Source organism: Pempheris klunzingeri, chromosome 5, assembly GCF_042242105.1.
Source record: "Pempheris klunzingeri isolate RE-2024b chromosome 5, fPemKlu1.hap1, whole genome shotgun sequence".
NCBI classification, from domain to species: Eukaryota; Metazoa; Chordata; class Actinopteri; order Acropomatiformes; family Pempheridae; genus Pempheris; species Pempheris klunzingeri.
Window position 1 is genome coordinate 22,047,971 of NC_092016.1, and position 144,179 is coordinate 22,192,149.

At 42.3% G+C, this 144,179-nt stretch overlaps 5 protein-coding genes across 5 annotated transcripts in view; 3 read left to right on the forward strand and 2 right to left on the reverse strand.

Annotated features, from left to right (window-relative positions):
* Positions 1 to 1,160: 1,160 nt before the first annotated feature.
* On the reverse strand, positions 1,161 to 3,019 carry exosc6 (exosome component 6). The gene is made up of 2 exons (XM_070831089.1): positions 2,687 to 3,019; positions 1,161 to 2,302 (listed from the first exon to the last, which is right to left on the reverse strand). The coding sequence occupies exons 1-2, from the start codon at positions 2,962 to 2,964 to the stop codon at positions 1,756 to 1,758; spliced, it is 825 nt and encodes a 274-aa protein (XP_070687190.1). The 5' UTR covers positions 2,965 to 3,019; the 3' UTR covers positions 1,161 to 1,755.
* A 554-nt stretch (positions 3,020 to 3,573) lies between these two features.
* Positions 3,574 to 19,794, forward strand: aars1 (alanyl-tRNA synthetase 1). The gene is made up of 20 exons (XM_070830606.1): positions 3,574 to 3,645; positions 6,133 to 6,288; positions 6,399 to 6,587; positions 7,538 to 7,683; positions 8,338 to 8,529; positions 9,088 to 9,232; positions 10,276 to 10,421; positions 10,710 to 10,818; positions 11,098 to 11,248; positions 11,904 to 12,028; positions 13,199 to 13,343; positions 13,434 to 13,612; positions 14,521 to 14,634; positions 14,810 to 15,016; positions 15,429 to 15,613; positions 16,832 to 16,940; positions 17,523 to 17,636; positions 17,727 to 17,933; positions 18,316 to 18,429; positions 18,523 to 19,794. Exons 2-20 carry the CDS (start codon positions 6,145 to 6,147, stop codon positions 18,700 to 18,702), a joined length of 2,901 nt encoding a protein of 966 aa, XP_070686707.1. The 5' UTR covers positions 3,574 to 3,645; positions 6,133 to 6,144; the 3' UTR covers positions 18,703 to 19,794.
* A 7,459-nt stretch (positions 19,795 to 27,253) lies between these two features.
* On the reverse strand, positions 27,254 to 57,061 carry st3gal2 (ST3 beta-galactoside alpha-2,3-sialyltransferase 2). Its single transcript, XM_070830573.1, has 8 exons — positions 57,050 to 57,061; positions 39,417 to 40,088; positions 32,246 to 32,305; positions 31,718 to 31,851; positions 29,209 to 29,388; positions 28,714 to 28,759; positions 27,774 to 27,893; positions 27,254 to 27,627 (listed from the first exon to the last, which is right to left on the reverse strand). Exons 1-8 carry the CDS (start codon positions 57,059 to 57,061, stop codon positions 27,454 to 27,456), a joined length of 1,398 nt encoding a protein of 465 aa, XP_070686674.1. The 3' UTR covers positions 27,254 to 27,453.
* An 18,240-nt stretch (positions 57,062 to 75,301) lies between these two features.
* Positions 75,302 to 102,095, forward strand: sf3b3 (splicing factor 3b, subunit 3). Its single transcript, XM_070830635.1, has 27 exons — positions 75,302 to 75,400; positions 76,094 to 76,234; positions 76,772 to 76,927; positions 77,256 to 77,426; positions 78,657 to 78,829; positions 79,103 to 79,244; positions 79,693 to 79,805; positions 80,167 to 80,304; positions 80,415 to 80,518; positions 80,751 to 80,916; positions 81,032 to 81,127; positions 82,159 to 82,231; positions 83,686 to 83,837; positions 84,003 to 84,158; positions 84,671 to 84,826; positions 85,581 to 85,724; positions 86,165 to 86,287; positions 86,507 to 86,661; positions 87,083 to 87,257; positions 87,611 to 87,816; positions 90,524 to 90,680; positions 93,294 to 93,419; positions 95,655 to 95,867; positions 96,110 to 96,208; positions 100,037 to 100,180; positions 100,421 to 100,525; positions 100,664 to 102,095. Exons 2-27 carry the CDS (start codon positions 76,165 to 76,167, stop codon positions 100,802 to 100,804), a joined length of 3,654 nt encoding a protein of 1,217 aa, XP_070686736.1. The 5' UTR covers positions 75,302 to 75,400; positions 76,094 to 76,164; the 3' UTR covers positions 100,805 to 102,095.
* A 34,185-nt stretch (positions 102,096 to 136,280) lies between these two features.
* The window catches only part of il34 (interleukin 34), a 25,575-nt gene continuing 17,676 nt past the window's right edge, over positions 136,281 to 144,179 (forward strand). The window contains exon 1 of the mRNA XM_070831014.1: positions 136,281 to 136,585. Coding sequence (XP_070687115.1) covers positions 136,540 to 136,585 — 46 coding nt within the window. The 5' untranslated portion in view covers positions 136,281 to 136,539. The remainder of the gene's footprint in view (positions 136,586 to 144,179) is intronic.

Here is a 144,179-nt window from a genome sequence, read left to right on the forward strand (position 1 = left end):
TATTACAGGAACATGTTTAATGAACTGAATGTACTTTCTATTTCATTTTTTTTTTGTATTGGCTTTTATTTAATTTTCATCCCTTGTTTTTATTTTCTATAAATATTTGATTAAACATATTTTTGTTGTTCTTATCAGCTCTCCTGTGTTGTGTTTTGTACTTTTTAGTGCCTGACTCAACATGTGCGTGCTCTAACCTTTCCAAACAGCGCTTGCAAAATTTTTCTGTATACACTGCGCACCCCAAAACACGTCGGCGCCCCCTTCTGGCAAGGACAAGAATGACAAGACGGGGCCCAAACAGCACTGGTAATGTAACTGTACTCTAATTCTAATTGTTAAGCCTTCCTACTTACTTTTCTTTGAAACTTGATGGGCCCCTTGAGTATTTGATCAAATTGATTAGAAAGACAAACATAAAGGAGATTTGATCTCAACAGATGTTTAAAGCACTGCCTGTTCTGAAAACAATCAATGCTGTTCACTCACATATTACACCTTACAATGTGATGCTGCTGAATGACAGGGGACGACCTTCTAAAATTAAGCCGATTGATTGTGGTGTGGTTATTGTAGGGGGTGTAATGCTACATCACTAGAGCTCATGTCAGCTCCCAGTCACTGCTGCCAGTGTGTAGTCCTTTTGGGTGTGTCCTAGCTTAGTTGTATATTGGCAGGCACCTGTATCGTCTGTGAATGTGATAAATTTGAAGGATCAGCCAAACAACCGACTGCTCTGCACTGGGATCAAAACCTGGAACGTCCTCCATCATGTCAGAGGGAAACGGAGGCTGATGTTGCTGATGTGCAACATCTGAACCAGAGTGTAATCACACAAAGGCATTTCTGGGCCTGCTAAAACTGATGCTACAACCACATTGGGATGGGAGAATCACTCCCAGTGACACTCTGCAACATTCATTACTGACAGACACACGTAGCATCAACGGCTAGTCCAAATCCAGGAGATTGAGAGAAAGTGAATCCCTATGACAATTCACGGACATCCCCTCCCACAACTCCTCATCATGATGTGTCCTTCTGCTCCTCATCTTTACGGGCAGCTTGGGTCACTGGATGGCACCTGTTCTCCTTGTGTCTGCTTAGGTTTAGATGTATTACAAATCCACTGGACTCATTTAGATAATGCACACGTTTCTTTTAGTTTTGATGCAATTCGATATTTTCTCCTGTGTCCTGCTTTTAATACACACTGAGTCGTGATTAAAACTAATTAAATCAACTGCTGAGTTTTATAAATACATGTTGAATACACTGGTTCATGAGAAGCTGAGGGGTACAGAAGTTAGAGTACAAAAGCCAAGTGAACTTGAATCAGGTGTGTTAGATCAGGGAAACATCTCAGACAAGCAGGACAGAGGCCCCCTTAGGACCCGTGTTGGGAAACATAGGAAGAGACATAGAAACTGACTCAAGGCTAAACCACAAGTGCAATTTAAACAGCAGTTTCAAAACACAGTAAGTGGCATCATGATGATACAACCACTAACTATCCCAGAAGAGAAAAGTCATGAATTTAAGTTCTTGCCTGTGTTTATCTTTTCAGTTGGGAAAATTTAAAGCTTCAAGTGTATTGTTAAATTATTTAATAGGTAAATACAGTTAAATCTTGTTAATTTTCATTTAAAGAGCATTATGGCTGACACTGAAAAAACTATGTATGTTATGAAGTCAAAGCAAGTATTGGAACTGTAAAGTAGAAAAACTGAAGTGAGCAGTTGGTGTTTGAGTCTCTCAGCTCTCCGACGGCGGGGGAGCAGCCCTGCGCACAGCCTTGGTCAGAGCTTGTTGGATGACCGGGTACAGTTTATAGCATCCCTCAATGCAGGTCCGAACCCCTGCTGTCAGAGTCTCTTCGGCCATTTCTCCGTCTGACTGCAGCCCAGAGATCTGGTTCAGGCTGGGGAGGAACGCAACAGTCAGACCGCCCTGGTTCTCGCTGCTGGCTGAGCTGCAGCTGTTTTCCTCGTTGTAAGAAGGGTCGACCACATAAGAGGCGCCATCCTGGTGGATGGAGCAGCCAAGCACAAGATCATACATTTCGATCCCTGCATCCGCGAGCGCGAGAGAAGCGCACGTGATGGCATGGGCCAGGAAAGAGCCGCTGTTCTCAAGAACCATCACGTTGACTTCAATCTGAGAGCGGGGATACTTGTGGAGGCACACGGCTGGCTGCAGACTCTCTTGCAGCATCAGGGAGAAGTCCTTATCCTGGCTCCCCTGAATCCAGGAGCCCCTCTCCGGACAGGAGAATGGAGCGAAACGCATGTCAGTAGTCAACCTGGATGGACGGAGAGGAGAGGCAGTTTTTACAAACTTAGATAACAGGTTACAGTAAAGATGTCACTGAATATAAACACTTCATTGATAGGTGACTCTGTTGATGTTTCGGTCATTTCCAGCACTCCGTGACACTCCTCACAGTATATTCATGCTACAACTTGTCCTAATCTAATCACAGGGTTATTCCCCTTGGTGAATTTTACATACTCCCCACAGCTAAGCTGCCGTTTACAGCTCGTGGATTTAACTTCTCGTGTCAAAGAAGCAGAAGCTACAGAGTCTCGCTTTTACATACTTCTTACATTTGTGTGTTCGGCGTGCTGTAGCTCAATAAATAAACTGCTTAAATTAATACATAAACTGGAAAAACTACACTACATACCTTCCATATTTCATATCGGTCTCATCTTTCCGCTCTGTTTCTCTGGGCCCGTAAACGCAGCACATCAGCTTGGTGTTTCCAGCCTCGATGTACGCGGATCCTTTGGCCTGGCTCACCAGCCCGCACCGCACAAACACGGGCCGGACGTCCACCTGGTCCCGCTGCCGACCGTCCGCTCTGGGGCCGGAAGAGGGGGCAGCGGCCGCCGGTTTGCACACAAAAAGACTCGGGCTTTGGGACACTTCGGGGCCGCGCACACGCTTGGTGTCGGTCGGCATGGTGCAGGAAAATGGTACGAGCAGAGGAGCAGGAGCGGCGGCGTGTGAACTAGTCCACCATAGAAACTTGTCCCCCAGAAACACAGCAAGCAGAGGAATGGTTCCGCTGTTGCGTGGCGCTGAAGGAAGTTACATCAGCGACAGAAAATCTCACGTGTGCTGTTGCAATAATAATAATAATAATAATAATAACAACAACATGTCATGGCCATTACTGTGTCACAAAATATTATTACAGACCCAGTGGTGCATCTTTTGATGAGCCAGAACCTAAACACCCAAGAGTTAATAAATATAATAACTGTAAGATTATTATTGACGAAGCATTTTATTTTAGATTTTTTATTAACGAATAAAAATCTGAATCAAAAGCCCCTTTTCTTTATCAAAGATTGTACATGTATGTGCTGACCAGATGGATGTATTGACACCAGCTTCTTTTCCATTGCATCAGCCGACTCAGGGATGTTCATATACTGATGTGGCGGGCCCGGCTGTGATTGACAGTAGGCTTGTCCAATAGAAATTGAGATTGGCTGACGCACCGGCGCGGCTGGGCCAATGGGCGGCCGCCAGGGGCGTGTTCAGTGTCCCCGTGCTTTCTTTTTGGTCGAGCGGCGTGGGCATAAGCAGTGTGTCTGGGAGCAGTCACTGATTCATTCTGCGAGAATAGCGACTTCTGTGAGTACTATCTTTTGTTCAGGAGCTGTTGGGACAAAAATAAGTTAGCTTACCATTCAGTAAAGTAGGTTTTCTGTTGGAGCTGTGCGCTCAAAGCTCTCTCTCAGGCTGGACACACAGAGGTCTTGCTAACATTTAGCCTGCTAACGACAGCTTGTCAAGCTAGCCTGCCTGTGTCCAACACAGCAGTTTGCAATCAGCTGGCGAGCTAATGATGCAGCACGGTGGTTTTTAGGGTCAGTTTGAGAGGAAGGATGTTGTCTTACGTGACTGGCACTATTTTATGGGGCCGTTGTATGTACAGTGCACTTGTTCACAGCAGAGGCGGAAGGGTGGCATGGGACAGCTGATTTTTGTCTGCACGAGAAATGGAAATTAACCCTCTGAGACTTCATGCTAAGCCTGCGGATATAACTCCTGTTTAGTCAGTATTTATGGGCACAAATGGCCTCTCTAATGATAAACATCATCAAATCTTGGAGACAAAGCACCACTGAAAACTTGAGCCACCTGAGCTCATTGTCAGTGTGGTGATTACAAATAGGGACCAACACAAAATGTGTAGATCCTAATTTGCATCCTTAAAATGTTTGTTTGTTACTGGATCCTATTTTCTTAATGATCTGCCTCATAATATTAGTCTTTTTTTTTTTTACAACACAGTCAGTTCTTTGCAAAGGCGAAAATTTCCATCCCATCACCCCAACGTCTCTACTTTCTCTGGTTGCCAACGGGGTGATTTCGTAGTCAGGATGGGGACGGTGGCTGTTTACCGTCCGCTTGCTGGCCCCAGAGACCTGAAGGCACCAGCTGTGTGGTTTCCTTTGCCAGCTAGTTTACGAACGAGTCCACTGATGGGAATTCAACTGTGCTGCCTTTTAATTATAGGCAGCATTGATACTGTAGTTATAAAGCTTGGTTGTAAGTCCAACATATTTTGACTTGAACTCAAATCCTTGAAGGGTCTTTAAAGGCTTTAGTTGTGCATCATGCAATGACTTAAAAAGGTTTTTTCATTTCTCCATTGTTTACTTATATTACATTGGTTTTGATCTTTTCTGTCTATCTACTTTTTACAAATACTCAGCTGTCTCTATCTCAAACTTGATTAGAAATTATCTAGCACCAGAGTTCAATATAACTTGAATTGTCATCAAATGGGGTTTAAATAATCAACTTTACTTGTGCAGCCCAGTATCACAATGAGCTTTACAGGCCCACATTAGCAGCGTGTCTCTTGTCTGACAAAGTCTCTTGGTTGGATGTATTTTTAATTTAAAACCTAATGAGCAGAAAGAATCCACCAAAAGCCAAATCAACCATAACTTGAGCGATCCAGTGAAGATGCACTGCAGTAATATGACAATGCATGTCATAATGCATTCAGATCCAAAATGACATGATCAGTTGGATAGCAGGTGCCCCGCAGCATGTAAAGTCTTGGCTGCTTCTCAGGATTCCTGAGTTGCCGTTGGTTTATGAGAAGAGCCACAGGCCAATTTTTGTCGGAGGGAAGTGACAGAGTAGAATATCGCTGCTAAAATGGCTTTTTAAGACACACACCTTACAAACTGACTTGAAAGATGTCAAACATTCACTGTTTCCTGTTTGTTGCATGTCTCTGTGTTTGTAAATTGAATGTCTATGGGTTTTGGACTGTTGGTTGTATAAAACATTTGGAAGAGTCACATTGGCTTTTGAGAAAATGCAGCAGTTTTTTTTTACTATTTTGGAATTGACACATTTTATAGACTGAATGAGTAACCACAAAAATAATGGGCAGATTAAATGGTACGGGTAATTGTAATTGTTGCAGCTCTAAATATATTGTGACATAATAAATTGGTAACGCTTTACCTTACTCCCCCCCCCCCCCCATATTTAGCATCCTTAAAGAAGTATATTAACATCTAATCATTGGTTTGTAGTACACTAATGTAATTGTAGACGGATATAAATGTCCACAATGTTTGTCAACAATAACTCCTTCTGTGGGCTGGTGTATAATCTGACAATGAATAAAACATACCTGTAATAATCTCGCGTGCATACAACATTATTATTAAGTTCGGATAGCGAGAGTGCGTTGAAGCGAAGCAGAGCTGAGGGCTAACCTGCAACAAAGGTTAAGCTGGTCTAACTGGTTGTAACTGGTGTCCTTGTGCCTTATTGTTCCTTATTATACCCTATGGTGCCTTATGACCAAACAGATTTTACAGCAGTCTAAAAAGTGAAAAGTTAGCTGTTGCTAATATCATAGTGGAGGATTTGAACCACATGTGATCACAAGAACAGTAACAGCTGAGTCTTTAGCCTCTCTGGTCTGTGCTCTACAGACACCCCTTAACTCCCAAGTGTGCACCAACTCAGTCCAATCTGGACTTTAGAATCAGAAATCAAAAAATGGCTACCACCCTTAATTGCTGCTTATTGAAATGTGACTAATGCTTACAGCAAAAATGTTCTTCTGTGTATTTTTCTTCAGAGAGCTGGTTCAGAATGGACTCCTCCTTGAGTGCTGCTCAAATCCGCGAGAAGTTCATTGACTTCTTCCGCCGCTATGAGCACCAGTACGTCCACTCGTCAGCCACCATCCCACTGGACGACCCCACGCTGCTTTTCGCCAATGCCGGCATGAACCAGGTACACAATCGTGCATCTCTTTCCCAAACATCAGGCTGACTTTTTAATATGTAACTACTGGTTTACTCCGTTTTCACCGATTCTTTGCTATTTGCGCCCCTCCTTCTTAGTTCAAGCCCATCTTCCTCAACACCATTGATCCATCCCACCCTATGGCCAGGCTGCGTCGTGCCGCCAACACCCAAAAGTGTATCCGTGCAGGAGGCAAACACAACGACCTGGACGATGTGGGTAAAGATGTCTACCACCACACGTTCTTCGAGATGCTGGGCTCCTGGTCCTTTGGGGACTACTTTAAGGTATCATGCCGTTATCCTTTGTAGTTCTTTCACTTTCTTTGTCATCTTGCAATTGTAATCTGACTGGTACTGGATATTTGGAGCCGGCATGATTTCAGTGAAGGGGTAACGTGAACAATGATCTTTTATAGTGTAATTGAATTTTACTCTGTACATTACACAGTTCCATAAAAATTGTCAGCGCTCTCTGTTTCTAATAAATCACCTTAAATGTAGTTTGGTATTATTACTGCAGCTTCTTGTTACTTATTGGCCACCAGGTACGCTCATACAGATAAATCTACAATAAGCTAATATTGACCGATATATTAGCCTGGCAGAGTTATTGGTTTAGCTCTACAACATTATCTGCTACCCTTCATTTTGATGTGAAGATAAGTGGTAAGCTTTATACAGAATGGTACAGCTGATGCAGACAGCACGGCAATCTTGTATCCTTACTGTGGCTGAGTGTCTTTGTGAGTTAAAACCTGGTCTAATGTGTTTTAAAAAGATTTTGACTGATTTGATACATGATGTTACCTGTTTTAGGGAATTTTACAATTTAGAAATTAATTCAAGGGCCACAAATCCACTGAAAATTCTCCATTAAAACCAGCAGAAAAAGCCTAAAGATGTTTCCCTTAGATACTGTATATTTTGGGTCACGTCAAGGCCACACTTCCAAGGAAAGTTTTAAATCTGAAATGCATCGACATGCTGAACTAGTTGTGATGTTATAGCAGAGAATGTAAATTCAGGTGTCAGTCACACATTGAATTGAATTTAGAATCATAAACAGTAACAACTTCAAAATTACTTTTTTATAATCCACACTTTGGCCTGCATCTCTTAAACCCAGATGTGTGCTCTCCGTAGTACTCTGGAGTTACTTTGTCTCATGCTTCTCTCCTGTTGTCCTCTTTGTCTTGTCTCATTCTTCCCTTTGCTCGTCCTTCGTCTTCTTGCAGCAACTGGCTTGTAAGATGGCCTTGGAGCTGCTGACAAAGGAGTTTGGTATTTCCATAGACCGCTTGTATGTCACCTACTTCGGAGGTAACGCTGATGCAGGCCTGGAGCCCGACCTGGAGTGCAAGCAGATCTGGGTGGACCTGGGGTGAGCCTAAGAATGTGATGCATTGGTGAACACTTCAGACGAAGCGACTGTGAATTATTTTTGTATCTGCATTATCACCTTGGAGTTTCTGATACCTCAGCTACAAATAACTTACTAATAACTTTTTTTTAAATAGTTTCTTTGCATCAGTGTTGGGAAACAGCTACTGTCTATCTGTCTCCGTTTAAAAACTAATTGCATAATGTTTTGCGATCACTCCCTGGGGAACCTTATTGCCTTCAACAACAGCCTCTCATTTTGTGTCATCAGTGCGGTTATCTACCATTTCTTTATTTCCACTTTTTATGTTTTTCTGCGCTTTAAACTTTTTTCATCCTTTTCTCTCTATATTTTAAAACACTATTGTCTTAATCCTGATTCTGGTGGATTTCTGTGGAATGCTTCTTTCACAGTTTACCCCAGTTGACTTTGTGTTTGCTTGCATAAAAAAAAGAAAAAGCACAGGCTGGTACTGCTAAAGCATTTCCAACCAATGGGGTGAAAAGTTTACAAAATGTGCATGTGATTGCTTTGCTTTTTCTGACTTCAAATGCTTTCATTTCTTTCAGTTGCTTTTGTAAGGACGCAATGTATATAATATTAGCCTGAACCTGCCAGAGAGGGGAAATATAAATGAAAATGTGTTTTACTCAGGATGGAGGAGGCTCGCATCCTGCCCGGCAGCATGAAGGATAACTTCTGGGAGATGGGAGACACAGGCCCCTGTGGACCCTGCAGTGAGATCCACTACGACCGCATCGGAGGAAGAGACGCCTCTCAACTGGTGAATCAGGACGATCCCAACGTCCTGGAGATCTGGAACCTGGTGTTTATCCAGTTCAACAGGTAACGGAGACGCACACACACACACACACACACACAAAATGTGTCCTATCTTTGTGGATATACAAATACGTATCTTTCCCTGACCATCATCAAACTAATGCTTTGACTTTTTTTTTTTTTTTTGGGGTCAGTAACCGCAACATAGTTCAGAAAAAAGCAGAGTGAAATGTCTCCACAACACCCATCAGTAAGAGTAAAATATCTTAGAGGACGATGTATTTACCATTTCTGGTGTAAATTATCAGTTTATCTGTGACACCAACACAAACGTACCTAAGCATAAATGTAGCCATAACTTTATAATATGTTGGAATTTGAACAGACCTCATCATTATCTGCTTCATACAATGTGCAGGGCAGCTACTGAATGACACGGACACACCCTCTCTCCACACCTCGTAACTCGGGAAATGTCAGAAATGTTATCGGGATTAAAAGGAGAATAATTTCTTGGATCTGTAAAATGTTAATCTCCTTTTAACAAACTGAAAAGTAGAACTACTAAATAAGCCATTAATCGGTCTTTGTAACTATTGTTTTCCATAACACCCTGCTTAGAGAGTCAGAGACGGAGCTGAAGCCACTGCCTAAGAAGAGCATTGACACAGGGATGGGTCTGGAGCGCCTGGTGTCTGTCCTGCAGAACAAGATGTCCAACTATGACACAGACCTCTTCGTCCCGTACTTTGAAGCCATTCAGAAGGTACTGAAATGACTGAATGAAGTCTAAATGTGATTTAGGAATCTCACTTGTCAGCTAATTCAAACTGGTACACGTTTAATGCAGAATTTCACAGTCTAATGAGGCCACAAACCTCTGAGTAGATATGGTATATTTATATTTTCTATATTATAGATTTTGGCTGGGTTTTGTGTCTGCCATTAGACAGTTTACATGTTTTTAGCTGTTCTTATAATTCAGCATTCATGCATTCGGGGATTAAACTGAACACACATCCAAGCAATCCAGCAAGTCAGCTGCTGAACAGCATTTTAATCATGTGATGTTTTAATACTGTTTAAGGTACGAGTGCACTGCAGAGCACACCATAGCAGTATGCTTTTTCTTTTTCACAGAACAAATTTTCACTTTTCACTGTATGAAAAGCACAAGGGTAAATGATCAAATGAATGATGGCTGAATTCCATTTAGCTGCTATAGCTTCAGGGTGCTGGCATTGTGCATGCTGACCCACTGTCAAAGTATACAGGGACAAAGCCATAATTAATGTTAAACACTTACTATTAGTACTATTACTACTATTCCAGTCAAAGCCTATTGGTAAAAGCAATGTTCCTACTTTACTTCTATACTAACTATATTCAGATATTTGTTTAGGAGGAGAATAAATGCACAAATGTGATCAGAAATGTGTGAAGCTGATCCTTAGTGTATTTATTGTCATGTTATCCAATGAACTTCCAGCTACAGGCCAGTTATAAAGGCTCCACACAGAGCAGTAACAAACTAGCACCATGTGCTGTGATTGAGTGCATGTACACTAGTTGGCAAGCAATCAGAGATGTACAGTACATAATTAATGATAGGTAGGAGGACTGGTAATGGAGATGTGGTTCAAACATTCAATTTCTGCCACTTCTAGTGGAGTTATGACTGCACACGTGCCCTGAAATACTGGAAAAGAGTGGTGTCGGTGAAGGGCTGTGGATGCACATCAGCAAAGAGAGGCTGGGAACCACTGATGTAATACATGGTTAAAAAATGTATTTGTCCGTGCGTTTCAGGGTACAGGTGCTCGACATTACACCGGCAAAGTTGGTGCCGAGGACGCTGACGGTATTGACATGGCCTATCGTGTGCTGGCTGACCACGCCCGCACCATCACCATCGCCTTATCTGACGGCGGCCGGCCCGACAACACAGGAAGAGGGTGAGACATGTCGCATCACAACATTTCAGAGCAAAAAAAGCAGGGAATCACAAGGCGTGTTGTTTTACTTTACTGTTTTACTTGATTTTAATGCTTCATAAGCTATTTTGCTTGTCCTTGATTTATTTAGTGCTGAAACTACCAAAGAACAATTTTGGAAAAACAGTCCAACAGTTAGTACAACATGTTAATACTGCGAAATTACACAAGATTTCAGACCTTGTGACTTAAACTTTACAGTTCACTTAATATGTAATTTTAATGTTTTGTTGCTTCCACCATGTTTAGCTACGTGTTGAGGAGGATCCTGCGCCGCGCAGTCCGTTATTCCCACGAGAAGCTTGGAGCTCAGAGGGGCTTTTTTGCCTCTCTGGTGGACGTGGTGGTCGATTCCCTGGTGAGATTTTCTTTCCACACCCGCTTTGTTTTTATTCTAATGTATCTATGGTCTGTAAAACCAGTGTATTGTCTCAGGTGATCAAATTTAACACTAAAACAACATATAAAAAAGCACGGTGTGCTGGCTATACCGTAGTCTAGGAACAGGACAGTTTTTGTTGGCCTAGGCGTTCGCTCCATCTCAGTTTGAGTTTCTCTTTTATCCCTTCTCTTCTTCAATCTCATCCCCCTCTTGCCCCATCTTTGATTCTCATCCTCTTTCTTTTGCATTCTCCAGGGTGATGCATTCCCTGAGTTAAAGAAAGACCCAGAAATGGTTAAGGACATTGTTAATGAGGAGGAGGCGCAGTTCCTCAAAACCCTCAGCAGGGGACGCCGTATCCTCGATAGGAAGATCATGAGTCTGGGAGACAGCATGACCATCCCAGGTGAGAGAAACTTAACTTTCTGTGCTGATGAATGTGGTGGAAAGAGCTTTGGTTCCTTTTTAAGATCTCATTGTGCGTCAAAGGGTTTGAAACTGCTTCAGAAAAGTCTTTTGTAACACGGTATGGCTTGCCATTTTTGTCTCCTTCAGTCATCCTTTCTTTAATCATCTCTCTACCTTACATCTGTCCATACCACCCACTCCACTTTTTCCTCTGTCACTCCCTCCATTGCTCTTTTTTTTTTCTTTTAATCAGAATGTGTTTGACATTATGGATCTTCCTTCGTCCATCTGTCTGACCATCCTGCATGACGTCTCAGATCTTTGTTATTCAGCAGAGACAGATTGTTGTCTACCTTAGGATTTTAAATGTGCTTCTTCTTTCACTCAAAGGGTGACTGCTTCACTTGTCCACTCAGCCAAAAAGAGATGCTACTGCTGCGAATGCCAAAATACAAGTCTAACAGACGGTGTCCTTGCGTTTGCATTGTAGGAAATCCAGTAACGAAACAAACACGAGACTTTTCAGTTTTCTAACTTCTTGCTGACTGATTGAAATGATGACTGCCTCATTTACTTTGACATGCAGGCGATGTGTCTGTCCGAGGCAACAATACTCAAACAGCTTTTTATTCTCTCTCTGCCTGTGCGTCCAGGTGACACAGCATGGCTGCTGTACGACACGTACGGCTTCCCTCTGGATCTGACCTCCCTCATCGCAGAGGAGAAAGGGATGGTGGTGGACTTGGCAGCCTTTGAAGAGGAGAAGAAGGCAGCACAGGTGAGGAGACGGAGGGAGAGGTTGGTGAAAGTGAAGAGAACCTGATACTTAATGATTGTTTGAATTTGGCCTGGACTGTTCTGTGAGCGTAACTCTACTGAACAGTGTTTTGTATCCACTCCCTTGGGTTTTTTTTTTTTTTTGCCTTGTGTCAGCGTTCTGCAGTATTGCACTGTAAGTCAGAGTCAGGAGCCATGCACCTGCTGTTTAAATAACCCCTCATTTACTTCACAGCCCTGTGCTAATCTCTCGTTGTTTGATTTTGCAAAACGATTGATTTCTTTCCTGGTTTACTGCAGCCTCAGACTGCTGTCCAACACATCACAGTGATCTGATAACCGGATAAATTCTGACACTGCAGTTCTGCTCCCTGCCAGATGGGGCAGTTTGGCACACTATGCCTCTTTATATTTCCTCCCGAGTTTATGAGGTCCACCTGTGCAGTCTAAGGCAATCCAGCACAACAACCCTGCAGTAAATCCAAACTCAGTTTTTAGTATGAACATGAAAGGGAGACACTGTCAACACAAACTCAACATTATCAGCCTTGCAAAGAAGGGATGTGAAATGAACTGGCAGCTTCACAGTTCAAATATTCTCATAAGTTTCTTTACACAAATGAAGTTTCTGTTTCTGTGAAGTACACCCATTTTCATTAAAATGCATGTAGTGTGGTGTATTGTTCCCTCGTGAGCAGATTAATGGGGAAAACGCATTTTAAGGAAAATGGCAAGTTTAGATTTTTGTTGATTGGATACAGTCACGTTTTGACGTAGCCCTTATTTACCCAGTTTAAAATGTCGCCTTTATCAGTTACAAAATTCAATTGCAGATTAAGTAAACAAAACTATGTTGGCTCCGGTTATCAGTAATACTGTAGCTGTGCCACTTTTCATTTCATGTTTTGTAGCGATGCTATATAAGAGTCCACTGAACTGATCATGAGGTGATGTTGATTTCATTAATAAAAACTGACCAAATATGTTCATCAACAACCTTAAATTCCATGACTACGATGAGATGATGAGGATAAAAACAATGACTAAATCAACATACAGTGGTTTAAAAAAATCAAAGACAGACTTTGATTTATTATGAAAAAGAGGAGATAAAATTGAGTGAATTGAATTGTCCAGTTAAGAATTTGTGTTTATAACTGTGTGTGTGTAGATTAAGTCCCAGGGTAAGGGTGCAGGGGACGAAGACCACATCATGTTGGACATCTACGCCATCGAAGAGCTGAGAAACAAAAACACCCCCCCCACTGATGACTCTCCCAAATACAAATACACCTCGGACGAAAACGGCAAATACGGTTAGTGCTTTGGTTTCCATAAACCGACGTGGAAATCTGTCTGAATTCTGTATTTTCGTGCACCAACTCCCATCTTGTTCACGTGTCTAGAATTCCAGCAGACCTCCGCCACGGTACTGGCCCTGCGCCGTGACCGCGCCTTCTGCGATGAAGTGACCACGGGTCAGCAGTGCGGTGTGCTGCTGGACCAGACGTCCTTCTACGCCGAGCAGGGCGGACAGACATTTGACGAGGGTTACATGCTTCGAGAGGACGAAAGCACAGAGGATGTAAGTGCAACAAAAATGATGCACTAAGTGGATGCGTGTGCTCCTCAGAGGTTTGCAATGAGCTCCATTGATGCTGTTGGAATGTTTTGTAAAAACGAGATAAGATGAGATAAGATAATCCTTTATTGATCCACATGGGGGAAATTCAGGTGTTGCAACAGCCAAGGTACAAGTGCACAAAATTAAATACGCAATAGAAAAAGTATACACATTAAAAAAGTGACAGCAGGTTGAAGAATAGTGCAATGTGAAAAGCATGATGTAGTGCAGTATGACAATATGGAATGGGTATGATATGAGGTCTGTGTCATTACAAAGATCTCATCAGGAGTCCTCTTTAAAGTTGGTGTGTTTTTATTTCACAGCCATAGTGGTCACATTGCAGGTAAAGGAAAAGGTTTCTGCCAAAGCTTGTGTCTGATAGCTGGAGGAAATAATGCCTGCGGGCAAAAAGACCATCTTAGGTGACGGGCTGTCAAATGAAATTTGAGACTTTTGACAGGAGAACAGATAAAAGATAATAAATTGTTGTCATCTGTCTCACGAGTGAGAACCTGAAGGGCATGTGAATGTATTCATATCAGTTTGCAGAAGACCATCTGTCTAAAAAAAACCCATTCAAAAGTCAGAACTTTCTTTTATGTCTTTATCTAACATTTTTCTCATTTTTGCTGCTGATGTGAACACTTGCTAAAGGAATTTCTTCTGCCTTTGTCTTTTATGTTTTCCTCTGCATCTGACACCATTTCAAAAAATACATTTTTATTTATTTAATGTCAATGCTAGACCAAAATACCCACACAAGCCATCTGCCATCTTTTTGACTGGAAAAAGCCCGTTCAGTGTTTTCTGCGGGACAAAAACACGTCTAACCACGCTGTCTCTCCACTTTCCTCCTTTCTTTTCAGAGGATGGAGTTCACTGTGAAGAACACGCAGGTTAGAGGAGGTTATGTTCTCCATGTGGGGACAGTCTACGGCACGCTGAAGGTTGGAGACCACGTTACCTTACGTGTAGATGAGGTGAGAACATGTGCAGGACGTGAAAAGTACCACAGATACATTATATCCTTTATTGTCAGTGAAATGGCATGAAAACATGTTGAAAGACTGAGCTGTGTCTGATTTATCGTCTCTGGGCAAAGCTCTGATTCGTTCATCTGTCAAAAATCCGTTTGTGCTCTCTCTCTCTCTCCAGGCTCGTCGTAGGCCCATCATGAGCAACCACACCGCCACACACATCTTAAACTTCGCCCTGCGGGGCGTTTTGGGGGAGGCAGACCAGAGGGGCTCTCTGGTCGCTGCCGATCGCCTGCGCTTTGACTTCACTGCTAAAGGTGCCCTGAGCACGGGGGAGGTCCGGCGGACTGAGGAGATCGCGTGCGCCTTGATAAGAGATGCTAAGGTCAGTGGGGGGAATACACGTGCAGTAATCACACACCAGATAGTGGAGGTAGATTTTGACTGAAATGGCAAGAAAATGTAGCATCCACCAAGGTTCTGGATGAGAAAGTAAGGGGTTAATGTCTCCTGCTGATGAGATGATGGAGTTTCACATCACCACAACCAAGGTCATTGTTTATCGAAAAACGAATGAAATGACAGAAAATAGATGTGTGCTAAGAACGATAATTAACTGAAACTCTATTGTGTGTTTACCAAACAAAGTAAAATCCCAGAGGTTTTCATCTCTTTATTAAACGACGGAAAACTATAACCTCGGCCACAGCAAGTGACTTTTACCTGAGCCCTGTAATGATTAATAGTAAATATGAACTCCATCTGAACCGTCAGTTGACAGCGCTTTCTCTCCTCAGACTGTGTACGCCATGGACGCCTCTCTGGCAGAAGCTAAGGCCATTCAGGGTCTGCGTGCCGTGTTCGATGAGACGTACCCTGACCCTGTCCGAGTCGTGTCCATTGGTATCCCTGTTGAGGACCTGCTGAAGGACCCCAACAGTGCTGCTGGTTCTCTCACTTCCATTGAGTTCTGTGGCGGGACGTGAGTATGATGCTTTATTTAGTTTTACTTGTTACAAACCAACCCCATACACTGTCAGTTAGTTGGTACTGAAGAAAATATCATGAGGAGTTGGTTTGCATATTAACCTGTTTTAGAACAACGTCATCGCCACAGACATATGTTCATAAGCATGGCTACAACAAAGGGAACTAAAAACACACTGCTTCAGTCTTAGCAAACATTGTAACGCACAGGCGACCATATTTCAGAAAAGACCATGACTAAATATAAGGGCAGCATCTAAGACTGGGTCCTGGGTGTGACGTATAATTTCTGCTCTGACCTACAAAGCCTTGTTGGGCAATGTTACGGAAATTGGAAACAACTTTTGGTTAACTCTAGAAGGCGGCGTCACACTTACTGCCCTCTGTCACAGAGAGAGTCGACCATGCAGCTAAAACTAGAGAGCAACTAGGAAAAGCTCGCTGGTAGCAGCAGCAGCAGCAGCAGTAGCAGAACAAAACCTCACGGCAGGATGAGAAAATGTAAACTTGTGCTACATGAGCTCCTGCTTCGGTTTAACTGTGTTCACCGCGTGACGTGTTGTGAGTGTGCAACATAACTGACACGAACGTGGAAAACTGGAGTCGTCTGAATAAGCGCCTGTGTCTGCGTGGCGCCGCCAGTGGTGGCGTGTAAAGTGGAAAACATTAATTGGATTTGTGGCTCTTCTCGCTGAGACGGCCGTGTCTCCGCAGACGAGGCCTGCAACACTTTGCGCTCAATCCAGCGATTAGACTTGCTCCGCTGACTTTTCCAGTGTCTGCCCCCGGCTGTAAAATTCACCTGAACACCAGGGCGTCCCAGCTCTTACAAAGACTATAGCAGGACTTTTCATTCCATTTGATTTCTGTTGGAGTCAAAAGGATTTCCAAGCTGTATTGTATGTGGAAAGGTGTGGAAAACAGCTCTGCACGCGTTTCGAGTCGGCTCTGACTTGAGCACTGGAGGAGCTGTATACACAAAGCTTGTTTTTTAATTGCATGTCCCACCATCTCATGGCGCTTCAGGTTTTAGAATATTCCACTTTAGTAAACTGATGTCGTCTTTGATGTTGTTTTTAATCTGCAGCCACTTCAAAGAACCCCTTGTTCCTGCTGCTGCTGTTTTGTAATGTTTTCTCCACCCCCCCCTCAGCTGCCTCCTCAAGTTGTGTAACACTGTGGGTAATGTGCTGTTGGTTTCTGTTATCTGCAGCCATCTGCAGAACTCGGGTCACGCCGCGCCGTTTGTCATCGTCTCTGAGGAGGCCATCGCTAAGGGCATCCGCCGCATTGTTGCTGTGACAGGAACAGAGGCCCAGAAGGTCAGGACGGACACACACACACACACACACACACACTTGCTTTCAGCATTATGCTCATATTCCCTCATCCATCCACAGTTGCGTAGAAAAGAGTTTAGCCAGCACAGTAGACTAATTTATTATTCCTCCCCTCCTGTTATGTCTCAGTCTGAAATGAAACGATTGCTTATTGTGGCTCATTGAGGGTCAAATAGTCGATCATTCATTATCTTGGCATTTATGACAGAAAAAGCTAACCGATGAAATGAACGACAGGCTGAACGGCTGCGTGTCTCGTTTGGGTCCCTCACCTCGTCATGAAACTTTAATGAAGCTTATTTTTGACTTGTATTGAACTTGGAGTTAGAAAGAAGCTCTTTGCCTCCTCCCCACCACCCAGGCCCCGAGGACAAATTAATCTTACTATTTTTAGACAGCAATTGCTGTTTGATCCTCCTCTTTGTCTTCTTGCCTTCTCCTCTTCCTTCTCGCTTCCACCACTCTGCTTCTTTTGCTTTCTTCATCTCTCCCTGAACTTCCCACTCTTTGCCCTTGCCTCACCCCTGCCTCGCCGCTCATGCCTCCGTGTCTCACATTCTCCAGGCCCAGAGGAAAGCCGACTCCCTGCAACAGGCTCTGTCCGCACTGGGAGACAAGGTGAAGCAGCAGACGGCCCCGAACAAGGACATCCAGAAAGAGATCGCCGACATGACGGAGGTAAATGTCACTTTTGGGCTACAAAGGCTCCAGAACGTCCCAACAGATCCGACTGTGTGCCGGTCGTGAACCTGTCCGTCCTCTCCGCAGTTGATAGGCACAGCAGTGATCTCCCAGTGGAGGAAGGACGAGATGAGGGAAAGCCTAAAGGGCCTGAAGAAGACCATGGACGACCTGGACCGCTCCTACAAGGCTGACATCCAGAAGAGAGTCCTGGAGAAGACCAACGAGGTGATTGAAGGCAACCCCAACCAGCCGCTGCTCATCATGGAGATGGAGACCGGAGCCTCCGCCAAGGTGAGAATCTGCACCGGGCCTGTAACCACCTCTGAAATGAAATTCATTGAAAAATAGACTGAGACCATGTACCTGTATTCGTATTAGTTTTATCTGAATTGGAATAGACCTACATACACATAAGAGGAAATCCATAGTCCAAACCCCAAGAGTTCATCAGCATCCTGTACAAAAATAAATGAAAACTACAAACAGTATTAAAATTCACTTTATCTCTGCAGTATTGCACATTTTCTCAGGCAGCCTCATAGCTTATCTCATTGTGTTATTGCCATGGGACCAAATCAGCTCTGTGGCCCATTAATTCTGACCTTGAGACATCAATAGTGCTGATTAGGAGGCATTTTTTTTCTCCCCCCTCCTCTCCCTCCATCTCTCTCAGGCACTGAATGAGTCACTGAAGCTGCTGAAGACGCACTCTCCTCAGACCGCTGCCATGCTCTTCACTGTAGACCCCGAAGCCGGCAAGATCACCTGCCTCTGTCAAGTCCCACAGGTAAGGCGGCCCCCCCCCCCCCCGTTCGTCCACGTGCCACCGTGCGCTGAGAGCCCTCCAGATCTAACATTAACCGCTCCTCCTCCCCTCCAGGACGTGGCCAACCGCGGCCTGAAGGCCAGCGAGTGGGTTCAGGAGTTGTGCCCCCTGATGGACGGCAAAGGAGGCGGCAAGGACATGTCGGCACAGGCCACAGGCAGGAACACACAGTGCCTGCAGGAGGTGCTGCAGATGGCCAACAAGTTTGCACAGCTCAAACTGGGAGAGAACTGAGAGCAGAGAGGGGTCCGCGTGGGAGGGGGAGACGGGTTTGAAATCGCCAAACACCCCCGCTCTCTTCCCACCACTTCCTGCCCTCTTTTTGTTTGGGTGAGAAAAGATTAGAAAAGAAACAGAACTCCCCGGTTTCTCGCTCCCGCCATGTTGACAGATGACCACTGACACTCAGCCAGCACTAAATGAACCACTCGTACATTTATTGGGCCTATGAATGCTGACTCGCCCCAGTAACATTCACCTGGAAAGTGCTTGAACATATTTATGTATACTACGTAGGCAGATCCTGTCATGCAGTTAAGAGAAAGAGGACGGCAGAAGATGGAAAATTTTATTTTAGCGTGTCCACTTCATTATTGCACGCCTGTGTACAGAGGAAAAGAAAAGGGAAGTACTTCTGATTGATTTAGCCTCTTACAAGAACCGTACACTTCAGAGGAGGCAACAGAAACTCTGTTTTCCACCTCAGACGGTTTGGAGCATGAAGCCGGCTCTCAATAAACTTCCATCCTGCCTCAGTGTTTGTTTCATCTCACTGTAGCCCTGTTTATTTAATGCAACCCCTAAAGCACTTTGTCTTTGCGGCTTGTTCAGTGCTGCTCTTAACTTCAACAATTTAAACTTTTTGCTTCCTGCATCACTTAAGCTCAGCCTTGGAGAAGAGGAAGCGGAAATCCCAGCTCTTAACTAATTGAGGTGCAGCAGCACACACACACACACACACACACACACAATATGTCCTTTTTGTTGGCTGATCTGATCTCCGAGCAGTGGCTCCGTCCATCTGTGTGAGCGAAAGCCTGAGTTCTCTCCTGTTGATCCTGGACTTGAGTTGTACTCGCAGTAGCTGTATCATAGTGTCGCTTTTCAAATAACAAGCCATTATCAGACATGTAATAAATCTACAGGTTTCGGTTAGGAAATTGATAATTCATGAACTGTCTTATATGATCATGTCCAATAATTAATCTGTGTAACTTAATTTCGTTGACATTTAGTATTGACTGAATGTTGAAAATGTCTCTTATCATTGTAGCTGTTCCTTGTCAGAGAAATGTCACGCTGTGGGAATGTGGAATAAATATGACAGGTAAATGCCACGTGTCCGCCTCGTTCTTTTCACGGTGTCACATATTTGTGTTGGCGACTCATTTCAGTTTACTCAGAACTTCAAGTATTCGCTTCAGATGTGATGAATTACTCCACAAGGTCAGACTGAAACCATCAGATGTGGATCACTGAACAAAATGGATCAAGGAATGAATTCATTGGAGAGTTCTTTTATAAACACTGTTGGTTTAAAACAGGAATATCTCGTACCTTCTTCAGGCCTTATGTCGCCTCTACTTGAGCACCATCTTTATTCTTAACCTGCAATAATGTTTTTGGCCAGTTGAGGATGGCAGAAATTGGCTGTAAACACAACACTGACATATCGCCTATACAGATGATAGCTTTATAGCAAACTGTTTGTTTCCTAAATTAAGTCCAATATTCAGTCCTTTTTAACTCTTTAGTCTTCTGATTCTCTTGAGGAGAGCTTATTGCCCTGCAATGTTTACCAGAAGGTCTGTCAGCCGCTGAGAGTGAAGCCAAAATCCTGAGCAGAGAGCTCCTCTAAAGCTCGATAGCGCTGAGGGGACACAGCAAAGTCAGGTGCTGGTGCACCGCTGTGAGCAGCCTCAGACTCACATAAGCAGTCACGTGGTCTGTTATTCTAAACGATATTGAGAGAAGCTGCTTTAACTTTGGTCCGTTTGACTGCAAAATACAAAGTTAATGTTGTCATGGCAGAGCTAGTTTTAACTTCATGTAGTGTTGGGTAGTTTGTAACAATCCATAGTGTATGAATTGATCACGTTTTATTCATAAAATCTTACTCTGAAAAGTAACAAGTATCTAAACCTGAGAGATAAACGTGATGGAGTAAAAAATACAATATTTCTTTCTGAAATGCAGCAGTTTTATCATTTTTATATTCTATTGCTTTCTTCATGCACAGGTCAGTGTTTAGCTTTTTTTTTTTTAGACTAGTGGAAACAAAATGTTAAAAGGTGTTGATTTTACTACACTTTGTTGGTTTCTGTCAGATTTCTCCTGAATCTAAATCTTTGTTGGCCATTTTCTCAAAATTAGTTTTTATTTTTTTTTCTTGCCCCACCCTGGGCCATTAATCTCCACCTGCGGTAGCACTTCCATAAACCAAAGTTTGTTCATGCATCATTCACAGCTTGATTTATATCATTTATTTATTCCTAAAAATATGGTGAAAGTTGTGTCTTTATGGCTGTTTTCTATGTAAAAACCTTTTGTCTGTCGTGTGCCAACAAAATGAAACAAGAATTTTAAACTTGCTTTAAGTTTCACTGTGATACGTCTTAGTTAAAGAGTTTAACCCTCTTCATCTGTAGTGTCTGAATCAAAGCCAGAAGCTCACAAACACATCAGATGTTAACCTCATGAAGCTTTTATTTGTACAATAGCATAAGATACAAAGAGTCGGATCACATATCATACAGATGTTTCAATGTAGTAAATACACGTGCACCACCTCGTCAGAAAGGCAGTCCTACTGAAGAATGAGACGTTAAAGCCGGGACTAGATGATGACAGATCCAGACAGCAGGAAACCATCCGCATGGAAAGATTTCACCCGTCCGAACAGAGATGCTAACCCCCCTAAATCCCTGTACCACTCTTTTTCCTCCAGTATCTGTTTCATCTGAGCCACCTGTGCGTTTGCTGCTAATGACCGATGTATTCACTAAGCAGCCTTTAATCCTACTTGATACTTCATGCCTATTTGCAGAGTGCTGGCACAACAGCTGACAGAGGTATGAGTGTTAGCGTTACAATCCACAGAGACAGTCTGATGTGTGCGGGTCTGCAGCTCAGTGACTGCTGCTAAAGAGCTGTTTCTGTTCAGTGCAGACCAGTGAACTGATGAGAGGAAGAGCTGCCAGAGGCCGTCTTCGCCGCAGCCTCAAACACCACTGCAACACTTTTGATCAGGGGGTATTTGTTCCTTTAAGCTCTTTCTCTAACAGTCGGTGAAATCTGTCCCTGCAGCAGAAACCTGCTCTCCGTTCCCTCAGACCGACACCGAGCTGCAGCCACCTTGGCCATAGCAACTGGAATGAGGCAGGTTGAGGAGATGTGAGTGGTTTTATAAAGTATTTTTCAAGCCAGGAGAGCTCTGATTTCCTTTTCTCGGGCTGCTTAGATTGTTTTCCCCCTGCCACACAAGATTGATCCAATTTTCTGATTTCTTGTTTACCTCTAGCACGGTAATGGGGCTCTGTTTAATATTTTAGGGTAGGATAAAGCTTAAAGCAGCACAGCCAGGAAGAAAACACCAGTTTGCCCTTCGCATAGCAAGTATATAGTTTGACATTTTAGGCAAATTCACTAAATAATGAACAGCTTACATCTTTTTTTGTCCAACATCAACAATTTGTAGCCTGGAGTAGTTAACTTTGGACTGATTATAGCCGTATAATATATAATATATTTTCCTTTTAGTAAAGAAATTAAGCGTTTTCCAAAATGCCAAACTATTCCTTTAAAAAGCAGACACATAAGGGTGCTGCGCAGACATAAAACATCAGTGTCATTCTGTCTTTGCTGAGCAGGTGTGCTTGCAGACTCATTCTGTCTAGTTACCCCACAAAACATGAAGTTTAATGAGTTTAATGTGCCCCTCCCTCTATCCAGGAGAGGGGGAATTGTGTTAAACTCCAGTTGTTTGTGTCTGCAGCTTTGTGCAGTCATACGTGGCTCATTAACATGTTTTCAGGCTGTTAGTAATTGGGTGTTTGTGGCCTCGGCACATAATGTGTGAGACATAACGGTGTAAAAATAGTCCTGGATGTGAAAGGAACGTGGACGCTTTGTGGAGTCTGGCCTGGATATTTTTCAGGAATATGTTAAAAAGAAAGCAGCCCAGTGTACGTTGTGACAGAAACTCACCACGCGGGCCGGCTTTATTTCACTTGGTTCTGTCGCTGTTACCAGAGGATTGGACCACACATTCAGATTTCACCTGGAAAACACTCCCTGGACATCTGGCCGTCACATTCGAGGACCACCGTTTCCCAAAATTCCCTCAGCCCAGTAAAATGGCCAAACCTTTATGACTTGACTGATGCTCCGGGCACAGACACTGACCTGAAAACAGGTGCTTCTTCCAATTATTTTCAGAAAGAAAAAAAATAAGTCAGTGTATTGGGTCAGCGACAGGAGAAAAGACCTACTTTAGGTTATAAATGCAACAGGGAACACTCCCAGATCTGTGTCATGTACTCTAGGTGGAAATAGCACACAGCAGAGAGGGATCACCCTGCCTCCCCCTCTATCTGATCACAATGTTCTGGTCTGCCACTGCGGGAAATTGAAGTGGCTGATAACAGTTTCCATGCTGGAAAAGGGTCTCGTCTGTTTGGGGAGGGGGGGGGGGGGGGGGGGGGGGGGGGGCACAGTCGACTATTTCTCCCCACTGCAGGCTGCAAAAATGTGATAGGAATGTGTTATTCTGCAGCCAGAGAGCCCAGAGATGTTCAGATATGTCCAAAACAATTTACACATTCATTTTGAAGTTGGAGGGAGCATCTTGGGAAACAAACATCAATAACACAGGACCACCGTGGCTGACAACTCCAAGAAAACACTGAACGACGGGAGCAGCAGTACACCGATATGTCTAAACCTTTAGACTCTTTCTTATCCGGTGTTTGTTGTTCAGAACAGATACAGAGAGATAGGACAGGTTACTTGCATGTCTGTGGTCTGGAATCCAGCGGACGACCGTCTCTGTCTGCCATCTTTCCTGCCATCCTTGCTTCACTATATGTTATCTAGAAAAGCAGAAATGCCTCAAAAGTATACACTCTATGTTCAGAAAAGTAGCAAATGGCCTGATATGAATCACACCAGAGTTTACATCCTCTCCTTCAGCCCACAGCCATCTTTAGAAAACAATGTCAGTGTACAAAGCAGTAAGAAGTGAAGAGCGGGAGGCGTCTGTACCCCGAGCAGAAGGCAGAGTGTGTGTTTTCATGTGTGTGTGTGTGTGTCTGTGTGTGTGTGTGTGTGTGTAAAGCTCAGAAGGCACAGCTCTCAACCAGAAGATGTGTGCGACTAAAGAAAATGCAAAGGTAGCAGGTGTGTGTTGCCGATGGAGCAGCTGTAGGCGAGAGATGTCCAGCAGCGGGACAAGGCACGAAAGCATGAATGTGTCTCTGGGAGGAGGTGTGTGTGTGTGTGTGTGTGTGTGTGTGTGTGCGACAGAGAGAAAACACAAACAATACGTCCAGATTCACTGTTAAAATGAGCCCAGCTCAACACCAAAGCGTCCTCTAAAATGTTATGTGCAAAGTAGGATAAAAACATTGAAAGCAGAACAATGGTAAGACGAGACAGTCACATGTTACACAACAGCATCCAAAGATAATACAACGAACACACCAAGAGCACTGGTAACAGCATAGGAGGCACAGTTCCTCACATCGCCTGGTGGGGGCAGTATGACCCCCCCGACCCTCCTCACTATGTGTGTGTGCGTGTGTGTGTGTGTCAGCAATAGCGATGGTTTAACTAAATCTAAAAAATAAAACACTTGATCAGAATGAGCTGCGTACTGTCATGTGGTTAAATCCCTTAACTTTTAAGAACATTTCATGTGAAAGCACCATCTGCTGCAGGCACGCACAGCTCCTACACAGCTTCTCTTCACAGACTCCGCTAGCTTTCTTATCGCTTTATGGGAGCAAGTTAGGAGTCTATGAGTGACTAAAACAACACAGAAAATTATTGGTGTTCTGGTAAACTCTGTAACTAATGTGGTTTAGTTTTAGAGAAGCAATAAAGCCCCCCCCCAAAAAAACATCTTTTCTGATTTTGACTCTTTGACTTTGGGATCCTACATGAAAATGTAATTTTTTGACAAAGTTGCAACAGTTTGGGGGAATTTCTATCAAGATACTTATGTTTTTTCTTTGTTTTTGTGTGTGCTCTTCATGGTGGTCTGTAGTGGGTGTGGTTCAATTGGAAAACAGCGATGTTGCGTATTTGAATCAAAATCTGATAACATTTGGTGTGCTACCAGGACACTGTCAATCAACGTGTTGATGTGTTAAACTGTTTTTTTCTCCAAACTTAATGTGCCCTGTGGAGTTTCTGTGTACATTCACTTTTACTCCCCAAAATGCCTTGTGCGTTTTCCTTGAGCTCTAACAAATGTGTTGAATGCACATGAAACATTTACAAAGCAGATTTTTTTTTAGAAAATATGTTAAATCCTGCACTGTTTACATCTTTTCTTCTTCTCTGCCTTTGTTGGTGCATGACCGTGTTTCTTGGCACACTGCTGCCACCTTTAGATGTGAAACCAGTGTCTGGAAAGAGTGCTGCGTACATGTACATGTGAATGTGAATGTGAATGCTTGTGCACATGGATGAGAACAAACAAAACAGGGAGCCACACGTAAAAACATTAGTCCACAGTGCTACTACTGGTCAAAAACTCCACAGGGTACAGTTTGGAGTAAAGGGGCAGTAAAAATATGACTTAATCACACGTTAAACACAAGTTATTCAATCACCACTTGTGTAGGAATTGTGAGTGCTTCCACATCAGCTACCAGCTGCTTCTTAATAAACACATCTTTGGGTGGATTTAACGCCTGAGCTACAACCAAATACTTTTATTTTCCTTCCTCTCTGTGGCACACATCGATACAGTCTAGCAGCAACTCCATGACTGATATTTGTTTGGAGGCTATAAATGTTTAAATGGATATTATTTGATGATACCAAGTCATGATAAAAAACATTAATGTGCCACCTGGGTGAGGAAGAAAATCTAATGTGAGCCAGCAGGATAAATCCAGCCAGAGTGTAAAACTCAAAGCTAAACAGTACATCTAACTAATGAATGCAGCTGCAGTCTGCAGGGGGATATGCCATCATTGTGAAAATCAGAACAGGAAGTGCAGTTTATGTGGTACGGAAGTGAAGTCTAAGGCGTCTGGTGGCTCCACCCCCTCCAGACAAGTTTTAATTGGCTGAGCAGGGACTAGGGCTAGTGGTTAATGAAGCCAAGCTGCTGACAGCTTAAAGAAGTCCCAGATCCAGAGGGGTTTTCTTTCACCCCTTCATCTGGGGCGAAATGCCCCAGCCAGTCTCTAACTCTACTGGGATGCAGGAGTCAGGTTGGAGTTTTAACGTGTGTGAAAGGGAAAAGTCCAGTCCCAGTACAACTTGTGTAGAAGCGCGAGTGAGTTTTCTGCATATAAACAACAGTGAACTTTCCATCTTTAAAAACACTGGAGCAAATGATGCCTTTCTCATGCCGGCTTTGTCAGACTGGTTCTTCGTGCCCCGGCTCTCTGTTTCCAGTCATCCTCTCCCAAAATAGACCCTGACAGACCACATGGGGATTAAACTCCGGTCCAGAAACCAGCGTGCCTCCATCCAAACATGAAATCCCAGGAGATGGACTTTTGGCCTCATTAGAGTCTCATGCAGTCACACCAATGCTCCCCTAGAACACTCCCCGTGTTTGGATGTGAATACAGACTGTGGCAGGGCCTGCAGTCGCTGTCTCTGCAGAAGCTGAAGCTCATGCTAGTGCTGCAGGAAACTTTATGAGTCAGAAAGGCCAAAAGGCAAAAGTCTTGATCTTGTTTCTGTGAGTCCGCTGCAAGGTGTCGAGAACTTGCTGAGCCTGGTAAAGACCCGGGGGTTTAGAGGAGAGTCATACAATATAAACTCACAGCAATCACCTATCGTCTCATAGCCAACAGTTTTACAACCCATCACAGCCAGACAGGGTCCTTGTAACAGGGTCTTGTGAGGCAGAACTCATAAAAAGGAGTTATGACGGTGAGAAGTATAGGATTTGAGAGGAACAGTTCTTTCTCAAGGGAGTCATGGCCCACTGTTCTGGAAGAAATGGAAAATTAGTCCTCCAGTCTCAAAATGTTCAACAGCACAATGACTTCTGAGAGCTCAGCAGTCTGTGTCCGTGCTGTCAAGCTTGTCTGCGGGCCTACAGTACAGTGCAGCCCTACGTTTGTGCTGTACAGTCAGAAACCACATGGCTGTAGAACAGTAGTCTAGATGCTGCTGTTTCTGTGGCCTTTTCAGTATGTAGTTCACTGTATCCCCGTTAATGGATGAGGATCAGACACTCGTCCAGGGTGAACGTTTCCACTGGATTGAGTTCAGAAGTGGGACATCTGCCTGCGAGATCTTTCCCTCTCCGGCTCTCTGTGCTGCACACAGTCAAAGTCGGTATTTGCGGGGCCCAGACCTCACTCGTTTTTCACTCCTGAGTTGAAGCTGCCCCTCGGACAGAGATCTGTGGTCTTATCTTTCAGTCGCTACACTGGCTGACCTTGAAAAAGGCCGATTGCTTTATTGGTCGAATTTAAGGCTCAATTCCCACTCTTAGGTCAGTCCTGAGTGAGCAGAGCTACATTTGGATCTACGCGGTCCCTGTTCACGGTTCCCAAGAGTTTACACCAAGTTCCCCAATCAGAGCCTTGACTGCTGTGCAACCTCCAAAATACGCGTGAAAGTGCGTGGAACAACACTTTGTCTTGCCTTCTGTAAGCATTCGGTTTACTGGGAACCCAAACTGGAGCAGATAGGTGAAAGTGAGAATATCTAACACATTGTAAGCAGCTTAAATAGTGTCTGTTGGGAGTACTAGTGTTGGAGCATTAGGTACGCAGGGTGATTTGCTGGTTATTTCCCAGGGAAAACAGTGATTTTGCCAGCCTTGGCCAGCCGCTGGATGATCTGGGCTTCGTAGTCTGCGTCGTGGACGCCGGTCTTCCTGAACTCTCCGGAGTAGCGGTTCTGCTCCCAGTAGTGGTGCCAGTTTCCCCGGCTGTCTGCCCCGAACCCAAACACATTCACCTGCAGGAGAGTCAAAGAGCGAGTGTGAGATTATACACGTATGTATTTCTTCAGGATGGATATGATGAAGTGCAGTTTCAGCATGACGCAGGTAGTAACAGCATGCGGTTCTGTGAAAGCAGAGAGACAACGAGACGGAAAATGACCTCATCGCAGACGTGCAGGGCAAAGAACAGCACTAGCATGCCAGTGGAGGGGTAGCGCCCGTGGTGTCTGGTCCAACGGTCATGGATGTATTTAAAGAATGCCGGGTTGAAGATCTGGACCTGGGTGGTGGACAGAGACACACAGAAAGGAAAATATTGTAAGTTACTGTGTACCTGCTGGAAATCTAAACAGAGAATCAAGCCCAAAGTCCTACATGGAAAGTAGAAGGAGAAGATAGTGTATCTGTACAAAGGAAAGCATTTCACACGGTTGTTTTTCTGCATTGTGTCACATTCAGAAAGATCCACAAAATGCGGATTTGTTTCAGATCTAAAGCTTTCACTCAGTTGATTCATACAACAATACAGAAAAGTTAACCTCATGCATATCATAGCTGCTGCATATTCCAAAGGTCCAACTGAACAAGAAAAGATTTTGCCGAGTTAAATTTTAATACTCCCTGAGGTTGTGATTGCTGTGAAAGATTAAAAGCACTGTTAACCGAATGAATAGTAATTACAAATTTATCATCTACCTCCAGGTGATGCTCAGACCTAACAAACAGGGCTTTAGGCTGCTTAAAGCTCCCCGGTGGAGGAGTAAATCTTATAAATCTATATTTCTGGGCCAGATCCAGAGACACTGTAAAAACCGTGTCTCTGACCAGGCAAAGATATTCACAAAGTCTTCACGTGCCGGGGATTAGTTTGAGTTTATTTATTTTCACGGATTAAAGAGCGAGCAGAAGATTATTTAAAACAAAGGAAAGGTTTATAATCTAACTGTAATCCTTCATCAACAATGGGAAGGGGAGGATATAATTGCAGCAAAGCGGGGTCACTCTTTGTGTGTGCGTGTAGCTGCACATGTGCAAGTCTTGGAATATTACTGCGAGTGTGAGCAAACGGCCAAAAGTAACTGAGCGTTGGAAATACAAACCTTGTCCTTATCTACGCGGAGGAACTGCTTCACTGGAGCGTACGTACTGGGGTGGGGGGGAGAGGGGGAGAGAGAGAGCGAGGGGGAAAAATTGATTAAACACATTCAGTCAGCACTTTATGTGATTGCTGTAGCTATGAATTCTGGATGATCGACAGTTGACAGATCGTTGCGGCCCGGCTCTGGGTTCTCACAACTGTACTCTGTGTGTGTATGTGTGCATACTTGTGTGTGTGTGTGTGTGCATGTGTGTATGTGTGCGTATGAAATAAAGTGTATTTATGCCCCAAAACTATACTTAATATGTGTCTGTGTGCCTTAAAGTCAAATGATGGATGCCTGCGTTTAACCGTGCCTGCTCCGTGTCCACTATATGTCCAGAATTAATTATGTTTGTGTGCACTCATGCATGTGGTAATCCCTGCTTATCCATATCTGTGTGTGTGTGTTTCCCTGCTTATGCATATCTGTGTGAGTGTGTGTGTTTCTTCTTACAATCGAATCTGGCCTGTGGACAGAGCACTGGTGATCCACACAAGATCAAGCGTTTTGAAGGGGACCAGGACGAAGCTGACGTTTGCCGCCAGGTTCTTGGCGCTCTCCGGGTACATGAAGTGGTGAGTGGTGTGGCTGCCAGCGTCTTCTTCGTAGCCCACCGTGGGGGCCAGGTTTATCCTAGGAGCAAGAGAGGAACAGCATATCAAATGTACGTCTTCAGCTCAAACTTTGCTGGTTCTCAACGTTAGATGCCTCTGGGATCGTCTGTAAATAAACTGTAAATAGATGCCTAAAAAACTGTTTCGCAGGGATTTTAAAGCATTCGTTCCAGGAAATGAGAAGATCACTAGTTTCATTCATTGATTTTTCTGGCCACATGGAAGCAGCACAGCAAGCTGCAAACAAAAAACTGACTTGAATGTGTTGACAAATAGTGGCTTATGCACACATCCAGCATGCACAGACCAGCGTTAGCATTTATTTGGAGTCGTGGGCCACCGGACAAATGTAAGTTCAATAATCACCGTCCTTAAGCTCTGTTTCGGTCTCGTCCAGCTCCTCAGGGAAATATCTGGCTCTTTAGCTGCCTAATGCTCCACTACAGTTTGTTCAACACGAACCGTGTGTGTCTGCCGCTTGGTGCTGGACAGGTAGCATACTGTAGTGAGTAGCTGTCACTGAAATCAGCCTGCTGGAAACAGTACTCATGAGAGTGGTCAGAGAGAACCAAAACAGTAATGTTACGGGCCATAAATCCAAAATAATTAGTTGAAAGGTACTAGAATGATTCTCAAAGATTTTCCTATCTTTTATATCTCATATAAATAGTATTTCCAAAATGTACGTCCCCTAAAACCACAGATTGTACAAATTAAACAGATGAGATACACATTGCCAATTAGTTGTTCAAGTTGTTCAAGTTGTTTTCAGTGTACTGAACTGAATTATGGGATGATGGCAAATGTTATAGCACAATGTAACACTGATTCAATAATGTCAGTTACACAGTAACTAAAATTTGGTGGCGTTCGCCAGCATTAGCCACCATAAGCTACTGACCGTACCAGACTGAGTAAGACTGCAAAATGAATTCAACATTCAACAACATTTTAGTTACACAGTCTCTCTTTAAGTGAAGCTCCATGGTTAGTGAGAGGTATGATAACTGGCAGGAAAACATTACAGTAGTTTGTTGTGGCCGTGCATGATGGATCCTTACTTTCATGTGGTTCAGACCAACATCTCAACATGTCATTAAATAAAACCACATTTGTCAAAACAGGCATAGTTTGTCACACACACTATTGTGTAAATGTTCTGCTGCTGCTTCAAAGTTGTACGTTCTGACGCAGACGACATTTTTCGGAGTCGTTTGTTTGCTTGTGGTTCGTCTCAGTGTTTTAACAGCTCTCATGACAAGGACTTTCCAGCAGCACACAGTATTATATAATATGAATATTTTTGTCCAGTGTAAACTTCACTCAGACAGTGACTGAACATCTCAGCTCGATCTGCGTACTTCAGACTTTTGCTGCATCTACAGTAGATGTGACTCACTGTCTGGAGGAGTGAGCTGTTTATGTTAACACAAAGTTGCAACTGAAAAAAAACAAAAAAAAGGCCACTGAGTGCGCGCCTACCCATATGTCTGTGAACAAAACAGATGTTTGTTCAGATAGGAGGAGTGAAAATGGCAGATAGACAGGAGGTGGGTGGTGGTGGTGGCCAAAGTGAGCGGGCCTGTTGCGGGCCAAAAGTGATTTTAAAAACAAATGAAAATCAAACTGCGGCAGTGAGAAAGCACAACGGGAGATGGAAATGAGAGGCAGCCTACACAGGTCTACTGAGAGTGCAGCGCTAATGGATTCTAATGCCTTTAGCACACAGAAACACAAAATACTAGTCATTCCTGCTGAGGCTTTCATGCCACAAGCACGTGGCCACGGCACACACGCGCTGCAGGAAACAACATATAGCTGTGTGTTCATGCCAACTGACAACAATCAGGCTCTGTGATCCATCACTGCTGCACGAAAACAACCGGGGGAACAGATCGAGACAAAAGGATTTATGTTCCTCTGCATGGGTGTGTATGTGAGGGACGCAATCTATACATTTCAGCTTCTTAGGATATAAAGCTCTCTGTGGTGACCTCACATGAGTCAGGTGACCTCTCCGTCAACCAATAGGAGAGCTCAATAGAGGGCAGCATTAAAGTCTGAGATTAAATATAGAATTAGAAACACTCATCAGCTGTCTGCTTCTTTATAGTACTTCTGCTAGCAGACTGACAATCTTGCATGATGTAACTTTAATGACACGTACTATGCAGTGTGATGTTATAGTGCTCTCCTCGCATGAACTCTCTCTGCACGCCCTCTCTCCAGCTGTCTCCGTCCTCCTCTTCCTCCTCTCTGTTGTTTGGATCGCCATCTTGGCGTCTTATCTCAGAATCTTTTACTCGCTCTATCTATAACGCATCCCTGCATCCCCCCATCCTTCTCACCTCATGATGTAGTTGTGTCCATCAATGGTCGCCCCATATCCGGCCCCCCGGAGGTTTCCGGAGTTCCCCACCACGGCGCAGCGCAGGCAGCGCCCTGGATCCCACGAGCCGTACGGCGACCTTCCGGGAATCACCTGTGATAGACAGCCATGATCAAATCAAGCAAGAAATGAAATGGGACACTAGCGCTAGAACGGCAAATGACATGAAATGATATAACCTGCAGCTCAGATCTGATTGTAAAAATACATCCTGCTTTCAATACGGAAAAGAAAAACACACGAGCCCCTTCTGACCTCAGGGAGACAGACTGAGATATTTAAACATAAAGTGTTACTGAGAGTCAGAATGAAAAAAAAAAAGGATATAGAAGGAATGAGCTGGGTCCCACTGATAGGCCTAATATCTACAAAGACAATCTATCCCCCTCAGCCTTTGCTTGAGAAGTAAGTAATGTGAAGTAATGACTTGAATGGCTGATTTGAATGTACCACGGTAATGGAACGATGAATTAATAATATAAAATACCTGGAACAACCTCAGCAGCACCTGCTGGATGCTGTGGGGCTTAAACTGGGGCTGTAACATCTAGAGAGAAAAGAGAAAGTGTGGTTAGGATGTGCAGCTTCTCCTCTGCAGACAAACTGGATATGACAACAGACTTTATATTTAGTTACTTTCTGTGTGCCCACGTACGTGTGTATGCATGCACTTGCCAGCATTCATGTGCAAATAAGCAGGTGCCCCGTGTGTGTGTGTGTGTGTGTGTGTGTGTGTGTGTGTGTGTGTTTAGGTAACAGCCATGTGTCAGACTGACAGGATGCAGTCAGACTGGGCGAGCTGTGGTCAGAGGAGCAGAGGCATTTCTGTCCACATGTCAAAAACAAGCTGCATAAAAAAAATTATTTAAAAAAACAGAAGGCAGAGGAAGAAGAGATGGAAAAAGGCAAGAAGAGTGCAAACACCTTGTAAACCTTTCACTCCCACCAAATGTTGTGACTTTTTTCCAGACTATTTGTGTCTGAAAGAGTCTGTGTATTACTCCTAAACAGTTTCTTACAATGTTCGCCGCCAACAGCATCAAGATGCCCAAAGGACCTACAGTTCGACTCGGAGTGATAAACAAAAGTGACAGCAGAGATGATAACAAGCATCTCCTGTCTGGCTGAGCCAAAGACGACCAGAATAAATAGAGTGTGGATGAAAAAGTATGTGTTGCATGTAAAGAGGGAGGAAGCCGAAAGAAGGAGGGGAGTTTAACGAGCAGAAGATAAAAATTGAGAGAAAGATGAAGAGGGGAGGAAGGTGATCCTGTAGGTGGTTTTGATAACTATGTAAGTGAATGTCGAGACTTGATCTTAACATGGATTATATGAATGTGAAGCTTTTTGTTTTCTGTGTAAGAAAACATATTCAGGATTACCTTGAAAGTGACCTAAGTGCACTTTTGAGTTTTCTGTTTGAAAACATGAAATACCATGAATGTGCTTCAGCTTGAATAGAATCCATTAAAATGTTAATAGCTCAGCTAACCCAGGCCTAGCAAATAAAGAACACAATTCTGTCAGAGTGGTGTACAGCAATAATAAAGCCCAGTATGGAGCTGTAAGAGATTAAAACCTCTGTAAAGAGGTAAGACAAAATAATAAATTGACAAAAACGAATAAAAAAATGACAAAAATAAATGGTAAAACATAATCTTGATATTATCTTTATTTATAATATTACATTGTTTAGGGGAATTTTATTTAGGTTGCATTTTTTTTATCACACTGATGCAAGTTCAAGTGTTCCGATCAGGTTGGTTTTAATTAGTTATTTGATGCTATAAAAAAGTGCCAGTGGTTCACACCACCATTAAGGCTTATACGTGTGTTCGATTCCAGCCCGAGGCACTTTGCTGCATGTCATCCCCCTCTCTCTCACCCATTTCCGAAACCCTATACACTTTCTAATCAAGCCGACTGTGGCCAAAAAACCTTTAAAAAGAAAAAGTGCTGAACGTCATGACTGACCCCAAGTCTGACCCGTATTTAGATCAGCTGTGTGCATTTGAAGCACCCATTTTAACAGGGATGCCACCTGCACACAGCAAGTATTGTTTTGTTGTTTTTATTTATTTTTTGTGTGTTTGAGGTTTTGTATCATCTAAAATAACTATTATTATTATTGTGGCCTCCAATGAATATTGAACAGTTGCACAGAAATATAGTTCAGCTTGCAGATGTTCGCTCCAAACAAGCAACCATTTCTCTAGACAGTGATTTTCCTTTGTCCAACACTTCCCATCAGCCTCAGCTACACTGTGTTCAGAGCTGATTAATAAACGTAGGATGTGACGTAAGATGGTGAACACGGTGAACGGCGTACCTGCTTAACACCAGCATGTTAGCATAGTCACTGTGTGTATGTAGCGTTTAGCCCAAAGCTCCACTGTGTCAAAACACAGCCTCTCAGACTCTAGACTCTTTAAGGAGTTTTGTGTTCAACTTCTGAAATCCCCATTAGATAACTTGCTGAAAAGATTCTAAATACTAAAGGGAATTTGCACTAAAAAGACTTCATCAACTCGGATGGTTAAAGCTTCATATTAGCTTCAGAAATATATTATTGCACAGAACGAGGGCCGTGGATTCATTCCCTCGTCACTTACACTGGAAGTGCATTAGTGAGGGATCTTTTGATGGCCTGTGGGAACGTGGGGAGAGACTATGGTAAGCATACAATATCTCAGTATTTAAATTTAAAAAAAGATAAACTTGAAAAAATGGTGAAGCTATCCTTTAACACCAGTGCTTTGTAGGGCTGACACCGGTCACTTTAGATGGTCAGAGAGCTTGTGTTCTTTCAGGCATGAAATAATGTGAAGCCCTGTGTTCACAGTCAGGAGTAAAAACACGTTTTGGCTTTGTCTTTGAATTTAAATGTGAAGCAACGCTTTTTTTAAATGTTTTTTTCTTTTTGTAATCATGGTTTTGAACTGATTCATTGTGGGATATAAAGAGAAAAGATGACAGCACTTTACAAATAGAAGTCCGATTTGAAAAAACAAAAGTCTTGTTCCAATTTTAGCGTCTGCCAAACCACGCGGGCAAATGTGCATTCATGCGTGTAAAGAGAAAGTGAGCACCTGCACACACACACACACACACAAAAAAAAAATCCCCAAACACAAAAATGCGCACACACAAAAGTTCCATCAGGATACTGGCAGCTACTACATGGCTGTTCCTCTCCATAACCATCTTCTCCTTTCTGTCTTCCTCCCTCCCACACAGTAATCTTCATTTTCATACTCCTTTGTCACCACTTCCTTTTCACCCACCATTGGCCTTAATTCGCCTTTTTTCAACACAGATTTCATTTGCTTACAATTTCATTCACACATCCTCTCCAGCACTCTCCTTGCCCTCATGTCTAATTCCTTCTCTTTAATTTCCCTTGCTCCCTCTTTGTCTCTCCCCCTCCTCTTGTCTTTGTTCATCTCTTCGTCTCTCCGGGACGCCTGTGCACCACGCAGCTCATCAGTGCTGATCAGAGACCAGGGAATCTTTCTTTTCCTCTCTCTGACTTTGTTTCTCATGCCGTTACCTCTCTGCACTTCTCTCTTGTTCTCCTTCCCCCTCTGTTTTCCATCCTCGCTGATCCCCCCATCCTTTGCCGTCTCCTGTCTCTGACTACCTGCATGATGCCAGAGCCAGCTTGGCACGCTGCACCGCTGTTGTTCAGGGGCTGCTAATTTTTGGCAGATGTTTTTTTGGCAGCCACGCCAAATGCCGTCTTGCCTCCTCCCTCTCAGCTGTCCTCTGACTCCTAAAGTATAAGCTCCCTGGCACCTACTTTCAAGTAAATACAACTTCTTCACTTAAACTGATATCTTACATTGGCAGGACATCGCTGTTCCTAAGTTCAAACTTATAACACAAATGTTGAGTGAAGATTTACACGTCAGTAAATTAAAAAGCTTCTCTGCACGCAAACAGTTTTTTGTGTAGAGATTAGCTGTAGCTAAATATTTACAACCAGTAACTGCCAGGTGTGACTGCTGCTGTACAACAAAACTACTGTCTGCTCGCTAATATATGATCACGGTTCTCCATGTTTGGCCATTCAAACAAAACAGACACGTACCTCCACTTACAAAGGATTGTCTGCTAAGTGTATCTGGATCCCTAAAACACTTATTGTTTTATTACTTCCTGTTTACATATCTGCTTTTGCTTTAACTATTGCTTTATTGATTTAAGCATTTGTTTTCTGTTTCAGCTCTCAATATCGTACAAATTGCAAACATGCTAAATTATTCATTGAAAATCAACCCAGAGTGATTTTAGCGGGTGATTCAAAGTGACGGGGTAAGACGTCGGGTTCCTTAATCAACAAAGATTGATGGCTGAGTGTTTATGATGTTAAACGTGAAGATGTTTCGCCAAAATAAAGCACTGTTTAAGTCCTGAGCAACAAATCATTCTTTAAAATGTTCTTATTTTCACTTTGTTCCTGACTCTTTCATCTCCTGGAAGGCAGGAGTGCACAGCAACACATTGGGTTTGATTGAAGAGGATATACTCTAATCATGCATTTTCTTCCCTTCCTAGCATTTGCTGATTGGATTCAGGATTGAAAGCAATTCAAGTAATGCAAAGAAAAAAGAGAGACAAAGCAGAGAGGTTATTTCACCATTTTGTTTTGTTACATCGACTCTCCATATCACCACTTTAAACGAAATAATCTTCCTCAGACGATAGAAAAGCAAGTAACTGACTGAGTAGCACTTAGGTGGCTGCTTTTCACTGTGCATCAACAATGTCTGCTTACTAAAAGTCTTTAGCAGGAGGCTTCCAAACAGAGAGAGCTCCAACTTCCCTTCAAGTTTTCTTTATGTCCAATAAGCACATACAGCTCTGGCCAGAAACACATATAAAAGCCAGTTCATTATCCTTCCTGAGGTCTCCGACCATTCCTCTTTCTGTTCTCTTCTCATCTCCACCCAACCGCCCATTAACTTAACTTAAAACAGTTTTATTGATCCTTTGTAATGGATCTGCTGACTGCAACATCAAAGGACATAATATTCTGTAGATACTATAGATCTATCTATCCACTGTGAATTCTCATACTGTATGAAAGCAAATATAGGCCAGGTAGTAAAAAGACCTGTGGCGTCCAGCAACAGCTCACATTTAAGGATATTGTCTATTTCCACAGAACTAATTCATGTCATACTCACCACATAGCCTTGTTAATCCCATACTCCTGATCGATGCCAAGCTACTGTTGATGAAACTCAACACCTCCTGTTGGTTTTTTCATATTAAAAAGTCTACCTGTAAAAGGGAAGGCTAGGAAGTGGAACTCCCAACATGGAAATGGATATACTGACCCTGAAACAGGCATACTGACGCTATCAAGACATCATGGAGAAAGTTTTAAGTTTGCATTAACTAGAGAACAGAGAAATTAGAAATAAAAGCCTCCTTCTAATATAAGCCTATAGGCCAAATAAAAGCCTAGGGCCGGTTACACAAGCATCATTAGTTTTCCCCTTAAGTATGACTCTTAACGATTCATTTCTCCATTGCTGCACAGAATTCCATAAAATGTTTCGTTAGTTAAGGAAAACCTTGAGAGATTTTAAGGAAGCCTTAAGGAAAAAACTTAAGGATGTTTAGCGCAACCGATTTTTTTTTTCAACAAAACCTTAACTCGCACTTTAAAGAAGGTCTTAACTTGAGTGGTTTTGTGCAACCAGCCATGTGTTTTGTGTTAACATGCTAACATTTACCAGCGTGGACCTCTCTGCCTCAGGGGTCATTTTACGGTATGTTTATTACTTTGATAGTCGGCAGGTGCCATCATTTTAGGCTTGTTGGCCTAAATACAGGCCTTTCTAGATTACGTGATTGATGTTATTTCACAAATGTAGGTTTTTTCCAGCAATGTTATCCATTGGTCTAAGCAACTTTTCCAGGATATTCTAGCATTTTCCACCACAATATAACAATATAATATTAATCAAAGTTGTCTAAAGGGGGGAAAAAAAAAAACACTAACACCTCTAAAAACTTTGAAGTGACATAATCCTTTCATGGCCAGCATTTCTTTGGAAGATCAGAAAAGACGGTCTGAAATCCATTTGAGGTTTCGAGAGTTGTGTTGTATATTGGAAAGCAAGGCTACATGTAAGATCTAGACATCTCCATGCAACTGGACTGGATGTTATGCCCGACACAGACACGCCTTACAAAAAACATGAGGTCAAAAACAGAGCAACACTGCAGTGACTGCTGTGTTTATTCTGCTTATGGCCCTCTAGTTCATTTCATAGTTTTCTTCCACCTATTTTATATTCAGCCTTTCCTCCCTTCTCTTTTATCTGTCCTCCTTCCTCCCAATTTCTTTGGTTTATTTGCAAATCTGCTTGATCCTTCACTCCCCTCTTTTGTAATTTCACCACTCCCATTTTTCTAACATCCATCTTTGTTCTATATGTGATCTACCACATTCTTTCCCTGAATAAATCCCCCTCTGTCTGTCTTTCTTCTTCATTTATTTCTCCTTCCCTCTCTCTCTCCCAGTTCATCAACTCCCTGTTGCAGTGTGACCTAATGACTTGGCAGCTGTTGGCCTGTGTTTGCAGTTTTCTGCCATTTCAGAGCTGGACTGAGGCTACAGCTCTGAAATAGGACTCCCGACCAGCCACTGAAGGACACCATACGACACTGGAGATAACACGGCAAACACACACACACACACACGCACACACACGCACGCACACACATTTACACTTCAAGTAGACATACACAGACAAATGAGTACACAGCCACAGAAACGCACCGACAAAGCTACATCCACCCACACACAGCCACCCACCCCCACACACAGCCACCCACCCCCACACACACACACACACACACTGAGAAGATGTGTTAGTGCAAGAATTCTTTAATTAAGCGCTTCCCATCTCTCTCTCGGAGGACATATTAATTTCAGTTCCTCAGACATTACTCAGTAGTGGTTTGAGAAACGCCCAGTGGCCAACCATGTCATGTTGCACCATGACATACGACTGGCAGGGATACAGGGGGGCATGTTCTGCTTGCAAGAGGGGATTGGTTGGCTCAAGGACAAGGGAGGATGAGGAGATCGGCGATTATGATGTATTACTATGTTGATGTCCTAATAAACTTATATCTCCCATGTAACTGACTGACCCCCTCTGTGCCGTAGCCACACATGGAAAGTGTCTGATTTACAGAATACTAATACTATAGTGTACAATCAATGAAGGTAGGGGTATTAAATCAGCAAAACTGTCTGCAGGTTCACTATGTGTCATCTATGCCCTGTAAATATTCAGTCTGGGAGTTTTATTCCAAAAGGAAAATACAGATTAAGAAAACTAGATATAATGTGTTCATTATTGACCTTAAACAGGCTGTTTCAAGTCTTTATGTCAAGCTGAGCTGAGTGACTGCATATTTACTGTACAGACCCAGGAGTGTAAGCAAATAAGCATATTTTCAGAATTGTTGAATTATTCCTTCAGCTTCATATAAGGCAGCAAATTCAGCTGCTAATCAAGCTTAGTTATCACCCACAAAAACACATTTATACTTTGTGTGCCTGTCAGCACACTTAATGTACACTAATTGTGCCACAACTGTAGCATGTAAAATGAAGCGATATGGTTACTTACCACCCACCAGTAGTAGACATCAGACGGCAGCTGGATGTTGTCTCTGGTCCAAACAGGTGAGATATCCGGGTCGTAGCTCTCATCGAACCAATCGGAGACGCCGGGGTCTCCGACGCAGCGTGGGCAGGCACATGTCCTCTGCTGCTGGGTGTCAGGTGGAGAAAGCCTGTGTGCACCCACGTAGCTGGGCACTAGCTTCACCCGCCTCGACTCCTCCCACCCAGGTGGCTCCAGGTAGTTGAAGCCGACGCCCCCCCGGAGGGAGACGGAGAAGAAGAGCGAGGTGAGGAAGACGAGACCTAGCGAGCCGAGGAGAACCCAGACTCTGCGGGAACATCTCACCCTGCCTTTCTCAGCTCCACCACCTCCCCCCCCAGAACTACCTCCGCCTCCCGCCGCCCCGACCGCCCCTCCGCTCAGCCAGGGCCTGAGCTCGGAAAGTCTTGGAGCTCCCCTGGATGGACCTCCACCCCAGAACCCCCAGCCCCAGCGCCTGTCCCGCTGCAGGTTGGATGGCGGGATGCGGCCCCCCCATGGCCATGATCCCACCCCTAGGCCTGCCACTGTCCCCAGTCCACCACCACCTCTTCGTCCGCTGCTGCCCCCAGGCAACGACCACCAAGACCTGGTCAGCGTGGTTGGGACGACCCCCGACTCACACACTATATGAGACTAGGAAAAGCACACACACACCGATGGAAGACAATGTGTCACTGTCAATTTGCCTCACAGTCAAGCTGTGCGCTCAGCGGAGCTCCTACGCTTTCTCTCCCTCTCTCTTCACAGCTATGTACTCGTCTCACACACAGTCTCTCTCTCCCGCTCTCTCTCTCTCTCATGCAAACACACACACACACACACACACACACACACACACACTGGAGTCGCAGCTGAATTACACACAGCTGTAGCCTGACTGCTTCGGAAGTCCTTTGCTTTCAATGAGAGGTGATCTCTCCTCCAGCTTCAATCACAGTCTCTGCTTTTTCTCTCCTTTGTTCATTCCCTCCTTCTTTACATTCTAACTTTCCCCTCCAACTCTGTCTTTATGTCCACCTCTCTCTTTTCCCTTCCTCTTTTTTCAGATTAACTGCAGGGTCCATCTTCAGTGAAATCCAGTGCACGGAGTGGATGGATGCAGCAGGTCCTCCTCGCTCGCTCTGCCATCTGTGTGAATGTTGAGCTCGGCTCCAGCGCTCCGATTTCTCTCTTTTTCTGTCTCTCTCGTTGCACTGAAGCGACGTAGCCAAAGAAAGCTGGCAGACTAGTTGAGAGCAGCGGCGAGAGGGAGGAAGGAAGGGAGGAGGAGGAGAGGGAGGAGGAGCGGTAGCAGGGAGGAGGTCTGGCCTGAAGGGTGTTCCATCACGTCTCTAGCCATCCTAGACCAAAAAAAAAACCTATTCTTCCTCCCTTTTCTCCGTCTCTGCTTGGTCCTTTGTTATCTGCCGTCTTCTCAGTATTCTCTCTCCTGTTTTTTTTCCCGTTCTCTCAGGATTCATCTCGCCCACTCTCCATCCGTCTCAAGGTCTCTCCTTTCCTCTTTCACCCCTTTCAGTCTAATGTCTGCACTACTTGGCGAACAGCAGTTGTGTTGAGTTTAAAGCACTCATCTGTTGACGTCCCTCTCCTCACTTTTTCTCAGAGACCAAGTTTAAAAAGTTTGGATAAAAAGTTTCACTTTTTTGTGGTGAATGATGAAATCTTAATGAAATGCAAAAAAAAAAGTTCAACACGCTAGGAATGTAGCAGAAGCTTCATGATGCTGCTCCAATGAGAGAAGCTTTCGCATCACCTTCTAGTTGAGGGCCTCTGCCGAGTCTGACTGAAATAGTTTCCACAAGTCCGACAACTAATCAAGACTTCCGCTGGTCCACTCTGCGGCCAAAGAGTTGACAAATTAAAAAAACATAAAAATAATTTCGAGAGATGTAATCAAAGCATCACAAGCGGATTGTCTGATGTTCTTCCGCTGGAAAGATTTTTATGACGATGGTTCATCCAGGGATGAAGCGACGCTAAGGAAAGGCCAACGTGGTGGATGGAGTGATGTGCAGAGGGTGTGGTGCGAAAAAAAGACAAAACCAATCAGCCCCAAATCTCATCTTCTCTCCAGCTGGCTTTGAGAGGACGACGGAAGGGAGGGTGGGGGCAGAGTCTGTCCTGCAGCCCAGAACGAGTGTGTGTGTGTGTGTGTGTGTGTGCACGTCTTTGTGCCTGTGATTTAATGTGTGTATGGTGTTAAGCTAGGGTTGCACACCGTCTGCCAGTTGCACTAATTTAATTGTGTTCTACAGCTGTGCCGCTGTATGTGTGTGTGTGTGCGCACACCCTATTGGCTGGCAGCGTAAGTTTCATGAGGCTGATGAGCTTGAGGTGACTGCTGTTTAGCTCTAATCTACTAAACTGTAATCCGGGGGTAGGGCCCCTGCAGCGCCCACTTTAAGCCAGATGTCTGCCCTGCCCAAATATTCATCTGATGCCCTACAAACACCTGCTTAACTCACCTGCACTCACACACACACACTGATCCGACCGACACTGCTGCCTTTATGCTGCAATAACAACTCGTTTTGACGTGTGTGTGTCTGTGTAACCTGGAGTCCTAAGGCACAAACTACTTCTCCCCGTGAAGTTTTTCATTTCATGACGAAATGTCTGTGTGTGTGTGTGTGTGTGTGTGTGTGTGTGTGTTTGTGTTTTGTTCAGAGATTTCTGTCTGGCCTGAAGTCTGGCTTCCTGTTCTGTGGAAAACCTGTGGAGACACAGAGAGAAGGAGATAAAAGACAGAATGTCATTTACTGCCATTAGCCACATTAACCGTATTGACATCTTTAATCCTTCCACTTTGATCCCCTTCCCCTCTTTTTAATTCTCATTTCCTCCTCCCTCCCCTCAGTCTAACCCGGCTCACCTCAAACTGTTTCTTTTTCTGTTTTTATTTGTCTCTGCAGTGTCAATTCCATTGGTTCTATTTCACTCTTGCTTTCATCCTTACTCCCCTCGCTCAGTTCGTCTTTCAGGCTGTCCATCAGCAGGGACAAGGGCAAATGTGGAACAAACTTCTGCCGTGTCCTGTTTGTGTGTCTCTTGATTGGTACTGAATTTATTTCAAAATGTCACCATGCTGAATTGGAAATGTTGAAGTAGACTGACAGGACACAGATTGTAGGAGTCGGGGCAGAATACTAAACAGAGAAACAGACCTCCCATACCAACTCCTCTCAGATCTGGTAGCTGTTGTGTTTTTTTTGCTGCTGTACAAAATGGTAATGCTTCTGTGGGGAAGAGTACAAACTGCTACCAGGTTGCAACATTTCGCACCATCACACTTTTGTAATGTAGTGAGGCGTCAAGAGCACAAATGTAAATGAGCTTAGCTGGAGTTCATCTCATTTCTGATGTTGTCCTGCTCCTTAAGACCTGAAGACAGGCTGTTTTGACCTGTGCCACATACGTCTGGAAAGCAATGGAGCACAACCGAATGGGTTTTCTGCTACTGAACTTTGAAAATTGATAGAAGAAAAAACATTTTTGGAAAAACAAGTGTGTATTCATCCTGCAAGACGGCTGCATGTGAGGAAATATGGCTTAACCAGCCTAATGTCATCAGCTTAGCAAAAAGGTCAGTGGTTGAATAAGACGCTGAAAATCAACAAGGAGGTTTTTGGCAAAACCTTTAGGCTGCTTTGACTAGATTATTGATCTGGACAGATAAAGATAATAAAACATGAAACTTGACTGGTTGATTAAATCATTGTACACATCAGGAAATATACTACAAGCAGGAGACCACTGAGGAAGATAGAAAAGTAGCCAAAATCATATGAAAAATAAAAGGCAGGCGTATTGCTGGCCCTTTGTGTTTTGTGCTACTGTAAAGTTACTTCATAATACATTTTTAACGGTGTTGCAACATTCTTTATTGCTGTAACTGAATGATGTTTTTGTCTGAACTAAGACTGAGAGCTGAAACGATTAGTCAATCCTTCATGAACTAAGTGGACTGATTAAGTAATAGTTTTACTCAGTTGGGAGAATGTACTGTTTTTCTTTGTATTACTTGAAAGTTAGATTCATTTTTCATTGATTTTTTTTTTCTTTTTGGAGTGTTGCTTCGGAGACAAGAAGCAATCTGATGAAATCATCTCGCTCTTTAGGAATTTCAGATTGGACTAAACAATAGGATGTTTAATCTAGAAAATAATCAGCAATTTATAAAAACAATAAACTCTACTCTTAGTGTTGAATAAGGGCCATAATTCCTTAGTAAGAACCTCCTGCATGTTTTTCCTCAGTCACACAATACTTTGTCGTGCACTGACTGGAACATCCTGCTCTTTGTCCCCTCCACCAATGAGGATGTGATAACTAATTACACTATGAAGACAGTCGGTCTCTGTTTCTTGCTACCAACCTACCAACCCACCCACCGAGCAATGAATGATTATTTTCCACTACTCTATTTTTGATGCATTGCCATGGCAGCCAGCAAGCGATGCAAGGTTGTTACGGCAACAAAAACCACACAGTCCCCTACCTTGACCCATCTCATCAATTCTAGAGATCTAGGACAGACTCTGCTTTCCTTCAGTTGACATAATCCTAATCTTTTTATGTGTAAATTTGCTGTACATATCGTGCCTTCCATGACAGAGAGTTGCACACATTTACACCTGCAGCAGCAGCAGCAGCCCTGGGTGTCCTGCTGGTTTTTCATAACTTTAACATCGTCACTTGATGTTCTCTGGGTGTAAAAGAGCAGCGACGAAATAGAAAGAAGCACACGCGCAAATGTACAAAGAGCTTATAGAGCCTGTGATGGTACTGCAGCTGCTTAACAAGCCGCATGTGTAAAGTATGAAGTTAGGCTATATGAGGTACTTCTGCATTTGTTAGTATCTTACTTACAGAAGACTGCAGACAGCACGCCCCCAGAATAAGTATGCAGAAGTCTCAGCACAGACTCTAAGCAATGCACTGCTCTGGATGGGGGCAGCAAAAAAACTCAACTAAAAAAGCTCAACAAAAAAATAAACATCAGTCTAAGTGTATGCTATATTAAGAACATTTTCACCGCTTTACATTGCCATCAGACAGCACTTTTGACGAGGAACTACAGCCGTCCTTTGTTTCTCTTCGTCTGATTCAAAGCCACCAGACTCCATTGCCAAAAACAGTAATTTTACCTCACAGAACACAGGAGTTTGCTGTGCTGCGGCCGCCGCGATCCGAGCTAACCATAAAACCAACAATAAAACCACGCCCTAACAGAGGCAAGCGAACCGACTGAGGCGGAGGTAGCCTCACAACTTCGGTTTTATATGAGGTAAAGTGTTTGTGATTGGAGTCGGGTGGATTATTTTAGGTGGGCCTTTTTAAGTGGATGAAATATAACAACAGCACATTTCTTAGCATCTTTCCTGGGACTCCTGCCTGCTCCTCCAATCTTGGGATGTGCTGACTGCAATCTACTGTAAGTAATAATACTACAGATAAGCACCTTGTAAAACAGCACTTAAAATAATATGCAGGTTGGTTTTTCCATCGGTTTCCATCACTTGAGGAAAATCTTTCAGACTCTGTATTCCTTCTATTTGTCATTGAAGCTGAGGGAAACAATTCGTTTGGGCCTGAAGCTCGCCTCTGCAACTTTGGTCTTACTAAGAAATGGTGTGCATCCACCTGAGAGCATGTTTTACTGAATTCATGATTCATTTTTGAGAAAGTGAAAGACAATGCAGATAACTGTTGACTATAGCAGCCATTACTGGGAACAGCTGTCAGTATTTTCCACAGCATTTCCCACTGTTATCCATCGTATCTATTAGAGTCCACACAGCTGTCACTGAAATCTTCTGTTAAATGAGTCATAGCATCAGGTTTACATCGAAGAAATGCTCATTTCGACACTCCCATCACAGCTCATTGCTATGCAAGAAAACAATTAATCTATGTTGCACTATAGTTAGCAAAGTCCAACAGACGCTGTTGCTCAAACATGTTTTTCATGGAGACAACACCCCGCAGCTTTCAGTATGTGATCTCGGCTTCTGTGTTTTGTATTCTGTCCAGTTTTTGTACACCGCTCTGCCCTCTGAATGGCAACATTTCTGTTGCATTGATTTCAGTCCAACTTTAACAGGAGCTCACCACTTTAAACTGTCAATCACCTCCCCCGCGTTCCCTACCGTCGCTTGCTCCATTTTCTGCTTTAGGCGCACCTATTGTCCTGTCATATTCCTGTAAGTTTGACGCCATCACATCTTTACAGCTAGCAATTATCACCCAATACCTTCTGTCAGCCTCTGTTCTGTAACAATGGCTCTTAACAGGTGCTGGAAAATTTCAATCTTCTCCCTCGCTCTGCCTCCTGTTGAGTGCTCTCATCTATGACGCCCCTCAGTCAACTCAGTCTCACATGTTCTCTTTATTTGAAGGTGAGGCTGTCTAATGACTAAACAAAACATGGACTCAAGTACAAATCTATCCCCGCACAAGCAGCTTTCAGGGACCTGTTGGGCCAAAGCCAAGGCAACACGCTCCACGTATATGGCAGACAGTTCTGGCACTCGGAGCAGCAGTTTTTACTCCACATTTCTGTGCACCGCTGCAGACCAGTCAGCAGTCAGCACCACAATTATTATTATTGACAGTGAAAACCTGCCCTAGTAAACCGACAGCTCTGCTCCAGGTCCGCCTTCCGATAGAAGATGATAATAAAAAAAAGTATAAAGAGGATGTTGTTAGCCTAATGGCTCCTATAATAAAAATCCTTTCAGAGTGGAGTGTAGTATCCACAAATTGTGGACATATCAATGCAGAATATGTCCAACACCACTTTAAGTCTGGCCATATCCGACTTTTTCTTGGTATTAACAAACCCTATAAAAAGGGGTGAAACAGTGAACACACACTCACACACTCACACACACACTGTCTTTGTGAACATGACTGCCCTTACAGGTTTAATTACCATATTTCATTACTTGCCATTACTTTCATTACTGACATTAACTGTCGCTGTCACTAGACACGGTGTTGCGAGTCGGTCATAAACCTGCCTGGATGAGTCAAATCTTATTCTCAGTCGACCCTCGTCTTATTTTTCTCCATCGCCACTCTCTTCTTCTCTCATTATCACATTCGAAAATAAGGCGTCAGCAAAATTCTGCAGTAGAAACATCTGGTATTAGCAGATGTTATCGTAGCACCAAGCATTTTCAATTACTTTTCCCAGTTATCCTCTCATAATCTACTCCCCCACTACCCACTTTTCTGTCTGTCCTACAGCTACCATTGGTTCTGATTATTTCCTGGTCCCCATTTCCTCAGTGTGTTTATGACGATGGAGGATAAAGGCCCACCAATACCTCCACCATCTCCACCTCGTTCCCTCTCTGGTGTCCCTTCTTGCATTTGAAGCCTCTGTCAATAGCTGTCGATCTCATAGATTTTTTTTAAAGTTCACACAGGCTCCAATAATTCTCCTTGCTTTCTTCCAATTTTTTTCTATTAACGTCTCTGTGCCATTTGTCATTATATTACCGTTCCCCTCCATCACTCCTCTCTCTTTCCATTTCAATCACCGCTGCAGATGGTATGAGTCAGAAAGGATAAAATGCAGCCAGTTTGGTTGTTACAGGTGCCCAATACACCCCCCCTCACGCATCCTCCACCTGTTTTGTCTCTTGCTATTCTCCCTCCCTTACTTTCTCCTTTGTATCCTGGTTTCGTGTGGCGTTTGGCAATAGCAATGCTTCACTGCAGTTTCATTCACACCACCGTCAACATGAATTATAGATGTAGGATTCAATAGACAGACTAATGTAGTATCTCTATTATAAGAAATATACAGTGCTGGGTAGAATAAACAATAATACTTAAGTAAAAGAATTGTTACCTTACAATTATACTGACCTTACTGACTGATCTTAGATAGAATTTATTACATCAATGTAAACCCATTATGTTTAAACAGGTCCTTGACAGGTAAGCTAATAACAAATTGGAAGTGCTAAATAAGGCCAGAACCAGACAAATGACAAAATACGTAGCAGTCTGGTAACACAGTCTGTAGTCTGTGTGTGTGTGTGTGTGTGTGTGGGTGTGTGTGGGCGTCTGCATGTTTTTCTATCCTTATTGGGACCGTTTCCATTAAGAAACCATCGACCAGATCAAAGGCTGGTCCTAATGAGGCAGGTGTGTGTGTGTGTACATGCATTCAGTGGCCAAAGTCAGGAAGCACAGGGAAGATGTTTGCTTTCCTTTTCAAAGCAAAAGTAAAACTCACGAGAAGTGTTTAGCCCAATGCAATGGAGTAGAAGCACATACATTCTATCGCAAATGTACCAGTCAAGTACATGTAACAGAATAAATGTAACGTGTTACCCAGCACTGTTAATGCATCTATATTTTGTCTCCTGTCTCCTACCTGTCTGTCAACCACTCCTCCTCTGTGCAGCAGTTTATACTCCCACAGAGGGGGATGGAGTAACACGGCTAATCTGTTGCAAAAGCTTCCTCCATAGTTCCTTTTAGGCTCTGTTTCGTTCTTGGTCACATTTGTGTGTCACTTTTCACCAAGCTTGAACAAAAACCTGTATAGCGAATCCACTAATGGCAGAAATTCTATTGGAATTAATTGATTTTGCTGTGAGACTACACATTTTGTCTGATACGACTTTTCAGCTTTTCATTAGTTATCATTTGCATAAACCATAATTAATGCAGCTCGAATACAGTTTAAATACATTACAACTAAAAGCACAATCCATAAAACATTTCTGTATATGTCAGAGAAAAGGAAAATATTTTGTGCCAAGTAAAGACTAATTACAACATGGAGATGTTTGAGTATTGGTGAGATCACAAATAATTTGTTGATGCGGTCTTTAGAGTTGGGTGTTGATGTGGAGATATTTCAAGTGGAAGGTTACTCGCAGTCACAATCACTGCTTTTAATGCCCAAGAAGTTGGGCATTAAGTCTCTCTTTAAGAAAACCACTTAAAGAAACAACTGCAGCATCAACCAGGATCTTATATCTCTGCTTTGATGTGTCTGAGACAAACAAAACCTGACTTTGACTGCGCTCGCCATCTGGAAACACAGGCAGAAAGTCACGACCAGCATCGGGCGACACAGTGAAGAGAGAAAATGAAAACATGAAATGAAATACAGCAAGATGGGAAAATAATCCCAGACACAGTCAAAGAGCATCCAATTTGAAAAGAAGATAATGGGTTATTTATCACCGATTTCAAGTGTCTCCATTTTTATAAACTGCAAGCAGAAAGCCTCGCTCTGCAACTGAGCTGTAGCCATGGAAACCCACTATCTGTATCCCAAGGAAAGAGATTATTCTTTCATTCCTGCCTCCAGTTAATTGTGTCACTCTGATTACACAAAATTACTGTAAAAATCTAGTCCTGAAAATGTAATTGGCAAAAACAGTTTCATTATAAAATTTCACAATTTATGTTCCTGCTACTTCATGAGTCTGTCTATGTGTCCTGATGAAGCGTTTTGAAGGTAACATTTTTCCATTAAAGAATATCAGTCTCTGATGATGTGACACATTAAACTTAGAAGTTTATGCTGCATCTTTTATTTGTACAATCATTTACTGACTAGAGGAATTCATTTCTGGGGGCTTTGAAAAGGCTGGCATGATAGAAAAACTTTTAAAAACAATGATCTAGCAAATGCAGTTACCAATATCTAGTTGATTTCACAGTGGATTGCAACTATTCTCCATTCTCCAGAGATCCAAAATGAGTTCTTGGATTTTTGCATAATAATTAACAGCTTCTTAATAAAAGGACAGACTGTATGGAACATATCAACAATAAATGTCGTAAATGTCAATAAAGTGTTGGGGAGTTCAGCAGCCGGTTATGGTATTTGAAAGTATGAAATTCACCAGTGTAATTGGAAATGTTCCAGTCTATTTATAAGGATGCAGTATAATAATTATTTTCATTGTCACATATTTTTTATTTTTTAAAATTAATTATGTGGTCTATCAAAAATAGTGAAAAATGCCAACTGAAACAGCTGAAAGGGCACCAATAAATACAAAGTGTATATTAAAAAGATGAAAAAAACTGAAGAAAAAGGAAAAAAAAAAATAATAATAATGGAATGGAGTAATGCATTGATGGCAATTCAGGTAAGATAAGACAGAAGGTATTGTACAGTTAAATTAACAGTCTGCCTCCCTGTTAACCCCAGGTGGTGTCTCTTAGTTTCACCTGAAGGAGAGAAGAGTCCAACTTTAACATTTAGCATGGGGGACAATCAGAGAGAGAGAGAGAGCTGATGTGTTAAATCGCAGGCTGTCAGAAATCATTGAAGAAACTAATCCATTCAAGTCTTACAGATAATTCAAATGGCTTTCAAATAAAATCTAGCCGACACTGACGCCAGCATAGAGTAAGTCAAATAGGATGGGTGTTGCAAGGTCTCTAATTTTTGTCTTTGCCAAGATCCTGGCAGCAGCATTTTGAATAATTTGGAGCTATGCAATTGCTGGGTGTGATTCCTTAGATTGGTACTGTCAGCATGACTATAATAATTACAGGCGACTGGGTCCTATGACTAAAGATTACTTTAGAATAAAGTCTCCTGACCTGGAAAAATTAACATGGTGCCTCTGTGAGACTGCTACTGTGCCCTCTGACAATAATGAGAGTTCTGCAAATGTCACATGTTTAATTTGTCATAAAACCCTCAGCTGCCAGTTTAGAAGATAAACCTAGCTAGTAATGCAGTCTTGAATAACAGCCCTGCAATAAATCTTGGCTTGAATAAGGTTTAATGTTGAGCTGTGGTGGAAATTGTTTCAGAGAGGAGATGGTTCAACTTTGTGTGATGTTAAATTGTCAAGAAGCCCCTTTGAACGCTGATTATTCTCTGTACTGTGCAAAAGTCTGAGGCAGGCGTGAAGAAATGCTGTAAAGTAAGAATGCTTTCAAAAATCTAAAATGTAATTGTTTATTTCTATTGATCTACAAAATGTTAAGAAGAAAAATCAAATCAATATTTGGTGTGACCACCCTCTGCCTTCAAAACAGCATCAATTCTTCCAGGTACACTTGCAGAAAATCAGGGATTTTGTAGGATCATAGTCAGGTGTATGATTAACTAATTATACCAAACAGGTGCTAACGATCATCAATTTCATAGGTAGACTGAAACACAGTAATTAACTGAAACAGAAACAGCTGAGTTGGAGGCTTAAAACTGGGTGAGGAACAGCCAAACTCTGCTACCAAGGTCAGATTGTGAAGGACAGTTTAATGTCACAGGTCATCATTGCAAGACTGAGCACAGCAACAAGACACAAGGTGGTTATACTGCACGAGCAAGGTCTCTCCCAGGCAAAGATTTCAAAGCCGGTTTCAAGATGTGTCTGGCCAGAAGTCTTCATGGAAGAATTGTGGCCAAAAAGCCAAACCTCTGGCGTGGAAACATGGCCAAGCAACTCAACCATGCACAAAAACATGGGAACTGGGGTGCAGAAAAATGGCAGCAGGTGCTCTGGACTGACGAGTCAAAATTTGAAATATGTGGCTGTAGCAGAAGGCAGTTTGTTCGCTGAAGTGCAGGAGAGCGGAACAATATTGGGTGTCTGCAGGCAACAGTGAAGCTGGTGGAGGTTCCTTACAAGTTTGGGGCTGCATTTCTGCAGATGGAGTTGGGCATTTGGTCAGGATTAATGGAGTCCTCAATGCTGAGAAAAACAGGCAGATACTTATCCATCATACAATACCATCTGGGAGGCATCTGATTGGCTCCAAATTCATTCTGCAGCAGGACATCGACCCCAAACACACGGTCAATGTCATTAGGAACTATTTTCAGCGTAAAGAAGAACAAGAAGTCCTAGAAGTGATGGTGTGGCCCCCACAGAGGCCTCATCTCAACATCATCCAGTCTGTCTGTCTTTACATGAAGGATCTGAGGCAGCCCACATCCACAGAAGATCTGAGGTTAGTTCTCCAAGATGTTTGGAACAACCTACCTGCTGAGTTCCTTCACAAACTGTGTACCTAGAACTGGTGCTGTTTTGAATGCAAAGGGTGGTCACACCAAATATTGATTTGATTTAGATTTTCCTTCTGTTTGCTCTGCCCAAAACTTTTGCACAGTATTGTATTTCTTTATGCACTTTAATGAGGCTGCTGTGTAAGACGCGTATGCTAAATGAAATATTGAAACACTAGACACTATTTTATGCCTGGCTACACCATTATATTAAATTTAATGCTCTAGAAAAAAATCATCTGGAAGTTCTTGAATCATTTAAGCACATTTCCTTCAATTCATACATTCTGAATCTTCGGAAACTTTTTGGATATACTTTTATATTATTAGAATTTATTATACAGCTTGGTGTGAATGTTTGATTTAAGGTTTGAGAGGTTAACAGAAGTAGTTGGAAACTTTTTGGAGACACTTTATAATTAGAATTCATTATACAGTTTGACAGGGTTCCTTAATTCAGGTTTTTGGAGGTTAACGAAAGCAGTTGGAAATTTTTTTACATTAGAGATGAAAGCACCAATGACAGTTTTCCCAGAGGTCTGGTCGGAAACTGACAAAGAGTCACAGAGATAATCACGCCAGATGGGAATTTGCATATTGAGGAACAACACAAGAGGTTCATTGAGGCCGGCTGTTCCCAGCATAGGAAATTAAAAAATGGTGAGGACATACAGTGACGACATTGTTAGTGACATTTTCTAACGGGGGTCAAGGGGACATTGACTATGGTTCATTTTGTTCTCTAAGATTAACGTCAACAGCTAGAACGGTGCTGACCTTTTGAACTGTTGACGTTAATTAATTACTGCTATTACTTGGCTATTATGTGCCTTGTATTGCCCATAAGGTTTGTGGAAGCACCGTTGGCATCACAAACAGGGCATGTTATGCCACAGGCTGCCAAGGAGTTAGTTGTGTATGTACAGTGTCCAGGCATCGTTGAGCAGAGACATGAACCTCTTTAAAAATCCCCAAGGCAACTCTGACCTCTATCAAAAGATGCATCTGCTCATATACAGGAAAGACAAATTCAATGTAGCTCATCTACCGTGAAACTATCTAAAATCAGTAGCAGTCTAATCTGTCCATTTGTCAATGGATGTCAAGTTTGGGACAGCAAAAATCAGCATGTGGATAAAATATTCCAACAGTTCCAACAATATTGCGAGTGACACATTTAACTGGAGAAGTCAAAGAGAAATTCCCCCAGGAAATCAATTTGAGAGGTCAACCTATTTTGAATGAAGTGATTGAAATTCATTGTATTCTGCCTTGAGCTGTACATGGGAGTACTGAGTCTGAATTAGGAATCTTTGTTTTCATTGGGTTTGGGCTTTAATCAGCAGTCAAAGAGAGGGAAGGGGGGCAGACTGAATGCTAGATGTGTGAGATGCCTTGAGAGACCGAGAGGGGGGGGAGAGTATGAAACAAAGTTACAGAGATAGAAAAGATAGAGAGAGACAGAGAGAGAAAAAGGTCTGTCCCCTGTGGCCAATTAAACACATCAGCCATCTTTCTACTGGAGGAATTCAAATGAGAGCTGTTTGTGTGTCCCTAATATTGTATGAGTGTGTTTGTGTGTCGTATAAACTTGCTTTGTCTGTAATTTTGCCAAAGTGAGACGGGGAGGGAAAGAAGAGAGAATAAATGAGTGATCTAACTATTGAGGAGACAGAGTGACAAACACTCACTCCTCTACTGTGCTGCTAGGAGGTGCCAAAGGGGTCACATATATGGGTTTCCTACTGGCAAGAGACCAACGCCTGAACCAAACCATTAATTGTACAGAGCAGCTTCAATGTGACAAAACTCGATTTGACAGCAGTGGCTCTATTACCCCCTCCCTCTACTCTTTTATTCTACAAGTGAACTTTTAACAATACAGTCAGCACAGCACAAACACAGCACAATAAGGACATAATAGAATTTTTTTTTTTAAAAAGTTTTTAAAAAATAAGCCATGGTAAAAAGGACACTTATCAAGTGGTGCACTAATAAGACCAGAGTGGGTTTTGTCCTGCTGGACTGGTAAATCCACTCTCCAGGACACTGAACTGAAGCATTCTCAATGTGCAAGTTACAGACAACCCAACTTAGTTCTATTTTGCTAACACGCCGCTGGGACTGCAAAAAAAAAGAACAGTGTGGTCCCCCACTGTAACTGTGCTCTTAAAGCAGCGATTATGTGGGTTTGTGCTTAAGCATCGGCATCACCAGTGTTCACTCGTGTTGAAGGACAAGCCACAATGATTTCTGTGCGAGTATTTAAAGAGATATAAAACATTATAGTTATCCAAAAAGTCTGCATTAATAACCATTTACTTTAAAACTCCACTATTCAACTAGTGTATGAGAAATGGATCGCTCATAGTGATAAATGCACAAATAATTTCAGCTCTGTGGAGCAGTTTAGCATCTTTCAGCTTATTGTTTGGAATTCACAGCCTCTAATCAGCATTGTTTTAGCAGTAGAAAGCTTTTTTTCTGTAGCAATCACTCTGACAAACCCACTGTAAGCCACTTAATCAGCACCAAGACAGATAGCACAAGTTAGCAACTATCTAGTGTACGTTGTGGAGTACTTTGCAGCTTAAGGAGTCAGTCTTGGTGGAGACCAAAACAGGGCAAGAAGAAGAGTGAATATTGGATGTATACTCACACTGGCTGAAAGCTTCACTCCAAATGAAAGCAAACACTGCTAACCTGTCTGCTATGTGTAAACAGGCACCTGCTTGCAAGCACAATGGATTTGTTTTATTTACCGCTTGTTCCAATGACCCCTAAAGATCAATTAATACTGCTTTAAGGTGCTTTTCCCTCCCTAGAAAAATGTAGAACTGTGAAACAAACGACTAACCTTGGGTAATGTTATGCATCTGCAACAATGTGATCAGCCGGGAAATCTATTGCAAGGACGCAATTCATACAGACATATGTGCACACCCACATTCAAACTCAACAAGACTGACAAACAGAAGCTCACTAAGCTTTAATTTAGGCCACAATAATGCCTCATGCAGACTCAGAGATGTTTGGTCTGAGGCCATGTCCCATTTAGCGAGCATAATTTAGACCTTGATGCAAGAACAGCGAACACACTGTAAGATATGTTATCATCACAGGGTAGCATATTACAAGGCACACTTTGTTTACAGGTACAGATGTTCATTCAAAAAACATGGATGTTTTGCTTTAGGTCTGATCTCACTCTAAATTTACAGTGCCTCCACCACACACGCTGCACCGCTGGAATTTCACTGGCTGACCCCCTCACGCCACAGCTGTGGTGGGACCCTGCTGAACTCAGTCTTTCAGCTGAGCATCAGAGTACGAGGCACTGCCTCCCACAGCACCTGCATGCATTTTTACAACTTTCATTTAATCTAATTAGGTCTAATTATTAACTGCAGATTAAAGAAAAGTAATATAGTAAAACATTCATGCTAACGAAGGTGAAGTATTGCTTTAAAATGATTTGATGTTGGGGTGCTATAAATGGTTGCATCATGACTCATTCTGTTTGCCTCATCAAAGGTACCAACAGCAGCACCAGCAACAAATTAATCTAATGAGAACCAAACTATCCACTAATGGTCTTTTCTTTATTTTGCAGTTCATCACTTTCCATTACTCAGGCGATATTATACAGTTAAACTATTATTAAAAAATAATGAGTGGGTGGATAAAAGCAACAGGGGTAATGGGGCGTCCCTGCGCAGGAAAGAAAACAGAGTAGGTGATGTTCTACACACCTGCTTTCATCATCTGTCTCCTTCTGTTTGACCATCTCAAGTGTGTTGCCAACTTATTGTGCACTGACATCACATGAAAATATGGATCTAGCAGCACACTTTGAATGCGTGTGCCACTCATATAAGCTTCACACAGAATCCTATTCGACTTTGTGCAGATCAGCGATGTGGCAGAGCGACGGCCAACTGGAGCGAACATGTGTTCATTTGTTGCTTAATATTCCGTCATATGACGTCTGAATTTGACTGGTCTACAAATGACTGACAGAGGAAACAGTTACTACTTTGCTGAAAGAAAGTAGAGAACCTAAAACCACACAACACAACACACTTAGCACTTCCTGCAGGCAGGAAACAAGAATTCAAAAAATGGGAACAATAACAGGTGAGTAGCAAGAAATCTCTAGCTAGCTTCACAGGACCAAGAAGTTCCTGGATTCCAAGTTGAAACAAGCAAACGCATAGTGTTTAGGCAAGACTAGCATCTTAGTCAACTACTGACTATGCGTCATGATATTAATTATGCCAATGCTGCTAATATGTACAGTTGGATGAACTTACTTTTGGTATTGAGCAGAGTTCACCAGCTAACTGGGTAATGCAAGCACGTGTGCTCGTATTGTAAAGCACACCTAACCCCTGACCAGAGTATAAGACAGAGCTCGTATAATGAAACAAAATGAAGAGAAGCAGAGAAACGTGGCGGAGAGTTCAGCTATGACCGAATGGAATAGAAATCCTGTTGCTTGTTAATTACTTTCTATGGGGTAGCAGTTATAGATTTTAATTAATTCATCAAATAAAATTACAGTCCTTAAAAACAGATTCATAAAAAAAAACATTTCTGATTTCTTCCTTTTAATACGTAAAAGAAACTCCATATCTTTTTTTTTTTTACCACTCTCAAGTCCTCCCTTTGCCTTCTTATTCCACAGTCGGCCTTCTGTCGCCACCAGTGATCAATAATCATCCATCTCTCTATTCTAAGAGTTTCACTGTAGCTGTAATTTATCAGGCTGCCTCTCCTCCTCATCTTGGTCCACCCATTAGTATTTGTGCTTTGATTCATTTTTATCCTCCCTTTCTGTGCGTCTTAAATGTCTTAAATCTGAAAGCATAGACATATACTTGACCACTGAGCCATTATTTTGAAGAAGAGGGACATGGACTTTCTCTTTTCAGATGCTCACTCAACTTTCTGTTCTCGGATTTATGAGTCGTTACACCCTGTATCTGGATTAGATAGCATTGCATTTGTCCAATCACAGGGGGAAAAAATGGGTGCACTTAAACAGCACTTACAGTTTTTCTTCCTTGACAGTTGAATAAAGGTAGCAGTGAAGTGGCCTATCACAAAAAGCAATCACCTCCGTCTCCTGCTTTCATTTCCCTGCTCAGTTCTTGGTCAACCTTCTTTTACTTTTATCATCTCCGCATACAGTCACCTATTTCTGTTCTTCCCACAACCTCTCTTTGTATTGTCTTTCATTCTCCAGGCGCCCTATAAAAGCCGCCAAAAATAAAAAATAGGATTTTCATACGCGCTGTATGGAAATTCTACTCAGCCGGCATGACATGAGTTTACGGCGTGGTATTTTTGTAGAATATAAATTAACAATGTGACTCAAAAAGCCTCGCCATCTCTTCTTTCTTCCTTTCCAAAACCCCTCCTCAGTTTGAGCACTGTTAACGCTTCTATGTCATTTTTATGTCTGTCACATGTTTCTGTGGATCTCAGTTATTTGTTTTAAACACATTCTCACATTCACATCCGTCTCTCACATTCAAGTCTCATGTTAACACTTTCTCGCACATGCACGGTCGAACCCTCTCACCATATCGTCCATAATGCCTAACATTTAGGTCTCCATTACTCCCCCTTGCTTTTCCTTCAAGCCTCTTATCATTCAAGCCCCTGCTGTCAAACAGATTTTCTCACACTCCCTCCCCACCCCTTTTTTTAAATCTTTGCTCCATGCTGTAATTTTCTCCGTAATTTGCATTTAGGTGAGTGCTGCGTGACCTAAATGCGGCAAGACTGATCATAGCCATTCTTTTCAAACTGACCTGTTCACGGCTTTCATACGGTCAAGGACCAGTTCATGCAGTTCTTGCAGAAACTCTAAGCGTGAAATCCCAGTTGATGATATTACATGACTGTTAAGCAATTGGGACACTTTCTGCTTAACATCCCTGACAGAAATTGCCGTTAATAAAATTCTGATGAAAAAATGCAGAAAAGGCTTCAGTCTTTTAAAGAAGCCTCCTACCGAGCCAAAAAAGACAAAAAGTATCTGGACCTCCAGAGGCCACTTTATTGGGGAAATTCTGCATGGCCTCCAACGTGAGGTTCTCTGGAGCAGCAGCTTGATCACTGCCAGCTAACTGCTGCTGGCTGTGCACACTATTAATAAGGTATACATAATGAATATAATGTCATATTTTGGAAGGAGATCAGCTGAAGAACTACCTTCTTCTTCAGTATTAGTAGACGAACTAGCTAGTAAGGCTACCAAAATAGACTAAAGACTTTGGCTGCCTCCATTTGACCAGTAAATTCTGCCTTGCAACTGTAGCAGTCAGTAAAGCAGCATTAGCCTCAGTCTTTTAGCTATAAAGTGCATATTTAAGAGCCTTTTTACAGCGTTCTTTTTTGTTAATGAGTCAGCTGGAAACATTAAAAAGTCAGTCACAGAAACATTTTCAGCCAACTTCCAAAGCTAACGTTAACCTTTTTAGCTCCCTAATAAAAGCTGATAAAGTTCTCTGCTGGCTAGAAATAAGAAACCTGCTTTTGCCAACAACACGCTGAAATCAAGGCACGCTGAGTCAAAAATGACTAAAGATTGTGTGTGTGCAAGACCAGAAAGCTTGACAGGCCTGGGTGAGCGGTCAATTTGTAAAGATTTTTTAATTCGCTGTGAGATCTGTAGGACTGAATTTACTTACAGATGCCTATTCATTAAAGTTGTCAGGTACTCAGTCATAGGTTGTGCAAGAAACACGACTGCCAAAGTACACAGATGGCATGTCTGCATTTGTACGGTGCTCCTTCATTTTTAGAAAGCATGAACCAACCATTTGTCTCTCTTCCCTCTCGTCTCCCTGCCAGCCCTGCTAGTGTCTCTGGGCTTTTCCTACACTCCCCTCCCTTCTTTTTCTTTCCATTAGTCTTCAGTCCTGAGAGAGGCGAGAGGAATACAAAAGGGAGGATGAGGAGGAGAGTCCTTCGTCCTGAGGTCCAGTGCCAGCTGCTACTGCTGCAGAGACGATCCATCCAAACGCAGGCAGGCAGGGATGACACCACTTTGGAATTCAGCCCTGATGCAAACTGGGTAAGCCTGCCTCGATCAACCCCCGGGCTCTGTGCTATGTGACGCTCTGCCCTGATAGTGATAACAGAAGTTAGCCCAGTCTACGCTCTATAAACAGTGTTACCAATGCAAGTTTGCCCGTCTCTTATCTGAAATGGACACAGATGGTACAAGGGTTTCTCATCTTTCCTCCATGCTTCCACCTGACCGTGTACTATAGATGTAATAACACAATACCACAAGGAACGTAGGCCATGTGTACGATAACTGCAAAAATGTGCAAGAGATGCTTTGCCTTTACCTCTGAATGCAATTAGTGCCCAATTAAACGTGCACCAATTTGGTAGTGCATTTCCATAAAGGATAAATATCCATATTTATAATAACCTGTATGAGTCCAGCTCCAAAAATTCTAAAATTCCCATGATCCAACTTGCACTTTTTTGTCATATTACATATTCACAGGTATTTCAAACTCTACGGCCTCAGTTTGTAACGCAGATGTTCTCTTATGCTTCTGCAGTCTCCAATCTATCTATTTTTGTGTGTCATTCTATTGGGAGGCCTCAGTAATTCTCGTCACTCAGCTACAAAGACAAGATAAACTTGAGTTAGCGGCACAGCTGCTGTTGTGTCATCACAATGCACATTCACCACCCACGTAAGCAATACTGTGTACATAAATGTGTCTATTAACACATGGCACATCTTGTCCAAACAACAGATACTCCACTAACATCTCCATGAGTTGTTTAACATTAATCAGCTTTCCCATTAGCCAGCCACAACATAAAGTAGAAAAGCAGCTTTAGATTAACAGATGAGGCTTAGTGAAAGTTCAATCAGGAAGACTATCTTTACGCAAGTCATTCATTCACATCTCTCTCTCTCTCTCTCTCTCTCTCTAGCGTGCGCGCGATGTAAATCTTTAAATCTGTTCTTCTCTCTGCTGCTGTCAGCTGTCATTCCAGTGCGAATCATCCACCCCCCTTCACCTCCAGTTTCATCACACCCGATGCCAAGGTCTGAATTCATCAGAAGTCCGCTCCTCATCCAGATCTTCAGCCATTCTCTTCATCCCACCACCACCAGTGTCTAGTCTCCATCGGAGGGTTCCTACACTTTGAAGATAAACAAATAAACAGTTTGCACACACAGGACTCTATATACCCGCTTATTTATTACACCAAAGTGACGTTTATGAGCACTGTCTGATGAAGAGCAGTGGTGCTCCAAACGTCAATCTGGTGTTAGAAATAAGTGGACATAAGAGTCCTGCGATGTGCGAGCTGTTTATGCGTTTATCCTCATGGCTGGTTCCCTTTTGGCACAGCACCTGCCCTCTTCGCTGTACGAGTAGTGTACCGTGCTACTCACAGCTTCAGTGCCCTCTTAAAATACGCCACAATCGGGTCTAATCACCGAATACTTTCACCTTTCTGATCCTGACCGTGCACATGTCAAAAAAAATATTTGTTCACTCTTGTTGAAGTCTCCCCTGGTTGAAACATAATTACCAAGAGTGAGCTGTGTGAGCCAGAAGCAGTGTCAGCCAGAGAGAGTATGTTTTAGGTGAGGGACTATAATGAACATTTTGCAGTGTGGACGCACAGATTGAACAATGGACAGTTACGCCCAGTCCCACTGAAGGAAAGACAAAACAACTTCTGCGCTCCAGGCAAACTGCAGTCACATACACTGAGGCATGACTGACATGACTTTGAAATAGCTTAATTAGAGAAAAAAACCCTTACATCCCAACAGGTCTAACAATTCTATTAACAACTGTGTTTGGATGAACAATTAGGAATAAAGAAAGGAACTGACATTTAGTGCACAATAGGGCTTTAATGTAAGAGACACATGCCCTACGACTACAGCACTGGCTACTACTGAATAATAATTTGATGATTTCATTTGCCTCAAATCCTTTGTGAACAGTAATAAACACTGCATTCAGATGTTTTCACATTTGTCAGCGTTGCCATGACAATATGAATCCTTTGTCAACTTTGTAGTTTTGTAGTTTTGATTTTCAAAATAATTTCTTTTGGAGGAGGGGGGGCCTGGTTGAAGCAACAGCTACACTGTTAGGAGGCTGGTTACCATTGGTTACAAGGAACATGCCCAGATTCGTGAACCCATGCAAGCTCCCTCAACCGCGGCCTGCTAATGACTGCGCCTTGAATTCAAGTCAGGTGGAGGATCAGTCCCTCTGGTTTTAGGGGGAGTTCAGTTATCTAGGCCTCTGCCCTATAGATTTCTTGAAAAGAGAGCAGGAGGGATCCCTTTGCTCCTCCTCCTTCTCTCCCATAGGTGCTCTTTCTCGCTCCACGGAGAGATCACAGGGGTGAGGGGAGACAAAGAGATGAGAAAGTTTCTGGGAGACAGATGAGATGAAGTGAACACATGACAGACAGCAGCCCTGGGAACTGCTCCAGTCTCAGTTGCCGTACAACAGAGAGACAGAAAGAAAAAAAGAAACTCACTTTTTCCAAACTTGAGGAACAGAGCCAGCAGCTTATTCTTTAAGAGTCGCATTAAGTGAAAAATACTGTAGAGGAAGGCATGAGAATCAGTGACAAGAACATTTCTGGTGACAATGTTCTAAGTGATCGGGCTGTAAGACTCAGATCAGTGAGTTTCATGCCACAAATGATTGTGACTGCAGAGCTGCTACCAAAATAGCAACAGCCATGTCCACTGCTCGCTAGCTGGAGCTCCAGGATGGGGCGTTTTCAAAGCGCTAAATCTGATCATCAGTGAAGTTGAAAGAGTTATGATGGCTGTCTGCACAAACGCTCCCAGGTGAGGAAAGGGACATTTTACGAAGGTACGATAATCCTGAGAGAACAAAGCTCTCAGATGCCCAGTAAGCTGATGTGATGGATGGCTCTGTCTGCCCTTCCTACCACCCACCTGGAATGAAAGGGAGGCAATAATAGGTGACACACACACACACACTCATGGGCTGACCTTAGCTTGTACACACACACACACACAACTTAGAAAGACACGCTACACAAGCAACACTACAGTTGCATTTTCACAAAGATGTAGTCATATTTTACCTCAGGCACAGCCTCTCGCACTGGACAGACAGAGTGGTCTCTGTCACACTTTATCTCCCAAATTAATGCCACAATCGCTTTGTTAGCCGAGCACAGTGACATATTGCACCGTATTACATAAAATAGCTAGGTTCTTTGCCACAGGTTGGTACACAATTGGTGGTTGCTCTTGCTCAGGGGTTACTTGGGGGAATCTGTGACTGTCACCACAAGTGACTCACACAGCAACCTGCAGGCAGTCCTAATCATGCTGACAAGTGGCATTTTCCTCTTCCTACGATGCCGCGCCAGCAGATACGACGGCACACAGATATGATCAGAGGGGCGGGGGGGGGGGGATTCAACACATGACACAAAAGTGAACAAGCGTCATTATGAATTTTGTGGCAGCATCGAAGAGCAGTCAACCATTTGCTTAATTAACCAACACTTGTGACATCACTGCACTCAGCGGCCACTTTATCATTACAGTCGGTACACCTGTAAAATCTCATGCAATCTGATCCAACACCCCCGGCGTGAATTGTATCTGTACAAATAGATAATAATGTTCACTTTTGATTCTATCAGAGGTGTGTTAATTCAAATGTTAACACATTTGTCATTTAAAGGTTGGAGTGGTGTTAAAATGTGCTGTGTTTCTAGTGTGTGGCCCATGCATTTTACAATCACGAAGGAGGAATATTAGAAACAGTATACAGGCCACCATCGGCTACAACCTCAGTAATAAACACACAGCTGAATTAAAACCTCTGGAAAGTTTTAATAAAAACTGTCCATTATAATTTTCTTAAAGGAAGACCATGTGACAGAAATAGACTGCATTCAATTGTACAGGTGTACCTCATATATTGGCCAGGGGGAGTGTGTCCATGCGACAATTTGAATTTCAGTCCCTGTCACAAACACATGAAAGTTATAATCATTACAATAACGATTTTGATGCTATTTATGACCCGTGTTTCGTCTATAAATAACCATTCAGTGTATTTACATTCTGTAATAATTATCGCTCTATATTCCGCCTTTCCTGCGCTTGATTCGAATACCTTACAGACACACAGGGGTTCACAGGAAATGGTATTTATATGCACCCCAGTGTTACTGCTCGTCATCTTATCTGACTCACGACAGCTGGAAGACAGATGATGTAGTTTGTGGTGCTGCTGAATTGTACTGAAGAGAAGCGAGTCTACCCTAGTTGCTATAAATGGTGTGGACAAAATAACAGAAACACTTTTGTTTCTGTTTGAACAATTAAAGACAGTCAGTGTGCTCCAGTCCTTCTCCCTTAAAAGCCTGTCAGTATAATGTAGCACTAATAATCTTCAATAGAACAAGAGTTAGACACACAGTCACGTCCAAACTCCCCCCCAGCACACACAGCAATTATCACTGCACTGTTAAACCCCAGTAAAGATCCATCTAGTTACAGTACCCTGTCACTAATCAACACCGACATAAAATTATTACCGAGGCTCTAACTGCCAGGATTGAACCTAATACACTCCGACCAAAGTAGTTTTATTAAAAGAAGGCACTAGTTCACCAACACTTGCAAACTATTCAATTCACTGCAGCTTCTAACCACTAAAACCTAGATATTGACATTATTCCTTGATGCTGAGAAGGATTTTGACAGAGTTAACTGGAGAGTTCTCGTCACAGCCGTTTAGGAATTTGGATTTGTAATGACAAAGACTATCTGTGAAAAGACAAAAACACGGGGTTGATTTGGATATAGATGCTGTCAGATATAAGGAGAAACACATTGAAGGAGGAGAGTTCCTGTCACGCAGCACTAACGTCGCATAATTTAGATCGAGTGGTGCGTGTAGACATTTTCCTGGGGGTGAAATACAAAAAAAAGGCACCTGGAGATAGAGAAGACATAGGGACATGCTAACACTTTGTACTTTTCTTTTTGGATCCATTTGTCTCGCGGAGACGTACAGGTAGACCACACCTGGTAATCCACCGACATATCCGATGTTTTGTTTGTCTATTTCCTTCTATGAGAGCCCTGCTTTTCATTGGAAGCAGGTGCATCTGTTACCAAGCCCATCTGTCTTATACCCAGCATGTCTGTCACCAAAGCTCTCCTTTCAGTAAAGGGAACATCAGTTTGACACCTCGATGCTGTCTACTTATTCATTCAGTCAGCGTTGCTTGTGAGTGTTTTTTTTTGCAGTTCAGCTATCTCCTGCTGTGAGTAATGCATGTGGAGAGTGCTAGAGATCGGAAGAGGGAAAGTAACCTCTTTGAGGCTGTATCAATAGGATGACCTGTGTGTTAACCCAGTTTGAAATCCCTCCGGACCAAAAGTGACAGGGACTGTATCATCAAAGGCTTCAGATATAGAGATACAGACACGGAGGATAGGTTAAGAGAGGAGAGGTTAAGAGAGGAGAGGAGAGGAGGGGTTAAGAGAGGAGAGGCGAGGAGAGGAGAGGAGAGGAGAGGAGAGGAGAGGAGAGGAGAGGAGAGGAGAGGAGAGGAGAGGAGAGGAGAGGAGAGGAGAGGAGAGGAGAGGAGAAAAAAGAGGCTAACCCAGTTAGCTTTGTGTGGCTCTTTTAAAACTCTGCTCCCTAGGTATCAGATTAACCTAGTTGAAGCTTTTCTTGCTGAGTTAATTAGACAGATTGGAAAGGGCTTCTGAGTCCCGCCACTGCAGATTTCTAATGATATGATGAACAACAGCTCCAGCCTCAGAATTGGGTGCGCAAGCAGGACGGTGAACTATAATTATATTATTCAGCTGAGTTCGAATTACAGAGCATCCTCTGCAGCGTAAAGCATGTGACTGCCCAGAAAATCTAATCTGGTATTCTGGGCATTGATTTCATCAAGTGGGAAGGCTCTTTGTGTTTTGCTGGGTGTTTCATTGTTGTTTGGTCTTGCGGGGGCAGCTGTAAACTGACCGACTTTTAATAGCATTTGCTGGTGCTTTTAATAGCATTTGCTGGTGCCACTTGCTTTGACACCTTCATGGAATACGGCAGAGGAAAACCATTTCAGTTGCTTCCAGTCTGCTTTCAAAAAGCATAGAAAAAGCCACAGAGGACGAAAGCGGACAGCCGAGAAAACTACTTTGCACAGTTCAATTATACAAAACTCCACAGAACCAACTGTTTGGAAAACTACAGCATTATAACCCCGGTCACACCAGCATTTAAAACAGACAGCTCCATTCATTTCAACAGATTTGTCACGATCCGTAGCTTTACTTGCAGGTGCAGGGGAGTTCAACTCTTTATTGAGTGAAATGCAGAGTCGTGAGACCAAATGGCAGGGGGAATTTGCGGGGGTAGGGTAAATTACACAGTACAAAGTACAAAGTATCTTGGGGCACTAGTATGATTGACTGACTGACTGACTGACTGACTGGCGCTAAGCATGCTCCCACCTGGTAAGCAAGTTCGCAGTTTGCTCGCAGTAGTTCACCAACTAGTCCTGTGAGAAATCCCTTTTTAGAACCAAATCTTAAAAGAGAAAATTTTACTGTGCCATTTTGTGCTGTGACTGGGCCACAATGACAAAGACAGAGAGAGACAAATTGAGGGAAATGAAGGGTGCATCCCCCTCAGTGAGTCTCCCCTAAAAATGAACTGCTTATGTTGGCTGACTGTATTTTTTAATCAACATAACAACAAAACTTTTATATCGAACACACACTCCAGTTTTTCCCCCCGATAATATCCGGTCCTGTCAGCTGAATGACAATGATTAATGTTTTCACGGGTGTGGGCAAAGCACTTGATTAATGTGGGAGAATCACTGTGGTCTTGGTTAAGAGCAGTATAGTTACGGTGTGGTTGGTCCATGTGAGGCAGCTAAAGCAGAGACATTGTGGTCTTGTTTAAATTTTGAAGAAGTTAACATTGGCACAGGATGCCAGTTCTGGTCCCTGGTATCAGGATCCTGTTTTGTTCCTCTGTTTATCTACTTCTGCCTACTTCCTCAGAGTCTATGTTGAGTCGAGCACTTTGACTACAGTATGTTTTCCCTCCTTTTCCAGTCTCATCTCAAGCGGACAGATATGAGAGTGGCAAGAAAGGAAATAAGTGTTTTTTTCTCAGAATGTCAAACTTATCCTTTAATGTGATAAGGCAATACTACATTCAGTGCTGGAGATCTAGGCACTGCTGTATGGAAAAGTATTTGGTTTATTTACTAGATAATTGAATTCAAGAGCTCTGTTGAGGGGTGCACCTAAAACTGGATTTGTATGACATGGTGTTTGAATTAAAGCAAAACATTAATCATCCCAGTAAAATTTTGATATTGATTTGATTTAAATAGTGTTTTCCTCTTTCTGCTCCGTGAGCACAAAGTGGTACGAATCCCCCCCCCGTCATCCCATCGGTGACTGTGTGTGCTTTTATCAGCTGTGGCAGAAGCCATTGATTAGTTACTCGACAAACAGAGTGGAAATAAACGGACTGACGTTGCCTGTGTTATCTAATCTGATGGTTTGAGTAGCTATGTGATTTCCATTGGAAAAATAATTAGAGATAAACAACAATAGATAGATACCCATCAATGCTGTGGCAAACAAACGAGGATTAACGCAAACGTCGGACTGAATTGATTTCCAGTAATTTACATAAATAACAGTAGAGTATACTGAGTGGGCCAACTAGGTACGAGGCTTCCTTTGGTTTTACACAACGTGGTTTTTACCACTGACTCAAATACCCGTGTGAATTAAATGTGTGTGAGAAGGTTAAGTAGTTTACAATGATAGGATAGAGTGTGGGCGCATATGTGTGTGTGTGAGAGAAAATAATGCAGTTACTCTAAGTCGATTAAAATGATTGGATTATGTGTGTGTGTTTGTCCATGTGCATGTCTGTGTGTGTGTGGAGGAAAAAAAAAAGACTAATTTCCACAATGTGCTTCACATCATGTTAAGTCCTGTTCTTTTCTACTTTCGTGCTGCTGCATGTGGTTTCACAAGCTGGAGGGGCTTCTCCACATTATACCCGCCACCGTAATGTGAAATCAGTCTTTTGGTCTCACAAGTCTTTCATGGAGGTCCATAAAGTTAACTCCACTGGAGGGCTTTTACCTTAAGGCAGTGTTTAAATTGGATGCACATCATACAATTTCAGCAGCTCATGAAGTGCTCAATTTGCTGTTACAGCCAAATTTTCTCTCTCTCTCTCTCTCTCTCTCTCTCTCTCTCTCTCTCTCTCTCATATACACACACACAGTGACCCATGTAGAATGATAGGGATTTTTTCTTACCGTGGTGAAAAAGGTATTCTCGCGTTTTGGCGATTGATCACCAGGCTTTTATTGTGAAAGGTAAGAGCGGTAAGTGTGGATCTAAAGTTCCACTGCCTTTTTTTCAAGGTTGTGTGGAGTAATAAAGTTTGCCATCTTGGTTCAGACCATGAAGCCTCAGCGCTCATCATGCAGACACAATTCATAACCTAGAGGCAACCATAGGATGGAAGATAGTCTGTGATGGTAACTAACCAATGATTGTCTTTATATTTCAGCATCAGTCACCATATGTGCTGTCATACGCGGGAAAAATTAAAATAAATCAATCAATAAATAAATGTACTGTGATGACAGTCATGAGTTTAACCCTGCCTAACTTGATACTGCAGTAATGTGGTTATGGTCACAGTTTTAATCACTCAGCAGCAGCCGCCTGTCTCGCCAGTTTCCAGTCTGCAATGGTAAGCCATTACACTGAAGTTACCACGAGTATGACAAAGTGATGAAAAATACTGAACACATTTAGCACTGAACAGCAGAGACCTACACTGTGAGCTGGCTTCAGTCTGCACTCAGATCAGAGCTGCTAACATAACACGGCTAAAGTGAATCTCCCAGCATCTGTGGTCAGAGACCAGACACTTTTATTTTAGTAGTCACCACATTAACACTTAGTTTGCAGCGTTCGACTCTGTGGCTGGCCGCTCACCCACCCTGAGAAGACTCATGGCATTCAGCAGGTTAACAGGGATTTATATTTCTGTCCTCAGTATTCTCAGAATGAAGTAAGAGTGTAATGAGGGGTGTGTGTGTGAATGTGTGTGCGTACACACATGTTTAAAGGTAAGAATCCTATTAGCAACTCCTTGGCTCTATGCTTAGTCCATCAGCTTATGTCTCATCTCCTGTTGTACATGCCATAGGCTTGAGCTTTACCCCTGTGTGTGTGTCTACATACGTGATTAGAGTCTACATACAGGCAGCGGTCATAAACATTGTGAGGGCCAAATTTCAATTCCATTCGCTGATGAAGACTGCAAGATGGACACATTAAATCTAAAGTTTAGACAGGATAAACCATGTTGTACCAAGGTTTACTCTGGGTGAACAGTTTGTCTGTTTGCATCACGTGGTGACACACCACCATAGATTGTATATAAGAAGTGAATGCAGCCACTGTGACATCACCCACTGGTTTGTGAATGAATGCTTGCAGCCTTAAGTTTGCCATTCAGCTGTCGCCATCTTGGTTTTGGAGCCAGAAATGACGATCATTCAGCAAAGAACCCTGCCTGTGATTGGTTATGTTTAGGCATGAATCACCTCTGAGTGGTTAGTCACAAAGTAGTGCCCCCCAAAGCATACGCTGCTTATTATGTTTTATTTTACTCTAAACTGAAGCATAATTTACATTTTTGTTATGAAGAGGGCTTAAAACTAGCGACTGAGAGCAAAAAATGTTTTCTTTATGATATGAGAAGTAGGGTCACTTCCTCATAGACTTCTATCCAATCAGACTTCTTTTTGGAGCCAGAGGAGTCGCCGGCCTTTAGACTGCAGGTGTAAGACACTTTGGCGTATTTCAGACCTGGAAGCTACGTCCACCTGTGTAATAGTGTTCACACACTACATTGCAGGACTTATTTTGGCCCCACTGTGGTAAATGGATCCACAGCGGATAACGCATCTGATGCACATGAAGCGAGGTTTGCCTTGTACAGCTTCCATTAAACTGCGCTTTCTCCAAGGTCACTGTCTCTTCGCAGTGTTTTATGGTGTGACACATTTATGTGCGGGCCCTATAAAATTTTATTTCCACTGATACATTAAAAGCATTGCTGCCTTGTCACTTTGGCATTTGTACCTGCATGAAATGTAATCCGATCTGAAGGTAAATCATGCGGCGTGTAATTCAAAGTCACTTCAAAGAATGCATATTGTATTTCACGTACTGAACTACAGAGAAAATTACAATTTCATTACTTCAACAAATTCTATATTATTACTGTGATTAATCATTTCGAGACTTTAAACAGTAAAAATGATCGTCTTACAAAAGCGCATTTCGGGGTACTGATGAGGCTGCAGAGGACGACTGTGTGCATCTTCTATCTTTCATTAGTAGTTTCTTCTCATACAGGATATATGAGGGCGCTTTCGCTGTGTTCTTGTTGTGTGTATGAAAAGTCTTAAAAATGTTAAATATTAAACATAAAGAATTACTAATGAGTCTACTTGGCACATCAGTTGTTTACATCTAGTTTTTTTTTTTCTTTTAGATCTGTGTGCAGATATTTTTGCTGATTTATGCACTTCTGTAAACGTATGCTTATCTTGACTGCAGAATCCACGATAGCATCATAAATCACTGTAGGCTTGGGAGGAGATTGAGCCGAACACTTTGAGTTTTTCTTTTACTGGTCACTCAGCCACAAGCATACCAAACAGTGCGACTGAACAAGTTTACCACAGCTTTCGAGGAAGAGAAGGTAGAGGATGATAAAGTGCTTCAAGGCCGCCGTGAGCACAAACAGCAGATTTTGAGTTTCACACCAAAATGAATATTGAGAGAGAGAAGATTTAAAGCAATGAAATATAACAAAATATGACATGAACTGGATACAGAAGATGAACACTGCCTCAACTAGGACGGTGTTATTTTAGCATACGCCAAAAAAGTGTCTATACACGCATAGAATAAGAATAGCAGGGGTTTAGGTGTTATATTGGCCATGATTACAAAGCCAGGCCTGCTTTGTTGCAGCAGCGTCTAAGCCTCTTTTAAAGCCTGGAAAAATCCAGAATGGAAATTTGAGCATTGTGCTCGATGCACTAGATACACATGGTGTGGCTGGACTCATTACCACAGGACCTCATAGCAACTGAAACGCAAAAGAAATTATGTAAAATGCACAAAATGTGAGAGGTTTCTTTATAGTCGTGACGCTTGCGACCTGGGGGAGGCACTCCACAGAAACAGTGGAGGGGGTGAGGTGGGTCTTACAGGAGCGTCTCTGCCACTGAGCACCACAATAACATACGGCACATGGAGGGTTGCTGCTGCTGTCGGTGGTTTGACTTCCCTGGATGGAGGTCTACTGAGGCCTCTGTTATTTTTACCAGTTAGATGGTTAGAAGGCCAGGAGGTTGAGGGTCATGACACTGCTCGCTGTGGATTTGCTAAGCTAGTGCATCCCTGCTTACATGTAAGCCCCTGGGTTTTCTCAGAGGGACAGGTGGTGCTGTGTTCTTTTCAAAAGGCAGGAGGAGAAGGAAGATAAGATGAGAGAGGCCTTTGCTACTATACTGGTATCTCATTTAAAAGGTTTTAATTTAAAACCACTGAGTTCACTGGATATCGAGAACACACACACACACAAAAAAAAAGTTTCCCCTTTAGGCTTTAAAAACTTGTTTTGGATACTTCACATGAGAGGTTTCTGTATCTATTTTTCTCTGTGCTCTTCTCACTGGTTTTAAACGGACATGGCTTAATTTAAAAGTGATGTTTTGAGTGTTAAGCTTGTGATAAATAATAATCAGGGGGGTTTTTCAGCTTTGATTTCTCTTTATTTAGTCATTGATATGATTTTGAATTTTTAGAGAAATGTTTGAGATTTGATGATTCCAGTGTACTTTTTTGTCTTTTCTTTTATTTCCAGCACTCATTCCACTGAGATTGGTGGGAAGTGAAGGTGAAGTCCTGCATGTAAACTGTGACTTACATGATATATACATCCTCCACCCTGTGGTTGTTCTTATTACTGTGTAACAATAGGGCTGAGACCATCAGCTGATTAATCATCCACAGAAAATTAGGTCAACTATCATTTTGATAATGACTTTGTTGTTTATAGTCATTTTTCAAGGAAAATGTCTTCTTCTTCTGGCTTCTCTCTGTTTTTTTTTTGCTGGTCTGACAAAAACAAGACATTTGAAGACGCCAACTTGGACTGTGGGAAACTGAAATGGTGTTTTTCAACTTTTAACTGTACATACTGAACAATCAACTAGTCATAAAAAATAACGGACAGATGAATCGCTAATGAAAATATTAGTTAGTCGCAGGCGTGTTCAACAAGAAAATTAAACAGAAACAAACAGTCTGTGGGCCTTTTGTGCTTCAGTTCCATGTCGTGTATCAGTTCGACCTTCCCACACACATCCTCAGGGCATTTACATGTTAGTGATCTTATCCTGTGTCCACTTCCAACAAACATGATTAAAGCACAGGGAGAAGAGAGGAGAAGAGAAGAGAAGAGAAGAGAAGAGAAGAGAAGAGAAGAGAAGAGAAGAGGCTCTCCCCTCACAATCTTCCCCTCTCTTGCGGAGCAGGCAGAGCTGCCCCTTCATCCGCTGTATCCGTCATGGCACTCTGACTGCTGTTGTCTCTTAGCAACACCTCCAGGCAAATCGATGGAGGGGAAAAGAGCGCGACAGAGAGACGAATGAGACGGGCTGAGAGGACAAAAGGGGAGGTAGAAGTGGAGAGAAGTGGGGAGAGGGGCAGATGGGTGTCAAGTGTATAAAATGAAGGAGAAGACAGGGGGGTGGCGGTTGAGGGGGGTAGTGAAATGGAGATGTAGGGAGGGAGGGAGGGGAGGGGAGGAAAGGTAAGATGGGGGAAAGAAGAGGGGGACGGCAGAGAAGAGAGGAGGAAAGCACTATAGGAAAGGAAGTAGGGAAGGATGCTTGGATGTCAGGCTGTAGCCAAGTCATCTCCTGTCATTTGGGACTGAAATGTCAGAACGATGGAGGAGACCACATCTGGAGCTGGAGCACGTTTTCTGATCACATTTCTACTGAAGCGCTTCTCGCCAAGAGTTTGCTTGAAAAAGGCTCCACTTGCCCCAAGCGCCCCCTGAATAAGATCTAAACCCCCACCTTGATGTTACAATAAAAGCCTGTATGGTTACATGTGGGGCTCGGATGGGGTTTGGGGTGAGACAAGAGCCCCCAGTCTGCCAAAGTGCCTCTACTCTGTGTTACTCAACAAAGAGGGGCGGACATTGTCCCGCAGGTCACCGACTACACAGCCGGGCAGAGGGAGATGGAGAGAGCCGATGGCCTCCGACACCAGCAGCACACACTGGAGGAGGAGGAGGAGGAGGAGGAGGAGGAGGATGCCTGCCTCTTCATCCTCACCAGCACTGCCTGTTTGCCCCCAGAGCACCCCGGGAGGAGACACACTGGCTGCATTAATGACATGTTTTTAGAGGCTCACCTTGATGTATTTCTGGGTGAAACTCAGCGTTGCCTCCAGCAGCCGGTGATTTCCTGCCCCGCTCTGCTGCTGCTGCTGCTCTCAGGCATCTAGCGGTGCTCGGCGCTCACAGCTCGCGGTCACGTTGTCTCACCCTGCATGTTTTTCTCCTTCTCTTCCGGGATGAAAACGCCAAAAACGAGATTTAAACGGACCTCGAACAACGAAAAACACAAAAAGAGGACCGGAGCTGTTAGCTGCTTCAGCCTAGCTATGCGAGACAGTGTGAGTGCGAGACCCGCGGGTACCAGAGGATGAGGAGGCTAAACCCTGCTAACCCGCACGCTGAGGAAGAGGAGTGAGTGATGAGGCAGCGTCCGGTACACGAAGAAGACCGCGGACCGCTCTCCCGGACGATCCTCAGCGACCAGGGGCAGGAGGGGCAGGAGGCGGCGTCGGCTGGTGTCTTCCTGGGAGGGAGGGACGGTCCTCGTACACCCGGTGGCCCCACCGCGGTCAAGCTAGCCGGCATAAAACTACAACTTCCCGTTCGGCCCTTTCACAATTAAAGCGCGACGTGTGTTTTCAACCTGCAGAATTCTGTCATGTGGGAAACTATTTTCAAAAACCATGTGGGCCTATGGAGAATTATATTACAGTATTTATTTCATTTTACTTTATCTTATTATATTTCAGATTCATTTTATATGTTTTTTATTTTTATTTTATTCTAGTTTACTTTAGTTTAGTTCAGTATTTATTTAATGTTTACGGTTTTATTGTCACTCCTATTTTCATTTTTTATGTATTCACTTTTATTTTTATGATCTATATTTTGTTGTATCAAACAATACAAAATACACAATATATACAAAAAACAACATACAGACTTAATGAATGAAAGCATATGTTGTATATGAACTACATCCTGCATACACGCCTGTTTACATGAATACCCACTCATACAGCAGACACAACTATGCTTTTCCACATACACACACATGCATGTGCAGACACAAATTCCATAGATTTGATAGATTCCTGTCCTCCAATATAACATGTCACTTCTTATAGTATCTACCTGTCCTGTCTCCTGTTTAGTTGCGCATCATCTCATAGTGTAAATGTACTTCAAAAGTACGGCTGAATAATCCATTCATGAAAAGATGGATCTCTCCTCCAGCCCCTGAACAAAACCTGCCTCCTCCCCTACGACGGATCATATCTGAAGCTCCAGGCTGCAGTTTAGGAAATGAAAATGATAACTTCAGAAACTACATTTGTGGGCCTTCCACTGTGACCTTAGGGGCCTTCCTAAAGCACACGCATGAATGCTCCTTCACATCCTTTTTCCATTTTCTCCAATCTGCAAATCTACATTTTCGAATGGTTCAGCATTTTAAACTGAATCAATCTAATCTAATATTTCTGCCTTTGCGCAACCGGTCATAAATAATGTGAAGGCATATTTAAAACAAAGGCGAGGAAACATACAGGTAGGGCATACAATTCTGAAATAACGCAGACAAAAATTGTTTCGTCTTTGCCGCTTTTACTTTGAAAGCAAACTCACAGGTGGCCCCTGAATCAAGTGAACTCAAAAATAACTTTACAGTCACAACTAAGTGAATCCCTCAAAGATGTTCTGATGAGCAAAACCACTACAATGACACAATTCTGGGGGATTTGTCTTTATTATATTTGAACACTCATTATAAATGTAATGTTTTCCTGTCCTGTCCACTGAACAAGGTCTCTAATAATGGGGTTTGCACCAAGTTGGCTGAAAAACTAATCACTGCCAACATGATCCACACCATGTATGAGGATTTGAATCCACATGAACTCACTTTATCCTCACCACTGTACTGTCAGGAAAGAGTTCACTCATCTCTGGGCTGTGTTGTGGTCTGACCCCCCCACCCTGCATTCCTGATGCATGCAAAGTATTTTGGAATTTGTAGTTTTACACGTACTGCAGGTTCCTGTATTATCAGGCACTGACTGAAAAGTTTAAAAAAATTTAATACTTGATGAGTTAAAGTTATGAGCGATAAATGTCTCTGTGTTTCTCCAGATATCATAATGAAATCAGCTAATAACCAGGGAATGACATTGAGAAACAAGTTGGTCTTTCTTTAAATGGCACATGTGGCCAACTACTTTCTTATCATCAAATTGTAAATATTCATTGTACAGTGATGCTATAAAATAAGCTCCTAAACACAACACTTTTGTCTATAAAATAAAACCTCACAAGTCACTACGTTTAACATGGTATGATGTTTTAAAATAGGTGAGACACAATCACTCACCAGGTTGCCAAAACAATTCAGTACTCATTTTCTGGTTCACTCAGCGCAATAAATGGACCGTGGAACGGAGAATCCATCCGGGCAGATATTACAACTTGTCATAAAGACGGGTAGTCTTCTCAGTGTACATCCAACATAAGTAAGGCCAGCAAACCAATAAAAGGCAATAAAAGGCCAGTCAATAAAAAGTGTTTCAAGAGTCCACATACCTCCTACAATGGTCTTTGTGCGTGTGTGTGTGAGAGAGAGAGAGAGTGTTATGTGCACTGTCCTTATTCCAAGACTTCACCATCAGCTGTGGTTTCACCAGCAACATCATGACAACCGCATTACCCTGAAGACACCCTATGGCCCAGTCAAAATACACACACACACACACACACACACACACACACATTTCTGGTGCAAATCACACTACCTGACTACCGACTCAATGTACTTTAGCTCCATACATTTGTTCTTATATCATTAAAAGAAAAGAACAAATGTTTTAGGTATCTTCTTGTCTACACCGTCCCAAAAATTATAGTGATCTTTAGCCTGACTGAATTGTTGTACTGTACACATTTATTGACATAATTGCAAATTAGTAGAATTTTACACAACTATGTTTTTTATATTCCTTTTCATTCTTTTTTCTTGTTACTTGCTTGGCTGCATTAGTGTTAATGCATGTCAAACAGACACCATAAGAAGTTAGAGTGGCGCACTATGTTGCCAATGGATGAAATGTATAAAATAAAGGGAAAAAACAATATCCAAACAATAAATGTGGTAAGAAGACACGTTATCCATCCTCTCCCTGCGATTCTCTGTATTTAGATCATGTCATCTTGAGGTCTCTGTCGGCATCTGCTGGAGTTTTAGCGCTACTACAGCATGTCTCTGAATTCTGTCAGGCACTTTGAGGGCCACCTACATGACGCCGTTTTGGGTGACGAAGGACCCACCAACGGCGGCTCATCGTTGATTTCCCGGCGTCGTAGGGAAATTATTTGTGCAAATGAAACTTTATCCACCTGAAATCTGAATCATCCTATTTCACTTGCCGGTAAATATTTTACCCTACACTTCTGCAGTTCGTCCGCAATCAAACGGTCATTGTATGCATGTAAAGTGTGCACCGGTTTAAGTTATATCGCAAGAAAAGAGTGGATAGCGTCGGGTTTAAGTGGCGCTCTTTATGAATGGGTTTCAGTCCGTTCAAGGCAAGTTCCTAAATTACCTGTTTACGATGGCTAATTGTGCGCACGGTTGTTGCCGGTTAAGACTAAAAGTAAAAGTTAGGCGATGTTGGTCCACATTGGTATTTGCATCAAAGGAGCTAAGTTAGCAAGCTACAGGACTAACAAGTATTCAGAATCGCAAACCAGCGCCAAGTTGCACCTCTGTTTGCTAAGCTAACGTTAGCATTGTTCTTCGGTCACCAGAATGTAACGTTTAACAGTGAGACCTCAAGTTCAGCCTGTGACCAGCAAGACGTTTAACCAGCCCTGTTGGGCACAGTGACTAACTCTTAATGGCTTCATTGTGACGAGTTTATTAGTTTTTTGGGGGTAGCTGATTTTTACACAGTGTTACTTCCTCCTCAGTTCGGCTCAGTTGGAGGATCCCTCTGAAATAAGCAACACACTGTCAAGCATGGAAACATTTAAAAGTGATTGTGGGACTGAAACTGTTCACACAGCATCAGTAGACTTATTTCTTTCCATTCATAAACCCCTTCCTTTGTTTTTCCCTACAGTTTTGAGTTGGGCCTAGTGCTCCGTTTGCAACCCCTGAAGGACCTTGTGGGGAAGCCTCAGAAAGGGAGCCATGTTTCTGTACAACATCACCCTACAGCGTGCCACGGGCATCACTCATGCCATCCATGGAAACTTCTCAGGTGAGATCGCTGCCTGCCCTCTTTCTCTCTTTGGTTAGATTAGTCTTTCCATGTTTTCCCCTCACCTCTGTCATCAGATCTCATCTCCATGAACAGTTAGACTAGGGGTCCCCAAGGGTGAGTGGTTTGTGGTGCTTCTCCTGTCCACATGGCAAAGTCTCCCCGAGCAAATCACAGAGCTCAAAGTAGCTCCAGATATGTGTACAATGGTTTTCCTTGTCAGATGTGCAGGCCTTTAAAAAGATCACATGCTTCAAATATCACGTAAATCACGTAAAGTTTAATTTATTGGGTTGTAGGATCTTCTAACTGCATTTCAAGTTTTAAATCAGTATTAATGACAGCTGTGGTTTAAAGTTAATGCATGAATGGGAAGCAGACTTTCATGAAAAATCCTGGTAAATCGTGGGATTTCAATCTGCTGTTTTCAACCATGATTGACGACGTTCTGACGTGAAAGGCAAACGGTGTTTCTTTCCAGTCGATGGTTAAAACATGACACGTGTTGAAAAGAGATTTTTTTTTGTCCCTCGGTAGGAACGAAGATGCAGGAGATTGTCGTTTCCAGGGGAAAGATCTTGGAATTATTGCGGCCAGATGCCAACACAGGGAAGGTGCACACTCTGCTCACAGTGGAGGTGTTTGGCATCGTTAGGTCCCTAATGGCCTTCAGACTCACTGGAGGAACCAAAGGTATGTAACCAAGGGTGCAAGCACTTAAATGCATTGTGTTTGTGATGACAAACAGGGATGATATAATCATAATATTATATATGATATATAAGTCAACCCTCAAAAAATGTATTTTTTCATTCAATGGTTGCTTTTCTCGACATGGACTGAAGTATGTGCATAGTTGGCTGCCATTTTTGCATTTTTTCTTTATTTAAGGGGGGTGGTCTGATGATTAGATGAGCATGTCTGACCACGACTTTGTGGCATCCATGATTAATAGCCTGATAAAATTCAAGGGAAAACCATCTTATGTATGTTGCATTTATGCATCTTTATATGTTTGCAGATTACATTGTTGTTGGAAGTGACAGCGGGCGCATCGTCATCCTGGAATATCACCCATCAAAAAACATGTTTGAGAAGATCCACCAGGAAACGTTTGGGAAGAGTGGCTGCCGCCGCATTGTCCCTGGACAGTTTCTGGCTGTCGACCCAAAAGGCAGAGCAGTTATGATAGGTATGGAGTAGCATCATGTTAAGAGTTAAAATGTTTTTGTCAATCGAATAGCAGACCCGCAAAAACAGAAAATGTCATTATCTGCTTCCGGTCATGTCAGATGAAGTTGTTATAACTCCAAAACATGGTAAAATGTGTTGGTACTCACCTTTTACATACTTAGACCAGAGACGGTTTACTGTATGTAGTGCAGTGCATTACAGGACTGTAAATGAGCAGCGTCAACACAATGAAGAAAACTTAAATTGTGCAAAGATATTTGATACTTAAATACAAAGCAGGAATTGATCAGAAAAGGTCAAAATCAAAAAGGGTTGCAGCCCACTTTGATGTGCCAGTATTATGAAGTGTTGATACACTGGTGCAATTTTCAAACAATGTGTATGTTCGAGTCTTAAAGGACAGCCATGTTTATTAAAACTACATTACTGTAAGTTAAGTATAAAATAAAAAATGATTATTAATTTGTACTTTTTAATGTGTTTTGCAATCAGAATTTTAAAGTTTTTCTCAGGCCAAAACTGGGAATATCTGTACGTCTGACTAATACCTGGAGCAATCATTGCATCCCATAAGGTTCTTATGCAATGAAAATGTTGTTCACTACTCCAGTAAATAAGACAAACCAGAGATAAGACCTGGCAACATTCTGCTCTGCTCACAGAGCCCTTTGGCTCAGCTATGAGCCAGAAAGTAAACAGCAATGCTAGCAAGATTCAAATAGCAGTAGCAAACAGTGACAAATAGTAAAAAATAATTTGACAATATGTTGAAGAAAGACTGACCAGCTAACCAGCCATGTCATTGTCCCCAAATCACTAGACTGTCACGAACAAATGATGAGTCTATGTGTACTTTCAGCTGCAGCCTGAAGTAGTGAATTGAACAGCCAATGTGATCGCTTCTGTGATACAAAGTCTCAGTTAGTTCAGAGGGACAGTCTCCACCCTGTTGTCTTCAGAGGATGGGGACCTGAGGGACTAGACGCTGTTGCTCGTCTTGCAATAAATTGAAAACACACTTTGCTTCCCTGTTCCTATTGTTACTCCTTTTGTGATACATCCTGATACTATGTAGCCAGGGCATTATTGTATCACAGTGAACAGTTTCATTGGAACTACCTAGTAGACATCCTTATGAAATACTAATTGACTGAGTCCAGTATTCACCCAGACCGTGGTTCAAATGAAGTTAAGTGTTTTGGATGCCCTTTGTCCCTCCCCTGTCCAGGAGCGATAGAGAAACAGAAGCTGGTTTACATTCTGAACAGAGATGCTGCTGCAAGACTGACTATCTCCTCACCGCTGGAAGCCCATAAAGCAAACACACTGGTCTACCACGTGGTAGGAGTGGACGTCGGCTTTGAAAACCCCATGTTTGCCTGCCTTGAAATGGACTACGAGGTAAGGTCATAAAAGATTGCACCTTCAATATAACACAGTGTCTTGCGTTGTAGATGTGATGAGTTTGTCATGTCTCTTCTCTGACCATCACTGGAGAAAGATTTAACACCTCTGATCTCGGCAAAGAACTTCATTTTTAAAGTGGGAACAGATCTGGTTGCGTGTTGTGTCACCATTTTCCCCCCATTGTTTAATTAGTTTGAAGTTGCCACCATCCCCATAGTGTCGTAGGCTTTATGGTGCCTAACAGTGGACTTACTTTGTGCTTTCCAGGAAGCCGACAATGACCCAACTGGAGAAGCTGCCGCCAACACACAACAGACGCTCACCTTTTACGAGCTGGATCTCGGCTTGAATCACGTGGTCCGCAAGTACAGCGAGGCTCTAGAAGAGCATGGAAATTTCCTCATCACTGGTAAGTGTTTGGGCACAAACAGTCACACGCACCACAGAAGAAACGATAGTTGTGTCACCTAACACACCTAACTAAGTTTTAACCAAGTGCCTAAAACTCATCAAGCAGAGACGGTGGAAATGAAATTCAGCCGGAAAGATCTTTAACCTTATGTTTTTGATTGGAAGCCAAGTATGGGCATGGTTATACATCCTTTGGTGTGTGTAATCCACTGATCCTCTTTAATCTAAATGTTGGAGACGTGATGAGTTTGTCATGTCTCTTCTCTGACCATCCCTGGAGAAAGATGTAACACCTCTGATCTCAGCACCAGTTCGCCAAGACAGTAACACATGTTAAAGATCAGGTTAAAGCAGCGGAGGGAAACCTTGGACTGTAAAGCGGAGCCAGCTGTCTTCAGTGCAGTCAGTAACGCATCCTACTGAAATTCCTCCCTTTTGTTCCGTAGTTCCTGGTGGTTCCGACGGGCCCAGTGGAGTTCTCATCTGCTCCGAAAACTACATCACTTACAAGAATTTTGGAGACCAGCCTGACATTCGCTGTCCCATCCCACGACGCAGGGTGAGTCCGAAATCCAAGCAATACACACGAAAAACCAAGATTCCTAACCCTTGTTGCACTTAGTCAACTCTGCCACACACCTCCTGTGCTGGTGTTGTGAGTATCGTTTACTTCAGCCTCCTACGAGCATGGCATCAAAACGTGACACTGGTCTTGATTGTAAGGATTTATGATATCATTTAATGAGCAGTAATATTGTAATCCAGCCACAGGATTTCAAGTGGAAGGATATTTTTCACATTACACCCACGTCACATTTTTTTTAATGTGTGTCTGGTCACTTTTTGTCTCTGTGTGCATATTTATTTTTGCTCTGCTCCCTTTCCCCCCCGTCATCTTCCTCATTTGTCCCATCCCACAGAATGACCTGGATGACCCAGAGCGTGGCATGATATTTGTGTGCTCAGCCACCCACAAAACCAAGTCCATGTTCTTCTTCCTGGCCCAGACTGAGCAGGGAGACATCTTTAAGGTTACCCTGGAAACAGACGAAGAAATGGTGAGCAAAGATTATGGATGGATAGAGACTGCTGCGCCCCTCCGCCACTTCAAACCAACATGTAGCCAACAACTAATTGAGTGTTTAAAGGGATCTGTCTTGTTCCTCAGGTCACAGAAATCAGACTGAAATATTTTGACACGATCCCAGTGGCAACAGCCATGTGTGTCCTCAAGACTGGCTTCTTGTTCGTGTCTTCAGAGTTTGGAAACCAGTAAGTCATTTGTCTCTCTCAAAGTTAATCTGTATTACCCCTGACATACTAAATAACTCTGGTACTTTTCTTCGTGGGCTTGAAAACCTACAGAATATCCTCAGCTCGGTTTGGCGCCAGAGTTACTGTCTCTTGATCTTTTCCTTTATATTTCCTTTATATTTATTCTGCTTTCTTTTTCCCCCCTCTCAAACCTCCATTGCTCATGACGTGCTGCCTTTGCTTCCTCTAGTTACCTTTACCAGATTGCCCACCTGGGCGATGACGACGAAGAGCCAGAGTTCTCCTCTGCAATGCCGCTGGAAGAGGGAGATACCTTCTTCTTCCAACCCCGGCCCCTCAAGAACCTCGTGCTGGTGGACGAACAGGAGAGCCTGTCACCCATCATGTCCTGTCAGGTGAGTGTGGGTGGGTTTGTGTACACGGGGCCTCCTGTAATAAAGAGACTTGTTTGGTTTGGACATTTCAGCACATTTGTCTGCGTGGCTCAGTTTCTCTTCCTGTTTTTGACAGATTGCCGATTTGGCCAATGAAGATACACCCCAGCTGTATGTTGCCTGTGGACGAGGACCCCGGTCTACTCTGAGGGTCCTTAGACATGGACTGGAGGTACACACACAACTTAAACTGTAACATGCAATAGGCGGGCACAAACACTGCTGGCTTAAAAGCGATGAGGTTGTTTATGTCTCTTCACTGAATAAAAGCTGAAGAGTCTGTCAGTCGTTCTGATTTCATTATCAACACAGGATCTTCTGTGTGTGACGCTCCGTCATTCACACATGGCACCAAACAATAGACCGTTTCACAGCAGAAACAGCGCAGGTATAAATGATAACATTAACAATGGCTCCATTCCATTAAGCCATGCCAGTGATTGAGCGAGCCCAATTCCAAAGCCCTGGAACTATCTAACCTAAAAGGAATGCAGCCATCGTTATCAATTCCATCCGTGCTCTTCCTGCACTCGCAAGTCAAAATGTCTGCTGTGAAAAGGGCGTATTACTGTTTGAACACTGGTTGGTAGGCATTTCTGGTTCTGTACCTGTTAAGTCTGAGTACAGATCACAGCAGTGAGTAAACACCAGGTTAAAGTCCTGTCAGAGAAGACAGCTCTACCCACTATAAATGTTGTGAATCTATCACAACAGAAATTCCTCAGTCAGATTAGCTTTATACTCAAGAAAACACCTGTGTTATTGCCGTCCATTTCACGCAGATGAGTACAACGGCTGTGTTACACTCCGGCTGCTGCCAAATCGCAGACGATTTACACTTTGTACTGCGTCTGAATGCTTTCTTTCTTTCTTTCTTCTCACAAAGTTAAGAATAGTGAACGTAAATATTCAGCTGTAAAGTGAATGTACTCTTAATCTTTATGAGGCTGTGTCTTTGCGTGATACATGTGCAGTCAAGAGGTTTTTGTGACAAATTGGTGATTAGAATTATACACCAATATATTTTATTTAATCCATCTATGTATATCATCCAGAGTATGCATGAAAGAGGCCGCAGAACATCTGTGGCTCAAGCTTACAGTGTCATGATGAAATATGTGATATTTGACGCATAAAGTCCTCTCCGCCCCCTCCCATCTCCCTTGTACGTTCTTTACCTCCTCCCCTATCTGTCTGTATCAGGTATCAGAGATGGCTGTGTCTGAGCTGCCCGGTAACCCCAACGCTGTGTGGACCGTACGCAGACATGTGGAAGGTAAGAAGTTTCCCGCTCCAGACGTCTATTTTTCAAGGTCTCGTAAACCAAATTTACTGTCTGTCAAAGACCCGCACCAATAGAAGCTGGGATTTATGGGACTGTGGATGCAGATTGACTGTTCGCCACAAAGCTGTCAGAATGAATGAATTTCACTGTTTGGATTTCTTTAACTGCTGAGTCTGTAAACCTTTCAACAGCATCATAAACATGTTAGATATAGTACACAAAGTTGGATTTGATGTTCTAGTTCTTACTGTTTGTGTTAATTTTGTTCAAGGGTCCACCCTTATTGTTACATTTAGATTACATTATGCCCTAAAATCAGGTAATCGGTCACTCTTTTGAAAATGTTTTGTCTGTTTTCATTAAAATTGGCCTGTTGGCTCATTGCCTGATTTCAAGTCCCTACTTGAAGAGCATTTCAAGTTCACCTCCTTCTCTCTCTGTCTCTCTTTTTTTTTTAGTCATTGTTTAGTCTAGCATTTGCGCTTTTATGGAGTTGAAGGGCCTCAATGTGTGTGAGCAGATGTTCAGTATTTGTGTCCATCTTAGTGTTGGTGCATTTTCTCTTCCGTTGACATTGTTTTGTGCAAAAGTGCATTTCCCAGAAGTCACATAGGTTTCACTTTTTGTCACACATTTCCACCACAGCTGGCATGGATCAGTCGTTAGATCTGTGTTGTGTAAGAGAGTGCGAGTGTGCATGTGTAACGGACAGGATGGAAAAACAGCATGACCGTGACTGTGTGTGGTCCTCTGGGACAATCTTCAGGCCCTGGCTGAAACAAAATGTGAAACATGGTTCTGTTGTGATATTGGTCTGCCTTGTTTTATCTAAAAGTTGAAAAACTGTTGTCAGGAGTTTCCTGTTCAGATCAATGTCATAATGAGGTGGAAGATGTGTATTTAAAAGTGTTTTCAAAGTGCAAACCTGTGCATTTTAATGTCACGAGTTTCCCAATAGATTTAGTCATATCAACTTTTAAATTACGAGGGCAGTGCAGTACAAAGCCTTGTATTGAAACAGCACTGCTTAATTCTCCTCCGGGAGAAAAACATTCTTATTCTCATTGTTGTTCTTTTTTGCAATTTGATTCACACAGGAGAGAACCTAATGTGTTGTGTTAGTTACATTGTTGACTTGCTGAACTTGTATTTCTTAAGGAGAAAAAAGGTCAAGGTCCTAAGTAGATCAAGATCACACCTGCCTCATCTGTCTGCAGGAAACACATTTGAAGAACGTTTTAGAACATAAATGCCACCCAAAGTAGTTACATTACAAGTCTAAATCCATTGCTAATTATGTAGTACATCACCCTGCCGTGTCCTTTCAAGCTCTGTACCCGCTCATTCAGATAATTTTCTGTCATTTATTCACCAGATTTAGCCGAAGCAACTCCAACTCCATTTTTCTAATCGGTACTTTTTTTCTGTAATCCTTTTGTCATTAGACGAGTTTGATGCCTATATCATTGTGTCCTTCGTGAACGCCACTCTGGTTCTGTCCATTGGGGAGACGGTAGAGGAAGTGACAGATTCTGGGTTTCTGGGAACAACTCCCACTCTCTCCTGCTCACTGCTCGGTGAGGATGCCCTAGTGCAGGTGGGTGCAATGGTCCTTTTAACAGCATCGTCATCCATTCATGTGATGACGCTGTATAATTGTCTGGATTGTGTCAAATAAGAAAGTCACATGGTAATATCAACAATTAAACCACCCTAACCATCTTATTTCTTCTATGCTTTCCCTCCCTGCTTCTCCGTACAGGTTTACCCAGATGGTATCCGCCACATCCGAGCTGACAAGCGTGTGAATGAGTGGAAGACTCCCGGCAAAAAAACCATTGTCCGCTGCGCTGTGAACCAGCGACAGGTTGTTATTGCACTCACTGGAGGGGAGCTGGTCTACTTTGAGATGGACCCGGTAAGAATGTAGATGTGTTTGTGTGCACTTGCATATCAAATATCAAAAGTATTTTAGAGTACATTTACTGCAGAAGACCCACATACCCAACTTTCAACTACGTTCCTTTTAAATTTTGTAGCAGTACAGTTTTTGCAAAATGCCAAAATAAAATGCCACATTTTATGTTTTACAACAGAGGCCTTTTGCCACCAATCAGCAGAATCTTATTGATAGTTTCATTGGACATCAGTTCATTGGACAGTACTTTCATACTTTGGAAGTATGAAATGTGCCGTATAAATAACACTTGAAACACCAGCTGAACTACAACCTCATATGTCCGCACAGTTGAAGTGATGATATAGGCTTCTTAATTGTATATACAGCAGAAAAATTGAGAAACTTAAATGTGTCTAAACTAATATTGATACTACGAATACTTAAACTGTATCAGTCTCAGTATAATAAACAGGGAGGACTGATGTGATCTCTTTAGTTATCCTGTCGCTCTCTGTTTCCTCCCTCTGTAGTCTGGCCAGCTGAATGAGTACACTGAGCGGAAGGAGATGTCTGCAGACGTGGTTTGCATGAGTCTGGCTAACGTTCCACCTGGTGAGCAACGCTCCCGGTTCCTTGCCGTGGGGCTGGTCGACAACACCGTCCGAATCATCTCCCTGGACCCTTCGGTATGAACAGAAACACTAGTTTGTAAATTAAATAGACCAATTGGCACAAAAACCAACACCCAGCACTCTGACACATTAAGATGAAATGTTCTGTGCTTGCCTAACCCAGTCTAAAGAGTTGATTATTGTCAGCGGAGTGAAGTACTGTTGCAGTTGTACTTTTGCAACTTTTACATTCACAAGAGACCTTTCTTTCTCTACTTCAGAATGAGATCAACTGTTACTTTAAGCAAACCTGTCTGACTTTACCCTTCAACTAAAACAAATGACCAAACTCTAACCTAAATCCACAAGAGGGATTAAGCTGAGCAGAAGTCAACGGCCCAATCCAGGATATGAAAAGACTTGCTGTTTAGACCAATTTTTTGTGTTGGCCAATTTTAAAGTGTTTGACACAGGTCAATATTCTGAAGACAGGGAGAAAAAAAATTATGTTAGACATAAAAATGATATGACACGAGGAACAAAGCTCCCATGTGGGTGTCAAATTGTTCTTGAGAGAGGTCCTAGAGGCAGTAAGGAAAGCTGTAACCCAGGCTTCTGGGGGATTTTGCTTGATTTATTTGTGTATTTTGAGAATGTGGTGTTAGCCTGACATGGATTAAGTTATGACCTGACATGGATTAAGTTATGACATATATGGTGTTATATATTATATTTCAGTGAAGGAGTCATGCACACAGCTATTGAGTAGATATATTGTATGTTCTGTGTGCTGAGATGGTCTTAACCATGTCAATCTTTACCTTGTTAGGACTGCCTACAGCCGTTGAGTATGCAGGCCCTTCCAGCCCAGCCGGAGAGTCTGTGTATTGTGGAGATGGGAGGCGTCGAGAAACAGGATGAGCTTGGAGAAAAGGGAACCATCGGCTTCCTCTACCTCAACATAGGGCTTCAGGTATTCGCTCTCTTTCACCAAACTGATTGCAGAAACGTTTCAATCTGGGAGAGTGCGCATAAGACGGTCATATTCACAGTATATATGGCATCGACTCAGATTGGTCTTGTACTTGGTGACAGATCCAAAAGGAAAACACTAAGTAATAACAAGTGATCATATCAGTGTAGAAACTGTCTTGAAGGCCACCCAGGAAGAACATAATGGCGGGACATCGCGATTTTCAATAAGTCACTGTTCTGAATCCCATATAATTGTTCTGTGAATATCTGCAACAACCTTTGAAGTCTAACTAGAGTGGATGGTTGAGTGGAAGTTTTTGCCTATTTACAGTTATCACTCTTGAGGACTAATGTGACAATTTATCAAGATGTTGATTTTAGCCCATGCCATTTGGTAATCTGTGTGTGTGTGTGTGTGTGTTTGAATCCCTTTCTCAGAACGGCGTGCTACTGAGGACTGTGCTGGACCCAGTGACGGGTGACCTGTCAGATACCAGAACACGCTACCTGGGGTCACGACCTGTCAAACTCTTCAGAGTCAGGATGCAGGGACAGGAGGCTGTATGTGACTCAAAACATTTCCATATGATCATGCTAAGAATGATAATATAACTTAATTACAGAGTGATACATTTGTTTGCTCTCATACAAGTATGACATTAAAAAACTAAACAATCTAAACACACAATTTTGAGCTCTACAAAACTGTGTGAATGTTTTACTTTTGGCATCTTAAAGACCACATGATCATGCAAACCTCGTGTCCCTTCTCACTAACAGGTGCTTGCAATGTCCAGTCGCTCCTGGCTCAGCTACTCGTACCAGTCTCGCTTCCATCTGACCCCTCTGTCATATGAGACTCTGGAGTATGCCTCTGGCTTTGCCTCCGAGCAGTGCCCTGAAGGCATAGTGGCCATTTCCACCAACACGCTGAGGTATGGATACAGACTGCAACAGTTAGACACATCTACTTATAACTAATCATCACGTTAAATCAGAAAATACTGAAAAAAAATTGGTAAGTGGCACAAAAAGTCTAAAGGCTGAACAGCGATGCATTTTTATTCTATATGCCACAGAGTTGTTTGTCTGTCTCTTAAGAATCACAGTAAATATGTACGGGTATACGATCGCACCACAATGCCTGATAATGTGTGACGCATCGTTTTAGTGTTGTGATGGTGGTCTGGAAAAAGAACAGAAAACCTAGGCTTTCCTGTACGACCTGCAAATTAAGCGTCTGTCTTCGGACAGCCAGAACAGCTCAGTGGAGAACGATGAATGCGTCCTCACCTCTCAGGTTAAAACTAATTTCCCTCCCTTCTCCTCCTCTCTCCTCTTCTCATCGTCCGGCAGAATCTTGGCTTTAGAGAAGTTAGGAGCCGTCTTCAACCAGGTGGCCTTTCCTCTGCAGTACACTCCCAGGAAATTTGTGATCCACCCGGAGACCAACAACCTCATTTTGATCGAGACTGACCACAATGCCTACACCGAGGCAACCAAAGCTCAGAGAAAGCAACAGATGGCTGAGGTATGAAGTGCATCGTCAGTGAGAGGATGGTGACGATCCCTCTGACAAATAAGCTGTTTTGTCAATTCTTTTTGGTTCCTGCAATAGTTCAAGTGTGAGTCATGGGCTGTGCAGTATCTCAATTAAGGCCTGCAGCTGCTGTTGGTCTGGTATATTATGCTGATAAAAACATTTACATGAATTGACCAATTAATAATGTCATGAGAATAGGACTCATCCAGAGCCTCCATGGAGATGAGAAAGAGCTGGCTGTGAGCTTTGGTTTGTTAATGGGGAGAAGATGACTCAGGCTGGTCTGGATGCAATCATTTTCAGCTGACCCGCTTTGTCTTCCGTTGCTGTTGCCTCTGCAGGAAATGGTGGAGGCCGCTGGTGAGGATGAAAGAGAACTGGCTGCTGAAATGGCCGCTGCCTTCCTCAACGAGAATCTCCCAGAAGCCATTTTTGGTGCACCCAAAGCTGGAGCAGGACAGTGGGCCTCACTGGTGCGCCTCGTCAACCCCATACAGGGTTCAACGCTGGACCAGGTTCAGCTGGAGCAGAACGAGGCTGCGTTCAGGTGAGCAGGTTCAGTGTCATGGCTTCGTACAAGTGGAAAAGTGAAAAATTGATTTCTCATGTGGAATGAATCAAGGTGGATAGCAGATGGATGGCAAAGTGTGAGTCAAAGCAGAAAGGAAGCTCAGGGCCATAATTGGTAGGTAAAAGGTTAGGGATGCACCCTTGAAGCCTGGTTCTGATTTCGCAAGAACCTGGAGTTGTTTTTTTTATTTAACGTTTTGCAGTTATGTGATATGCGCCTTAACCATCAGGCTTTTGGAGTATCCCCAGACCCTGGAGTGTTTTACAGGTATGTTCTGTTGTCGGTGCTCGAGGAAACGAGAAAGTGAGATTAGCAAAGTGGAAAACATGATTAATGGTGCATGCAGCCTCTCCTCCCTGTCTTTTTCTCTGTGCTGGTGTCAGTTTTGACAGAGCAGGGAAGGGATGAGCTCCACACACGCAGCGAGCAGAAGAGGGAGTGACACTGGGTCAAGTTTAGCAAGATGCATTTTACTGGAATTAATGACAACTCTGCTCGGTACTGTGAGTGCAATAAAACCTTTGGGAGTAAAAAGCTATTAAGAGTAATCTGTCAAGACGCTTGTCTACAGTCGTTCATCCATAGCGCGCTTGTTAGGCTGGTATCTATGCAATCTTAAGCAAATGTGTTATGTGGTTGGCCATGTATCTTAAAAGTATCAGGGTGGCTGTGCGTCCAGAAGGGTTTTTTTTGGGGGGGGGGGGGGTTATTGGTGTTTGCAAGCTTTGTGCCCTGAGGAGTGCTGTAGCGTCTGTCTGGATGGTGTGGAGGAGCTCACGAGTTAACTTGCCTGCAGACACTCCACTTAGTCTGGGTTTACTTCCCCATAACTTTCTCTAGTGCTTCCATTCAGCTGTTTTTCTCCAGGGTTAGGGTTAGCCTGTCTCATTAATGTCACTGGACTCGTCAGCTTGAACTGGTGGTTCACTGTGCGTGATCCCTCGGACATTCCCATACTAAACATTGGAGAAAACATTATCGCTAAGTAATTGCACAGCTCCACCGATATTTGGGCAAAAGACAAGCTGTAAAAAGTGGCAATCATGAGTCTGATCTACACGAGGAAAAGTGACATTCTTCCTTGTTATCTCTTCATTTCAGACTCTGGCTGTAAGACAACTGTAGTGATTAATATCATTAAAGACAAATATATTGTTTTCACACCATTACCAATAATCATATTTGTTCCTTTACCTCAACCAGTTATACTCATTTTGCTGACAATATATGCATTTACTTAGAATACCCCTATATTTTTACATTTGATGTTTCTATTTATCGCAAAATCTGCCCTAAATTTGATTAAACGTTGATATTAAAAAGTCCTAAAAAGCAGCCCCATCTCCCAAACCAGCCTTACCTGCAAGGTTGTGATTCCACATTAGCAGAGGGTGAATGACAGGATGAATAAGTGAGTCTGTTTTCTATATTATATTCTTCTTAAACTTCAGTTTCCATAGAGCCTTTGCTGCTATAAAGCTTGGTGTCACCCCAGTTCTAATTGTGTTAATTTTCCTTTACAGAAATAAAAAAATAAGAGTATGGATAAAGCACTGGACCAGTAAGCATGGTAGCATTGTTAAAATCCTAACGATGCCCATCCTCAGTGTAGTTCATGGGCCATTCTGGCATGTCGCAAGCAGAGCATTTGAGTTTCTAAAGTTTAATAAGAGGACATGTTTGTTTAGAGATTGTTGTAGTAAAGCTTTAAGTGTTACGAAAAGACTCCTAAACCGCAAGAGTAGAGATTAGAAAGGGTAAACAGTGGGGTAAAAGGGTAAAAGTGTACCTCTGGACTGTTCATCGTGTGAAACACACACACACTTAATGATGAAGAAAAGGTTTCACCTGACACTGTGTTCTAGCTGTGAAGTGGTGTGTGGTTGAGGTAAATGAGTGGTCCTGGGCTGTGTCCTGTTTATTAGCACAGTGACAGTCGGCATCCGAAACCCTTCCTAATAAACAGAATTTGACAAGCAGCCACAGCTTTTTTTTTTCTCTTTTGGTCTGCCAATCTTTAATCTCTTAATTCTATTAACTTTTTTTTTTTAGCTGTTTTTACATTTTATCATTTGGATTCACTTTGCTTCGACCCAGCTCTGTTCTATGTGTTCACATAAGCTTTACTCTACGTGATATTATTATTAGGTCACTTTTACTCGCTTTTGCTGCTGTAGCACCAGAATTTCCCCCCGGGGATCAATAAAGTCTGTCAGTCTGGATCATTATCAGGACAAGTCAGTATTCACCTTCCAGCAATTTTGATGTTCCCCTTATTAACAAGATGTGAGTGGAATCCATAGAAAGCATTGATGAGCATCACTGTCTTAGATAACTGAAGGTTTTTTTATGGTCAGCAGTGAATATTTCTCAGCAACCTCAAAAATATGCCAAACACTGGCAAGTTATATTTCAACAGGACTTTCCCTTTTGTAATGCGTACTGCCGTCTCTTTGTGGTCTGTGCGTGGTTAGTATCTTACATGGAAGTCATGGTAGTGTGTCTTTTTCTTCACCGTCCCCAAATGCACGATGTTTAGTGATACTGAGGAAATATTGCTGTAGTTTCTTTTGTGTCATTTGTTGTTAATTCTCCATATCTTTTAGTTCCTTTAGTTCCCAACAGAAGAGCCCCCATCTCACACCTCATGTCTGTCCCTTTTGCTGTGCTTGATATTTTTCAGTGTTGCAGTGTGTCGTTTCACCAACACAGGAGATGATTGGTATGTGTTGGTGGGTGTTGCCAGAGACATGATTCTCAACCCCAGATCAGTGGGCGGCGGGTTTATCTACACCTATCGCCTCATCGGTGGAGGAGAGAAGCTGGAGTTTGTGCACAAGGTGAGTTTGACACCTGACTGAACTAAAATGAATAGATGTTTAGGTTACTGACAGAATTCACCACTTCAAGAAACTGGATTGCAGCTTACTTGTTGATTTGCTCACACACTCATTCACTTGAAGCCGACAACAGAAAAGCAAAAACTAACGTTTTTTGCAGATGGCGCAAGTGCAAACAAAGTTAGCAGCTGCTGGTTTCTTCTTGTATGTAGGTGGCATGTTCACACATTTTTAAGGTCTAACCTGTTGCAGCTGTTACTGATCTTGCCAATAGGTGGAACTGCAGATCCAGAACCTGGAGGTCTGCAGCAGGGTGGTTTCTGTGACTAAAGCCTGACTTTGCAAAAATGCACAGTGCAATGGAGTTAAAATGAAAAGCAGCCAATGTGACAGCCACCATACTGATGTCAGACACCTGTGTGTACACTTTTTTTGTGTGGGGAAGTGGGGTCATGTCACGTGACTATTTAGTTTGTGGGAAATGGTATTAATTGCCATGGAGGACAGTGCCCTGTTATTGAAATAGATGTCAGCAGGTCACAGTTTAAGATGGATTCTAAGATAAGAGCTGGACTCCAGCGAGCTAAAGGACAGGCAGGACAGCCTTCAGTGATGTTTGACACTAGACAAAGATGCCAATGGCCATGCACTGCTGCTGGGCAATTCCCCCAGAAACTCGAGCAGGGTGGAGGCCATCAGGAGGAAACACCCCACGTGCATCTGTTACCTGATGTGGATTAACAAGGGAAGTGAGTCATGAGTGTTGTATTGCACAGTGGTGTCAGTCACATTAGAGGAGTTTCCCAACCACTTTCCCAACCACTTTACCAGATCTGATATTCCACATGAGTCTATCTGGTCTAAAACACATTTTTTTTTACTGATGCACACACAGAAGGCAGATTATGCGGACCCAAGTTGACGTACTCTGGTACACGCCAGTATGCACAATATGATGACACATTTAGTACAGTAGAGTGCAGACCAGTGGCAATACCATCACTGACATGCGGAGAGTCACAGCCATTTGTGTGCGTGCTAATGTGAACATTGCCAGTACACACTTTGGTTCTGAATATTGACACTGCACCGATGGACGGTCCAGCTGTGTTAACTGTAAAACAACCATAATCGAGCACACGCACACAAAGGAAAGCCCTGATCTGAGTCCTAAGGTTTACATCAGTTGTCATGTCATATATTTCAATGAACATTAACGCAATTGTTTATCATAACATTGTGAATTTTCTTCCAATCAACAGTTTCACAATTTATTATTGTCATTACTTGTTATGTGGAAAAAATAATCCCAGTAAAGCAGTAAATTGATCTCCGCTAAACAAAGGATGACAGACCTACCTTTTTGTGAAAGACTGCAGCCTTAACAGGAAAGCAGTTTTTCACAACCTCCTTCAAAGACGACTCAAACATTTGCACTGACCAAACGAGATCTAGTTTTTACTATTGCAGACTTTGAGATAATTTCCTCCTTAGGTGTGATCAAAGCTCAACTTAGAGGAGTTGCTCTCAAAGAGCTTATGTGAGGTGTGCCACCCAAGAGGTTAATGCAGCAACCCATTAAACCTCCATCGTGGAGGTCTCCATGATCAGATAAAGTCACCATATGTTTGCCATGCCATCGTCTCTGGCTTAATGCTGTGTGACAAGATTTATGTTTGAACAGGACAAATAAGCTTAAACATACATGAACCCACTGACCCATTTGAAGGCCATAGAAAGAATGCCGACTTCAATCGCTTTATCTGGTCCCTTAGCGACCTCATCCCCGCTGACCATTTTAGAAACAGTGAGGAAGAGGAAAAACGCACCAGAACGTCTACGAGATGCTCTTAGAGATTCTCCAGACACATTTTGAGCTGTGACCACTGTAATCTTGTTTGAAAAATATAATTGATCAAAATGCATTCTGATGTTTGTAAAGGGTAATGACTCTTTGATAGTCATGAGTCGTACCTTTATTTAAAAAAAAAAAAAAAAAAGGCAGCTACTGAATTCCATAGTAATTTTTAAGTCATGATATCCAAAACTAATTTTCAATCATGCTTTTTGATTTCCATTTCTTAGACAGAGTAATGGAAACCTGCATGTTATCTAATTCAAGCTCATCAGCATGGTTTCCTATCACAAGATTTTTGTGTGATAGGTGTGAGTGATAATATTTCCTTCTGTGGGTGCCATGTGAAGGACAGGAAGGTGATACTATGCAGACAGGTACATGATATTTTACAAGAATGCTACACTTTATTTGTCCAGTAAAAATCCAACATTACATGATGCACACCTGATGTACCTGATGTAAGGAGAGGGAGTTGAAAAACAACTTCTACAAAGGGCCAGAGCCACCTTCTGCCTTCACTGAATCAAAGTTACGGCCTAAGAGGGCTCTCGAGCTTCTGGCCAAAGCTGTGTTTTGTGACACTGGACCCTTCTTTAGAAAGTCTTCTACCTTTTTTTTTTTTAAGGAATATGGACCCTTTCTGTTAAGATGAACCAGCTGCATCTCGACTTGCATGTCTCCCTAAATGCTGCCTAATGTAATCTGATAAGCTGTGTTTTTTTTTTTTTTTTAATTCTTTGTGTTTTGACCGGCAGACCCCAGTCGAGGATGTGCCTTTGGCTATTGCTCCATTCCAGGGTCGAGCCCTGGTGGGAGTTGGGAAACTGCTTAGAATCTACGACCTGGGCAAAAAGAAGCTGCTACGCAAGTGTGAAAACAAGGTAAGGGCGGGATCCAAATACACACACGTATGCAACTCATGTGCTCTGTGAGCTGTAGATGTACTTCATAAAGTCACAATGTGTGTAAAGCAGAGCTGCTTAAAAGCGCTGCATATTATTTCACTGTGTATGTAATGGTGCCTGCAGATTGGTGACCTTGTTATTCCGTGAAGATAAGTAAAACCCTTTTTGTCTAAACAGAAACAGCCGTTGCATCATGCTAATCAATCCCACCAGGCTCCATTGATAAACATGTATTTTATCGTGAACTTACCTCACAAAACACTTGAGTTGCTGGCTGCCTCGATCAGTTTGTGGTGTCATTGCGTGACTTTGTTTTTTAAAGGGTTTGTTTGGATCAAACAGGCCTGTTTGCAGCTGAAGCCTGAGGCGATCTTCTGGACCAATGCCAAAACTTTTTGTATCTGCAAGTCATCTTAACCTAAAATATGTAAAATGGGGCCCAAGTTTAAAAATCCTTTAGCTCTAATCAGTCCTGTCTGTCCATCCTGATGCTGATATGTTCAGAAGTGCATCTTTTTCTCTCTGTTTGGGTCTCCCATGCACACCATCTACTTTCTCGCAGCTTCTCACCTAAATGTCTTTTAAAGAGGATAAACATGCCTCGAGCCGTCAGAAAATACAGATGTATGGCTGTCAATCTTTAGAAATGCATCATTGTTAAGAAGCCAACTTCCGCCTGACGCCGACCTCCTGATTAGCCAGGGAGAACATTATCTATATCTCACTGCATAATAAGCTTAGTCTCAGTCTGCCTGTGAAATTGATGCAACAGCTGCCACAGAAACAGTTGTGATATTAATTGTGAAGGTAAAACTGTAAAAAAATGCCCATGACTGAATATGTTGCTCTCCTGCCATCCTTTCTTAATAATGATGCGATAAAAGAAGCTGGGATACAGGTAGAAGCAGTATGTCAGAGTCAAGCTATCTTTACCTTTAAACTAAATCTGTGGATAAGCTCAACTCGTTTGCAGGTACATTTCCATAGCGATGAAACTGATCACTGGCTCTTTCCTCCTGCAAACACAAAGATGTTTCTATCTGCACGACAGCACTGGTTCAAATGAGTTGAATTGTTTAATTCAATGATAAGTTCCCTGCTTTTCCATCTCTTCCTTTGTAGATTAGATGTAATTCTGAATTCAATTTCAATTGATTGAAAGTAAAGGTGTAAAGTTTTGTAAGGACAAATTATGATCTGACTGTCAAAAGTGCCTGCGTTGCTGGAATGTTTGTTCTTCCAAGCATCAGTGATAACTGACCTGTGAGAACCTGGTCACATTCGTGTCTGAGACGAGAGGTCTTCTATTTGCAGGGACTTTGTGTTTAGGGAGTAACAGTTGTGTCAATGGCAGTTCTCTAAATATATGCTTCAGAGTTTCTAAGCATTAGTGTCACTGAAGAGCAATGTTTTGGTGAGTTTTGACTTATGTACATGTTTGTGTGTACATTTTTACTAATTGCAGAGAGTGGTAATGCAAACTCACAGGCAGTAGTGAAAAGTGTGCTGTTAAAAAACAAAACAAAAAAGACAGCAGTCTGTAGTTGACACAAATGACTTCAGTGTGCAAAGTCTTCAAAGTTTGGAAAAGGCAAAATTTTACCAGATATGTTTTCAGGGTTAAGAGTAAGCTTGAATTTGGATATGTTACTTGAAAAATGTTTGATTTTCAACATAATCTGATGTTTTCATCTACACAATCAATCATATAAACATTGAAATCCCACTTTGAGATGGTGGAGCGTCAGATAAATGAGAAAGGACTGAATGGGTTGCCAATGAGCGCTACACTTCTGTAATGTAAGAATGTAGATATCTAAATATACTGAGTTTGTGAATTTTACTTTAATTGATTTACCACTAGATACAGAATTATACGTTTTGGCAATTGCATTTTAAAGTAAAAATGTAGATGTGATGAGAATGGCTTTGGGGGTCTGGAAATGTTTGGTCTAGGTACCTTGAAATTGCTTGAATTTTACACCTGAGCTGTATGAACAGGAAAATGAGGTTTCAAATGTTTTATGAGGTGGGAAAAGCATTTGCCACGATTGTGTCACAGTTCTCAGTGCTGCTCATCAAACGGGTGAAAGAACAGGGCTACATAACATCATGTCTCCCCTGTGCAACATAAGATTGTCCTCGACAGTGTGCCTGGTGTGTCTTTAAAATGTACTTTATTGGGTGTGTTTTATTGCTCTCCTCGTTAAGCATGTTCCCAACCTGGTGACTGGCATCCACACCATCGGCCAGCGTGTGATTGTGACTGACGTTCAGGAGAGCCTGTTCTGGGTGCGTTACCGACGCAACGAGAACCAGCTCATCATCTTCGCTGATGACACCTATCCACGCTGGGTGACCACGGCCTGTCTGCTCGACTACGACACCATGGCCTCTGCCGACAAGTTTGGGAACATCACCATAGTAAGTATTGGGGCAGGGAATGTTCGGCGTGTCTGAACTGTATCGAATGAGAGAGAAGAAACACAGTGGAGTACAACGTGAAATACAGTACACAGTATGTGATGCGTCAGATTAGGAACCATGGCTTGTTTATAGCACTTGATTCGAACGTCAGCCCCAACTGTGACACACAACACAGCTGGAGCCCAGCAGGACTGATGAGCTTAAGGAATTCATCTTGATTTTGTGTTTAACTTTCTCAGGTGCGTCTACCCCCCAACACCAGCGATGATGTGGACGAAGACCCCACAGGGAACAAAGCTTTATGGGATAGAGGCCTCCTTAATGGGGCGTCACAGAAGGTAATACCGTCCTCCTCCAAACCATCCGTCCTTTAAGGCCTCTCTCGTCGGGCGTCTCCTTTTAGAAGCATGTCATTGTCATCTCTAGGATATAACGAAGGTACCAGTACCTGAGTGAAATGCAGGAGTTCTGGTTCTCTGTTTCACTGGTAATGCTAGCAGGTGTTGTCAGAGGAAAAAAAGTTAAGTAAACATGGCTTGTCGAGCTTCAGGGACGTTTTCAGGCTTGTGCTGAGGGTCTGGACCTAAATTTACATTGATTACAAAGCAAACAGATTACAAACCCATACGACTCTGCATACAATCATGATGGAACAGCCAATAAAGCTCAAGAACAGTCAGACCGACAGTCAAATGTTTTTATTGCACTGCTGGACTTTTGGATGTGCATTTTCAGTCTGACAACTCAGTCCCTCGGCATGTATGAGTCAGACCGAGAGCAACAGGAAATAAAGACAGAAGAATGTTAAAACAGTAAAATGTCACTTAAGGCTTCAAGATTTGTTTCAGGAAGAAACGCTGAGTTTTCTGCTGATGCAATGCCAGGAAAGTTTGAATGATTCAGGCCGGCTCCTGCTGTCCGGCCTGTGCAGGACTCTGGCCTGATGCACTCATGTGCCTCCTCCAACTGCCAACACACAGGCACACACACAGACTGCATAACACCATCAACCACAGGTTCAACCGTCTCACAAATCCAAGTGTGTGTATACACACACACACACACACACACACACACACACACACACACAGAAAGATTGGAGAAACACAGTATCACTCATCCCATATTTAAATTCTGGTCAAAAACTGTTTAGGTAGCAGATAGACTGGGAAAGTCCCTCAAATGTAGACATTATGAGTTGGTCCCAGTTGTCTTTGCGACACAGTGTTTGTCAGCTATTTCTGCTTCAGTGCACATTGATTGAGAATTTCGGTTGAGTTTGAAAATGTACTGTGTCTGTTTTTAGATGTGGGTGTGGATGCCTTGATTTATCCAAACTTGTGTGTGTGTGTGTGTGTGTTAGCATCTGGCTGGATGAACTTAATTATCCATACATGGCTAGGCTAAATGCAGTCTTACATTGAATTAGATGCATTCCGCTTTTATTTGATTAATTTATCTCAAAAGATCAAGGTCAAGGAGACACAGCTGTCTGTTGAGCAAAATGAAAGGGTCGACTGTCTCAGCCCCAGCTGTCATACAGTGTGCGACTGTGATTTCTGTCATGTTGTTTCTGTGTCTCTCTCATTTTTATTGAGTTTTATTTAGTTTCGTCGACATGACAAAATCCACATACTTGTACTGTCAAAAAAAGTTATACAGTTGAGGTCAAAAGTTTACATACGCCACACAGTGATGCACAGACATGGGGATAAATGATACCCTGGCTTGCACTTTTTGTCCCTGACTGAACGAGGAGACCAATTTAACTTTTGTTTGTCACAGACTGACGCGCTCCACAGTAATTCCATCTGCTTAGTGTTGAATTCCTCACCTTCTCCCCTGCAGACACAACTTCATGTGTATTGTGTTTAAATGACTGTTTGGTGCTCTTCCAGTTTCGCGCCTGTCGGACACAAGTGTTGGACCAGGACCTCGACACTTAAGAGACAAAAACGTCTAGAGAGTTTTGTGTTGGCCTTTGTTGGCCGGATGTGACATTTCCACTGTGTTGTAATCCCTCACAGCGGAAAAATGTGCACCATTATTTTAACATAATGGGAGCAACAGTTTGTGACCAGCATGTAATCAGCCCAGATTTAATCTCTGAGGAAGGTGGGGAATGACATTAGGGCAGCCTCAGTCAAGCACCACACCACTGCAGATGTTTAATTGTGGCCAATAAAAAGGGCCAGGGGTGTGTCCAATACTTGATTTTTCTCAAATGGAAAAATCAGATCTTTGTATAACATGCAATCCAACCGAGTGCTCGCCAAACACAAGCAACAGAAAAGACTAAAAACGAAGGAGGGGCTCTCTAGCAACACCAATAGTGGTCTGTCTGTCTGTCTGTCTGATCACCACTTTGGTCCGGACTGAATTCTCTCAATCACCATCGGATGGATTGGCACCCAATTTTGTACAGACATTCATGGTCCCCAGACAATGAATCCTACTGACCTTGCTGATCTCCTGACCTGTCCTCTAGAGCCATCATGAGGCTCACGTGGTTTTGAGTGACATGTTTAAATTATTGGACAAACTGCCATGACATTTGGGACAAACCTTCAGTTCCCGTTCTGGATGAACAGTGAAAACATTGGTGTTCCTCTGACTCATCATCTGGTCAAAATGTAGCTTCGTTCAATTCTTTGGTTTATGACCAAATACCTGCAAAACCAGTGGCATTCCCATCAGCCTCTGCCGAACGTGTTACGATGTTAGCATGCTAACATGCTAAACTAAGATGGTGACCAGGGTAAACATACCTGTAAAACATTGGCATGTTGGCATTTTCATTGTGAGCACGTTAGCATGCCGACATTCGAAATTATTCCAAAACAACTGACACCGTTGTAAGTTAACGGTGACACTACATCCATTGAATGCCCGGCCTTGTTCATCTGTTCATTCAGCTTTGCACTGATAAAGTTGACAAAGCCGACAGGTTTGATCCTGACACCTTGGTTCATTTACGTATGCGTGTGTGTTTTTTTTTTTTTTTTTTTTGTTTTAATCTGTGTGTCTGAGGGTTTTGGCCAGAGCAATCAAAAACACACTTGTATTGTCTTATTTCAGTGCTCTGAGGTTTATAGTGAGCCTTGAGAAGCTTCGTGTGTCCCCTGTCAGGAGACATTGTTGTTGGTCTCATCTGTTTCCAATCAGAGGGAATCTGTGTTCTGTACACGTCTGGCTCAGCTTTGTCTGGGGCACCGAGTTTATTTCTTAGTCTCTTTCTTGGTCTCTTGGCGTCAGTGTCATGTATGTCCTATATGCAGTTGGCTCCGACTAATACTGAGGTTTCATTACTCCCCAATGCTGCCTTTGTATCCAAGGTACATCCTGGTTATTCCCTCTAATTGACAAAGCAGGTTTTTTGATGATTATTGGATTAGATTTGACCATCCGGACCAATTTCCTCTAAGTAGAGGATTATAGTGTGCGTTTTCTCTCTGACAGAGTCCACTGTTCTTGTACTTAAAATATACATGCAGCTGTCAGAGCAAATTATTTTGAGACCTGAAATGGCTTCATTGGCATGTCAGAAGAGTAGATATGATCAGATTTTTAGTGTCTTAGCTGTGCTCCTTGTTGCAGCCGTATTCAGTAGGGATGTCCTTTTCAAACAAAAATACTATTCGATAGTCACAGTGAACTGTTGGGATAATCTTTGAATAGTTCAGTTGTAGCCGCTGACGGAGTCAAGAGGTCACTGAAATGTCATTCTAGGCTTTCAGCACCACCTAGGTAAAAGTCAAAGCAGCTGTATGTGTTTTATTGATTATAAACCAGATACTCAATACGGTCAAGACAAGAACCAAATTAAATTGTATTTAGATTCTCCTCTCTCAAAAATAATTTCAGTGAGTAGTGAGTAAGAAAATAAAATATGACACGGAGAGGAAAGGTCAGATCAGTGCTCAGGAGCATTTAAGTAACATGTTTCCATCATTCAGACCTGCACAGCTGCACAGTTTAAAGGTTTACTGAAAGCTTTGGTTCTCACCTCTTGCTTTTGGCTCTCACACTGTATATCGTCTGCTCAGTATATTTCACTAATTATATGAAAATATATATATTTTTAAAAACAATTCAGGTCACATGTAATGGTACCAGACAACAAAACAAACCTGACTGTCTTTCCGCCTCTCTTGTTGTGTCTGCAGGCTGAGGTGGTAGTGAACTACCACGTGGGTGAGACGCTGTTATCTCTCCAGAAAACCACCCTGATCCCTGGAGGTTCAGAGTCCCTGGTCTACACCACTCTGTCTGGAGGCATCGGCATACTGGTCCCATTCACCTCACATGAGGTAGCGCACAAACATCCCCACTCACCACGGCGAAGGCTAATGCATCATTGTGACCCCCAGATACACACCCACATCACTCCCGCTCCCATTTGATGATACATTTGATTACAAATGTCATTGTGACAAATGTCACAAGGTCATTTTTGCTCACTGTACGTTTTATTGCTCTCTTTTTGTCCGGCCCTCCCATTTCCCCTCCTCTTAACTGTCCTCCTCTCATGTCTCTGTCTTTTTGTCCAGGACCATGACTTCTTCCAGCATTTAGAGATGCATATGCGCTCCGAGTTCCCTCCACTGTGCGGCAGAGACCACCTCAGCTTTAGATCCTACTACTTCCCAGTCAAGGTTGGTATCTGCTTGCTTTTGGTTTTTTAAAATATCTGCGTGTTTTGCCAAGACCTCTGCCATCTCCTCTGTCCATCTCCCTTCATTTGGACCATCAGAAACCAAAACATCTTGTTTTTTTTGTCTGCGTTTCTCCAGAATGTGATTGACGGAGATCTGTGTGAGCAGTTTAACAGCATGGACCCTCACAAGCAGAAAAGTGTGGCAGAAGAGCTGGACAGAACGCCACCTGAGGTCTCTAAGAAACTGGAGGACATTCGCACTCGCTACGCCTTCTAATCATACGTCTTCATTTGGACTGATACACAGATCCTGCTGTGCCACAGTTGCCCCTTTCAGGCCACGGATTGACGGACATGTATGGACTGTTAAATGGTTGACTGTGGGCAGACACACACCTGATTATATGTAAACATACCACATGATGTCACATGCTTATCATTCCCGTACGTTGCTCAATTACGATGCAGCTCCCATGCACCTCTTCCGTGCCATTACAAGTACATGCATTCAAAAGTAAACCTTGCCGTCATCCTCCCACATACACACTGACAACACTGACTCAGTTTCTGAGAATTTTTTCTGTTTCTCACACCACCTCTGTGCTGTCAGCAGAAACCACACACACGTGTAGTGACACAAAGCCGTCTTTACATAGAAACATGACAGCCAGTGGCTCTCTTTTGTAGCCACACTTGCCCCCAGTGATTCACAGAGCCGTGAGAACAGCATTCTCACATACACAACTGTGATGAGCATCATTCACACACACACACACACACACACACACACACACACACACACGCACACACAGCCGTGTGAACTGAATTCACACAAACACGACTGCACTCATCATCTTCGCCCTGCGAGTACATGCATACTGAACCCAGATCATCTGTCGTTACCTGTGAGAAAGTGAATCCATTTTATTTAAAGGTGTTTTTAGCTCTTGCCCTTAATGGACACGATGTGGAGAGAGCTTCTGGACAGAAGGCTCTTGAAAGCTGAGAACATTTTAGTATCTTTTATGTAGCCAAGAGGGTTTTTCTCAGCTCGTGTCCTCAGCAAAAAGAAACTAGCATGTTTTTGTATGGTCCGATTTTTTTTTTTTTCTTTTTTCTGTGATTTGTTTTAAATGTGATGCGTTTTGATTAGAATGATTTGTTATGATGCGAATACCATTGTCCAAGATGGTATTAAATCTTTCGTAGCCCCCTGCCCGACCTGTCAAAGAACGCGTTGGCCCCAGGTTCATTAGGGCATATTGCTCACTCACAACTGGGAACCAAACAGAAGCCGACCTCTAACCTGGTCGAAGCCTCAGGCCACACAGTTCAAGAAGTGTTGCCATACAGTGTCATTAGACGCCAGCTGAACTCAGACTAAATAAGTGGGTGGAAGAACACGAAGGTTTGCAGATGGGTGTTGTTCTTCTCTGTCCTGTAAATTCCCAACCTCAGCCACAAGCTCAGACATAGCATTCCTCAGTAGTCACTGAATCTAGGGGTTTGTGGGATGGGGGCAGTGGTCTGTTTTTGTAAATAAAGTTGTTGTTTTTTGTGCTTTATAATACCATGTGTTTGTGTGTCATTTCCTGCCACTGTGTGTGTGTGTGTGGACAACCATCACTCAGCCAGAGGTTTCATGGCTGCCTTATTCCCCACCATTAGCACATTAGAGGTCCAATATTAAGTTAGTAAGCCAGGATGGGAACAATTTTTATACTGTTTTTAAATAAATTTGCTCAAAGTTGATTTAGACTTTTCAGGCAGTACAGCCTGGTTATTGTGCTCTGATTGGCTGACAACATCAACTCCTCTAAATTCATGTAATAAATCTGTTAAGTTACAGGCTAAACAGTTTAAATGTGCTCTGCAGGATGAATGGGAAGCGTTTTAGCTGCTTCTGTGAGGTCAACAAATCGGGCTAGGGCAGCTAGCCTTACTTTCCAAACATAGCATCATCGATACGGCACCCTTAAGGCTCATTAATAAACACTCTACTTGAACACCTTGAAGTTTTGGCACATAATGTTACCTGTAAAACAGACAAATTGAAATATTGCCTGGTGCTAAGCTAAGCTAACCAATCTTCTCATCTCAGCAGGGAAGCAAAAAGTGTTTCCCACCTTTGGTGGCACTGAAAAGCCGTTAAAGGAAAAGACGTTACTGACCTGTTAAGTCGGCTTGTTAACCCAACAGGACCGACTCAACCAAAAGTAGAGCACAGTTTATTTCACTTTTCATAATACAGTAAATAATTTAGACAAATGGGTGTAAATACATCAATAATCATTAGTACAGCACAACAAAAAAAAGATTAGCTATTAGATCGATAACTATAATTGCATTGCATACTATAATTGTTTTATCAGTGGTCGTAGAAGTAAGAAGAAATACCCAATTAAAGAAATGTACTTGTAAAGGGTCAGAGTGCTTGTTGGTTCCAGGGAACTGCCACTCCCTTTATCATTACACTAAATCATTTTGATCTGCTCATTCATCGCTTGTAATATTGTTCCTCCAGCGAGTCGTCTCCAACCCATCTACACTGACAAAGGAGACGATGCTCCTCACCTGAATTCACTGCAGTCTGTTTCCTGGTAAGAATGGACAAACTGTTGAACCAATAACACAATGCTGTGTCGGATGGTTCAATACTTCTCTGACAAAAGGAAAACTGACCTCAAAATAGAAGAGGCCCAAACATTCTGTTGGTGTGTGAGCTTGAGTGCTAGTTTGTCTCCACAGCTGGACAGTAGAGTCCCACAGAGAGTCCCAGCTCTTCACCTCCGGCTGTAGGAGAAGTCAAGAGTGTTGCTGAAGGTGGTTCAATGTTGACAGCATGTCACTGTTAACGCAGCAAGAAGAGCATAAGTAGTTTACATACAGTAGGATAAACACTCAGCCACGACTAAATCCTCACATCTGGATGGGTTTTGCTGCTGTGGGAGAAAAGCAAAGTTGGCCAGACTAAACTTTCCCGCTTAAGACAATGTAGAGTTTCATAGAACCATAACCACATGGGCAGCGTTTTAAAATATGTAAGGGACAACAAAACGGTGCCCTGCGGCATTTGAGGAGAACAGTCTACATGCCCATCCCCACGGAAACCACTGGTTTCACATACTGTGTTACCAGTTCATTTCAAAATGGCTTTGATTTTGCAGCAAATGCCTGTTAACAAGGACAATGTATTTGACTGGGCCTCGCTGGGCTTTACTCTAATCCAAATCACTATCTGTGTGTGTGTGTGTGTGTGTGTGTGTGTGTGTGTGGAGACTGCTCACTGAAATTTTTCCCCCACTGTGGTCCTTCCTATTGGTGGCAAAAGGTACTTGAAGTAATGGTGAACTTTATTTACTACTTATACTTTTTTCATCACAAAACTTGAAAAATAAACTGACTAGAAAGTTTGACTCTCTCTCTCTCTCTCTCTCTCTCTCTCTCTATATATATATATATATATATATATTTATATATATATATATATATATATACAAAATTCAACATGACTTGTGTACCTGTTGTGTAAGTAAAACATACTGTCCTTTTCTTTTTACTCATATAAACACTTTTGGAAATGGTCCTTCAAAGCTGGTTATTAGGATAGGATAGGATAGGATAGCACTTTATTAATCCCTTGGGAAATCCCTCAGGAAACTGAGTTTCCAGCAGCAGCACAGCACCGACAGTACAGTAAAGAGAACACAGTTACAATAAACATCCAATAATAATTAATATATTAATATATACACAAGGGGAGTGTTTTGCACAAGATGAATTTCACACACCAGGGAAAAAAAACTCCAAAAATTATTGCACCTGTTTAGCACCTCCCCACAGATTAATGGCTCGGGGACAAAGGAGTCTTTCAGTCTATTGGTTTTGCATCTGGGGAGTGTAGTGGAAAATCGCTATTTGAAATAAAACCAAGCTCGGTACAATGTCAAGCAAACTGAGCTCTTTATTATCTTGCGCAAGAGAGTCAAGTCATCCACACCACAGGAGAGTGAAGGAGTTGACTGGCACAAAGAGATATCAGACAGAATATTATAGGCAATTGGGCGTATCATAAGCACAAATGGTTTTCTTCCTTATAAGGTAAGAATCTAAGTAAAACATAGCATTATAAATCACAGACACAAAGAGCGACAACAGCCAAGGTAACTCCCTCATTTCTGGTCATCCTCCCCAACGCTAAAATCAAGGTGGTTTCCTGTTTTCTGATCAAATGCCCTCAAACTCAACTCCAGGTGTTTTCCTGTTTTCGCCATGTCCTTTTCTTAGGATCAGTTGCAGGGCAGATATATACATTTGGCATGTCTCAGTGTTGTTACACTTGTGCTTTCAAAGGTCGTCAACAACTAATTGTCACTTCAGTATTTTTCCATCACAGGAGGAGCAGTCTGTTACTGATCAGGCTCCTCTGTGCGCTGATGACAGTGTGCAGAGGGTGACTGACATCATCCATGATGGCCAGTAGTTTGTCCAACGATCTCCTCTCTGCAACTGTCACCAGAGAGTCCAGCTTCATGCCGACCACAGAGCCAGCTCGCCCGATCAGTTTATCCAGCCTGTTGGTGTCCTTCTTTGATGCCCTGCCACCCCAGCACACCACAGCATAAAAGAGAACACTGGCGACCACAGTCTGGTAGAACATCCACAGGAGTTCCCTGCAGATGTTAAATGATCTCAGCCTCCTCAGAGAGCACAGCTTACTCTGGCCCCTCTTGTGCAGGTGGTCTGTGTTGCATGACCAGTCCAGCTTGTTGTCCAGCCACACACCGAGGTACTTAGTTATAGTTGCCTACAATGTCGACCTTGTCGCCCTTGATTGACACTGGACGTGGACGTGGTCTGAATTAATCTACTGAGGCAGGGTATTTTACAACAAAAGAGCTTTATCAAAGATTGTAAAAGTCATATGTAAAAAGACAGAAAAATAAAAGAGGAACATACCTAAAAAAGCTCTACATCTCTAAATATATCTGACCGATATTGGCTTGTGACTGTGAGCTGCCTCTGGTCTGAGACACTTAACTACATTAACAGTATCACACTGAGGAGTAACTGTCTCTGCTCGGTCACCCGCCAACATTCGTCAGAGGTAGACAGTGGAGGGTCCGGTAACCACGGTAACGGTGCTAGTTTTCCTGTTGAATCACACTCCACCTTCCAGATGGAGGGAATTTATAGAAAATCATCAACCGCAGAGGTTGAACAATACTTTTGGCTGCACATCAGGCCAAAAGGGAACATCAGCGGCCATGTTACCACACCTTGATTAGAGAAATATCTGCCACCGCCACTAGTGTCATCTTCAAACGTGACCCTTTGGTGCAAACATTTGTGACAATAACAGTAAAAGGTGTTGTGTGTGAGAGCACTTCAGCACGCCCGTTTGGACTGTGTCCGGACGACGTTAAGAGGTCATGACTCGGGGATAGCGGTTGCTCATTCATCACACTGCATTCCTCTGCCACTAACACTTTTTACAGATGTTCACAGCATTGAAGCTCCACCATGGCTTTAACGTGAAGAAACTGCTCTCTGTCTCAGTTGGGATGCATATGGCAGCTTCTGCAGCTCATATTGTCATTACGATGAAAACTCTCATTAGGATCGTTGGCCCTCAGCCCGCTTGTGCTTTGTGAGGAGCTGCTGCTTAAGAGTGATTGTTTATTTTTTGTGACTCATGAATGCTGCCTGAAAACAAATGAGGGTGAAGGGTAGTGTGTCCCTGCTGTCCAGTGGAAATGAGGTATTTTCAAACTAAATTAAAGGATCAAATCACTCTCCTTCACGGGTTGAGAAAATTCTCGCTAAAACTGGCCGAAATTGTTGCTAAAATAACAAAAATCACAAATGGGACCTCCACATTTAGAATTTATCTTTTTTTTTTTTTTTTTTGTATCTTTCTTAATGCAGTAATACTTTTTTAGCTATGAGGGAAAAGTAATCCCTTAATTTACATGTAGCACCATAATCGGGTAAAAGAATTTGACTAAATACCTGTAAAACTAGCCACATTCCCATCAGTCTCGGCTGCTACTTAGCAAATGTTAGCGTGCTAAGACGCTAAATCAAGATGGTGAGAACTATACCTGCTAAACATCAACATGTCAGCCTTATCACATATGTGCATATTTTAGTAAGCTGATGTTAGCATTTAGCCCAAAGCATGAAACAATGAAATGATGGCGACAAACACGGAGAACTGACCCATTAAGTCAACAAACGTCAGCTCAGAATGACATCATTCATCCAATCATTCATCACTCTGGTAAGACCTTGGCCGATTAAAGGAGCCGTCGTCTTTTCCCACATTGTGGAAACACCCCTGTAGTTACAAGGAGTTTTATGTGAGATGCCTGCTGTGTGCAGACTTCCTCTTGCTCAGGTTCAAACTTCAGGACACAACCCTTGACCTTTTTTACATTAATGGCTTGCTGGGGGGATGTCTCCATTTTTCTAGACTGTATATATGAACAACTGGTAAAATAAACAAGTGACAGTATGTTGATCTCTTTGGGTATAAAGGAATTCTGTATTTTGCAATTATGATGTAATTAGAAAGTCTATAAGAGTATGGACATTTTTTGTTTTAAAGTGCCTGAAAGGTGCTTTTTTACTCTTAAAAAGCTGTATGGAACCTCTAATATGCTCTTAAATGCAGCTGTATTAAAGGTGCAGTCAGTTATTTTTTTGGCCCATATCACTGTCAACAGAAATGTGTTGAACTGAGTTAGGGGCCCTTTCACTGTCAGGGTCAAAAAGTGTATATCTCTTAAACTGTTTTCAAATTACTCACGGGAGAACGAGGAAACGCTGTCAGTGCATTCCTTGTGTCGAAGGACACAGTTTTTCAACCTGTGATTACATTACACCATGTGTAGAGAGAAGACAGGCACCAAGAGCATTTGAATCTTGTCTTTAGAATCAAAAACTCCTTGTGCCTTTGCAGAAAACACTTTCTGCACTCAGGCAGAGTTCACATCATTTTCAATGGATTGCAAAATATCACAACAGAATACAACAAACATCCAGCTTGATGCTGGAGCTGTCAGTTGTTGACAATCCCTCATGAGGTTTTCCAGATGTTCTACACGAGGTCATGCCACACTACACCTGTCTGAGAAATCTGACAATAAAACATGAAGGATTCCAACACGAAGGGTTGCAGACTGTCATTTGAGGTGAAAAGAAGCTCTGTAGGACGGTCTCATGAAAAAAGCGTCAAGGGTGCATAAGGTTAATTTGACAAACAGTGGCCTCAAGACCTCAAACTTGTTCTTATACGTGATCTTTTTCCTGCCTGAGGAATTTTGGATGAGTGCTTCCATTTATTGTTTACATACCTAACGGTGGCAGAGCAATGTGAGCGGCAGCTTCTGTTGCTCACTGTGTCTACATGCTGCAGAGGCCCCAGCAATTATTGCTGGAGAGAAATGCTTCGTGCATACGTGTCAAGAGTAAGACCACCGATAGCTCGCTCAGATCCTAATGTGGTCTGTCTCGCACAAAGTTTCAAATCTAAATCGGAAATCAGTAAACCAGAGAGAAAAGTCATCAGAGTTTGGTCAGTCTGTCTAAAAATCTTCTAAACTATCCAAATAACAAGATCTACATAACTGAAGATGTTAAGCACACTATGAACTTGAGAAAGTTTCCCTCCAAGAATAAGGACACGACAGTATAAAAGTGGAAAAAGATTTAAGTGTGAAATTGCAAGATTCAAAGGGGGCACACAAGCTACAACTAGAAAAGGCTTTTGAAAGTAACGATACAATACACATATGGGAGATTATGAAGGTGACGACCAGACTGTCAACTACTCAGAAAACATTAGTGGCAGGTAATGAGGCAGTGAGTTTGCAGATGAACTGAGCGCTTGTTTTCTTGGACTGATGAAGGAAATAATTCAGATCGTGCTGCTAACACTCTAAACTAAGCCGTACCTGTGCAGTCAGATAGAGGTGAAGATCCTGTTGAGCAGGTGAAGAACGTCTTTAAACATATAAATCAGATGGAGGCTACAGGACCAGAGAATTGGTGCATTTGCCAGCTTATCTTTGAGTGTTCCTTGACCTTTAATACCTCTTCCAAAGAAACCATGTCCTAAGGAACACAGTGATTATCATCCAGTGTTCTCATGAAAGCTTTAGAGGGAACTGAAGTTCAGCGGCTCACCATGTAGATGCAGTTGTTACACTGATGCACCTGATATTGAAGCACTGCTTTATTTGTACAAAGTACACAAAGATGTGTGTGTCTACTTAAATGACCTCCTGAGGTGTGTAGACACACACATCCTATTATTGTTTTTCCAATATATAACACAGTGAGGGTTGTGCAGTGTGGAATCAGTGCATGGTACAGTTGTCGTTCTGTTCATCTTAAAGCTGCTGCGTATCTGCTCAAAGACCGTGGGTCAAACAACGAGTTAAACTCTCAAGCTGCGTACAGCAAAAATATGTTGTCTCTGGCTGGGAACATCACATGTGACCCCTCTCATATTTTATTTGAAGAATAGCGGGTTTGCCATAAAACAGACAAACATTTAGAGTCCTACAGGCTCGACCGAACAGACTGCAGAACTCTTTTGTTCCTCAGTGTGAGTTTGGGATCTCAGGGTCCAGTGTGGAATAAGCACTGGATGGAAAAGGGAGGGGCAGCACATGGACAACACTGCAGCCACTTATGCACAGCGTCTGATGTGGTTTATGTTTGCACTATTGTTGTTGTCTGGTTAAGCGTGTACATTGTATTTTGTTAAATGGGAAGAATATTCGGACAATAAATTGAAATCAGATCAAATCAATCAGACTCAAAGACCTGCTGGCTGAAGGCAATATATAAACACACCAATAAATTATGTACAATACATAAATTAACCAGGAATTTGAGAAGTAAGACAAGAAATGATTTTAAAAACGAAATAGATTTTTTTCTGGAGATTATAGAAAATGCCCTTTTTAAAAAGTCTGTATTAAATAACATTTTTTCTTACTTTATATTCCATAATGTGACTTTTTACGACAGAACATCACTTTAATGTTAGCTCACAATTATTATTATTGATTGATTGTTTTAAATGAAATTATGATTTAATTCACATCTGTTCATTATATTTGACACAATTTATTCATTTTACTGTTGATTTCCTGGTGTCTTCTTGATTGAATTAATACTACAGATAGCTTGATTGATAGATTATCTACCTCTGACAGATGCTCAACAATGTGGGTATTCAGTGTGGGATTTCTTGCACTGGTCGGGTGCATGTGACTTCAGATGTTCTCCAGCGCCCGCTGTGTCTCCCTGCAGTCCTTAAAGGAATTCAAGTCAGGTGAATCGGAGACGCTCCACAGCTCATATCAAAGTTAGCATCCTGTGATGGACTGGTAAACTGTCCAAGATGTTGCTTTGCCCTCTGCCCTTTGCATGCTGGGAAAGGCTCCAAGCTCCACATAAAGAAAATAAATGCTTTATGATGGATTTTTCTCCCAGGATAGAAATCCCTGTGATTCAACCTGTCTGCTAAGTTTCTTGTCTTCTTTTTGGACAACTTTCCGGTGTAGAGATATTTAGTAGAGAAAGAGACCCTCACCAAGAACCAAAAATCCAAAACATACCATACCTGTGACGCAAGGGTGCCCACCTTGTACCTGTTATATAATAAACACTGGAGTTGGGTAGAGTTTCTCCTCACCCAACTGAACGTCCACTGAAGGAGAAGTCAGAAAGAGCTGATCCAGAAAGCCAACAGATCTGCAGCTCATAGAAAACCTAACCTGTCCTGTGGAAAACTTACGGAATAATAATTATAGTGCCTGTGAGCCAGTCATGGCCACAGGTTCTCTTCATTTATTTCATGTCATTACACTCTCTTATTTGCAATCTGCAGACCAGTTCAAGGTAATAGACAACATACTTTTGGCAGCCCTTTCCTTATTGAATCCTGCTCATAGTGCGTTCACAGCTTTTGCAGCTTTTGGCTCCATGATGTATGCACTTAAAATATTTGAAAATTCTTGGCTGATTTCTCTCTGCCCACTGTGCCACTGATCAGCATGACGAACAACCTCGCATCAATGTCAACCTCGCTTCAAAGGCACACGAGGCCTAAAATGTTTTCCTCCCACATAACACACCACATGCTCAACATGTGAAGGAGAATCAATACAAAATCATAGTGGTAAATCTAATCTGAATTCAACTATAAGCAGCGCTATGAGATCTGCTACAGATGATATAAGCAGATATACAGCACCTGAGTGCTGGGGAGCACTGACAGCAGCTCAGTGTGAGACTTTTCCTGGTTTGAACAGGAATGAAAAGATTAGATTTCATGTCATGCAGGTGGGGAAATTGGATTTAAACTCAAAGGTTTAAATCTAGACCAAGTTTTACTGACCTTCTTCAGTTTGACAGTGAAAGTTATTGTGGCCTGAATTCCATGAGTCCATGTGTCTCTGTGTCTATCTGTCTCTGTCTGTCTGACACGATGAGGTATCCGAAGTCATGTTCCTCAGGACAGATTTATTATTCACAGCTGTTTGCAAGGTCGAGGTCTCCATCAGCTGCACATTAACACAAAAACTCTCCCAGCAAAGGCACGCAACACTGGTGGTGGTGGTGGTGGTGCACTGGTCCTGTGGTCCTTAACTGGTCCTGTGGTCCTGCACTGTAAAAACAACTAACAGTCCATGACAGCACATCCCAGAGATGATCTGTGATGAACTGTGTTTCTCACACGCTTGTTTGGGTTCTCCATAGAAAAGAAAAACGGTCCCTGTGAAGGCGCCTCTGTAAATCCTGCAGGTTTTTAGTGAACAGATGCTTAATGGCTTTGAAAAGACTGTGAGGTAATGGCTAAACCCCACACCCCCCACATATTCTGTTGTTGTGTCTCTTTGTGTGCCCTTGGATTTCTGTCTTTCTGTCATTCATTATACGTAAACTCAAAGTGTTACTATTTTCAAATTCCAGCTACAGCAACAATCTTGGAGCTAGAAACCGTTTTGATGAAGATTTGGATTGTCTTGTTCAAATTGTGCAAATGTTTTGTAAAGATTCACAAATATATATCTTACAGAAAAAGTTACATTACCCGGGTTCGACTCCCTCCCAGTCCCGGCTACCAAAAGTGGCCGAGGGTTGCGTCAGGAAGGGCATCTGGTGTAAAAAACTAATGCCAAAATCTACAAGCGGATCATCCGCTGTGGCGTTAAGTTACATTAAAGTTTCATCAGCATAAGCTGACATTGACTTGGTGTACCGATCTGTTCCCCCTCATACAAGCTTCTGTGATACTGGTTTAATAACACTGCTAGATCTGCATACAGCCAGTCCAGTGAGCTCCTCCAACAGTGAGGTATCTGCAGGCTTCAGCTCCTGACGATCAAGTTATGTTTTTTTTTTTTTTTATCAGTAAACATCAGATCACATAGTTGACATTCGTCTTCTACTAACTTACACACACAGTCTCAGGGCTCAGTGACGATCACTAGAGTATTTTTTCAACTATTTCTAAATTATTTAAATGATCTTTTTTCCAAAGTAACAACATGAAATCTGAATTAGAGAAAGTGAAATATAGGAAAGTTAGTCTCTGTGCTTATGTTTCTATATCAGCTACTTACATTTACTTTCTTGTTTACTGATGTATTTGAGAAGCAACTTGAAATGACACTGAAACTTGAAATGAAAGTTAAATCGCAGCTTCAGTGGGAAGTGACATCATGTGTCACCTGACTTTGTTCAGTCTGACGGGCCACACTGGCTCTGAATGTCAATCAACCACAGAAGACATTGATCATCAGCAAGAAAGGTTTCCATTCATGCCATTTACAGTGAGAAAACAAAGGAGTGTCTGTGTGGCACCCGTACCTACCATACGTGCTCTGTTTGACTTTTATTGAACTGAGTATAAATCTGCCATCTACTTATCATCCTGTTGACCATTTCTGAAATTTAACTCTTTCATTTAACTCAGAGTGAATCGTGGTCTGGCTCCTGTAGTCTAAGGAGGCCAGAAAACAGCCACATGGCTTTCCTCATCCTCTCCTTCCTGCTTTCACAGAGAAGCCCCTAAGATGCCACAAGTGTTTGTGTGTGACTTACTGCAAGAGATACACTTTGAGCAAGAAGTGCTGCTGTGTCCCTATATTCATCCTCCTGGTCCCCTCGAGAGGAAATTTAGCCCACTTAGGACTCTTTCTTTTTTAATGTGTTTGTTAGCAGGCTGTCAGTGAGCCTGAGCCATTCCTTTTCATTGTGGTTATTTATTTTTCTGAGGATATGCTGGTGTTGGTTACATGACCTCAGACTTTTTGTTTGTTTGGGATTCCTGTTTTTTTCGTGACCCATGTGTGAATTATGGAGCCTGACACTTAATGTAACGCGTAATCCATCACAATATGAGCAGTGTGAAATCTCAAGGAAGTCCCAAGTCTCAGGTTCATATTTTTTTCAATATGCAAAAGTCTGAGGCCCTGAATACAGAACACAACAAAGAGAGAGCAGGGGCCAAAAGTTACAAAAATGTTCATCATTCATGATCTGTCAATAAAAAAGCCCATGCATCACCAGAATAGTTTAAAGCTGCTGGAGGGATCAGTGGCATCTTTCTTTTACACAAATCAGCAGAAAACATTCTGTGTATTGGACCTGCTTAATGTTTAGCGCATGGACAGTGGCAAACAAATTAAGTGATACACAGTGTGTGTGGGTGCTTGGGTTCCTCGAAATATGCTCTGACTGGTTGGGGATAATAACATTTATTTTTAACTTCATTCTGGAGGGAGCCAGTTACCCAAAATGGGTGCAAAAGAATCTGATTTTTTTAAATAATCCAATGCGCTTCAGCAGTAAGCACTTAGCAGGTAATTAGTGGTCTGAAACAGGTCAACCTTTGAGAGCAGAATGGCAGAATATATTTTGTTCACTTCTTTTGGCTGAAGGAATTAAAGGTTGACCACCAGTATTTGCTGATCTGCAAGAACTTGTGGTTACATTTTTTTTTTTTTTTTTAAAAAAAACCAAAGTCTAAAAATCAAATTTGTTGATGCATGTAATGTTTTTCTGTAGACAGCCTTTTTTTTTCTTCCAGAGATGAATTAATTTGTCCCTTCCTGAGGAATGTAAGCAAAAATAGCAGGCCTTGCAGTTTGTGAGGGCATGTGTGTGTTACTTTGAGGAGATGCAACCAAAATCAGACTGACTGAGACTGCACCATTTGTCTGGTGTCAGGAATGAGGGAAAACAAGCTAAATCACAAGATAATCACAAGATAAACAAAGTAAGAGAGTTAAAGCAAGACATCGCTATCTGTCTTCTACATCCCCCAGTAAAGAAGCTGGTGACAGTGGAGCCCGGCACTCTTGGCACAGCTTGACTCAGGAAGAGCCTGGGCTCGGCTTTCATGTGGCTGAGATTCTTTTTGTTTTCTCTCAGCCGTCATTACGACATTGAGGAGGCCAGATTTCTCCCAGCTGTTGGCAGGCTTTGGGAGAGTGACTCTCCAGAGGAAGTATCAGTTTTACCAGATTACGCTTAACGCTTCCTCACAACCACAGTTTGATGGTCAGACACTCATCACACTGCTACTTCATGCGTGAGTGAATCCATCTGTCTCCCTCAGGGTTATTCAGCATCCCGGAAAGACGTTTGTAGTGACTGTTTCATTCTTTGATTGGTTTGGCCTTAAACTCTAACAGGACACCACCATCTCCCTTTATTAAGTCCCACAACCTTATCACTGACATATCATAAGCTTTCAAAATCTGTCAGCTATGAGCTGGAAAACTTTTCTTTGATATGCTGAAGAGCAGATCTTAAGAATGTGTTACATTTCAGCCACAGCCCGAACTGTGTTCGTCTTGACAAGTTGGCTTTGGCACTTTCCCTCCGGCTTAAAATCCTGCTTTGATTGATTTTCCTCCGTCCTAAGACCATGTGGTTTGCAACAGCAGGGTTGTATATCTTTCTAAAACTATGGTGAAATGCGGTAACGGTTCAAATAAAAGCAAACATGAATTTAAGGTATATGACATGACACTACATGACTATCCCCTACCTCGACCTGCACACTCGTACTCTCACCTCTCGCCTCTCACCTCTCACCTCGCTATGTAAAGGCCACACTACTGTCTGCACTGACACTGGCATGGGGTGTATATCATAAGTGCTAAATTGTGCAACGTGAACATCATTTCTAGGGAGTCTGGGCCGACAAGAGCAGAAGATTCAGGTCCAAGTGACACAGTGTGACCGGCCTCGGGGTGGGGGGGGTGAAAACCATAAATGTTTGAATATTCTTTTAATTTCAAAATAACTCCACCAAGAGGAGTTGATGATAACAGGTCCATGTAGAGCAGACATGTTGACCCCACTAAGCCCCCACTAACACAAACACAAGCACACACACTATTGAAGGCTAAGTAAGAAGGAAAGAGACTAAGCATGTGCCCTGCTGTCGACCGTGAAATACGACTGTGGGGGAAAAGATGAAGGAGGGTGAGAGCAAGAAAGAAAAGAGGGATGGAGAAAGTGGACATGAGGGTAAAAAAGAGGTGGGAAAATTCGATGAGGACTGGAGAGTGAAGAGGAAACGAAGGCAAACGGTATTGTGTTTCACATTATACTGTATGATGATGGTTGTTTTAAAGTATTCTGAATCAATGAGCAGCATCTGGCGTGGAGCTGTGAGACATTGTTACAGGCTGCTTTTATATTCATATTTCCATCCATCTTTCCATCCTTCTCATCCCCTGTAACCTCACCCCCACCCCCCACTCTCCCTCCCTCTGCCCAATCCTCCATCTCTGGCTGCCCCTATGTTAAATTTAAAATCCTAGGTACTTGATGTGCAACAGATTCTGACAAAATAAGGTGCAGATAGTTCAGAGACAGGTTTCTGTAAGCATCATGTGGATCATGGACCCTGCTAATTCTCTGCAGATGATGGTCTTCCTGTCTTACTCAGCTCTCCCTCTCGCTGTTGGTGTCCTGCTTACCTCCATTTCAAACAGCAAAGGTCCCAGGATGCCTTTCAGGGCGATGTGGTCAATCACTGTTGCCATTTCTGGGGGGCTCTGCCTCATCCAAGCGCACATGACATAAATTGAGTGAACCACACTGTGACTGTGTGGTTGTGGTTGAACTGTAATGACCTTAATGAGGAGACTGGAATATTACAGAAAAATAGGAGTGATTCACTTCCTGTTGAAGAGCCCCAGCTAGAAAGTTTTTGTTCAGAAAAATGTCACATGGTTAATACCATGTTCTCGCGACATTTATACACTGTTGCCCATAAAGTTGGAATAAAATGTTTTTTTTACCTCTTCTCATGAAATGATTGTGACAATGTGATTCATTCTTGATAAATAAAGTGTATATCTTCTCATTTTTATTGATCAAACTCTTCCAAACATATCACAGTGAAACTTAAACCACAATTAACCTTTGCAAACTGTGTATTCAGGCTTTAACAAAACTGGGGGTATTGAACAATTACTCCAACTTTATGGGCAACAGTGTATATATCAATAACTAACTCGACAAACGTTCTAAAAATGTTTGGCGACAACCTTCTAAAATGGATTTGGGATAACACTGTTACAGCATGGTGGTGTGGTGTTGCCTCACAGCAAGAAGGTTCAAACCGGGATTCGAGCCTGGGGTCTCTCTGTGTGGAGTTAACATGTTCTCCCCATGCTTCACTCCAGCTTCCTCCTACAATCCAAAGACATGCACACCAATTAACCTAAAGTGGTGACTCTAAATTACTTGTAGTTGTGAGAGTAAGTGTTTGTCTGTCTCTATATGCCCTTTGATTGGCTGGCGACCACTCCAGGGTGTCCCCTGCCTGATTGGCTCCAGCTCCCCCACGACGGATAAGCGGTATAGACGATGGATGGATGGATGTTAGCTATCTTGGCAAAACAAAACAGTACAAAAGCCCTACGTTAACACAGTTAATTATTAAACATTAATGCCTGATGGAAGATATTTCAGCTCTAATGAATTACTATATTGAACATGATGTGAAATGTGGCCGTGGTAGACGTGCTGGTTACTTCACAACAACTTAGACGCAGTCCTGAATGACACGTCCTCATTTGACCGACAGAGAACCACATGGAAAAGTTCTCATTAAGTCCTGAATGTTTTCTTTGTCATATTGCTATGTGACCACCCAACCCAGTCTCACAGACTTTCATGAAATAGTCACGAAATTTTGTCTGTGACATGAAATTGAATCTGTGCCTGTAGACAAGAATTATCAATCATACTGACTGACTGAAAAAAATTTACCATAGCATGCACCATAGACACGAAAGGCTAATCCCATTGAAAGACATCAGTTTAAAAATCATGTTGAGGGACACGAAAAAAAAGGGAAATTCACAATTTGATAGATTAAATTTCGTAACTATTTCACAAACCTCTGCAAGACTGGGTTGCTTTTCAGAACATCCTCAGCGTTCATCGCCTTTAGAGAACTTTTAGGGAAACTGATGCGAGGTCACCAGAGCGTTCCCTCCGATGTGGGGCATTGTTATATTTGTGGAATGGGTTCCTTATGGAGTCATGAAAAAATTCGGCTGCAGCTCTTTAGCTGCTCCTTCATGTTCACCAGCTGACTGTGTCTGAGGTTTGGTGCTGGGCAGGTGTAGATTTACTACTCTAATAGTTGCATCCAATGTTAATATAGAAATATTGATCAGAATATCTCCACCTGACTGATTTATCTGAATTTGCCTGCTGAGCTGTGAACCTCAACAAGAAAGTGGGAGACATGAGAAATAATGGAAAATACAGCATTATTGTGCAATAAATGTTTAAAGAAAATAAAAACACCATTCAGCCATTGGAGAAAAGCATTCCTAAAAAAGACATTGGGGTTTTTGGAGAGGAGGGGTGAAGCAGGGTAGAGGACAGATGTTTTTCACAGGGCCAAAAAAAAGGAGTCTGGGGGACTAAAGTCTATGGTAGGAAGGACGCCAGGTCAGGGAGATCCAGGGTAGGGCAGAGGCTTCAAACAACATTTGGATTAACCTGTCGTAAAATATCCGGTTTCTGTTTGTCTTTCTATTCTTTGACTAAATTAGTGGAGTTTACAGGCAGCTTGTGGTGAAATGTTTTTCCTCTGATGGCTCTGATCCACCGTCCTGCAGATTATCTGGCTCACAGTTAGTGTTGCTGCAGTGTGACCAGAGGTTCCCCAGCAGCCTCTTCATCTCCACTGCAGGATCCCACCTGGGAGCTAAAGCCTCTCCAGAGAATCCTGGCTCCGGTCTCCTGCCGGGCTGTATTATCTTTCATTACGTTATCACACACAATGAGGTGGAGAAGCTTTGTTTGTGCTTCACTGGGCCAATCAAAGTAAAATAACAACAAAAGCAGAGTACAGGCTGGTTTCTAACACCAGCTATGAGTTTTGGCTTGGTTTCATAACTGCTGAGTGTAAACATATACAGTGAAGAATCAGGAAGGCAGTGAAGTGGTGCTTTTAGTGCAATGGTAGTGATTCAGCACACAGGGTTGACAGTAACAGCCATATCTGTGACTCAAAACCCAACCATCTTTGACTTCCTCTTGGCTAGAGGGGAAGCTTTGCCATGTGAAAAACTCAACCACGTCCCCTAGAAACCAAATAATTGGCAACAGAAAATATGTTTTAATGCTCACACACCTCTGACGTGATGCTACATTGTCCATTAAATGAGGAAACGTTGTTGATTTGCTGAGTTGCAAAGCAACCTAAGGATTTTTACCTAAACCTAACCACACATGGGGCTCAGGACGCTGTGTCAAAAGCTGTGAGCTTTGGACAGCAACAAGTCGCAATCACCTCACTGTGACTTGTATCCAGTACGTGAATATATTACATGATGTTTGCAATCAAAACATAATTGGCAAAGCAAATTAGCAGAATATAAACTTGATTTATTGACAGGATTGGAGGGACTTTACAAAATGTGTTTTCCAAAAAGTGACTGTTAACAATTAATTATCTTTCTTCAGACCTTAATTAGGACTGGAATGAAATACGAAGACCTCATGTTGTAGAGGGGTTGATTAAGGACAGAGTCGTTCAAAAGACAACACTCACACACTGACGCTTGGAAACTTGATACAATCTATAGAAATTCTTCTTAATCATATTAAGAAAAGTGCACAATCATGAGGTCAGATTGGCTTTTCAGAAAGAGATTATTTGGGCTTTAAAGCGTCACACTTTTCCTGATGTAAGAAAATAAATGTCAGTAGGTGTTATACAATCACCTTAACAGTTTACTGGACATTTCAGTCAAGAATTGAAACAGATTTCACTGAACTACAGCTACTGTTTGATCGTCACCAAGAATTGTGATGATCGACCATTTTTAAAAAACTAACATTAATTTGGTCGGACAATCAAAATGGGTCCAATTGGTTTAAAGTGCGAAAAATAAAAACAACCTTGGCATCTCAAATATTTACAGTCTCAGCTTTGAAGTTGCCATGCGTGTTCAGATGCCATAAAGTTCATTTCACACCTAATGCATATAGCTGAGGTCGAGTCACTTTTTACAGCTTGTTTTATGGTTGTGTGTTACCTTGTATAACCCGACTGAGAGGGTCAACACATTTACTTGAGAAAACAAAAAATACTCAACCCACCTTAGACCCTTGATCACTGGAGCAGGACATTCACACAAGTAATCACATACTATTCAAATTAAGAGAGGGTTCACACTGGCAGAGCACTGCAGGAATTAGTGCCTCCTCTTTAAAGTTAATTGATCCTCTATAAAACTTAAGCCCATAATACTGAGTAAGTTAAAATTTGGAAGGTCTCTGTTTCATGAATAAAAAACCCCAGACAGGGTGACAAAACCAGACACCTGATGCTCTCCGGTCGTCATCCGTGCTTCACAATTATTTTGCACGAGAGTTCACGAGGGCAGTTTTTCCCAGTTCTCTGCAGTGGTGGCTGGTGGCTGACAATGGCAGCAACATGATAGTCACACAGGGGAGCGCTGCATGTTTCAAAAATGGCAACCCTCAAAAATAGTCTTTAAAGTCTATGGAAAAAGGTTTATGTGGTAATTTACAGCCAAATGTCTCTTTGCTCCTCAGTAGCTCTTATTGACGTTGTATGTCCAGTCCAAAGAGAGGAGAGTTTGAGACATGAGGAACATTTAACATCACTGGAGCTCTGTCTCAGAGGAAATTCCTGCTCCAGTATATTTAGACGCCTCATTGAATTTTCCTCTTAGCTTTTAAGGGTCTATGATGCAGTGATTCAATAAGTCTCTTTCATTCAGCTTCATGCATGAGCTCACTGTCTGACTCAATTATGGGCTCCGTCCGTGTGGTGGAAGTCACCAAGACCATAGGAGGAGCTGATGAGAGCACATGGCGATTCATGAATTTGCTCTCACACTGACCTTGGATTGCAGTGATGTTGACATTTTCTTCACATCTGCGGTTAGTGATTAATTTTCATTAGAGTATAAGCATTTTGCCACATTTTAACATTGTGGTGCCACTGTCACAGAGTCACAGCAGCCCTTCAAGGTGGATGGACTTGTGCTCATATTCAAGCCAAATGACATGTACTTTACAAACCAAGGACAGAAAAAAGTTCTCTGGGCACTGAAAATAGCAGCTGTGTATTCTATCAGGGACGTGCTGATTTACTTAGATTTAACATAAAAACAAAATCTTTTGGAAATAGATCATGATCATTTCCGAAGTTTATTTTATTTGAATCGGATATGTATGATGATGAAAAAAAGGCAGACACTCTTGTTACATTTAATACACTCAGGGGTTTTTGCCACTACAAGGTTTTTGACTCTGTGTTCCCAACATTACATCATGTTTCAGATAAACATAACGACATCTTTAAAGCACAAGGGAATCTTGGGAAGTGAAGTGTGACAAGATGAATTAGGAAAATCCTGACGAGTTTCACAGGTGTTCTTATGACAGTGGTGGAACGTAACAAATTTGAGGCGCTTCTACTTTTTGAGTCATTTTTTCTCGTGCCATTTTCTACCTTCAAATTAAGAATTTTGCAGACAAAACATATGAAGAGTTTATAAAACATGGCACATTTGTTATAAACATTTGTATAGTCAAACACTACTGAATCAATTGGTTGATTGACAGAAAATGAAATTTCTCTGCTTTTCCTTTTAATTGTTTGACTGTATTTTTAATTACGCTAAAGTTTGGACTGTTGGTTGGACGTTGGATGCAGATGAATCTATAATGAAAATGATAATTAGTTGCAGTCCAATACAAAGTAGTTCAAAATGAACTCCAACTAAAATTAACCAACAGCGACCTTAATACATGAGTATTATAATAGTGACAGTCACAGGGAAGATTTACATCTGCACTCAGTACTTTTACTATGATAGTACTTTATATTTTGTATTTCTAGAGTGTGGTGTTAGTACTTTGGCTTAAGCAAAGGATCATTAGCCTTCACAGTCAATAGTGGTAACAACTAGAGGCATTTATTATTCATTATTAGTTTTGAAATGTGTTTACAACGGGTGGCTTGACTGACCGAGGGGGGGGGGGACACATAAAATGTGCGCAGTGGTGGTGACAATGATCCGTCAATTCTTTCATTTTATATCAACTTTGGAAAAAAACCAAACAAACAAGAAAGTTGAGAAAATGCACTGTACAGGACAGTAAATGAAGTATGTCTTGTTCTGCTGCCAAACTCATTATAGATATGATTAATGTTTCTTCCTCTATACAAAGCCCTTGCAGTCCTGCTGCTTTTCACTGCCAATAGTAAATTGCAGTTAATTTCTCTCAGCTCATGTTACGTGTGTAAATCAATCTGTGGCTTAAAACCCACTGGACTATTATAAGAGACTTAGCATTACTATTTCAATGAGGGATCACAGTGCAAAGCAAAATAACTTAATTCACATTTTCTGTTTATTACTGAGCCTCCTACAACTTGGACCACTTCATCGAGGAAGACTGTCTATCTTTATGCTCACTCATTAAACTCATCAGACTGTGGGCGTTTCACACTTTCACATCATTAATCAAATCATGTCATGCATCTCTTCCCCCTTTGAAGAATGATGTCGCCTCGATGGGGTTGAAGCACCAAAGACTAGATATCTGCTACTATCATGCATCTTTTTCCCGCATATCTTGTTGATGTAAACCCATCAACCCATGGAGGGAGGAACTGAGCACAGGGACGTGAAGGTGAATAGGTAATGCAGCCTGCTGGATTATTTCCTCTTGATATGATTGGGACAGTTCTTCATATTATCTACTCAGTCTTCACCATCTCATAGTTCATGAATCTACAAACAGCACGGTGAAATGCAGAGGCCTCCAGCTTAGACACCTTAAAATTCTATCAATGAAAGTCTGCCCAACACCCACTGAGAATGTGTGTGATGTACTCAAGGATCACATGGCTTGAAGCCATCTGTTGTGCCACTGTATCCCTGCAGCTTCCCCCATAGGAAGCCCAGGGGACACAATCACTCAAATGGTCTAAGTCCATGAAACACATGCATGCTGGATGGGGATGCCCTCATGACCCCTCCCATGTGGTTAAGTATTACATCCACCACCAGATGATGGTCCGCGCTCCTCCTGCTCAAGCTAAGGATCAACACTGGGTGGAGCCTCCTCCTCAGCCCCCCTGGCAGGTTTCTTTGGGGGCTGAGCAGCATGATCCATTGGTAATCGGTGCACAGACTCCAGTACCATTTTACAAAAACACTACGTCCGTCTTCCAATCATCGGGTTTTACCAACAACCTCTATGTTGCATGTAAGGTGGGTGCCAGTTGTGATGGTCTGACAGCATCTTGCACCTTCAGTATCTCACCCATCCCTTGCATCTTGCCTCTGCAGTTTTTCCAAGGAGATGGACAAGGCCTCCTCCGAGACCTCTGGCTCAGTTCCCTCCATGGAGGGCAAATTGCACGACCAGCTTCGGCAAAGTCCTCCCTGCACTACTGTACTCATCAGACTGACCAAATGGCCATCCTTGTCTGTGTCCTTCCTGAACTCCTCCCATAAATTAGCTTTTTTTCCAGTAATCACGAAAGCTGTAGTCCTCTGTGGCCTGGTACCTGTCTGTTGAGTCAGTATTTCCCTAGGTAGCTGAGCATGAGAGGCCTATTCTTCATTCTGACGCCTTCCCCCACCCCTCATGTCCACCAGCAACCTTCTGAACTGCACAATCATCCGGTGTTGGCTCCAAGCATGATTCCACTGGATGGATGCTGGATAAACAGGATCTTCTGGACATGAGTTCCAGCCACACGTTCCCTCCTGATCCTGGCTACATGTTTGGTTTACAAAGGTCTGACCCAAGTTATCTCCAGGTGAGGTTCTACTTTTTAAATCTTGAAAAAAAATGTTTAATTCCATTTTTTTTTGGTAGTTGAGATTATTTTCAAAGGTATAATATAATCAAAAGCAGGTATTTTTAGTTCTCCCTTGTTTAATATCTAATGTATCAATGCACACTCCAGGTCCATTTAATTCTATGCTGTGCAAACAAAAGGCACAATTATTCATATCTGGGAAATTACTGAACAACAAACCTGTACAAATGGTTTGTTAACTTTCCTAATCCTTATTCGTTGTTTCCTCTATTTTCACATTTGAATTTCATATTTCACAATTACGCAAATGCTGCCAATGGAGCACCTGAGCTTGTGTCAGGCTTTTTTGCTGAAAAATATATTTTGAAAAACCTGAATTTCAAATGTATTTGATATTTTTTTGTAACTTAAAATGGCCTAAACCAAATTATTTAAAGTAAATAAAGTCAAATTCAGAACACAAAATTCTGGCTGGTGGCTCATCTCCATAGTAGAGTAGGCAGGTTGCTTTGAGTTACTTAACTGTGTGACCTCTGCATTATGTAATGCAAATACAGTCTGCAAATTGCCTGTGGCAGGGGACATCTTAATTTCAGACTAATATAACATAAATGTTAACAGCTTGTTCACCATCAATCATTATTCACAATATAACAGTGTATTTAACTCAAACATTATATTACTTTTTGAAAGACACACAACTGTATGAATCCAGCTTAGATCTACTAAACAATAAAATATTGGACCTTGAATGTCACAAGGGAGCAAAGAGAGATGACAAATATATAATAAGTCAATAAAGGCATATTTTAACATAGACAGAGACTGGTTATATGTACCTCTGGAAATACAATGCAAATGTATAATTCAGTTATCCATTCTGCCCTTCTAGTGTTACTTTGAGCACTTTGTTGAAAAGAAATTATAAAATTAATATATTCAGATTAAGAGAAATAAGAGGACTTTTTTTTATTTTGGACATTTTACTGCACTGCACAAAGAAACTATAGTAAAACAATTAGGCAACAATATAATGAGTAATTAGTAAAATATAATTGATAAGGCAAAGCAAGTTTACAGCACCATTCAAAGTACAACGAGATCAGATATAGATAAGATATTCTGCAACATTCTAAATCTCATATTTTTTGAATAAAGCAAAACTGTGATGTCTCTATTCTGGAGATAATAATGGATTGTATGAATCACTTGAGTAGACAGTTACTGACATTACAATATTATAACTAATTAAATACCCATATAATAATGGAAAATAAATAGCTATAGAGCTAGACTAGACTAGACTTTTTACACAGCTGTCTCTTGTGATTTTCTTATAACTAAGGACAAACTTATCTGATCCTCTAACAGGAACCTTATAGGAATTTCTTGAGCAAATCCTGTAACCTCTAATGGGGTGTTAACATCATTCATGGACATCCACAATATGCTCATGACTTTATTTCACACTTCTTCAACTTTCAGGGTGGGTGTGCATATGTCATGAGCACTTTCAGAGAAGACCGCACAGTGTTTTGTGATAAGAAGAGTATTCACAGAGAATATTTGTAATGTATTTGTGATAATAAGCAACATTTGATCTCTTCACTTGTAATTTTTTTTAGAAGTAGATAAGTCTACTCATGCATATTCTTTCTTCCACTACCACTTGAAACACACCAGGTTGTGTCATTATACCCTTTTACCATAAATAACACATTGAGATGCTCAAACAGCAGGCCCGTTTGAAGATGTGTGTATTTGACGCTTGTAATCACTTTTTTTTTCCTATGAAAATGCTTCTCTTCAAAAATATTAGGATATTTGATATCAGTATATAGACGCCATACATGTCACTGTTGTATTGTCAGATATTGTACAAAAAATAAGCCTTGAAATGTTACATCAATTAACACTGAAATCTAAAAATAAAGCAGCAGTAAACATAAATAGGATACTAAATGTGGTGTTTCTTTCTGGTTGTAGATGCCAAAGCTCTATTTTGACTATGTAACTGACTGTGTGTTGACTGAAACATGCACCAAAATAACAACATGGAGTCATGTAATCTTACGCTATCTGATGCATAGGAAGCCCTAAAAACATTACATGCTGTGTGACCCAGAAGCTGCCTGGGGAGATGATGCAGAGATCATTTCAGCAATGCCAAACAGAAACAGAATGAGACTCTGGTGGCTCAGTGGTGGCCAGACTCCCCACTTTCAAACAGTCAGCAAAGTGACCCTGAGTTTGCGCTAAAAGCTAATCCTATCTGAGGAGTTCTTGACATACGTGGTAAATAATGTTTTAGAGTTTAGGTGGGGCTTCTGTGTCTGAGATAGATGAAGCCCAAGTCAAAGCTTGTCATCTTAAGTCAAGTTAAGTCTAAATCTGTTCATACAGCCCAAAAGCTCAAGCCTCAGGGGCTTTACAATCTGTGCAGCGTCCAATGCCCCTTGTCCTTAGGCTCATGATTCAGATCAGGAAAAACTCCTCCCAAAAAAACCCTTCAATCTGAAAAATAGAAGAAATATCAGGAAGAGCAACAGAGGAGGGATCCCTCTCCGAGGATGGATGGACATGCAATAGATCAGAGCAAAAATCACAGTAGGCCTCTATGATGGAAAATAACAGACACATTCAGAAGGAGGACAGGCCACAGAGGAAGAGGGATCCTATGAGCAGCTGAAAGACAATGGTGCAAAGCCCAGCGCCCTGAGGAGCTCCTTGCCTGTCAGTTTCTTCTCTCCCTTTCCTCCATCTACTTAATCTCCTGCTGAAAGCTCTTTCTTTCAATCCAAAATTCAATCCCCCTTCTCCTTCTACCCTCCTCGATCCCCTCACTCACCTCACCTCCCTCCACCTTGCTCCGCAGCCACTTCGCTGACTGCTTTCTAAAAAAGATAGATGACATACGCTCCTCATTTCCCCACCCACCCGCTGACACCACCTCCGTCCTATATTCACATCTTCCTCTCCAACTCCAACTTTCCACCTACCCTCTGGAATGTCCTGACTCCACAATGGTGACGTCACAACAGCAGAAATCCTACGCATCCTCCTTCACAGGCAGTAAACCGATCCGTTCGTCCTGCACTTTGATCCATGAAAAAAACTTGAATCAGTTCAGGATATTTGATGAAGATGCTGCACTTGCATGATTCTTGGTTGAGTGCATTTATGAAAAGTCACTTCAAAAGCATCAGCTGAATAACCGTAATTCACTGGATGTGACACACAAGCATGCTGTTCCTGCTGATGACGATGTCTCTGCCAGTGAGGTTATGTTTTAGGAGTTGTAGGATCTGGTGACTCTCTAGATTACTTTTTTACACACTTATACATATATATTTGTATATGTGTGTAAAAAAAGTCACAGTGAATTATCAAAAAGCTGCGTGAGGGAACGTCATTCTCACATTCCAGTGACGCCAAAACAGCTCTCAAAACGGTTCAATACTTGTTCTGGTTCATGGTGGATTTAATCAATTAATCATGAATCATTCTATATCAACTGTATTCTGAAGGCTTTTGTGTGAACTATTTGCCATTTTGGTCCCTTTGAATGAAATTAAACCCCGAGATTTTGATTCCACGTGGACCCAATCTGGGACCGCTGAACAGAGCTAAGCTAACTTTTTCCCCATTTCCAGTCTTAACACTAAGGTAAGCTAAGTGACTGCTGGCTGTAGCGTCATATTCAGCATAAAAACGTGAGACTTTTATTGATCATCTCATAACTCTTGGCAAGAAAGCCAATTGTTGTATTGCACAGGTGTACCTCATAAGTGTGCGACTCCAGTATTTTGCTTTATTACTGAATACATGAAAAACTAGTGACCTTCCCACGAGCACTGCTGCACTTTGTGCTCAGTGCTAATTAGCTAATGTTACCATGCTAACTTAAGCATTTACCTTAAAATGCCTGCATGCAGCCTCACAGTGCTGTTAGCATGACCGACTCCCACAATGCAATAGTCACATCTACTAAATCTACAAAACCAGAATGACATAACAACAAAGATCATTAGTTTAAGTTTTGTTTATACTTGATGATAGTGATGCACATAGTTAAACTAACTTCAAACACCAGTCGGAATCCAATCAATAGTATTGATTGAAGATTTGGAAGTCATTGTGTTTGATGACTGGAAGAATAGACCATGGCTGATCCACAGTCCTTTCCCCAATGTAATTGTGTTCCTAGTTTAACTTCTACCTGGTTCATTGGCTATTGGAAGAGACAAACATTGGACAAATGGCGTCACCAAACTGTGAGTTGCCAACCTGGTTGAGACAATTCAACCCCACAGTTAATAAAACAATAAAGCACTAAAGTGCCTCAGAAGTTACCTCATGACTCATTTATTTCACGTATCTTTGAGGAGCAGTGAGAGGAGTGTGATGGACAGCCTGCTGTGTGAGACAGTCTAACCAACTTAAAGGTGTGGGACGTGGGGCTCACTCGGGTCAAAAGTCCCTGGTGTGACTTTCCATCATTCTGTGGCACTGATGAGTGGAGGAGCCAGTGTCCACAGCTTTTAGCAGTATCTTTGCTCTGTCATTTAGATAATGATAGTGAGACAACAGAAACTTTCAGGGTCATGCCATCACCTGAGTGTCAGTGATAGTATGAGTTCATACTAAGACACATCTTCTCTTCTCTTCTCTTCTCTTCTCTTCTCTTCTCTTCTCTTCTCTTCTCTTCTCTTCTCTTCTCACACACACCTGAATAGCTTCTTTGTGGCTGTCCCAAAGCAGGACGCTATGCCAACAAAACTGTATGACAGCAGCTAAACGCAAGAGCATCCCAACAGCTCACTGTGTGTTCAGACATCATCTATCTATCAATTCAGGTTGGCCCGTAGGTTACTAATGGGGGGAGAGCTGAACGCAATAATAAATCCAAGCACAACCGCAGAGACTTCTACTGCTGGCCACTAAGCATTTCTACCAGAGCTGAATCACTACTGCCGGCAGAGGACAGAGCATTTCTATGGGTTTACAAACATTTTGCCATCCATGTCAGGATTTATAAAGTTTAATGAGTCAGAGAAATAAAGCCAGCTTCATGAGTCACAGAGTACTCAGTGCTCTCTTGAATGACATGATTAATGTCTTTCATCACTGGGCCTGATACTGTTTTCTCTCTGCTCTGGATAACAACATCTGCACGATGATGGAAATATTGACACGGCTCACCCTCATCCTCAGGCCTTCGTCTCAGTGTCTCGTGCAGCACTGAGGTGTACCATCACATGCACACTGAGGTGTCCTGTATATTCCAGATTGACTGGCCTCAGGGCTGTAACTTACTGCACTGCTGAGGATACTCCATCGTATTTTTTGTGGGAATTCGTTTTTTTGGCAAAGGTAGGGAGAGGAGTTTACATTTTCCAGTGAAAAACTGACAGAAGGTGGAAAGAGGCCAGCTTTTTAGAGTCAGTGTATTTACATCTGAATAGTCTCCGGCCAATACAAATAAATGAGTATTTTCCCCAACAAGATCGTATTCATTCTGGGAGTGTTCTGACGCTGCTATTTGACCTTAAACCTAGGAACATTATGGTCTAATTGAGCATAAAAGTGAATGAGCAAAACGGGTCAAAGGCTGGAATCGTGACTGCAGTATTTCTAAAATTTTGGTTCACTGTAATCAGTGGTACAACTTTGTAAGTCTAAAGGCTATAGAAGTGTCATATTTGTATTTCACTTTGACATGGACAATTCTTTCAATCTTTACAAAGGGTTTAAAGTGGCTTATTGGTTAATAACCCATTTAATTAATGCTGTATAGATCAGTTATAAGTCATTAATAAGAAAACATTCAGGTTGCCTGGTTCGGCTGGTCAGAGTGCACACACCATGGGAGTTTCCACAACCTGGCAACTTTTTCTTATTAATGGTTAATCTAATCTAGGCAGCTGTAGTAACTAATGTCTTAGCCCTTGGTTACAATTTAATTTAATTTTGGCACCATTTCGCCAACAGTCTACTGACCTGACAGTGTATTTTCCCCTCGGGGTGCCCACAAAACCTTACTTTGTTCTGTGATTCGCTGATTTTTATTATAGGTTATAAATTTTGTTTGCCACTCCCATGATCCCGCTCTTCTTTACCAGGGCCTTCTGGGGGAAAAAATGAATGAATAATTGTGTCATTTAAAAAAAAAAAAAAAAAATGTGGCTAAAAACAATATCACAGACGACCTCATATGACTACATGGAAATATTCATTTGAAAAAAAAAAAAAAAAAAGAAAAAAAAGCCCCGCTGAGCGAAGCCTCCACGCCGCTGCTGTCCTGCGGGCTTTCCCCTCTGAGCTCAGCAGCCAGTCTGGACTACACATGCGGTTGTGGTGGAGGTTTGGCTCTCAGTGTTTTGGTTGGGATAATATAATAATATCCCTCCGTCATGCGCGCTCACGCTCAGCCAGATGCCGAGGCAGGCAGGCAGGTATCGGTGGATGGAGATATTTGGATGCTGGGTGTTTTAAACGTGATGAATAGGGAGGCCTGGCTGTAACCCGGGACGACCCTCCAAAGAGGCCCGTCAGCGGGCTGATTTTGACAGATGATGTATGTCACCTATTAAGCAACAGGGCAGCGGAGTGGAGAGACGCGGTGAGCTGTGGCGACAGCTGGCCAGACGCCCTAAAACAAACAGCAGCGAGAGCCCATCAAGATAAGATTCAAGTCTGGCAGCGAGTCTCACCTCGGGGCCCTTTAATGCCTCTGACGGCAGCGCGTTCAAAGAGCTGCGGTTCTGCGCGTGTTGAAGGAGGATTTGATCTGATTGGGACGTGAATTCATCATTACGCATGTTGGCTGAAGCGTCACATTGGGTCTTATGTAGTCTTGAAATCTAATTTTGCCGGTGAGGTGAGCTATAATTTGTCCTAAAATGGTCTAAAAGCACTAAAGTGTTATATATCTACAACACAGGCGTCCATACTTTCTGAGCACGTGTGGAGCTTTTGGAGATCCTCTGACTGACTAGACTTATTTCTTTTAATTTCAGGTGAGATTTCTATAATAAAAGGTTTAAGAACAAAATGAGCGACTCTTCCGTCTGATCAACACTTTTTTAAGGGAAGCCCGTGATGTCGATCAAGCGACGTGACCGGACTTCCGTCTGCATGGATCACACTCGCGCTGACATGATGCGCTGTGGTAATCTTCCCAGTGGGGGTGAGGGGGGAGGGGGGGACGGGGCTTTGGGGGGGGGCTTAGTGAAACTGTGAATGGCTCTGGCTTAGCGGCAGCACTAAAGGTGAATGAATACATGTGCGCAGAAAACCAGCAGGAGTCCAGGTGTCATATGTTGTGTGTTAGGGGAGGTGAGCCAGCATGACCGCACCACGGTTCAACTCCGCTGTCAAGCCGCACGGGATATAGTGCCGACGCTTCCCATCTCAACTCAACTTTCAAAGTAAAACTTCGCGGACACGTCTGTTGCTCTAACATGGAAATGAATTTCAGGACGGGTCATAAGTGGAACCACGCTTCTTTTCAATCCTTCAAATCTTAACTGTGTGGCAAATAAACTGTAAAACAGTGAAACGCCAGGATGGAGGCCATGACCCAGACTCCCGCTCAGTGTCAAGGTTTCATTCAAAGCAGGGCTGTCTGAGTGTGTGAAGGTTACGGTTAACGATGGGTAATTTAAGACCCTGCAAGGTAAGGTCGGGGGTAGGAGAGAGTGATAGAGGGGGAGAGGGGGTGGGGCGGGAGGACTGCAAGGCGTGCATAAAGACGCGTACTCTTTTATTTTGAAGGCAGGAAAGCAGGCTGCATTTGCGTGCGTGTCTGCGACTTGAAGCTGACTGGACGAAGACTGTTGCGCACTTGGTGGCACACACAGACAGAGTGCACTGCAGCTGCATGAATGGACAGAGCCAGAAATGGGCTCTCCTGTAAACACTTTCTGACTGGATTCCTATCAGCTCGCCGTTTCTTCTAATTTAACAAAGGATCGTTGCAACGTGCCACTTCTGAGCGGTTGCCTTTACGCATCCCGGGAGCCGGGGCAGAGGGGACTTTCAAGGTGCGTGTGTACCTACCTGAGTGTGTGCGCACTCTTGGGGCGTTCATTTCTCCAGATTTTCTCTTGGACACACAGGTGTACTCCTGTGTGCGTGTGTGTGCACGCAGCTGGTAGCCATTAGGTGTCCGGCGACACTTTCACTTTCGTCAGGTGCGTAGGAAAGTTATTGCTCAAACCACAAGTGGCATTACGGGGTGAGATTTGCATGACTGATAATCAGCGGTGCTCAGCCTGCAGGGACTTCCACAGACAGGCGCATAAAACAGCTGTTATCGACCATCAGCGACTAGGTGAGACCTCAGCGATCCCAGAGGGGAACTGAAGTCCTCAATCAAAGCAGGAGGAGTGTGTAGAAGTCAAAGGCCGACAAAAGTTCAGGTTACATATTGAAGAAGCAGTCAGGCTACTAGTTTAACTTATTGAGAGGAAAGAAACAGATCAAAATCAGGGACAGCAGCATTAGACATCCTGCATATACTGCCATGAGGCCAGCTGTTGGTGCATGGCTACATGTGTGATTTTGTTTTTTATTGGTGAGTACAAGGGGCTGATTGGAGGGAAAATGTAGGGTCCAGAAATAGAACAGAACAGGGACAGAAGGAGGGTAAACGGAAAGCTGCGGTGAGTCAACCCCAAGCGTGTGTGTGTACTTATAACCATGTGATGACCAGTCTGAGGTTTGGGTTTTTAGGGATGACTCCCTGAGGAAGGACAATTTGACCCAATCTCTGGTCATCAGGCCTTTTTTTTTTATAGTGCTGAGGTTACAATGACTTACAATGCTCATGGATTAGAGTGAATGGATATGGAAGGAATGTGGACTGCTTGGGGTGCAAGCAAAAGTAAATAAATAGGACAAAGAGCAGGGAAGTGTTAGTCACTACTTCAACCTGTATGTATGTGTTTGTATCTATCTATCTATCTATCTATCTATCTATCTATCTATCTATCTATCTATCTATCTATCTAAATGGTTACACATAGGCCTACCTATATAATTTGGTAGATGGTCATTTATATTTTGTAGGCCTAGGGCCATACACAATGTCCATGGAAAGGAAAGAAATTGCAGACCATGTGATTATATGAGTGCACACATCATGTCAGTCTAGTTCAGAGATGCTGCTTTTCTGCATCATTGCCCGTGTGGGTGCACAAGGTTCAGCACAAGAGCTAACATGTTGTAACATTTGGGTGGGAATCCTGCATGCTAATAACACAGTTTTGTGGAATGATATGAGCTGTACGTCCATAATATATAGTGTTTGTATCTAATAACATAACATCTGAAACGTTTTCTAATTCTGATGCCTCTATACTGTTCAGTTATACAGTAAGCAGTATCCAGCTAATGTCACAAGGTCAAGAGTTTCAAAATGAATAATTTTTAGGCTCAGTTACTGAGTATGTTGATGTCATCCACCTCATGTTTGTCTGAGAATAGGTTTTTAAAAGGTCGCCGCCCCGCTCTATCTACTTCCACCCTCCCTGCCATCAAAGCATGCTACTTTTATTGTCCTTCAAAGCTGCTTCATTGCCGTGCTGCAGTAGTTTAGTCATTAAAGTTTAGTAGTGAAACCGTATTTGACAATAAAGCTGTACCCACACCCTCTTTAACAGTGAATAGAATAGAACAGAATAGAATAGCCTTTATTGTCATTGCGGTACAATGAAATTAGGAGTACTGCTCCTAATTTGGTGCAAGAAAATAGTTACAAAATAAAACAAGAATAGAATAAGAATAAATATAATAAAAGGAATATAACAATATACACAGTATATGTAAAAAAATTCTACATGTCTGCAGAGGACAGTGTGTTACAGAGTGGAGCGTTTAGAAATATGACGGTCAACTGGAAAAAAATAAAAAAAATAATTTTGTTGCCTGTCTACGCGCAGCATGCTGTAATGACAACTTAGACCGTGTTGCATTTCCTGTTACTGGCTTTGAAGCCCACTGTCAGGGAGTCAGTCAGCTGGCTACTGACTGAGGTGTGGAATATTTTAGGCAAAAGCTAGATGAAGAGGGTGGGAAAGTGAGAGAAAGATAAAGAGGAAGATAGAGATGTGATGAGAGAAAAACAGGAATAAAAGAGTGAGGGAGGGATGCAGAGAAGGAAGCAATGACTCATCATTGAGGTAGTTTATTTTCTGGATAAATACAACATATAATAACTATTACGTAAATGTTGAGACATGTTTAAATGTCTTCTCACTTAGCTGTAAAGAATATTATTGAGATGACAGCAGTGCAATGTGTTGAACTGTTGCTTAACTGTCCCAAAATACACACTTTTCTTTTGAGTATGACAAATAAATAAGTTTCTCTCACCAATGATTTTACAGCTCAGTCTCTACGTTACCCACCAAAACATCAGAAGCATTCCTGAGCTTTGCTGGAGTTTACTTCAGATTGGAAGGTAGGCAGCAGGTGTGCTGCTCTGAAGGTCACTGAATCGAAAGGGGAATGTCTCCCTGAGATGTTTCTAATATTCTGACCAAAGGGTTAGACCGATATTAGAAACACCTTTAAATATAATGCACTCCAGTACAACACCACAAACCACAGCCTCCAAAAGGATCACAGAGTTGACTCAACTTGTCTCTGACAGTGTGAAATTTATGAACCCGCCTTTTATCTCGATTTGTCTGTCCGATCATCTGTTGGCTGCTTGCTGTGAGGTTGCACTACGTCTAGAATTATCTGTGCATGTGCAGCGCAGGTCCTGGAGGGATGGCGGGTTGCAGCCAGCCACCTTCTTAGCAGAGAAGATGCTACGCTGAAGTCTATCGTTGTTTGTCCAGAAAGGAGAAGGTGAGGATGGACTCCATGTTGGCAGCGTTAAAGGGTGCCATCATTGACTTTGGTGGGTTGAATTTCCTCAGCTGCTGCAGGGAGTACATCCTCACAGTTTTTGAGCACCAGCTTGTTGTCACCAGGTAGTCATTCTCCGACATTTAGGCCAACTCATCCCCACCAGAGATGACCCAGTTAGGGTGGTGTTATTTGCAAATCTGTTATCTTCAGAAGCTTGACGGACTCATGACTGGAGGTGCACTGTTGGTGCACAGAGTGAAGCGCCAGCGCCAGACAAACAGGAAGTCTGTGATTGTCCTGCAGGTGGAGTCTGTGTGTGTGATGGCTGTGTGAAGGTGGGACACCACAAGGTGCTCAAGCGACTTCACTACAGTGCTTCAGGGTGGAAGGAGAGTCTGGTTCAGACGATGAGTCTGGCCTTTTAATGATTCTACAGGATGGAGGGAGTTGTCATTAGGGCTGTGGAGGACGGGGCCTCTGAGGTGGGTTGTTAAACAGTGACCCAGACCCCTGCTTTGGAGGGGAGGTGGGGCCGATAGGCTGTTGAATGGAGTCAGGGGAGGATGGTGTCAGGACTGTCTGACTTTCAAATCGACAGTTAGCTGAGAATTGTTGATGAACTTTTGCAGATTACACTCGTATCGCCTCACTCTCTAGTAAAACTTTACCTGTCCCTCCTCCACTTACAGAGCTTTAACTTCTACCTCAGGAATCAGGAACCCTCAGTGTCCCAGTGTTACGCAGGGGACAGCATGCTGGTCCTCAAGATAAACTGGAAATGGTGCTTCACCTCAGAATATTTTCACCCACATTCCTCTAAACTAATCCTAACTTTAATAAGCCACATATGTTAACAGTTTTAGACTCCAGCATGTGCACAGACTTTCAGGGTGAGATCCATACATCCATTATCTGCACCACTTATCTTTAGAGACATTGCTGGGTGCTGGGATAATCCCAGTTGACAATGTGCAGGAGGAGGGGAAAGTACTAGACAGGTTGTCAATCACAGGGCTGGTTGGTTCTATTGTTTTGACTCTGAGACTGTGGGACAAACTCAGAAGACCCAGAGGGGGAGCGCATACAAACTCCACACAGAAAAGTGAAGGGTTTGAATTCTCTTGCAGTGAGGTTAGGGTTAGGCACGGCTCCTCGGCCGGCCCCACAGTGACATATTACTGATACAATAAGATATTCCTTTATTAGTCTAACGACGGGGAAATTTCACAAATGTCAAATGTCACAGTAGACACGAGTAGATAAAATTTAATGGCAAGTATTTCACTGCTTTTAAATCGGGCTAAGAAAAAATAGTGCAGTGCACCTGTGAGTAAATACCAACTTAAAATTCTGTCACATATATTGGACAGGATTGAATCAGGGTCTGGGCTCAGACACACTATTAGAGGCCATGCTTGCGTAGCTTTGGCTTTATCTTTGGGGTTGTTGTCTTGCTGGAAAACAGTTCCAGTGTTTGTGTCTGTGCTTAATTTAGATCATGTTGCAGAGATTTATTTTCATTTGACCGCAAAGTCCTTTATCTCACGTAGACCTACATTATTCTCTGTGATTCAGTCGTTAAACATAAAAACAAGAACGTGAATACACTCGATACGTTCAAGAGCACTGCAATTCATGACCCGTGTCCTAATGAAAAACAGTCCAGAGAAATATACTTTAATTGTCAATATAATTGCATCGTTTTGGTGCTTGGCAGAACCAGATGTCAGCAGTAACAAGATGATGAGAAGCACAGGGATGTGGGAAGTAGAATTATTATTGTTTTAAGTCATACTGTTAAAAGCAACAGGAAACATAAAAGGCACAATCTTTTCTGTAAGTGTATGCTCTACATACAGCATACCGCTGTTCTATGTTTTAATTTGTACCACATTAGATCAGTTTCCTCTCTTTAATGACTGTATAACCCCTTTTCCCACTTCTATATAAAATGCACTTAGACAGAATGGGGGGCATTTTTGTTCCACCTTTGAGAGATAGTAACAGAGCCAAATCAAATCAACAAATCAACATTGTGTACAAAGGTTGTTGAAAACAATATAGTTTGCCTTAATAAAGTGACAAGATGGGTCATTGGCTGCCCTGAGATTGCTAAGTAAGGGTGCAGGGGTCAGGTGGGATCCTTTCTTTGGTCCAAACTGAAATGTCTCAGCTGGAATGTTTGCTGGACTGCCACGACACTTTGTGCAGACATTCATGCCCGCCTCAAGTTGGATTGTAATGACCCTGTGATCTTTTATCAACCATTAACCTCAGCTGTACTTCCTGTTTTGTGCTAATTAGCAAATGTTAACATGCTTTTTTTTTTAAAGAGAAATTCACTGAAAGTCTCTGTGGTGCTTCCTGCTGCTTTCATCTGTAGAGACGACACGGATTCTGTCCAAACCATCATTTCCTCATATATGAGGCCAAAAAGTCAAATATGATACAATTAAGTCTGAGTGGAGGAAACCCTGACTGATTTTTGTCTCTTGTTACCAGATTGCCAACAGTAGGAGCGACAGAAGCACAAGAGCCATAAAATCCAGGATCTGTCCGCCTGCATGTTTCAGAGATGCCCAACACTGCAATGAAGACCTGAAGCCTGTCAGTCCATGTCCGTCCTGCTGAACACACACACTGAAGACTTGCAGACACCAGTGTTGTAGGAGTGTGTGTGGCCGGCCCTGTGTGTGTGTGTGTGTGTATGTTTACACACTGTGCTGAGTTAATAACCCTGAACCCGAGGACTCAAGCCCAAGAGCATGGTCCAACTGTCCACCTCAGTCTGCCTGCTGGGAGGCCTTTTGGGTAAGAGACATTTGCATGTGTGTGTGTGTGTATAGTACATAGTATTTGCAGACAGTTACAGAAGGACCGTGCGCCTGAAAGATGTGAAAGAGATGTGATGATCGTGCAAGAGATAATGAGGGTGAAAGGGATTTTTCTTATTTTGCTACTTTGCTCTCTCTCTGTCTCACTGGGCTTTATTGTGATAGATGACATGTGACATGCATATCTGGTGATATTTTCCATCATGCCCTTTAATTGTGTGCCAGTGTGCAGCAGAAGCCTGCCCTTGCTAATCCAGTGGCAAATTGGTATCCAATATGTGCATGTGCTCAAACAGGCCAACAACATATAGCACAAGGTGCAGGTTGGGCTGCATCCAGCTATAGCACATCTCTGCAAAATCACATCAAGCTGTGTTGTTCTTGTCTGTTTACATTTAATTGCATTCCTCAACCAGCAAACATTTAGATCTACAACAAAATACAATTTAAGCGATGGGGAATAAACTACAGTTTGTCTTCTGTACAAAATAGATTTCACCTTGTCTAATATGAAGCTTCAGCACTCAAGTGACAAATGACAAGTGTGTAATTTCCAAAGTTGTGTTAGTATTAAATACCCTCTTTGTGCTTCAATGGACTGTGTGTACGCGCTGAGCCATGGCTGGGAGACAATAATTGTTTTAAGTGATCTCTGTTATCACTTTATTACAGCAGTCAGTAACTCATACTCATATGCCCACTGTACTTTTTTGGCATATGAGTAATGTGTTCCTCAAGACATAATTGAAAAAAATGTGAACCAGTCTTCTTTTTTTGTCTTTTAATGTAATAATGCCACAAAGGCAGAATATATCTGTGTAATTTATAACACCCATGAGGCATGAGCTCTTTTTATTGAGAGGGGCACACCGTTTCATAGCATTGTGCCTGCTGTGACTAAGGCTGATTTTGTTTTGCACTAACAATCATCTTTAAACTAGCCAACTCAAGTATTCTATACGCCTACAACTCAAACATATATATATATATATATATATATATATATATATATATATATATATATATATATATATATATATATATATATATATATATAATAAACTATTATATATCTTTTCTATAACTCTAAAACGTCCCTATATGACTTGAAAGTACATTTGTGCAACTGAACAATATGCTCATGTTTAAGCTGACTCATGTTCACATGTTGTGACTGCCAGGACAAGAAAAGTAGTTTCGTTTCAGGAGAAGCTCAGGTATGTGACGTGCAGATACTGTAAACAGATCTGATTAGATTAGAGTTGCAAGCAAGAATTATTTCCATTATCAATTAGTTTTCTGATTATTGTCTCCATTAATTGGTGAGTCCTTACAGGGATTAAGGGTTGGGGTTGTATGGAGTCAGGTTGTATGAGGCACTTCATAATCATAATCAGCATATTACCTACAGTAGATTGTGGTCAGCGCGCCCCCAGTTTGGAGGAGCAGACAGGAGTCCAAGCAATGTTCTGATTGGGACGGGGGCAGAAAAAACCCCCACATATGAGCTACTGTACCTGAATGCTATACCAGTATGCTATATTAAGAATATTTGCAGGCAGAAATCCCTTTCGACAGCAAATTGAAGCTGTTTTCTCTTTCTCCCCACTCACTTCACAGCCTCCAGACTCCATTCACAAAAACAATAATTTTGACTTTGTTGTTTGTTTAGATCTGAACTAACTAAAGCGAGTTAAGAGAGAGAGAGAGAGAGAACAGCTTCACTTCCTTGCTGAAAGGGCTGCCTGATGGCCATGAAAAGCAGTGATAATACTTAAATTACTTAAACTAAAATACAGTTAAACTGATATTGATTTTCCTCAGGTGGCAAAAATACATTTGTCTGTGGCTCCTATCCACAACAATACATTGCTTATCATCCGTGCCGATCTATTGTAAGCAATATAGTTAACTCGGGATCATGCTCCTTGATGCCTGCTGTTTGCCTGCTGGTGTCCCAGTGGAGATGCTGTTGTCAGTCCCTTTGTTAGATGGTGCATGTTTGTGCCCAATGTTTGGTTGTGACTTGGTTCCTTTGCAAGGTGTCTGGTGGCGCTCTCGTTATTGTGAATCATTGTGAAACCTTGTATTCAAGTTTCAGCATGATCTATTTTGCTTTTGTCAACCTTTGTCAACCTCTTACCACAGTGCTTGGTAGAGGTTGGTCTGATTATGACTGATGCCTCACACACACCAGCTGCTGTCCTCCTAGTTTCCGACCGTTTCAGACAGAAACAGCTGCTCGCATCTCTGACCATCCCGGTGGTCTGTCCCCCTCATCTCGATCCAAAAAAACAAGGCTCTTTATCTTTAGGTGTGAAGAGTTAACATGAATGTGACCCCTGCGTGACGAGACTAATCATCAGTAGCTCATTTTGTTTTTACTCATTTTCTCACATGGGTGATGGTTTTACATCAGCCACTCTTCAGGTGCGTCAGCATCAGCATCAGCTTGTAATGAAATGTTAATGATCCCATGCTGACTTCAGATAAACAATTGACGAAGCTCGTAAACCTTCGTTTGCACGTAGAGAAGCTGCACAGGTGCAGTGATGTCTTTGACCAAAATCTCTCTATTGACTTGAGGAAGCCTCAAGTGATTGCCTTAGACTTTACAATGAGTAGTGTTACTGCCGGCTAATTAGAGCCTTAAGTAGTCTAACACTTAACTTGTATGCGTTTGTCTTAGAATGAATACTGCTGAGACAGCTGAGGAGATTAACAATGATGACAGATAACCTCAGGCTAACCCCACCTGACACAGAATCTTTCGCTGGGCCCTTTTAATGATAACCTTTGCCCCATGATAACATGGTGTAGAGTGGCTTACCGAGGAGCTTTGTTCTCAGAGGTAAGGGGACTTGTTGTTAAGTCTCACGTCAACTATGTGCCATTCATAAGGAGCAGTGCCGTTTCTGTTACTCGTGTCCCATATGTGCTTTGGTCTGAATGATCAGGGAAATTAAATAAACGTATACAAACAAAGCCTAAAATCTGAATGTCTCTAAACAAACTCACATTTTGGTAGCTGGACTGGACACAGAAATATTTTTTTTCCTCTTCCAGTGTCTTTTTACCTGTGGGCTGCCTTACTTGTTGAAGTCAGTGCACCAAAACCACAAAAATATACTATATACTTTCTCATTCACCACTAGAGGTTTTTGGTTTATTTGTCCAGGTTTTTATATTCCTGCCACAACAATGGTATGAACCTGTTTTTTTTTTTTTTGAGTTGTAGCAACGTAATGTTTTCAGAATATCCTGATAATCCTGAGTCTTCGTTGTCAACAGTTTCTGTTGGAACTATGCCTTGAATACCACAAATGGAACACAATATATCTCCTGTGGAGCTGGCAAAAACCTTCAGAGGCAGATTTTTGCTGGTAATTTTGGTAATTTATGATGGGTGTGGGGTTTCAAAGTGTTTCTGGTTAAGTTCATGTCTGCTTCCAAGCAAGCAGAGATAATCCGAGGCATTTTTCAGGGGTGGAATGATTCTGAGGTAGAAAAATCACAAAGGGATTTCAAGTTGATGGAGCTGGCAGGTAGGGAACTATGATGTAGTAGCAGCAGCTTGCTGGGTCGGTGAGGGATGGTTGTTTTGACCATGTGAGAGGCAGCTCTGGCTTGTGCGGCCCTGGAGTCTACCTGGCTATATAGGTATGGACACATGTTGAGCCTGTTTGGAATAAGGACACACTAATAATGTTAAAATGTTAATGGCACTTCCACTGGTGTACTACGGATCCAAGCAGCTACTATATGTAAAACTGATATGTTAATAAATGGATGTGACTTAACAACAGGGCAATCCTCAGCTGAGGAAAATAACTATCTACGTGAATCTTTAACAACAAATCTCAGCTACATAACCTGCATCAGAATATCGCCAAACACAGGTCACTCAGGGTTTTCCAGAAATATTCCCCGCTGGCTCTTCCTTTTGAATAGTTACCCTTTTAATCCTTTTGCACCCCATTTTGCAACAACCTTGGGCTTTTTATGTCCAACACCTTTAGCCAGTCGAAAGACAACTTCTGACAATTTAAATTGATATGCCCTGTGGCTTTAAAAACATGCAGATAAACTTAAGTGAAGAGAGGACTGTCCCAGAGATGAACTATGACTAGCCTCAGGATACCCAAACCATCAAGGCCAAGGTTCTCCCTTCCCTAATTATAGGATACTCCCATTAAACCAAGTCTTTCAGGCTACAATAACATACATTTCATTGTGTTTAACAGTTTAGCTCTGTATCTAAAACTGTAGCCATATAAAACATTAAAAATTATAAGATGTGTTTTGTTTTCAAATAAAAATGTGGTTTCCAATTACAAATAAATATATTGGTGTGTGTTTTTCATTTCATGGCAAATTTCAACTGAATAGACATTTGAGACAGCGGGTGCTGAGTACTAAAGAGAGAATGTGATCCACGTGCAAATATTTTAGATTGGAAATAATCAAGCCCAGAGTGCATGTCAACAAGAAATTCATTCATTTGAATTCATTGTAAACCCCTGGACGTGTTCCAGCAAGATTCCAGGTGTATTGCAAGCAAGGACAGAAGACGTGATGTGGTTGAGAATGTGCAGAACAAATGCAGAAGACAGGTTGATGAGCACTGTTGTATTTCTATATCTGTAGCTATCTGTAGCTGTGGCAGGATGTGAAGAAGTCACCTTATTTTTGTTGTAATGGAGTCTTGATTTGTGCTAGATAGACAGACAGATACTTACCAAGACAGTAGTGTCTTGGTAAGTGCACCTGTTGTTATTGATGTTTATGGTCAATATATAATCAATGACAAAGTCAAATGACAATGACGACAACATATGGGAATACATTTCTCACTGTACCACAGAGGGTCTGAATAGCTCACTAGCTGTGACGCTGGTTGCTAGACGCTAGAAATAAAGTCTCTGGCTTTCAATTACAGTGAATGGAAATACACGTTTCCTTCCCACCACTATTACTCCAAAAACCCACCTGGCACGCCTGCATTGTGTTCTGCTTCCAGTCCAGTTTGGCACAATTTTATTAGATTTAAGGAACATATGTAAGGATATAATCCTTACAAATTTGTAAGGATTTAAGGACCAATCCAAAATGTTTGGTATATTTGCTGCACAAAAGCGTGGGAAACTTTTACTGAAAAGTAACAGGGAAGGTTAGATGCAGCAGTTATTGAATTGGGGAATACGTTATCCATATCTATGTTTGGTTGCCCTCCCTAGATTTGTATGTATTTTTTAATGCATGTCTATGTTTATTCCCCTTGACCATTTTTAGAAGTTGGATTACTAAAACGAATCCAGTCTTTCCTTACTTTGCCTGAAGTGCACATAGACAGTCCAGTTTGCCACATCTGAACCTTTCCTCCTGCCTCAGTGTCATAATAATGGACTTGTATGCTGAGGGAAGCCTTGTGTCTTTCCAGATATTACAACAGACCCATGGTCCACCATCAGCACACTTCTACAGGTACCTCTAGATAAGGAATTTTGTTAGGACTCCATATTATACCATATTATTATCTTTATATTAATATATGCCCAAAGGTAACATACCAGATATCTTTAGGTGTCATGTGAGGGATCGGTTTCCTTGTAATACATATTACGGGCTCATGAGCTTGTGTCCATTGACAAACAGAAAAATGATTAGGAACAAGCACTGGATACTGAAATCTCTGAAGATGTATGGGAGGCAGTACGTGGTAATATTCACCACAGTTCTATAAGTGCCAGAAATACCTCAGTACAATTTAAAGTAGTTTACAGATTCCATTATTCAAAGTCCAGGCTTCATGCCATATAACCCAACAATTCAAAACCTAATAATAATGCTGCCATACCATCATCTATTTACTGCTTTTGGACCAGTAGTAGTTAATCCCACCATTAATAAATATAAGGCACACCCTATCCCACAGGACAGATAATATCTTCCTGAAAACATTGCAACCCCTACTAGATAATCGCACTGCACAGAAGTACAATACAAATATACATTATTAAATCCAGTGCATATGGAAACACATTGCTGTCATCTCTTTCCTATATGCTAGTGTCTTTGCTCCCCCCATACTAATACCAATACACCCAAATAGTTTTTGCATTTTCTATTCTGCTTGAATCCAAAGTCATTATGTGTTGAATTTATACCATCTAGACCTCCAAGGCAAGGACGGGAGGTGGGAAGGAAAAATGGAGGGAAAGATATTGCACAATGTACACTGTATGACTAACATCTGTCCTTAGATAAGATCAAATAGTAAAAAAAGAAATATATACGGGATAGCTACGTTTGCTGCAAAAAATTCAGTGATTGTATTAAGGTCATAGACAAATTCGCAATAAATATTTTGGCAGATAAATATGACCCGTGGCTGAGGAGAAAAGATCGGCGGCTGTAGCCCAATAGTCAGGCGCTAGACATGCCACTGAAATACCTGTAAAAATGAAAACTACAGTGGCATTGAGCATATATTGTAATATTTTTCCAAGATTTCCAGAGTGTTAGGATCAAGGCCTTACTGCCAGTGGGAATATGCAGACAGTGTATTTCATTTTGTGTACAGATGATTGATGTCAAATGTCAAGAAAAACACAGTCGCACATCTGTTTGAGATTTGCTTCAGATGTCCCTGTAGTGCTGTACAAAGAAAATATTACCATATTTCTTGCAGTGTGGTCGTCAACAGAGACAACGAAAACAGATGAGTTACAACAGACAGACAGAGATCGGTGACAGCTCCTCATGAGCTGTGAGTCAGTACAACATGGCAGTTCATCCTGTTACTGAGGAATGCTTTGTGGTGGTGAAATAAAGCGCAGGACATTATAAGTGTGGAGAATTAGCTTTTTATTCTAAGGAAATGCAAATGTCTATTCATGGATGCAATGGGTTTCGAAAATAGGTTGAAGCCTTTCTGCATTTAATGCACAGAAATGTACAATAAGCAAACATTACAGTGTAATTTCCATAAATGCAATGCCCTTTACATTCATTGATAAGTGTTTAGATTATGTTCAGCAGGTGTTTATTTTACATTTACAATCATATCATCAAAGTCATTGTAAACTGAATTCACTGGAAATGAAAAGCATGACATGCTCTTATTTTCAGCTCATGTTTAAGCTGCTGTGGTAAGAGTGGTCACACATTTAGCTGTGTGCAATAGCCCACAATAACTAAAATAGAGGTACGAGTCTGTGATCAAGGTTTTGCTGCTTTCTTTATTCTGCTCACTGACAGTCGCCTCACAGCACAAAGGGCGCCTGCGTTCAACCCAGACCAGATCCAACAAGGTTCTTTTAAGTTTGCATGTTCTCCATATGAGTTTCAAAGACACTAATCCATCTTCTATGTGAGCATTTTAGTCTGTCTTTGTGTTTTATCACTGGCATACCAAAAATCGGAATCAAATTGAAGCATGAGATTCCCAAAGATTCACTATTAGACGTCTGAAAGTAATATCGCTACATGATGTCAACTTGGATTGATGAGAGGATTATCTTTAGCAAGCTTTTTCTGTCAATCAATGAACTGAGCTAACGAAGACAGAT

Coding starts and splice junctions, on each gene's coding strand:
- exosc6 (XM_070831089.1), bottom strand. CDS start 2,964: ATGCCGACCGACACCAAGCGTGTGCGCGGCCCCGAAGTGTCCCAAAGC. Junction 2,303..2,686: donor ACCGATATGAAATATGGAAG/GTATGTAGTGTA, acceptor CCGTCCATCCAG/GTTGACTACTGACATGCGTT.
- aars1 (XM_070830606.1), top strand. CDS start 6,145: ATGGACTCCTCCTTGAGTGCTGCTCAAATCCGCGAGAAGTTCATTGAC. Junction 11,249..11,903: donor AGACAGCATGACCATCCCAG/GTGAGAGAAACT, acceptor CTGTGCGTCCAG/GTGACACAGCATGGCTGCTG. Junction 16,941..17,522: donor CAGGAACAGAGGCCCAGAAG/GTCAGGACGGAC, acceptor CACATTCTCCAG/GCCCAGAGGAAAGCCGACTC.
- st3gal2 (XM_070830573.1), bottom strand. Junction 31,852..32,245: donor TGCTGCTGAGGTTGTTCCAG/GTATTTTATATT, acceptor TGTCTATCACAG/GTGATTCCCGGAAGGTCGCC. Junction 27,894..28,713: donor TCCGCGTAGATAAGGACAAG/GTTTGTATTTCC, acceptor TCCACCACCCAG/GTCCAGATCTTCAACCCGGC.
- sf3b3 (XM_070830635.1), top strand. CDS start 76,165: ATGTTTCTGTACAACATCACCCTACAGCGTGCCACGGGCATCACTCAT. Junction 86,288..86,506: donor GGATGCAGGGACAGGAGGCT/GTATGTGACTCA, acceptor TCTCACTAACAG/GTGCTTGCAATGTCCAGTCG. Junction 95,868..96,109: donor AGTTTGGGAACATCACCATA/GTAAGTATTGGG, acceptor TAACTTTCTCAG/GTGCGTCTACCCCCCAACAC.